The sequence below is a fragment of the Urocitellus parryii genome, chromosome 5 (genome assembly GCF_045843805.1).
Source record: "Urocitellus parryii isolate mUroPar1 chromosome 5, mUroPar1.hap1, whole genome shotgun sequence".
Lineage (NCBI taxonomy): Eukaryota > Metazoa > Chordata > Mammalia > Rodentia > Sciuridae > Urocitellus > Urocitellus parryii.
Window position 1 is genome coordinate 156224344 of NC_135535.1, and position 108707 is coordinate 156333050.

At 37.6% G+C, this 108707-nt stretch overlaps 2 protein-coding genes and 1 non-coding gene across 3 annotated transcripts; 1 reads left to right on the forward strand and 2 right to left on the reverse strand.

Moving 5' to 3' along the window:
* The first annotated feature begins 1496 nt into the window (after positions 1-1496).
* On the forward strand, positions 1497-100329 carry Mypn (myopalladin). The gene is made up of 21 exons (XM_026394643.2): positions 1497-1537; positions 4887-5177; positions 17306-18208; positions 37259-37434; positions 39669-39720; positions 42958-43072; positions 44555-44626; positions 51835-51976; positions 54464-54487; positions 57284-57400; positions 58451-58823; positions 66464-67054; positions 68238-68376; positions 76936-77157; positions 78338-78487; positions 79834-79916; positions 81121-81247; positions 82592-82799; positions 84414-84579; positions 87481-87614; positions 90762-100329. Exons 3-21 carry the CDS (start codon positions 17307-17309, stop codon positions 90929-90931), a joined length of 3963 nt encoding a protein of 1320 aa, XP_026250428.1. The 5' UTR covers positions 1497-1537; positions 4887-5177; position 17306; the 3' UTR covers positions 90932-100329.
* On the reverse strand, positions 73419-73522 carry LOC113187033 (U6 spliceosomal RNA). Its single transcript, XR_003301370.2, has one exon. It is a non-coding gene; the product is annotated as a U6 spliceosomal RNA (small nuclear RNA).
* Positions 100330-106871: 6542 nt separating the features above from the next.
* Positions 106872-107330, reverse strand: Atoh7 (atonal bHLH transcription factor 7). Its single transcript, XM_026394614.2, has one exon. The coding sequence runs from the start codon at positions 107328-107330 to the stop codon at positions 106872-106874; it is 459 nt and encodes a 152-aa protein (XP_026250399.2).
* Between the last annotated feature and the right edge of the window lie 1377 nt (positions 107331-108707).

Here is a 108707-nt window from a genome sequence, read left to right on the forward strand (position 1 = left end):
TTCCATTGCACAGACTGGTGAGGGAATACATTAAATAAAGCACAATGTACATAAAGAGCTTAGCACAGTACCTAGCCCACAGCTTGGAATGTTAACTTATTTCTACCAAGATATTATATTAATATAATCATTATATTCATGTGTGGGAAGTAAAAAGTAAGAATCAACTGTATACCTTCAAGATTATAACACTACATATATAGTAATTCCAACTATGCAGGAGGATTACAAATTCGAAGCCATCTTTGGCAACTTAGCCATCACATAACAAAAAATTAAAAGAGCTGAGGATGTGGCTCAGTGGGAAAACCCCACCCCCACCCCTTCCCACTCCCAGGCTCAATTTCCAGTACCAAAAAAAAAAAAAAGAGAGAGAGAGACAGACAGACAGACAAACTATACATAAGGAGATGACTTTCTTGTCCTAAACTCTCTCCCTCTTCAGTGTACTTTCTTTCCTAATAAACTTTGGTATACTTTTATTAAAAAAAAAAAAAAGACTGTATACACAATACTAATTGTTTGGGGGTTTTTTAGTAACTTTGTGTTACAGGATGCTCTTTTGTTTTTTATTTACTTTTTTTTTTTTTTTTTGATGCTGGGATTGAACTCCATATCTTGTGCATGCTAAGCAAACATTCTACCCTGAGCTCCACCCCCAACCAATATGCTCTTTGCTCTTTTCTTTCTTTTTTTTTTTCTTTTTTCTTTGTGTGTGTGTGTGGGGGGGGGTGTACTGGGGATTTAACCCAGAGGCACTTAACCACTGAGCCACATCCCAGCACTTTTTATTTTTTATTTTGAGACAGAGTCTTACTAAGTTACTTAGAGCCTCACTAAATTGCTGAGGTTGATCTCAAAGGCATGTGCCACCGTACCTGGCCCCGGAATGCTCTTTTAAAAAGTTCTGGGAACTGATTTTATTCTTGGAAATAATACTTCTTAAAAAGTACAAATTTTGATATGTATACAATTAAAGGAAGCCTTATTGTGTTCTAAATCCACATCAATACTTCCATTACTCTAAAGGATGACCAAATATGAAGTATTATAAAGATTGCTGTTTTCCCATATTTATTTTACGAAATGCATTAACCATAACCTCAGTTTTGTACCAATAAAGACAATTACATGACCTATGTGGATATCTTGTGCATTCTTTACACTTTCTTTCTTTTTTTCTTGCACTTCATTCTTTATAATGTCTTGACTATCATCTTCAACTGGTCAAAGAGCTCAAGAAAGCCTGTTTCCTTAGTCATCTTCATTATCTTAGTTATTATCCACCCCCACTATCCCTCCAGGCAAAGAACATCATACAGACTGAGTTATTAAAGTTGATCTGAAAGAGCAATCTGTTCTAAACTACTGTCCCTGGATCTGCAACGGAACCCTGTAAATACTCTTCATTGCTCTGGCGCGGCAGTATCACATTTCCTTCATGCTACTTTTGTGGCTGACACAAGTTAGGCAGTGAGATTTGGACTTTAGATGATCCTGGTTGATTGATGTAGGAATGGTGCCTCTCCCGAGACAGGTAACTATAAATTTGCTTTTCGATATCAGTATCATACTTTTAAACAGGTGTTCTGTTAAGTTTTTTTTAATGTTTTTAGTTTTAAAATGAAATATGTTTTGAACTTAAAAAATTATTTTTAATGTTTTTAGTTTTCCCAGGCAAACATTTTCAAAACCGTTTAGATGAAAAAGAAATTTCTTAAGGATTTTATTGTATGTCTCAATGATATCACAGGGTTTGTATAAGGCTCTATAATCTACCACTTAACTATTATTTTGGATGGTCAAGTACTTGCTTCTGGTGTGAAAATTTTTCTCATTACAAAAGGTTAGAAAATATATACATATCTTTGGTCTTCGAAAATAGGACACAGAAATTTGGTTTTGTTTTTTTATCTGACACTGGAGGGCTATACCTCAACATAAATCTATGAGTGGTGAGCAAAACTTATTGAAGCTTTGGTATATGTGAGCAATTTCTCTTAAATAATTAAAGCCTATGGCAAAATGAAAAAATAGCAAATACAAATTTTGTACGAATCTACCAGCAAGAAAATTCTCTCATGCTTCTTCTCCAAGTGAAGACTTCCTCTGCCATAGATTTTCTAGATTCCTCAGCATTCCTGTGGATCATCCCAATGTGAGTAAATTGTTTCTGTAGCTGAGTGACTGAATTAAGAAAACAGCTGAGGGCAAGCACAGGATCATGTTTAAACCACAATAAACACATGTGTTGGATGGACCACTCAGCTTTATAGGGAAAGCTTAAGACATGTAATCTTGTGTTTGCTTGTCACTAATGGAGTTTGTTTTTAACTATGTTGGATATTAAAAAGTTTTAAAGATTATTCTTTGTACCAGTAAATTCTGGTAAACTCTGAACTAGCAGGCTTGTGATATCATGTTTATATAATTATTACTGTTCATAAGCAAGGTAGGACTAGGTTATGTAGAAACAGAAGCTAGTTTTAAAAAAACAAAAATCAGGAATATGAGTTTAATGAATTGTAAGCAAGGTGCTCACAGTTACTAAATAATACTGGAAATATTTGTATCTAGCATTTTTTAGAAAACAAAAAATTTTGTATGCTGACTATATTTGAAAATAGTACCAAAAAAAAAAAAAGAATGAAAGAGAAATCAGAATTTCCATGGCTTATTTCTTCTGTAATTCTTCTTTTACCTTCCCCTTGGTTTTGCTGGGGAATTGAACCCAGTGCCTCACACTTGCTAGGCAAGCACTCTACTACAGAGTTACATTCCCCAGCCCTTCTTTCTTTTAAGTAAAAAGAATTTGTTGGAGTATATACATAAACAGAAAATGCAGAAATAAAATTAAGTATTCATTTTGGGCGGGGGGGCACCAGGGATTGAACCCAGGGGTGCTTTAACACTGAGCAACATTCCCAACCTTTTTTATTTTTTATTTTGAGACAAGGTCTTGCTAAGTTGCTTAGGGCCTCACTAAGTTGCTGAGGCTGGCTTTGAACTTGCAATCCTTCTGCCTCAGTTGGGATTACGGCATGTGCCACCAGGCCCAACTAAAGTAAGTATTCTTGATGTTTGTTTCAGCACAGGATTAGGTAAATGAACCTGTTCCTTGAGGATCTGAATTTCTTTGGTAATAATAACCTACCCAGATAATTCAGCCCTTTCTGAATCATTTTTCTTTCCTTGAAAATAGTTTTTCCTTTTTTCACTTGAATTATTTAAAAAGTTTTTTTTTAATTCTTTTTTGTTGTTATTGTTGTTTTGTTTTGTTTTGTTTTGCCTGTGTGAACATAAAGCCCTATAATAAAAGGTGTAGTGAGCCAGACACAGTGGCTCACGCCTATAATCCCAGCTACTCAAGAGGCTGAGGAAGGAGGATTACAAAGTCAAGGCCAGCCTCAGAAACTTAGTGAGACCCTGTCTCAAAAACAACAACAACAAAAAGGCCTGGGATGTAGCTAAATATTGCACCTCTGGGTTGAGTCCCTAGTACTTAAAAAAAAAAAAAAGTAATAAAATCTCTGATGTGAGCACAATAACCAAAGAAATTTTATCTTTATTTAATGTACTGTAGATAGTCTCAAAATGACTGAAGAAGATCTCTTAGTAAACTCCATGATGTCAGGAAATACAGTGTATTTTGGGTTCTGCTTTATAACTAGTACATGGTTTATAGTAACAATTAAGTACAAATTTGTCGAATAAATGAATGGGAAGAAACCCTATAAGCAATTCAGTAATTAAATTATAAAATTAGATTTAAACTTATTTATTTCATGCTATTGGAATCTCAGAACAAATGTTTTAAATGATAATCAGTGGCTTTGGCCTGAATTTTCAAAACCCAGGCTTCTAATAAGATTAATAACATTACAGCATCACTTAATCTGTATTAACCAATAGGGCTTTTTATTCAAATTCATTTTCTAAAAATGTCTGAAATTAATATCAAAGAGCTATACTTTTATGAAAGTAAGTATTTTGTAGTTGTTGGTCTAGCTAAGGATTTTTTTCCCTTACTGATTGGTAGTGCTTGTGAAAGAAGATATATATCTATCATTACCTTTTTTTTTTCTTTCAGTGCTGGGGATGGAACCCAAAACTTCACACTTGCTAGTCAAGTACTCTCTACCATTGAGCTACAACCCCAGCCCTTTTTAAAAAAGTGTTTATCTTGAGACAGAGTCTTGCTAAATTGCCCAGACTAGCCTTGAACTTGCAGTCCTCCTGCCTCCACCTCCCAAGTAGCTCGGATACTAGGCAAGCACCATTGCGCCCAGCTAGTGTTGTACTTTTCTAAATAATATACAAGAAGTTATTCCCAAGTACTTTTGAATTGTAATATACTATGTTATTTAGTCATTTTGACTTTTAAGCAGTATCTGATTTGTTTTTCTGAAGAGATTTGTTCAAACTAATTTGTTCCAAAGTTGATTCTTAGGCTAACGGGTTTTTCCTCTTCTTTTCCCCTGTGAATTCTAATTAGCAACTTTGAGTATTAGTTATGTTCTATGCTTTTGCTTAGATTTTGGACCAACAGTTCAAAAAAGTTCTGCTTTAAAACCTTAGGCCTCTGCTTTTCATGATTGAATTTCCTCAAATATGTCAGTGATTACACGAGAATAAATCTTCCATTGATTAAAACTAAGGATCTTATAAATGAAGTATTTTGATCTGTTTTAAAATTAATGCCATTTTCATCAGTATATACAACTATATACAGCATTTAGTATGAATTTCAAACATCAATTGACACATATTTTGGACTCCCAGATGTAAGTAAAATTCTTTAGGTAGAAAATCCAATTGACCCCCACCCCCCATAGGTGCTGTCCTGCTATGGAATCCCTTTGCTCAGTTTTCTCCTGTCCAATCAGGTGGAATGTTTCACAGGCACATGGTTTATACAGCTCAAAATAACTTGGGACCTGTGAGCTGACAAATGCTCTGGCTCCGGTGGTGACAGGTTGTCCAGCTTCTTACAGCCATCTTCACTGAAACTAAGGTTAACTCCTCACTCTCTATGGACGGCTACTTTCTACTTCCAAGGGCGTGAAGAATTTTCCTATTCTCCTGTGCCTTCATCTGAAAGTTCTCCTTGGAAAATAATCATCGCGGTGGAGTGCCTGGGTTGGACATCCCCATCTGGGTCAACTAAAAAAAGAAAGGTAATGTCCACATTGAAGCTCACAAGTGTGTTTTGATAACAGGGCACTGACAATGGGAAAAGGAATATTTCAGAGAACTAATCACTACTACTTAGAGTGAAACTTAGGCTAACTTTCTAATTATGTATGATGGGACACATACTTAAGTAAAAAGTAAAACTTTCTACATGTAAATCTTTTGGAGGAGATTGATGAGACTCATAGAGATCATAGCCTATTTCAGTACTAAAGAAAAATATATATTTTTTAGAGGAAGTTGTGATATGTTGTGACTATCACAGACATTTTCCACACTTCATTTATTGAAATAATGTTCTTTATGCAGGGAATATGTGTGAGATGCCATTTCCTTTTTAAAGGAAATCAAATCTAAAATAATGTGACTCCATAGTTGAAGACTTTCATTTAAATTTTTTTTATCATGTAAAAGGATATGCTTTGCTATATTTAGTTTTGGGAGATCTGCTCCCTGGATTAATGTACACAACAGCTGCAGAAAGTCTTGCTCAAGGGACATTGCTCTTTCTTTCTCCTTTTCTCTCTCTCTCTCTCTCTCTCTCTCTCTCTCTCTCTCTCTCTCTCTCTCCCCAGCTGCATCAGAAAGACACTTGACAGTCAGTGGCAAATGTTTGGCCTGGAACATTGCACTATTAGCAGTAATTAGATGCACATTTTGAATATATTTTTAAAACTGTATAAACAATAAAAGAGAAAAGATGAATTACTCTGTATTTCCAGTCCCCAAAAATGAAGAGTATGGTAATGGTGTTAAGAAATTTTTATCAACAGATTTTTACATACTTATTGAAGTTGTTTTTAGCATCATTCAGTTTTGAAGAAATAAAACAGATATCTAGTTTTCAAAACATTTTGATGACTCAATAACTTTCACTTTAGTAATAATGAAATGAATTCTACAAGGTCTAAACTAGAATTTTTTTCCCTAACTTTATAGTTTTTCCTTAATAATAACTCTGACGTTCACATCAAATCCATAGTCCTTTCCTAGGAAATCAAGACTGTCTATACTTCATATTGACTTTTCATGATTGAATTTCCTCAAATATGTCAGTGATTACACGAGAATAAATCTTCCATTGATTAAAATTAAGGATCTTATAGCTATAATAAACATTTTAAAAACAAACAGTAAGGTATACTATCAGACGCATTGTTTGAAAACAAGCAAAATATTTGAATTCAAGGCCATTTGAGGATATCTGAAATATATACACACTATATTTCCATGCATATTGAGAGACCGACTTTCAGGCATTACAGAATCTTTTAATAATGGACTATGAAACAAACAGTTGGACACTATCCAAGTTCTGGAAGGTTGTCTCTATCCCCACTTATAGCATATGGCTAACACTATTGGAACTGACAAAAATGTAAAAACCCCCCAGCCTTCCATACATCTATCAATTATAATATTGAATATTATATATTTCTGTTACAATGAGCTTCCAAAGCCCATATTTAGTGGAACACACTCAGAACTGCAATTCATGGATGGTAGGAACTTGAATTTTTATCTAAGATGGTTTTAGAAGTCACAGATAGTTTTTGCATATTTACTTTTGAAGAAATTGGACAGTAGGTAAATAAGATTCTGTTTTAACAAACTAATACTTGTATGTGAATAGGTGACAGTTCAGTTTTTCAGCAATTAATTCCTATATGTGACAGGAATACTAGTCTCAGCTCACTAACCTGAAAATAGAAGGCGATTAATACTGACCTCAGAATAATTCATTTCCTTCATTCACATTGAGATTTGACAAAGACATTGCTGGCCTTGTGGTGTTACTGCCAATAACAAGACAGAAAAATGAAAGGGGTTTTCTTAACAGCCTTTTCCCTTTCCTGGGAGATGGAAGATAATCAAGCACCAGAGAGATATTTTCATAAATTTTGAAAACAGTTAACAAAGTGCTTTTAAAACGACTGGAGCATTGCACATGTGTTTAAAGGAACAACCTAGGTATAGACAGAATAGTCTGTTCATAAATGTAAGAACAAAGTTTGAACAGATATATTTTTGGTGGAAAAAAAGTCGGTATTATTATTTACCTGCAGTCAAAGGGTTCTCAGATCTCATATATAACTAGAGTCACCTTGACAGCCCTGTACAAGCTGCCTGGTACATAGCCCTCCCTCTGGAGTCACAATGCACACTCAGGGAGGGGCCCAGCAGAGCCTTCCCACCAAACACTTGAACTAGAACTAGGTCTTGAGATCTCAAGTTTATTTGGGGCACCTATTCCTCTCTCAATCTAGCAAACCTATTATGTCAACTTAATTAGAGAAGTTAACCTTTCTTCCAAACCTTAACTACCTAAAATTAAAAATTAATATCAATATATTGTTTACATATACAAATATGTAACAACAAATCCCATTGATATATACAACTATAATGTACAAATAAAAAATGTGGAGGAAAAATTCATACAAATAGTTGAAGGCTAAAACAATGAAAATGTTAATTTTTTTTCTTAGGTTTTTAAAATTTAAAATACAAAATAAGAAATATTGGAGTTAATGAGGATTGACAAAGATTTCTCCTTTGGGATTTCCTATATAGCAGCTCAGTCCTCTATGAATGGTGAACTCATGAGAGAAGGAGAGAGAGAGAAGCCTCCTATGCCAATCACTTGTACAACTACCATCAAACCTCCCCCTTTTGTGGGTGAGGGGAACTCAGGCCTTGCATAGGCTAAGCAAGCATTCAACCAATGAGCTAACCCCCAGCCCCAAACCCCTTTTTAATCCTAGATTCCTGAAGTCTTTTTGTTTGCCTTCCATTAGGCTTTCTGTGAGCCCTAAGATTTATACTTTTATACCATTTATTTTGTCTTTCAAATTCAATTAATCTTCAGTAACCTTAATAGATTTAGCCTCTTCTAAATACTCTAACATGAATACTGTTTCTTAATAGCCAAACTCTTTTTATCCCTCTTAAATGAAATCTTTATTTTCTTTCCTACCCTCTGATTGAAACAATGAGAGAATGGCCCATGCACTTCTTGTTCCTTTAGCCTTTGCCCTTTAGTGGAAAGTCTCTAGTTAACAAATCCCTACTTCTATTCCTATGTGTTATCTAGGCTCTGCCTCTTTATTTCAACATGCTTTTCTAAGAAATACATTTGTCTGTATCTGTCTTTGCTGTTTTTCTTCCTTCCAACTGAAAAGTCTTTGAGAGAATGAGTCTTGTATTATTTCTATATTATTATTGGCATAGCATAACCGCATACCTCAAGCACTGACTCCTAACACTGTATATACTAATTTATTAAATTACCAATGCCTTTCACACCCAAAATAGACTGGAAATAAAACTGACTTGGAGGTGATCATTGAAATAGTGAGGGGATGGACATTATAATAGGGTAACCCATCGGCAGTCAAATTTTTAAAAGGTGACGACGTGGACACATCTCTACAGAACCAGTTCCTATGTACTGGGATTTGGTTCTTGGCTAAGCAAGAGTTTCTCCAAAAGAAATTTAGATACTTCTCTTGTGTGACATTATGAGATACAGAAAGCAAAATAGGTCAATACCAGCATTAAGGAGAAGAAGCAAAGTTTACTAATTTTTTATTATTATTTTCCTAAAGAAAGTTCTAAGCATAATAATTACTTATCAGCAAAAAAGGATTATCTTCCCCAACCCCACCCCACCCCCAAGGTACTAGAAATTGAATTCAAGGTGCTCTACCACTAAGCTACATTTCCAGTTCCTTTTATCTTTTTATTTTTATTTCTCACTAAGTTGCTGAGGTTGGCCTTGAACATGTTCAATACTTCTGCCTTAGCCTCCTAAGTCACTGGGATTACCAGTGTGTGCCACTGTGCCCTGACAGAAAAGGATCTTCTTAAATTTGAATAGTGCTATACATTTCAAAAGTACTTTCGCAAATAAACCTAGGGAATCAGCAGGTTAGTTGTTCATCCCCATTTGAAGGTGAATAACTTAAACATGCTTATCTTTTCCTATTCTGGGCTTTCTTTATAAATAATTATTAAATGTTAGGCTATTTTTGTGTTGACCTAGAGACTGGGTTTGAGTTTTATGGGGGTTTTTGTTTGTTTGTTAATGGATGTGTTCCACACTATAATGAATGCAGAGCAATGTTTACAACATGTATAAAATGTTTCATTTTTAAAAAACTTTATTAAGATTTAATTAACAAATAAAAAGTGTATGTATCTATGATAGACAGCATAATGTTTTGATATATGTATATGTATGTATATATAATACATATTATATATACATATTGTGGGATGATGAATCAAGCTAGTTAACATATCCATCATCTCACATATTATTTTTGTGTGTGTGATGAGAACTTTTAAGATCTATTCTTCAAGCAATTTTCAAGTACACATTGCATTGTTATTAGCTATAGTCACCACGCTATACAATAAATCTCCAGAACTATTTATTTCTAATTGAAACTCTGTACACTTTGATCAGTATCTCCTCACCCTCATTAAATCTAATGATATTTCATGTGCTTAGCCTGCTTGAGGTCCTGCATTCAATCCCCAGCACCAAAAATAAATGAAATAATACTACTAATAAAAATAAGACAATGAATGAATAATTAATGATATTTCATAGTCAGAAAACATCAATAATTTTATTTGGATTCAAATTACTTCATATAAGGTTTTTGTCGATTTTCTTGTCAATGCCCCAATTTAAATAGTCATATTAAATAAGTGATTAATTTATACCACATGATATTTCCAACAACAGAGTCGAAGAACAACTCTTAAGAAAATCCTAAAGAAGGGTAGCATTAGATAGATATAGTGGCCCTCACCTATAATCCCAGCTACTTGGGAGGCTGAGGCAGGAAGATTGCAAGTTAAAGGCCAATTTGGGAAACTTATCAAGAAATTGTCTCAAAATAAAAATTTTAAAAATAAAAGTGCTGGGGATATGGCTCAGTGGTAGAGTGTTTACCTAGCAGACTGAGGGGCCTGGGTTCAATCCCCAGTACCATGGGGGAAAAAAATTTTAAAAAGAAAATAATAATAAGCCAGGAGCAGTGGTGCACACCTATAATCCCAGTTGCTCCAGAGGCAGAGGCAGGAGGATTGCAAGTTCAAAGCCAGCCTCAGCAATTTAGTGAGGCCCTAAGCAACTCAGTGAGACCCTGTCTCTAAATAAAATATAAAAGAGGGCTGGAGGTGTGGCTCAGTAGTTGAGTGCCCCTGAGTTCAATCCCCAGCATCCCTCTCCATATAATAATAATATAATGCTGAATTAGTATGACTTGAAAATTATACTCCAAGGTATTAGCATCAAGTTTTGTTTTATAAAACAAAACAAGTTTTTAGGATAGATCCTTTCTTCAGGAAAAGTCCTAGGAAAAAAATAGACTCAGCAAAGTAAGTTTTCTATGTGACTTAATTGGTTTACATGATTTACTAAAGTCTGTCTTGATGACTGATGCCACATTAATTGTTTCGTTTTCAACTTGGTACCATTCCACCAATACCATGATCTGCTGACAGGGGCAATGACTCATTCTTATTTTGAAAGTAGCATAAAATTGCCAGGTATGGTGGTGCATGCCTATAATAACAGCCACTCTGGAGGCTGAGGCAAGAGAATTTTGAGTTCAAAGTCAGCCTCAGTAACTTAGCAAGGCTCTAAGCAATTTAGTGAGACCCTGTCTCTAAGTAAAATATAAAAAGGGCTGAGGATGTAGCTCAGTGGTTTAGTGCCCCTGAATTTAATACCCAGTACCAAAAAAAAAAAAAGTGGCATAAAATCAACATTTCAATTTGTAAAGGGTAGGAATGCATTCAAATAAAAAATAATACAAGCCAAATGTCACCCTGAACACCCCAGATGAAATGTCTCAGAGAACTAACTTAAGGTTTCCCTTCCTGAAACCCACTCCTGCCTCATCCCACCAATGATTCTGCTAGTTGTTCAGGCCATAATTAAAAGAGACTTTAATATAGTCTCTTTTGATTTTGCTCTTTTCTCATATCCCACTTTCAATCTGTCAGCAAATCATTCAGCTCTACTTTCAAAAGATATCTCAAACTCTGCCCATGTCTCACCACCTCCCACTTTAAGTACTTCTTGGTCCAAGCCACTGTTATCCTTGCAGAGTACAATTGTTTTCCAACTGATCTGCTCACTTCTACTCTTGCCTTGTTCAACTTGATTCTTTGCATAGCGACCACAATGGAGCTTTTTAAAAACCATGTCATCTGTTTCCTTTCCATGGTCTGCAATGCCTATTGTGGATCTGCTTTTATACATTTCAGGCTTTATTTCCTTCCATTCTTGTTTTTCACTCACTTGGCACATTGGTCTTGACTCAAACACACCAAACACTCTTCTCTTTAGGCCTTGACATTTCTTCATCAATCAGGAACATTTTTTGTCCCCCACCCTACTTGGTCTCATGACTAACTTTTCCACATTAGAATCTTTGCTCCACCTTCCTAGCTAAGACAACATAACTTTCTTCCTCCCTCACCACTTCCCTTGCTCTACTTCATTTTCTTTTTTCTTTTAGGTATGAAGGATTTAACCCAGGAACACTTTACCATTGGGTCACATCCCCATTCCTTTTTATTTTCTATTTTGAGACAGGATCTCACTAAGTTGCTTAGGGCCTTGCTAAATTATGCTGGCCTTAAACTTCTGATCTTCCTGTCTAAGCCACCAGGTATCTTAACATTGATACCTTCCCACTAGAATGTCAACTCCATAGAAATGCAGTTTTACTTTTAACTTTGCTCGCTACAGAATCCATAATTCCTAGAATGGTGCCTACCACACAGTAGGTGCTTAATAAATATTTACTAGATGAGGGATGGGGTGTAAATCAGTGCTAGAGCACTTACCTAACATTGCAAGATCCTGTGTTGTATTATTCCCAGCTCTGGGGGGAAAAATGATTGGATAAATAAATGAAAGCTAGGTAATCCATAGTAGCACTTGAACTTTTTTAAAGCAAAAATTTTATAACAAGTGTTTTTAAAATTAATAGTTAAAGGAGACAGTTTTTAAATTAATACTCGAAAGAGATGCATCCTATTTTCTATTTTTAGTTAATACTCATCAATTTTACAATTTACATATGCATTTTCACCTCAGAACCATCTTAAATAGAATTGTTATCCTACTTGATGAAGATAATTGAGATTCAGATGCATTAACCAACTTTCTCAGAATAACAAAATTATTTAGTGTTGGAGCTAGGATTTAAACCCAGATGTTCTGATTATAATTAGGTGGTCTTTGATACTCCTGGAATGAAAACAAAACATAATTCCAGCTTTTTTTCCCCTACTATAAATAAAGATACATTTGACAGTCACCTTAAAGTTATGACTCCTTTACCAGTTTATAGTTTTTTCCTTTTTGTTTATAAGTTTCTTTTGCCCTACTTTATCTATCTTTACCCTGCAATTAAAAAGTAAGCAACAACAGAGTTAACAGGAAGTTCTCATGAATAAAACAATCCAATAGACATTTGTTGACTACTTTCTAGATGCTGTGTGTGTAGAGATGAGTGTGCAATAACAAAGTGAGGAAGAGAGAAAAATAAACAGGCAAATTAAGCATAATGGGTTAAGTGCGTGTTTTGAGATAAGGACAGTGAGTTTGGGGAGCACAGTGGAGAGGACCCAACCCAGGGAAGAAAAGAAATCCTAAGACACTGAAGTCTCAGCTAGGAAGTTCAGATCATATGAATTTGGTCCCTTCAAAGAGTAAAGGGAGAGGGGGACAGGGAGCAGCCCAAATAAAGAGACCAGACCACGTACAAAGATCTAAAGTCAGCACAGTCCATTCATGAGCCTGTATTTCAATAGAATATAGATATGCTGAATTAACTACAAGTCTAGAGTTCAGTTTCTTTTCACAATTTTTCCTTGGATCAAGTCATTTCACTGGTTGTATTTCTTATCTACAAAATGGAGACCATCTGTGGGCATACTTGTTATATAATGATAAGAGTAATAGCAACCACCATTTACCAAATATTTACTAAATACGAAGCATATTTAATTATCACTTCAATCCATGAGGTGGCTACTGTTATTATTCCTGTTTTGTAAATGAGGAAACTGAGGCTTACAAGGGTGAGACTTTCTCAAGTTTATACAACTAGGACTGTCAGAATTAGGATTTGAACTAGTCTATCTAGTACCGAAGTGTTAGGTCATAAAACATTAAAATATTGCATGCAGAAAGCAGTGTTTAACTGAGCTAGAATCCAAACTGGACCTATTGGTGTCAGCATAGCAATCTATCCTTTTCCCCATGTGATCAGAGGCATAAGGTCTTGCCATGCTGGGTCTAGTGGAGTCCTATATATTTTATATAAATTTATGGTAATGGCTGTTTGGGAATAAAATGTCTATCCAAAGCAGTTGACCAGTGATTATTAGCTTTGTATTGCATGTTGAGTACATTAACTGTAAATAAAACAATATTTAAAGCAAAAAAAAAAGAAAGCAGTGTTTACTTATATGAATATTCTTTTTTTATTTCCACCATAAATATAAACTTTTTGAAAGTTCTTCAACATTAACATCACCTTCACTTAAGTAGAGTTTTTTTTTTTTTTTTGTACCAGAGAGAGATTGAATCCAGGGGTCCCTAACCACTAAGCCACATCTCCAGCCCTCTTTTTGTATTTTATTTAGAGTTGTTTTATTTAGTAGTTGTTCAGGGCCTTGCTAAGTTGCCGAGTCCAAGTTTGAACTTGCAACCCTCCTGTCTCAGCCTCCCGAGAGTAACTGGGAATACCTGGCAGTAGAGGTATTTTTATTGTGGTTTTGTTTTTTGCAGTACTAGGGATCAAACCCAGGATCTCCTGCATTCTAGGCAAGCACATTACTATTGAGCAATATCCCTTACCCTAAGTTTTTGTTGTTGTTGGCTTTTTAAAAAAAAATTTTTATGAGACTGTGAATTGAATCCAGGAACACTTAACCACTGAGTCACATCCCCAGCCCACTTTTGTATTTTATTTAGAGACAGAATCTCATTGAGTTGCTTAGGGCCTCACTAAGTTGCTGAGGATGGCTTTGAACTCATGATCCCTCTGCCTCAGCCCCACCTCCCAACCCCCCAGCCGCTGGGATTATGGGCCTGTGCCACCGAGCTGTGCCACTGAACTGTACCACTTAGGTGTGCCACTGAACCGTGCCACTGAGCCCAGCCAAGAATTAAAAAAAAAAAAAAAAAAACATCAGTTAAGTACCCATTTTCATGACATGCCCTGTTTGAAGCACTTTGTCCTTGTGATGTTATTAATTCTCCCTCCCCTGAGAAGTAGATATTATCCATTTTTTTACAGATGAGAAAACCAAAGCTCAGAGAAGGTAAATTTCTCAAAGTCACAAAACTGCTAAAAGATGAAGACAGAATTTGGAACTGAATGTATCTAGATCCAAGGCCAGTGCTCATTCCATGTTGCTTCAAGATCTAAGTATCATAAAATAAAGAGTCAAAAACAAAGTCACATTACAACACAAAATAGAGTAGTGTCCAGCTAACAGAGAAAAAAAATCATCCTGGTTTATAAGGCACTTAATTTTCACCCTTGAATCTAAACATACTAGAAACTCAAACCTAGGCTAAAGAAATAGATGATTTACAAATAAAAAACTACAGCAGTTGATTTATGAATTACTGATTGTAATCAATAAGTATATTAATTATACTTTCAAATAGCATTTTGAACCTTATTTCATATATCTATTCTTCCACAGAGCTGGCACACAAATGAGAAAATTTTTCAGTGGGGACATCAATTACATTTTTTTTTTTTTAAAATATTTATTTATTTATTTCTTAGTTCTCGGCGGACACAACATCTTTGTTGGTATGTGGTGCTGAGGATCGAACCCGGGCCGCACACATGCCAGGCGAGCGCGCTACCGCTTGAGCCACATCCCCAGCCCATCAATTACATTTTTATATACTATTTTGTATTATTATTCACTGTTGTTCAAAATTTTAAATAGTCATATAGCTCTAGTTCATAAATGTATCATAATTCAACTTTTTTTCATTATTAGACATAATTCTAACCTTTTAATATTATAACTCATACTATGACAAATATCCTTGTAGATGAATCTTTGCCCTCCTATCACATGTTTGTATTTTAGATTAACTTCTTTTAAAGGCACAGTGTGGGCTAGGGGATATAGTTCAATTGGTACAGTGCTTGTCTCGCATACATAACAACACCCTGAGTACCCAGTACCGCCAAAAAATAAAAAATAAATAAAAGCACAATAGACTTCACCCAAATAAATGGCTCCAGTAGGGACAATCTCAGGCTCTGGCAAGCATGTGGAAAAAAATATTTTGCTGTAAGTGATCCTTTTAGCCATCTCTAATTGCCCTCTCAAGGTGACTGCCTACTTTGCCAACTGGGAGGTTAGTTTGGGATAGCACTGTGGAAGTTTGGAAAGTAGGCCAGTCCTTAGGAAGCCTTGAGGGTGACCTAAGGTGTATGGAGGGGCTATATTGTACAAAGAAAAGGAGATGAATGAATTTAGATAGGTTTCAACATAGAATCTTAAAGCCAGGAGAAATTTAGAAGATTACTTTCTTCTCCATCCTCCCAGCACAAGGCCCAAAGCATAGTACAAAGAATGACAGAGTATCTTTCTCTTGTTACTGTCTCCGATTGATTGGTGGTGGCCAAAAGCATGGTGTGTAAGGCAAGTGAAGGTCAATGGGAAGAATACTTATAACAGTGAGCTTCATCTATTTGTCATAAGAGAATTAATTTAGTTTGTAAGTTTGCCATTCCTCTAGTAAATGTTTAAATGAATAAATAGGTCTGAGATTAATAGTATAAAATCAGTTTTCATTATTGTACTATTTTTTTTCTTTTCTTTCTTTCTTTTTTCTTTTTTTGTAATGGAGATTAAACCCAGGGGCATTTAATCACTGAGCCACATCCTCAGCCTTTTTAAAATTTTTATGTTGAGACAGGGTCTCTCTGAATTGCTTGCCTCACTAAGTTGCCAAAGCTGGTTTTGAACTTGAAATCCTCCTGCCTCAGCCTCCCTAGCCACTGGGATTACAGGCATGTGCCACCGTGCCTGGCTATTGTACTATGTTTTTTAGACTTAAAGAAAAAATTTTAAAGCCTAGGCTCTAACTCACTTTTTTTTTTTTTTTTTTTTGGTACTGGGAATTGAACTCAGGATCACTTAACTACTGAGACACATTCCCAGCCTTTTCTATTTTAAGCCAGGGTGTCACCAAGTTGTTCAGGGCCTCACTAAGTTGCTGAGGCTGGACTTGAATTTGTAATCCTCTTGCTCAGTCTCCAGAGTTTCTGGGATTACAGGCATGCTCCATGGCACCCAGTAATATTTTTTAAATTTTCTATATATCTATTGTAAACAATGTTAAGAGGAGAAGGTGGAGAGCAAATCTGTGTTTGCATAGGAAAGCACTTTTATATTGTATTTTTTTTATATTGTATTGTATTTTTCCCCTCTCCCTATCTTTTTTCATTTTATTTTTTTATTTGTTCTTTTTAGATATGAATGAAAGTAGAATGTATTTTGACATATTATACATACATGGAGTATAACTTATTCTAATTATGATCCCATTCTTGTGGTTGAACATGATATGAAATTACACTAGTCATGTATTCATATATGAACATAGGAAAGTTATGTCCAATTCGTTCTACTATTCTCTCTCTTTTCTTTCTTTTTAGTGCTGAGGATTAAAAAACCAGAGTCTCACACATGCTAGGCAAATTCTCTACCACTGAGCTATATTCCCCAGCCCGACGTTATATTTAATATCACTATAACTATACCATAGCTTTCATAATTGAAATTGCATTTAAAGAATTTAATAAAATAGTAACTTCTCAGGCTTCTATCTTCAATTTCAGGGAGACTTCCTTCAATTTTTACTTATTTTATAATTGGCAAGTAATCTTTAAGTCCTTAAATTTTGTAAAAGTGTCAAAATGAGGTGATTTTCATTTTGAGTTCTAAGTGCTCAAGAATATACATCATGCTGTGATAAATATAGACATTACTTCCTAGAAGTGATCCTATTTTTGTTATTATTGTTTTGTTGTAGCATGCAAGACGACAGCATAGAAGCTTCTACTTCCATATCTCAGCTTCTCAGAGAAAGCTATTTAGCTGAAACCAGACATCGGGGAAACAACGAGAGGAGTCGAGCAGAACCTTCCTCTAACCCTTTCCATTTCGGCAGTCCTTCTGGGGCTGCTGAAGGAGCAGGAGGCCAAGATGACCTTCCAGATCTTTCAGCCTTTCTGAGCCAAGAAGAATTAGATGAAAGTGTCAATTTGGCAAGATTGGCAATCAATCATGATCCTTTGGAGAAAACAGATGAAGCTCAAGCTAGAAAACGTTTAGCTTCTGATCAGATGAAACACCCACCTAAATCAAGTTTTGAGCCTAACTTCTGTCAGGATAACCCTCGAAGTCCTACCAGCTCTAAAGAGGACCCCCAGGAGGCAAAAAGGCCACAATATAGTTCTGAAACCCAGTCCAAAAAAGTATTCCTAAATAAGGCAGCCGATTTCATTGAGGAGCTTTCCTCCCTTTTCAAGGCCCATAGCTCCAAGAGGATTAGACCTCGTGCCTGCAAAAACCACAAGAGTAAACTGGAATCTCAGAACAAAGTTATGCAGGAAAACAGTCCCAGTTTCTCAGATCTGTCAGAAAGACGAGAAAGAGCTTCTGTTCCCATCCCTATCCCTACAGATACCAGGGATAATGAAGTGAATCATGCCCTTGAACAACAGGAAGCCAAGAGGCGTGAAGCTGAGCAGGCTGCCAGTGAGGCGTCTGGTGGAGACACCACCCCAGGGTCTTCGCCTTCATCTTTGTACTATGAAGAACCTCTGGGTCAACCTCCCCGGTTCACTCAAAAGTTACGAAGCAGAGAAGTTCCCGAAGGATCCCGAGTACAGCTGGATTGCATAGTGGTAGGAATTCCACCTCCTCAAGTAAGGTAAAAATGTCCCATTAGTAATGTTTGGCATGGTGCTTTCCATCTACCATGATCCTCCTAAGTATGACCTGTTAAGTATGTGGTTCCAGAAATTATATACACTTCCTTTGAGAAAAGTAGAGAGTGTCTAAAGAAGCTCTGTTCAAAAGAAAAGAAAAATAATATTAGCAATGTATGTGAAGCTGGCTCTTGATGTTGCTTCATTGCAACCTCCATTTGCTATTGGTTATTATTGTTCTCCTTGGAAGAGTAAAGGGGAAGGACACCAACTGAGTGCTTTTTTAAAAAAGAAGAAGTTGGGAGGCTGAAGCAGGAGGATTGCAAGTTCAAAGCCAGCCTCAGGAACAGCGAGGCCCCAAGCAATTTAGTGAGACCCTGCCTCTAAATAAAATACCAAATAGGGGTATGGATGTAGCCCAATGGTCAACACCTGTTACCAAAAAAAGAAGGAGGAGGAGGAGGAGGCAGAGGAGCAAAACAAGAAACTCAAATTTAAATCAGGAGTGAGATAGTTGGCTTAGGATGTGATTGTCCTTCTACTGTAAACAAGCCTGATGAAGGATGCTCCCTGGAACTCTGGTCAGACCAGATCATTCAGGGACTCATCCTTGCCATTTCTCAACCATGACAATTTTAGATACAAGAATGAATTCAGTCAGGTGTGGTGGTACATGCCTGTAATCCCAGAGGAGGCTGAGGGAGGAGGATCACAAGTTCAAGGACAGCCTAAGCAACTTAGTGAGATTCTGCCTCAAAATAAAAAATAAGAAGAGTTAGAGGTGTAGCTAAGTGATAGAGGATCCCTGGGTTCAAATCCAGTATCAAAAGAAAGAAAGAAAGAAAGAATTAATTTGGTGCACCCATGAGAAAAATAAAAAATCAGCCAGGAAAAACTATAAAGTACCTATTCCCTGAAAACAAAGTCATCTTATAGCAAGTCAAAAAGTACTTAATCAACCAAGTAAAAATTTACAAATCTACAAATTTGAAAGTGAAAGAAAAATACTCAGCTTTCATGTGGCAATGTTAATTTTACCTGAGAAGAATTTCATTACTAATTAAATTTATATCTATACCCCAACCACTCGTTTGATTCTAGGAAACTAGTAGGAACTCACTAAATTCATTTCTGAATGATTTTGTATTTTATTTCATGACTACAGTTCAATTAATAAAAAATTTATAATTTTCCAGATAGGCTAATAGCTGTCACTGTTTTCTTAAGCACAGAATTTATACAACTTTAATCAGAAAGCAACTATTTGTTTAGCTTTTAATTTATGCTCAGCAGTGTTGACAATATAATGATGCAGATGATACAAATACGTGTCCCTGCCTTCAAAGAGCTTGCAATCCAATTATTTAAAAAATCACCCTATTTTTTTATCATACATAAATCTTAAGTAGTATTAGGCTAGGGGAACTAGAAAAATCAAAGAAAGTTTCAGAGACATAGGGGACTTTTAGTTGAATTTTGAAAAGTGAAAAGGATTTAGGTAGAAATTAACTCATTTAATTCAACAAATATAGAGTTACTAAAGCCATTCACTGGGAATACAAAATAATCATGAGTTTGGGAGGTGAGGGACCTTGTTTTAAAATCAAGTCCCAACTATTTTGACAGGCTAATTCATAATCTAGTACCAAAACCAAACAGACATGTAATCAAAGCATTATTTGATTTGCAATATTGTATAATAAGGGCTATAACAGAAGTGTGTACTGGACACAATGGTGGCCCAGAGGAAGATGTGAGTTACCTTGCCTGGAGTGCAAGATAAAGGAACATTAAAGAGGCGAAGGAGGCTAACTGTAGGAGAAAACAAGTGCAAAGACCCAAAGCAAGCGTTCTCAGGGAACCCCAAGGACTTGAGTGTATTGAAACCAGGGTAACAGGTAAGGAAAGATTAGAGATGCGTCCTTTCGGTTCAGGTCAACTCAACATGATTATATAAAGTCACAGATACTGACACTGACATTGTAATCATCTTATGTCCATTGGGACTGGAATGGGTACAGTGGGACAGAGAAAAGATGTTAATGATTAATATTTAGAAGAGAAGAGGCAATTGTCAAGTTGAACTTGGTTATTAACTAAATGGGAAGGTTGAGTAAAAAATTTACCCCATAAGTTTGAAACTGGGTACCTGAAACAGAGATGGGGATCACTGGCCAGTACTGAGAAAATGGAAGAGGTGTCCAATTTGTGGAGGAAGTTGATGGAGATTTGAGTCTGAGGGGTGGAGGGAACATATCTAATAGGCAGTCAGAAATTTGACTGAAGGTCAGATGAGAGGATTAGAGAACTAGAGCAACCCAAGGAGTAATGTGGAAAAGTCTTCCACAATATCTCTGTGCCCACATACAAAGATGTTGAATTGATCTCATCAAAGGGATTCATCTATTCCATCATCACCCTGTGTTCTTGACATAGCTAAGTACTTGTGGTTTCCTGATATTTACAGAGGGACACATAATATTTAAAACCAACTTCTAGTTGGTTCAGTCCAGTGCTAGAGTGGAAAAGTGTTTTCCAGCCTTCTTTTAACAATAGTTTGCCCCCCAAAACCTTTGCATGTTACCTCAATCTCTCTCTCTCTCTCTCTCTCTCTCTCTCTCTCTCTCTCTCTCTCTCTCTCTCACACACACACACACACACACACACACACACACAAAACAAAACTAAACAAAACAAAAACCCATTAAATTAGTAAGAAGAGTCATTTCAATTTGTTAAATAAGAATACCATAGTCAAGCCAGGCACAGTGAGACATGCCTGTAATCGTAGCTACTTGGAAGACTGAGGCAGGAGGATCAGAAGTTCAACTTAGCAAGGCCTTAAGTAACTCAGTGACACTCTGTCTCTAAATAAAATATAAAAAGAGGCTGGGGATGTGGCTCAGAGGTTAAGCACACTTGGGTTCAATTCCCAATACCAAACAAACAAAAAAATACCACAGTCAATAAGGAAAGTATTGTTTTACTATTTTATCAAGAAGATATATGTATACTTGGCAACTATCCATATGCTAACTCATGTGTTATCAGTGTTTTACCCATGTTCTTGTGACACTAGTTTAGCAAGTTGAAAAATCATTTTTGCTTATATTGTTGTTGATTTCCAAGTTAATTGAGTAGAGATTGATTTATAAGTAGAAGCAGGATCCTGAATGATGGAAGCTAGTGTTTTTCAAAGCATGTTAATTTTGAATTTAGTTTCATCAGAGGCCTTGTCTTAGAAAATGAAATACATTCATGCGTTAACCCAGATGAAAGAGTCTGCAAGAATTCACAGCAAATGGCCATGATCCCTTTTTGTATCCTGATGCCAAATTCTTTTCCCAGGAATGTACAGCTGGGTCACTCTGTGTTTGCTTGTATACAACCTTCTGAGACAGCACCAATTTACCTTTTTATAGATAATGATGGCCACTGTGTTTTGTTTTTGCTACTTCAGTTATGTTCCTACAAGTTATGTGCCAAGGAAAGAAAAAGGAAACAAAATTGTTATGAAGAAAAAGGATATCTTAAATGACATAGAGGCATTTCATATTATATTATTTAGAGGATATTCTTCTACCTTTAGGGGAAAATCTAGATTAATTTATCCAACAAATATCCAGTGGCTATTTATGTGCCTGGTACTATTGAATGTGCTAAATTTAAACAGCAAGCATGCCAGACATGGACAGCACACACCTGTAATCCCTGGGAGACTGAGGCAGAAGTAGTATAAGTTCAAGGTCAGCCTGGGCACCTCAGACAGACTCCATCTCAAAATACAAAATTTCAAAGGGACTGTGAGTGTAGCTCAATGGCAGAGCACTTGTTTACCATGCATGAGGAACCTCCGTGCAGCAAAAAAGGAAATTTTTAAAAAGCAGCCATAAAACAGAAAAAATCACTGCAATTATGGAGTTTTGTCTAGTAAGGGACACAGACAATAATTTTTTTTTCTTTTGTACCAGGGACTGAACACAGGGGCACTTAACCACTGAGTCACATCCCCAGGCCCTGCAACCTTTTTTTATTTTAAAGGGGGAATTTGCTTTTTTTTAATATTTATTTTTTAGTTGTAGTTGGACACAATACCTTTATTTTATTTATTTATCTTATGTGGTGCTGAGGATTGAACCCAGGGCTTTACACATGCTAGACTCTACCACTGAGCCATGACCCCAACCTCCCCAGCCCTTTTAATATTTTATTTTGAGACAGAGTCTTGCTAAGTTTTTCAGGCCTCGCTAAGTTGCTGAGGCTGGCTCTGAACTTTTGATGCTCCTGCCTCAGCCTATGAGTACAGGAGTGTGCCACTGTGCCCAAGTAGGTAATAAAAATTTTGCAAGTGATTATACAATTACAATTGTGATAAATGTTATAAAGAAGGCAGCAGTTAGCAGAGGGACCAAACCTGGTGTATAGGTTGGTGTATCCTGAACCATGATATTAAAGCTGAAACATAAAAGATGAGAGTTAGCTCAGCAAAGTAAGGTGCAAGAAAAAGTGTTGTAGGCTGAGGGAATGGAAAATTTGAAGTCCTTGAGGCATCAAAGCAAATATTAAGTTTAAGGAATTGAAATGCAGCTAGAACATAAAGTGAGGAGGAAATTATTTGAGGTTAAGTCCAGAGACGTAGAGGCCAGATTCTGAGAGCCTCCTAAAAGAGGCGAAGAGGGTCCCTGACCCGGGAGAGTCAGCATCGCCTGGGACCTTTATGGAAAAGCATTGTAGACACACTTGGGTCTAACTGAGTCAGAATCTCTAGGGATGAGGCCAGCTGCCTTTGTTTTAACAAACTGCTGATAATTTGTTGATATGGGCACAGGGGTTCACTGTACTAGTCTCTCTACCTTGTGTATGTTTAAAGTTTCCATAATATAATGTAAAAAAAAATTAGTATGTTTATGTGGTTGCAAAACTTTATGTAAATGGAATCAGAATGTCTATATTCTTTTGCTACTCTTTTCCTTAAGAAGTACATGTAAATCTATTTATTATACTCATTTTCATTGCTCTATAGTATTTTACTATATGGCCAGATTATTATATTATTGATGTAAATTTGGGTTGCTTCTAATATTTTTCCTCATTGAGTAATGATATACATTTTCTAATATATTCTCTGAATTTTCCCTGGTGCATGAGTGTGTCTAGGCATGGAATTGCTAGCAGAGTATGCATAACTTCAACTTCATAATAACATCAAATTGTTTTCCAAAGGCATTGTTTCAATTTACATTCCCAACAACACTGTATAAGCATTTTGGTTGTTCTACATCATTGCCAATATTGACATCACATTTTAAGTTTTGCCAAGGTAGTGGGTATAAAGTGTTATTGGTGAAACACCGGTGGTTTAAATGTTTATTTCCAGAGTTAGTCATAAGATTGTGAATTTTTTCATAGATTTATGGGCCATTCTAGATTCGGTTTCTATAAAGGATTTGCTTAATCTTTGACCCATTTTCTACTTGTTCAAATATTCTTGATACCAATCATGTGACACATGTGTTATAAAAATATCCTCTCCTAGTTTGATTTTTTTTGTTTTGTTTTCTCTATGGTGTCTTTTGATATTAGTCATTCTTAACTTTGGTATCGAATTAATTAGTTTTCCTTTTTATGTTTTTGGGTTTTGTAGCTTGTGTCAATTTTAAGAAATTCTAATCTCAAAGTAAAAAAGATATACTCCTTGTATATTTTCTCCTAAAGGTTTTATAATTTGCTTTCCATGTCTTTTTTTAACCCACTTAAAGTTGATTTTTGTATATTTTGTAAAGCAGGTAAACCATTGTGGTTTTTGTTTGTTTCTGATTGGATAACCTATTTTTCCAACAGCATCTTATGGAAAAGTACATCTTCTCCCCACTTTTCTCTAGTGCTGGTTCTATCATTCAGCAAAATTTCATGTACTTGTGGATATAGTTCTGGGCTTTCTGTTCTTTTCCTGCGGTTTATCATATTACAATAGGTTTTTCATAGTTCTTGATTTCCAATTTTTTTATTTTAAGAATTTTTGGTTCATTTTGATCTTTTTTTCTACAAGTTTTAGAATCATCATGACAAATTTCACTAACATTTTTTAAATATAATAAGATTTATGGAATTGAATCTATAGATCAGTTTATAGGGGATTTGATATATTCAAAATATTGAGCTTTGGGGTGGGGTACCAGGGATTGAACCCAGGAGGGTTCGGCCACTGAGCCACATATCCAATTATTTTTTATTTTGAGATAGGTTCTCAATAAGTTGCTTTGGACCTTGTTAAATTGCTGAGGCTGGCCTTGAACTTGTGATCTTCCTGCCTCAGCCTTTGGAGCCTCTGGGATTATGTGTGTGCCATTGAACCCAGCTAAAATATTGAGCTTTAATATTCAAGAGCAAGGTATATTTTTCCATTGCTTGAATATCTTTTAATAAAGATTTATAATTGTTTCTTAGAGTCTTACAAATCTTGAGTTAGCTTTATGCATAGGTATCTAATGTAAATGGTACCTTTTTAAAAATTATATTCTATTTTTGTTACGTATAGAAATGTAGTTGACTTTATAAACTTCATGAAATAATTCTTCTTTAGGAAATTTTTATTCAACAACTGCTAAATTCATGAAAATTGATCATAGATTTTTTTGAATATTCTTCCTGTCCAATCCTCTCTTGAACTTCATTCTTTTCCCTTTTTCAGTTGGCTAAGCCTTCAAGTACAATGTTGAACAGAAATGCTGATGCTAGGTGCTCCAGGCTTATTTTTAATCTTAACAAGAATACTTTCCATTTTTCAATATTACATAGGATTTTGTTATAAATCCTTTTGTCTAGGAAGAATTTTTTTAAAATAATGAATGGAAATGGAATTTTATTAAACACTGCATTTATTAAGATTGTTATTTTTCTTTGTTAATTTGGTACAGAATGTTAGTTTTACAATGTTAAATGAAACTTGAATTCTTGAGAGAAACACAAATTGGTCATAATTTATTATCTTTTTTTATATTTCTAGATCTGGTTTGCTAATACTTTAACTTTTACATTTTTGTATGAAATTGACCTCAATTTTCTTATTCATACTTTTGTCAGAAAAGAATTGCTACAAAAGCAGCAAATATCACTCTCCAAAAGTGATATTTAATCAGTATAATTGGTACAGCCCTTGAGTGTGCCTGTGGTTTTCTTCATTATGATTGGTTAGGGTATCCATTCTGAAGCAGCTGTTAATCTGTTTGAGTATCACTTCTGTCTCTGCAATGTTGCATAGGAATTCTGACATTTAAAGTTTGGGTAGAGGAAGAAATCCCTCTGAAAGGAGGTTGGAAAGGTACATCCTAAATGGAAGGAGAAAAATGGGGCTCATTAAAAAAAAAAGTTGCTTCAGAATGGCATAAGTAGTCAACTACACTGAATACTAATTAGAAGTCAAGTGAGATGAAAACTGGAAGGTATCATTTGATTTAATAATATGGAGGCCACCAATGGCCTCAGTAAGAGCAGTTTTGAGAGAGTGATAGGTACAGAAGGCAAATTAGGAGTGATTTAACTGTGAAAAGGGCACTATATCAAAATGGTAGACTGAGCTCATGGGTCTATCTTATATTCCAGCACCCCAAAATGTAACTGGAACACAACATAGAATACCATCTGTAAGTACAAAATTTTTAGAAATTTCCCACAGGTAGAAATTCCATATGGAAGGCTGGTTGTAGCTCAGTGGTAGAGTGCTTGCCCAGTATGTGTGAGGCACTAGGTTCGATTCTTAGCCCCTCATATAAATAAATAAAAATGAAGGTCCATCAACAACTAAAAAAAATATTAAAAAGAAAAGAAATTTTATATGGAGGGTCAGATCCAAATTTTGTGAGCCTTGAAGCTTATAAAAATTGGGAGGTCCCCTGTAAGATAAATAAAGCCAAATCATGAATGCAAAATTAAGCATAGGGCCTAAGAAGGGAGCCATGTCAATGAGAAACCTAGTTTTATTGGTTTTATACTAAATTTACCTCTAAGCACAAGGAATCTGTTTGACAAGGAAAACCAAAATCCAAATCATATCCCAGAAAAAAAGTACTGTGGAGCTGACAACTCTTCTGGGTATACTCTAGGCTCAGAGGCATGAGACAGAATAAGCAGAAGAGGGCCCAGGGCAGTCAGGGTGATTAATCTGGGAATTACAGTCAGAGCAGCTGTGCAGGTCAGTGCCTGCCTCTTCCCTTGTTTAGGCTGAACAACAAGCACAGCCCTAAACACGGAAGCCAGAGCAGCAAATGTGTTCTGAAAAGACGGGGCAGTGTCCCAGATAGCTAACAATAGCCAGGAAGTCAGAGGAGCTACTGGTACACAATGTTCACCTACCTAAAATCATGGTCTGCCTCTTCCCAACAATCACCAGCAACCACTCCTATAATCAGAGCCAACATCCCCTAACATGCAAGGTTTTCCAACAGGTAGGGGAAATCAACACAGTGAAAGGCTCCCAATTGAGCAAATAGAAGAATTTATTCTTGAAAGAAAAATTTAGAGTAGCAAGCAGAAGAAAGAAGTTATACTTTAAACTATGTAATATGGAAAGTCAGGCGTGGTGGCACACATCTATAATCCCAAAGGCTCCAAATGCTGAGGCAGGAAGATTGCATGTTCAAAATCAGCCTCAGCAAGTTAGTGACACCTGAAGTGATTTAGCAAGATCCTGTGTCATAACAAAATAAAATAAAAAGGGCTGGGTATGTGGTTTAGTGGTTAAGTGCCCCTGGATTCAATCCCTGGTACAAAAAAAAAAAAAGTAATATGTAAAGATTCAAATACATTGAATCAAAGACAACAAAACTGGAAAATTCATGTTCATTCATTCAATAACAATTCATCCAACACACTCTATGCATCACATACTCAGGAGTTCTTACAAATAAAGCAAAGTTCAGCGCCACGTTGCATTCTACTTGAGGTTAAAGAGAATAAATAATAATAACTTTTTAGATTTTATTTTTATATTTATTTATTTATTTGGTACAGGGGATTCAACCAAGGGGTACTTAACCAGTGAGCTGTATCCCCAGCCCATTTTTTATATTTTATCTAGAGACAGGGTCTTGTTAAATTGCTTAGTGCCTCACTAAATTGCTAAGCCTAACTTTGAACTTGCAATCCTCCTGCCTCAGCCTCCTGAGCTGCTGGGATTATAGGCATGCATGTGCCCAGCCATAAATAATAAATTAAATAAATAAATGAATTATGTAGTGATTTAGCAATAACTACAATGGGATGAAGGAAATGAAGAATTTCTAACCCTATCCAAAGTAATTTCATCTTTTTCATTTTTTTAAATCTATTGATGGAAGAAATTCTTTTACTTTAAAAACAATTCTTTTTTTTTAATTGGTTCTTTTAAGTTATACATCATGATAGAATTAATTTGATATAATTATACAAGCATGGAATATATTTTATTCTAGTTAGGACCCCATTTTTATGGATGTACTTGATGGTAGGATTCACTATGGTATATTCATATAAGTACATAGAGAAATTATTTTGAATTCATTCCACTGTCTTTCCTTTTCCTATTCCCCCTCCCCTCCTTTCATTCCCCTTTGTCTATTCTACTAAACATCTATTCTTTCCTTATCCCCCTTTATTGTGGGTTAGCTTCCACATATCAGAGAAAACATTAGACCTTTGGTTTTTGAAGACTGGCTTATTTCACTTAGCATGATAGTCTCCAGGTCCATCCAATTACTTGCAAATTTACAATAGCTTAGCTATTGTGTATTGAGCTGCTATAAACATCAATATGACTGTGTCACTGTGGTATGTGGATTTAAATCTTTTGGATACAAACCAGGGAATGGGATAGTTGGGTCAAATGGTGGTTCCATTCCTGTCTTTTTGAGGAGTCTTCATACTGCTTTCTATCCCATCAACAATGTATAAGTGTATCCTTTGCCCCATATCCTTGCCAACATTTATTGTTACTTGTATCCTTTTTATTATTTTATTTTTTTTTAAAGAGAGAGTGAGAGAGGAGAGAGAGAGAGAGAGAGAGAGAGAATTTTTAATATTTATTTATTTTTTTAGTTCTCGGCGGACACAACATCTTTGTTGGTATGTGGTGCTGAGGATCGAACCCGGGCCGCACGCATGCCAGGCGAGCGCGCTACCGCTTGAGCCACATCCCCAGCCCTCCTTTTTATTTTTAATATTTTTTTAGTTGTAGATGGACACAATACTTTAGTTTATTTATTTATTTTTATGCACTGCTGAGGATTGAACCCAATGCCTCTCACAAACTAGGCAAGCACTCTACCACTAAGCCACAACCCCAATTATTCTTGATAATTGCCATTCTGACTGGAGTGAGATGAAATCTCAGTGTAGTTTTAATTTTCATTTCTCTCATTGCTAGAGATGTTGAACATTTTTTTATATGTTTGTTGACCATTTGTATTTCTTCTTCTGAAGAATGTCTGTTCATTTTTAAAAAAATATTTTCACAGTCAGGCACAGTGGTGGTGGTGCATGCCTATAATCCCAGAGGCTGGGGAGGCTGAGGCAGGAGGATTATGAATTCAAAGCCACCCTCAGCAAAAGCAGGTGCTAAGCAACTCAATGAGACCCTGTCTCTAAATAAATACAAAATAGGCCTGGGGACGTGACTCAGTAATCGAGTGCTCCTGAGTTCAATCTTTGGTACTTACCCCCTGAAAAAAAAAATCACATTTATTCATTCTCTCTTATTATATCCAAAATTGGTGATGTAGCAAGGTATGGTCTTGACATCTTCATATAGATAATTGCTTATGTATGCCTTTCTTAAGTTATCATCAGGTGGAAGAAGTTTCCACTATGAATAACTCAATACATTTTAATAAAACTTAAAAAAAAACTATCTTCCTGCATTCATCCTTATATTCTATCCAGTAAAACACAGCCACTGGACATGAAAACTTAAGTTTTTTTTTTTAACTTAATAGCAATTAAACAAGATATTCAAAAGGCCAAATTGAGTCACAAAATCCAACATAAGTTTGAGTCCTGTTAGTCTTTGTGGTATTTATTGCCCAGAAAGGGACATTAAGAGAGAGACATTAAGGAAATAAACCTACAAATAAATATATGATTACAAATGACATAGTTTCTACAAAAGAAAAGAAAAGGGTATGAGAAGAAAGAAGCATAGGTAGAAAAAGGACTTTGGAAGGGCTAGGGCAAGGTTGAAGTTGGACTCTGAGTCATTATTCTTTTAATGAGCATTATTCCTGGTGAGCCAGAATATCACATTCAAATTACATTTAGAAGTTGTTAATGTGCTAAAACAATGAGTCATAATATTTATCCAAGTCATATTTTAGATGAAATAGTAACTTAACAGCAGAATGGTGATTTGCAGCCAAAAAAATCCAGTTAAATCTGACAAATGTGTTTCTTCGGTATCCTCCTTTGCCAGCTTGGTAGGTAGCCAAATTAGCAGATCTGACCAGCTATACCAGTGTATCAAAGGTGGATCCTTCTCTGTCATTTGGACCTGCCCTGTTTCCCAGAACTTTGACTCATTTCTGCTGAGCCATGAATCACATCTGGCACCTGCTGCCATTCTGTAAGGGTCATTAGGACTTGGCTTTCTAAAAATGTGCCCTGGTAAGGACAATTCTGTGAAAGCATGCCCTAACATGGATAGACTTTGAGGAGAGTATGTTATTCTCCTACCTCAGAATTCTTCAGGATAGCAGGGTAGATTTAAGACCCTTTCACCTGACCAGCATGTTATTTCTGAGCCACTCATGGTATTATAGACAGAGACATGGTTACTACTTGTTCTTTGGGATTGTTTGAAGCCATCACGGCCATTTGAGTAGGGATTAGATCACTTTTGATTGAGGGTTCCACAGTTTGAATCATTCCTCTTAACTCCTTCGGGCTAACCAATTATTAATGGATGATTTCATTCTCATCTTAGTAAAGATGAGAAATCTAAAGAATTGAGATAATCCTGTAATATTTATAGAAATAAAGGATTTCTTTTTTTGAAATAGCTGTTTATATTTGTTTCATCAAATAAATAGATCTACATTACTTAAAAATCAAATACTAAAGAACAGACTACTTTCAACTCTCTGCAATTTCCTGTTTATTTCCCTTTTGATTTCTGAATAATATACCAGTGATTCTCAAAATTTTGATTCTCAGACCCCCCCTTAATAATCTTAAAAAATGATTGAGACTCAAAATAGATTTTGTTTATAATTATTTACTGTATTGAAATTAAACTGAGAAATGTTTTAAATATTTATGCATGCATTCCCTGACCCCTCCCCACCCCCTGCCCCATTTTGTACTGGGGATTAAATCCAGGGTGAGCTAATTCCCAGCCCTTTTTATGTTTTGTTTTGAGACAGGGTCTTGCTAAGTTGCTTAGGGCCTCCCTAAATTACTGAGGCTGACCTTGAACTTGTGATCTTCCTTCTTTCTTCTCCCAATCTGGAATTATAGGCATACACTACCACACCAGCTATTCATTCATTTTTAAATAACAATAATAAACATGTTAAGATGAATAATTTTACAAGGAATAGCTTTTCCAAAGCAAAAAGTTTTAGTGAGAAGAGTAGTATTATTTTACAGATTTTACAAAACTCTTTAGTGTCTAGCTTACCAAAAGATAGCTGGATTCTCACATATGCTTCTACATTCAGTTTATTGTAATGTGCTGTTTAGGTTGAAGTCAGTGCAATAAATACAGTCTTATACAGATATGTTTTGGAAATAGGAGGAGCATTTTAATAACCTTTCAGATCTTTGTGGCTAGTGCTATTTAATACTACAACAAAATTCAACTAGCAGTAATTTCCTGAAGGTTAGTTGCAATGTGAAATCTGAAACCATACCGATGAACTTTTGTCCTTTGCTATTCTAAAACCTATTGGTCTATTTTGACCTTTGAATAGATAACATTTGGTCATTTGGAAAATAAATAATGCAGATCTTCCAAAGGGTAAAACATTTTATTATATAATATCAAAAATATTTTTTATTTCATCTAAATACTTTTGGATGAAATAAAAAGTCTTTAAGTATTGAAACCCTAAACTCACTCTGGGGGGATACAAATTTTCTAGTTTTTCCTGAAAGCTCTTTTTTTTTTTCCATTGGCAATGAATACTATCAGTTGTTTTTACTTGAAATGACAGGCATACTTCCATTATTTTTGAGAAAATAAAGAATATTAAAAAGACATGGCAGGCTGGGGTTATGGCTCAGTGTTAGAGCACTTGCCTCACATGTGTGAGGCACTGGTGCTGAGAGCCACAGCGAAAGGGGCCCCAGCAAACTTCCAGCTGCCAGAAAACTTCCAGCTGCCAGCTGATGATTGGGTCACAGCAGCCCCAGCAAACTTCTAGCTGCCAACTGATTGGCTCCTCTGCGGTGATGCTCATTGGGCTATTTCCCCGCCCTTTCAGACCACAGAGCTGCTCATTGGGGGACTTTTTTTGGCTCTGCCCAGCGACCCAGCCAATCAGCCTCAAGAGCAGGAGGAGTGGGGGAGGTGGAGAGGCTTGTGGGAAGCCGGTGGTGGCAGTTGGGCTCTGAAGGTTTTTCCTGAGGAGCTTTGTGGTGTGGTGTGTGGTTCTAAAAATAAAGTTCGTTTCTTTTGACAAGTGGCTCCTGAATTGTGCCCAGCCATACTGCGGCACACTGGGTTCAATTCTCAGCACCACATAGAAATAAATGAATAAAATAAAGGTCCATCAACAACTAAAAAAAATTTTTTTAAAAAGACATGAATTCAAAGTTGATTTTTATTTTATTTTTTTCTATACAGGGAATTGAACCCAGAGGTGTGCTCAATCAATCAATGAGCCACATCACCAGCCCTTTTTTATATTCTTAATTTAGAGACAGGGTCTCACTAAATTGCTTAGGGCCTCACTAAGTTTCTGAGGCTGGATTTGAACTTGCCATCCTCCTGCTTCAGCCTCTCAAACCACTGGGATTATAGGCATGCTCTACCATGCCCAGCTCAATATTGAAATTTAGTAAAAGTCATGATTTTTATTGCTTTGTCAAGGAAATTTTTTCTTGAAACTGTATTTTTTTTTCTCTTACTATGAGCATGGTAGCGGATCCAAAAACCATCGTCAGTTTTGTGACAGTGCTTTAATTTGTGTGGCTAATAAAGAATCAGCAACTTTACCCACTGTGTCTTTTGCACCGCCAGTGTAAATATCAACACAGTGAAAGGGCAAATAACCTAGTAAATTCTTGTTTTCACCGAAAGTGAACCACCGTAAAATGCTTACACTGCTGTTGCTTGCCATGCTAATGTAAGCTACTTTCTATTGATTTCCTGTTCTGTAAAGTAGAGGTTTAGTGCCCCTATATTAAACCAGCACCCTTATTTTATTTTTACATTTTTCAATATGATCATAACATATTGTTGTTTTTAAGAAATATTTAATTTTTATTTTATTGTTAACATATAAATATTGTTCACTACCAAGCCTCGTAAGATAAAATGAATATTTCTTTGCTTATATAGTCATCTCTATGTTCTCAGGGGACTGATTCCAGGACTCCCCAGTGGATACCAGAATCTTCAGATACTCAAGTCCCTTATATAAAGCCATTAGTTTAATATTTGCATATCACATAATCTATGCACATCATCTAATATAACTTTTTTGGGGGGGTAGGGGGGTAGGGATTGAACCCAGGACCTCAAACATGCTGTGCAAGTGCTCTACCACTGAATTAAACCTCCAGACTTTCCCATCTCTAGATAACTTACAATACTTAGTATAATGTAAATGTTTTGTTAATAGTTATTATACTGTAGGGAATTAGGGAAATTACAGGAAAAAAAATCATACTCGGTACTGACACAATTTTTTTTTTTCCAAATAGTTTAGATCCACAGTTGGTTGAATCTGAAGATGAGGAACCCACAGATATATAGGGCCAAATGTATTCCTTTTTATTTTGACCTAAAGTTGATTATTGTCTTGGTTCTTGGTGTCTATTTTTATATGACTCAGTTCTGTGGTCCTTTCACAAATTTGTCTTGGTTTTCCAATCAATCTGTGAAAATTCAAAAAATTCTGTTCCATGCAGTTAAGCCTAGGATACTCCACCAGGCCCATTTTCCCCCCCTAGAGAAATCCCTTTCTGCAGGCCTTCTTCTCCTCCTCCAATATGGAACAGCTGCTTGTTCAGCCTGCAACTCAGCCTTCTTCCAGGGATATTCCCTAACTGCTCAGATGTAAGGAAGGAACCTGAAATGGTGGGTTAGAGCTCATTTTTCCAAATTTGTAACTAACAGCCTTGGTTGTTGTCATTATCAATTTTGTTTTGTTCCCCTTTTTCTTGTCTGTTTTTTCAGTCCTGGGAATTGAACCCAGGGGCACTCTACGCTGAGCTATATCTGTAGCCCTTTTCTTTTTTGGGGGGTGGGGGTAACCAGGGATTGAATTTAGGGACACTCAACCGCTGAGGCACATCCCCAGCCCTATTTTGTATTTTTTTATAGAGACAGGGTCTCACTAGTTGCTTAGGGTCTCGCTAAATTGCTGAGGCTGGCTTTGAACTCGAGATCCTCCTGTCTCAGCCTCCTGAGTTGCTGGGATTACAGTTGTATGCCATCGTGCCCAGTGCCCTTTTCATTCTTTAAATTTTGAGATAAGGTCTTGCTAAATTACTAGCTGGCTTAGAATTTGCCATCCTCCCGCCTCAAGTCTCCTGAGTAGCTGGGATTACCAGTGTACACCACCACACTTGGTTCCGGGGTTCCTCCATATCTCCTTCCCTTTTGTTAGCAATCTTGTGTTTCCAAATCCCAAAACTCTCTGGAATTCTGCTGCATGGATTGGCTATGTCCTTTACTGCCATCTCCAAGAAGGTTTTTGCTTTTCACATTTCTCAACTCTTCTGACTGCTCAACATGCTTTCCATCTTCCAAAAGTTTCTGAAGTTTCAGGTCTGCTGTTGTCTCCCCTTCCATTCTTTTTGTCTTTGTGGTATTGTACCTTTAAAAAAAATTATCTTATTCTCATTTTAGAGGTATTTTAGGAAGGGAGTAAAGATAACACATTTTCTCAATTTGTCATGTTTGATTTGACACCCAGATTTTGTATTTGGAACTACGTGTTCTGAGGCTTTGTTCATTATAAGCTCCTTAGAGCTAGTGAGGTTTGTGCTCTGGGAGATTTACAAACCCATCTCCTCAGCTGCCTTTATTGTGTACCACTGCCACAACAGAACTCAAAGACTGGAAGATAATTTGATGAAGGAAATAACACACTCACAAAAAGGTGAAAAAAAATTTAGAAAACCTAACAATCATTGAAAATAGGTGGTAACATGTAACTTTGAGTAGGAGGTGACATCTGAGCCAAGTTTTGGTGCATAAATTCTATTTGCAGTTGCTGAAAGGCAGAGGAAAAGCATCTCAGAAAAACATGAGCAGTGACTTGAATATGGGGGTGACCATGACATATTTATGGAACAGTAGAGAACAGTTTGACTGTTAGAAAGTAGTTGAGTAGGTGGGTTTCCTTTAATGTGCTTTAGAATTTTACTTTATATAAATGGTGGGAGGGAAGAATTAAAGTACTGAGTAGTTAGATCTGAAATGACAATGAAGACTAGTAAATACCAAGATTCTTTAATTTTTTACACTGATTAGTTATAATATTCCTCCCCTTAATTGCTTTTTGTTATGTTGATTAATAATTATTTCAAAAAGTAAAAATAGTATAAAAGGGTACAAGGACACATCTTACTCCTATAAATCATCATCCACCTTGTGTTACCCCCACAGGCAGCTACTCTTAACTTTCATTTTATTCTATCCAGTTTTCTTTATGCAAATGCAAATGAGTTAGTATCTTATTTCTTGCCTCCCTAAATCTGTTTCCTATGGCTGCCATGACAAATTTTCACAAATCGGATGACTTAAAACAACAGAAATTTATTCTCATACAGTTCTGAAGAATAGAAGTCTGAAATCAAAGTGTCATCAAGATTGGATGTGGTGGCCTAAGCCTGTAATCCCAGCAACTCAGGGAGGCTGAGGCAGGAGGATTGAAAGTTCAAAGCCAGCCTCAGCAATTTAGTGAGCCCCTACGCAATTTAGTGAGACCCTGTCTCAAAATAAAAAAAGAAAATGGGCTGGGGATGTAGCTCAGTGATAAAGCATCCCTGGATTAAATCCCTAATACCCCCCCAAAAAAGGTGGGTGGTTCACCTGGGCTGTGTTCCATTTGAGACTCTGAGTAAAATCCTTCCTTGCCTCTCCCTGGTTTCTGGTAGTGGATATCAGTCCTTGGTGCTCCTTGGCCTACAACTGCATCACTCTCATCTCTACCTCTGTCATCACAGGGGTCCCCCATGTGTCTTTATTTTTATGTAGGATTTTCATTCTCTTATAAGAACCTCAGCCATATTGGATTAAGGCCCACCTTAACTTGATTACATCTGCAAAGACTTTTTAAAGACATTTTTTCAAATAAGATCATATTCTCAAGCACAGGGGGTTAGGACTTCAACATATTTTTGGGGGATATATAATTCAATCCATAACTCATTTCTCAAACAGAGCTAACACCCTATATCTACTATTTTGCAGCTTACAATTAAAATATAACTGTGTATCTTAGGATTCTTCCACATCAGTGATCTTACTCTCTTTTTAGATCACAGCATGTTCCACTGTGTGGCTCTATTGTAGTTTATTGATCAGTTCCCTAAAAATGGACACTTGGCTTGTTTTCAATCTTTGACTATTTCAATGAGTAGCTTGTACATATATCATTTTGTGTGTGTTTGGAAGTCCATCTGTATGATAGATTCCAACAAGTGGGTTTGTTAGGTCCAAGAATAAATGTATGTGTGATTATGGCAGTATTTCCACATTCCTTTCATAGGTGTTATGCCATGTTACATTCCCACTAATGATGTATGAGAATGATCAAACCTTTAGATTTGCCAATCTGTGATATGAGAAGTGACATTTCCATTGAACTTTAATGTTTATTTTTCTTATTATGCACCTCCACATCTTCAACATCATTTTATATTATTATGTTGTATAAACTTTTAGCCAGAAAACTTGGCAAGGTAGAAACTTGTATTATAGTATAACATCAATTATATAGAATTATAATTAAATACTTAACTTAGGTTATTTTCCAGAGTGGGCTCTCTCCTGGGGAAATATGACTCATCCTTCTTACTTTAGTGACTCAAGTAACGGAACAAATTAATTTTCAGTTAGGTCAGATACAATTTAACAGCAGGGATGAGTGTATACCACTTCACAAAGCTTTATTATCTATTCAATGTTCTCTAAATAAGCTAAAGAAGTGTTTATTTAATGCCCACTATAGAAAGCTGAAAGGCACTTTTGGAGAAGTCAAGTTCCATATCAAACACCCTTGTCTTTCTACCCTACTCTCCTACTCTTCCTAGTTGGCTGTACTTGCTTTCTATCTTCTTGCAATTGTAGCCCCCCACTTTTTTTTTTAATTCCTGGTGCTAAGAATCACATCCAAGGCCTTGTACATGCCCAACCCTTTTTATTTTTTTTATTTTGAGATAATTTAGTCTCCTAAATTGCCCAAGCTGCCCTAGAATTTGCTATCCTTTGTTTCAGATTGCCAAGTGGCTGGGATTGCAGGCATGGGCCACTGTACCTAGCTTGTATCTTTTTTTGCTGGTGCTGGGGATTGAATTTGGGCCACTGTACCTAGCTTGTAACTCTTTTTGGTGGTGCTGGGGATTGAACTTGGGGCCTTGTGCACATAAGGCAAGCACTCTACCAACTGAGCTATATCCCCAGCCCTTGTATCATTCTTAATAAGAGCAACTTTCCAATCTCATGAGTAAAGTGTCAATGTGATTTGAATACTGCCAACTCTCTCATTGTCACAATCAAATAACAGATTGTTTAATGTTCTGACTCTTAGTTTTTCACAGTTTTCTTCTTACGAAGTATCTAGAGCCATCTATATTATTAAGTCTTGTTTCTTTAGTTGTGTCCAAAGGCCATATTCCCTTGCTTGCAGGTGGTACTGTGAAGGCAAGGAGCTTGAAAATTCCCCAGACATTCACATCGTCCAGGAAGGAAATCTGCATTCGTTAACCATTGCTGAAGCCTTTGAAGAGGACACAGGACGCTATTCCTGCTTTGCTTCCAACATCTATGGGACAGATTCAACTTCTGCTGAAATTTATATAGAAGGTAAAGTAAAATACTCCTGAAGCTTAATGCATATATTTATAATAAATACATTTTTAAAATTTTTTTCAGTTGTCAATGAACCTTCATTTTATTTATTTATTTGTATGTGATGCTGAGAATTGAACCCAGTGCCTTACACATGCTAGGCAAGCACCCTACCAATGAGCTACAACTGCAGCCCTAAATAAACATTTATTGAGGGCTATTCTACCAAAAAAAAAAACCCCAGTAAACTTACATATTGATGAATGTATATTATGATGAGATACAGAAAACAAATGAAATAAATATATAAAATATATAATATGATAGGTACATGTAACTAGAAAAATAGCAAGAAAGATGGCTAGGAGTTATATGTGTATGCATGTGAGTGTGTAGGTGTGTCTGTGTGTGCGTGTGTGTGTGTGTGTGTGTGTGTGTGTGACTTTAGATAAGGTGGCAGTGAAGATTTCCCTAACCAGGTGACATTTGAATGGAGACCTAGGAAAGTGAGAAAGTGAGCTCCAAAGATAGTCAAGAGAAAACCACACAAGGCAAAGGAAGCAGCAAGTGCAGTGGCCCTGAGGTGAGAGTTTTAAGGTAGAGAGGAGCCAGCATTGCCTGGCTCCTCATTCCAAGGGAAAAAGTAATATGAGATCTACTAGGGAGGCTAATACAGGAAGGTCACAAGGTGGAGACGAGTCTGGGCAAATTAAGGAGATTATGGCTCAAAAAAAAAAAAAATATATATATATATATATATTATATATATATTGTGTGTAGAAATATACATATATTTCTACACACACACACACACACACACACACACACGTGTAGAATGTAGTTTGATGGTAGAGTGCTTACCTAGCATCTGTGAGGTCCTGAGTTTAATCCTTAACAGCACAAAAAGAAGAGAAATGAAAGGCAAATTTGGGGCTGTGGTGTAGCTCAGTGGTAGAGCACTTTAGCACGTGTGAGGCCATGATTTCAATCCCCAGTACCACCCAAAACAACACACACAAACACACACACACACACACAAAAAGCAATAGAAGATGAGGTCAAAAGTACAAGATGGGGTTAAAGTAGAGGGAGATAGATGAGCAGATCATATAAATCTTTGTACGTTGTTGCAAGGACTTTGGTTTTACTCTGAGGGAGATGGGAAATTCTGGAGGGTTTTAAGCAGAGAGATGGCATGACCTGATTTAGTTTTTAACAGAGTCACTCTTGCTTCTTGTTGAGAATATATTGCAGGGAGTCAAAAGTAGAAGCATGGATACCAGTTGGGAACCTTGGAAAAGCATTTATCTCAGTAGAAAACTTAGATGATTAATTTTAGGAAAGAAATCAATCTATGTTACTCCTGTATCTACTAAGTTTTGTTCCTATTTTAAGTCATCCTCTGAGTTTTTTTCTGGGGACCATTCATCAGTACTTTTTCTACCTATTATACCTTAGGTACACCTTGGTTTTAGCACTTACATATTGTACTACTATGGCAAAAATGTCTGTTTACCAACTAGATTGCAAGGCCAGGACTGTCTCATCTTCTTTACTTTTATCTCCAATACCTTACATAATACCAAGTGCATAGTGAATATTTGATAAACATTTATTAAAGAAATACACTAGTAGGAATGTGTTATGTTTTTATCCTCAGATTCTCAGAGTATGATAAATACCTCCAGATTTAGCTCTGTTATATCTTCCTGGAATTCACTATCTTGAGAAGTAAATCCGGGATCAAGGCTGTGCTAACAGTGCTGAGATTGGATTGTTGGGTTTTTTTTCTTTGTGGCAACTGGACTTCAAACACCCCCACTTCCAAAATGAAGTTTGACCTGCTAATATTAGGGCAGGACGGAAGAATATCCACCTACACCTACAATGTCTAGAATCCAATGTAATCCCTTCTTCTAGTCAATCTGTGTAGGCCAGAGCATGAGAATTTCTAACACCAGAGAATGGCTGCAAACCTGGACAGTCCAACGATATCAGGAGGTGTTTTACATAGTAGAGCAATTTGAAGTTGGACCAACTAGCTTGAACTCCATCACTAACTAGCTATGTGACCTTGAACAATTCCTTCAACTTTTAGGTGTCTTTCTCCTCATTTGTCAAATTGAATGTTAGCGTAGGGAATCACTGAGTTCATTTCTAAGTCTAAGATTCTTCAAATATCTAGAACTAGCTTAAAAATATTGAAATTATTGTCTTTAAAAGCTCATATTTTGTTTTTAATTCTCCAGGAGTTTCTTCTTCTGATTCAGAAGGGGACCCTAACAAGGAAGAGATGAATCGGTAATTCTAATTTTCTATCTTATAGACTCAGTATCCTCAGATACTAAAAAAAGTCCTAACTGGTTACTAGAACTTGAGGAGAGAGGCATATTTGGAGAAGACTCTACTTATTTTGCTTAAGTCTTGCTTAAGATTAATTGGAATATTCTCAGTATTTAAAATATGAGGTGACACTTGTAAAATATTGTATTTATATCTACAGAGTATAAAAACCAATAACCCAATAGTTTAAAAAGCTCATATTTAGATAGTACTATAAGAACACAAAATTTGGTTATCCTAAATTATATATGAAATATATTTTAACTTTTATATATTATTCATAATTTTATGTATTTTATATACATACCATTTAAAAATATTTACATCTCTTATTTACTGTGTGTATATATGTATAGATGTGTGTATATGTTCATATACATATATTTGATCTGGAAAAGTTATATCCTTTTTGCTAAATAGTTGTACTATATACTGAACAAACTTGCATCCATTCATTTGTTAGTTTCTGCAACCATTGACTGAGCACCTACATTACCCCAGGCACTACACTAGATGCAATGGATATTAAGAAAAGTCAAGGCTGGCATGGTGGTGCATCCCTATGATCCCAATTGCTCAGGAGGCTGAGACAAGAGGATCTTGACTTCAAAGCCAGCCTCAGCAACTTAGTGAGCCCCTAAGCAACTCAGTGAGACCCTGTCTCAACATAAAATATAAAAAAGAGCTGGGGATATGGCTCAGTGATTGAGTGCCCCTGGGTTCAATTTCCGGTACAAAAATAAAGAAAGATCAGATGCTTCCTTCTTTCAGGAGGTTCACACCTAGTAGAAGGCAATATAGAGGTAGCAAGAAATGAATACCAAACATATAGATGATAAGAGTTATATAATAGTCTATGATGACCATGTGCATGGTGTACAGGACTTGGTACAAAAGAAGAGTTATTGGTTGGGGGTGCAGGGAGAGATCAAGAAAGGTTTTACAGAGTGGGTGATCCTAAACTGAACCTTTGAAGAACAGAAGGAGGATACCCCCCCAAAAGGGAGAGAGGAGCATTCCAGCAGAAGTCCTGGGAATAGAAACAGACCTAGTAACCATTCCTGAGGCTACCTGAAACAAACAGAAATATCTGGGAGCCTGGTTGAAGAGACATAAACTGTGTTACCCCTATCGAGAGTAAGCTCCGTGAGGGCAGAAATCGTTTTACTCTTCAGAATCTTTTGTGTTTATCTACCTGGCAATGAGAATTTGCTTTCAGCTCCTGTGCAGGAACATTCAGGACCAGAGTCAAGGATGCTCCCTTTAACCACTTCCTCATCATTCTCAAGGCCTTGCTCCAGTTTCTTCTTCCTGCTGGCCTTCCATGCCAGCCTCTTCCTTAGAGGGATGCCCCAGCCCTCTTCTCTCTTCTACAGTCTCCAAAGTATTACTGATTATTCTCTATGAGATCATTCTGCTCCTATCATTTTCCTTCTTTAAAAAAAAATTATCTATGGGAAAACAAAATAAGAAACATTAAAAAAAAACTTAAAGCCTTATTCAGTGGAGGATCCACTAGTCTTACCTGGCCTCCATCTTGGGCTGTCTACACTGCTGACATCTCACTCAAAACAATGCATGGTTCATCTTTTATTTTTCATGGCAAATTCCTACTTATCCTTCACAACCTGGACTAAGTATTCTTCCTCTTGGGTTTCTGTAATCAATTCCTCTTCTATTACACACTCATCACTCCTCCCTCAAGGTTTCCCATAAATATGTTAAAAATTTAATGGTATGAATTTTGATACATTAATTATGCAAGAAATAGTTCATTTATTTATTTGCTATAAATCTAATTGTATTAGTTAAAATTTAACTTCAATTGTATATAATAGAAACCCAAATTAACTGTGATTTAAATGAGATAGATAGTTCTTATTTACATAAAAATCAGGTAAATGGCTTCGCATTCTAGTAGGTTTCAGTCTGCTACCAGGTTTCTGCTTCATCTCATGTTAAGGTACACCCTCATTTTCTTAGTTTAAGATACCAAGGAATAAAGGGTATGTCCATCTCCTTTGTAAGGTCAGCTTTCTAAATAGCATATTTCACTATCCCTCATATCCCATGACTAAAAAGAGCCATTTGGCCACACCTAGTTGGAATGAAGATTGGGGCATGTAGTCTTTTGGAGCAGTCATGTAAGGAAATCAGGGGTTTTGTTATTGCAGAAGAAAACCCATGCTTTAGAGACAATGATAGGCTTTGCATCACCATGTAATTCTGCTTCTTAGACTCCATCCTGCCTGGTTAGGATCTGTCATTATTGGGTGTCTCTTCCCCCTCCACAGTTATGCAAAGATTCCTCTGATAAATATGGAGCAGTATGGGAGCAAGCATCACTCTAAGCACCTGGCATGAATTATCTAACTCTCACAAAACCCCTGTGGAATAAGAATTACTGTTCCCCCATTTTAGAGTTGAGGAAGCTGAGACACAAGAGAGGTAACATTCAGACCAAAGACAGGGAAGCCTTCTGTCAATGGTCATCTCTTCTCCTGGGTTACAGGTGAGAGGCCCATGTGCTAGATCTCAGTCTTTAAGTCCAGTGTTGTTTCTTCCCGACATGCTTCAGGACTGATGTTTTAGCAAGACTGGAACCTTCCACCTTTCCTCTGAATTTAGGTTCTTCCCCTTGCCAGGCTGTCTGGCCAGATCCACAGATCTTTCTGCCTTCCCCACAAACCAAATAATCTTTCCTCCACAACCTTGTCAAGAATACTTCCCAGTTCTTTTGACCTTAAAAAAAAATCCCTTCAATTTATGTAAACTTGAAGATTTTGGATTATTATTGCTTTCTGCCATGTCACAATCCCAGAGGTAACAATATACAAAGCTTGGCCTCTTACTTGGAACAACAAGAGGGAAAATACAGACAACAACAAAACAAATCTAAACAAGATGTCCTCTGCACAGGGTTCTGTCACATCTTACATCTCAGGTGATTTGACTCCCTGGCTACACTGAAAGCAAGTGACCCAAGGACAATGGTGGCATATCCATCTTCATATTTGCATTTCCTAACAAACTGTATAGAAAGGAAACTCTCGGTAAACATTTGTAGAATATTGTCAAACAAAGATTTGTATTACATCCAACTATAAGGAGTGATGACATTATTAGTTTTGCCGACAGAGTTTTCACACACATTTGTAGTTCTGATTTATAATCTATATTTTAAAAATTTCTCAGAATCCAGAAGCCAAATGAGGTGTCATTACCTCCTACTACCTCTGCCGCCATTCCTCCAGCAGTGCCCCAAGCTCAGCATTTGGTGACCCAGCCCAGAGTGTCAACCATCCAGCAGGTATAAGAATCTAGGTGAAACACAAGTGCCATGGACCGTGATGGACATGCACTGTGACCATGAGCTTCTTGTATAGCATGATCATACTCTTCTTTGTTGCAACTAGTCATCATAATAATCACTTTGGGGGCTGGGGGTGTAGGTTAGTGGTGAATAACATCACTGTAGATTTGTTACATTATCTATCCATGCACAATCAAAGCCCTGAGTTCAACCTCCAGCACTACAAAAAAATTAAATTTAATTTAAAAATAAATTCAACTTAAAAAAACATACAAAATAAAGTTACATGATAATTAATTTGTACTTCCCATGTATGGGGAAAGTGGTTGCTATTGCTTTGTGAACTTCTTACCTAGTTACATGGGCAAATATCAAAGGAAAAGAAGCTCTTTATGAGCTTGTCTCTGACATTCCAGCTTTTTAAAGAGGGCTGATTACATATCTAGTGAGCTACCAGTTCTCAGATTGACCCAGGACAAACATTCTATACTGTAAAACTTAGTTTCATGGAGATGCAAAGAATTCTACTTTCTGAGTAAGCAGGTACAAAATTATTTTTTAGAAAACAGCAAAAAGGCTCTTTTGAGTCAATAAAAAATAATAATAATATATGCTTATAGCCACACATGGTGGCACATGCCTGTAATTCCAGTAACTCGGGAGGCTGAACCACTAGGATTGCCAGTTCAAGACGAGCCTCAGCAACTAGTGAGACCTTGTCTCAAAAGAAATAAAAAGGGCTGGGGATGTACCTCAGTGGTAATTTGCCCTGGGTTCAATCCCTAGAACTGTAGTAAGAATAACAACAACAACAATAACAAAATGCTTATTGTAAAAACATTTAAAAAGTACAGACATATACTGAATAAAAACTTTGGCCAAATTTCTACCTCTATGCCCCCTCTTCTCAGAAGTACCTCTTATTAATGGTTTCTAGCAGACAGTTCCAGGCATTTTCTAGGCAAATATAAAAATAAATATATGTATATACTTTAAAACATATGAAATCATACTATCGAAATATGTTCGTAAGATGTTATAGATATGTTTGTTGACCAATGATAATATATTTAAATATGTTATCTACAACCTTTTTGAAAAAAAGTTCAGAGTTTCTTCTCTAGCCCATTTAGTAATGCACAGAGATCAAGTTTTAGTCCTAATCCACTGGTTTTCAAACTGTGATTGAGGCAGCCCTAGGGATTTTATGGGACCTCTTCAGGAGGTTAGGTCCAATTACATGCATCCATGTGAAGGGGCTGGAGTAGAATGGACACCACATATTTTACAGCCACCGTGACCTAGAAAGAAATGCAATCAATTCAGACTAAAATCTGAAGTTTATGATTCATAAACTTAGAAAGCATGTCTTTTGATTTGGGATTAATTTTACACATCACATTCTGTAGATTTGTTGTATTATCTATTCATGTAATGATTTTAGTGACCATGACTCTATTGCTTGTTCCCTTCTAACAGTGTCAGAGCCCTACCAACTATTTGCAAGGATTGGATGGAAAACCTATCATTGCAGCTCCTGTGTTTACAAAGGTAATCAAAATATGGCTTCCTTCTGTCCTGGCTTTAGGGACACTGCAGCATCCAAATGAAGTTTATGAAACAAGATTTGCTGATTTTATCTCAGGACTTTGGTCTCTTTATAAGTACAAATAAGCTTTAGGTTTTTTTGTTTTTGTTTTTGTTTTGTTTTGTTTGTTGGTTGGTTGGTTGGTTTGAGGTAATTGTCCAAATATCATTCCCAGTCCTTGATTTCTAATGTCAGTTTTTACACTGATCCTGATGGTCACACCTGAGGATCAGGTGATAAGATTCTAGTCACTTACTACTCTAGAGGTTTCTCTGGACTTTCAGAAGAATCTAGTTGCAGGTACCTGTTTTTGTGCTCAAGGAGATGAAGTTAAATGCTCTTGGGAGGTTGAATGGAAAGCCTCACTCAAGGACAAAGAGCTTTCTCTTTCTGTTCCATGGTGTCAGCTATTGTGGAGTCATCAAATTCTGAGTCACATAGTCTTTGTATTTAGAACTGGAAAATTCAGTTGGGCACTTTCATTTACAAATGAAAAAAACCTCGGGGGAAAGCCAGAGAGATTAAGCGATTTGGCCAATGTCACAGGACTAGTTAGTAGCAGAATGAGGATGAGAAACAGGTTCTCCCACTTCTCAGCCTTTCGTTCTTTCTTTTATATAACAAACTGTTCATATGTTGCCCCAGACAGTGAGTTCAAAGGTGAAAAAGTTGAGTCACATTGCATTTTTCAGTATTCTGAAGACCAAATAGGTGCAACCTATGCCTGGATTTATGTTCATTGTTTGTATGAACACCCACCTAGGTCTCAAAAGATTTTATCTTCTAAGATATAAGCATGGGTATTACAGAAGTGGTTATCAATTGTGGTTAACTCTCTTCTCCAAGGGTCCATTGGTAATGTTTGGAAACATTTTGGGTTGTCACAATTGGAGGGGGGCTGCTAACATTCTATACTGAATAGGATGGTAGCCCCCAAAATAAAGAATTATCCAGCCCCAAGTGTCAGTAGGGGTGAAGTTGAGAAATCCCAATTTCAAGCAAAATGGTCAAAATGGTCTCTTGCAATGAGTACTAACACTTAAAAGAGCTAAGTTCACAACTTCCACAGAAGCATTCATTTCAAGGAAATCCTGACAAATCATACCGACTCATGCAAAATGGTTTTCCAAAATCCATCATGAAGTCTAGCTGGTGACTACCTATATCTATATCAGTTAGGCACATTTTCATAGGTAAAACAAGATGCCTCTCAATTTTTCAGGTTGGTTTACTATAACCTGCCCCTGAGGTTTCAGTTTTACTATTTTCAAAGACTTGAAATAGAAAAGCAATGTGTTGTGACTAGTGGATACAAGACTTTGAGGAGGAATTAAAGAAGGACCTTTGTGAGGGGCGGGGTATATGTATGTGTGCATGTGTAAAATATAGCTAACAGAGCTTTTTCTTGTCATCTCTTATTGCCACTGCTAAATCACCTAGTCTTACGATACAGCGTAAGTGCCACAAAAATGTTCTATTTATTTTAATTTGCCATGCCCATTTGTCATACCTTAGAGACTGCTGACTCTTCATGGCACTAAACCACCAAGGAGTTTATACCTGGCCTCAATAAAGTCTCCTCTTTTCTGTTCTGCAACACCATCTGCCTCACCAGATAGTTGACACCAGAGAGGTGTCCTTATCTCCACTCAATTTCAAATCTTAGGTGCCCTAGTTCCAAGCATTCAGATCACCCAGAGCACATGTGTCTGGTACATTTATCAAAGATAAAGTTGTTTACTCTCTCTTTCCCAATCACCTTGAAAGCTCCCTGTAATGAATAGATAGGAGTTCATAAGGTAATAATAGGTCCAAAGCTATTTTTATTATTTTAACAAGTCTGATAGGAACCTTTAACATTAATTCTTTACACTTCATTTTCACAGGTTGATGAACACATCAGGTTTAGTTGCTTTTGTGTGGTGACTGATCAACTCCTAATTAGATTGGCAGATACATATGCCTTTAATAAATAAAATGGGAAAATGAATTAATCATTAGATAAGGCATTTGTTAGGTAAAATCTCTGTATGCATTAGCTTCATGGTGGGAAAATGGTCCCTGGTACCTAAACTCTGGGCAGGCTTTCTCCGCCCTCTGACTTGTGATTTTGCCTCCATAAATGGGATGAGGATTGTACAGACATAGGGCACTAGGATAGGCTGTGGCTCAAATTCCAGAGAGACTTATCAACCACAGTGTGCTTGCGTTAGTTTCCGTCAGCCAGGGCAAGATTGAGGTCATAGTCACTGCCAGTGTCATTAGCGAATTTCTGAGTCAGAGCTACCAAGGATGGTTTCACGTGGCCATGAGCAATGATAACAGATCATTTGCATATGTTTGTTGGGTTATCCCTGCTCTATTTACTTCTTTGGGAACTTCCGGAGCTCCAGCCCCTGTGACTCACTTTCTATACTGCCCAACAAAGCATTTCTTCACCAGTTATGGCAAGAAGGCTCGTTTTGTTTTAAAGCAATGATTAGAGAGCAGAGTTTTATTTAACTCCTTTGGCCATGGAAAATTACTTTCTAAACAAGGTTAAAATGAAAAGGAGAATGGCCCAGAAAAGCAGTGGTAGAGTTTAAGAGAAGGTGATGGAATATATATACTTGTTCACTGATCTACTTAAGAGAATTTCTGTGTTTTTGTTTGTGGTGCCAGGAGCCAACCAAGGGCCTCATACATATTCTGCAAGTGTTCTACCTCTGAGCTCCCAGCTCCCCAGCCCTCTTAGGTTTTTAAATGCTTTTAATTGTGGGTAGAGCTAGACTATCCTTCGTTCTCTATGCAGCATCGAAAATATTTTCACTTTGCCATGGGGGGAACAGGACTCACACTTCTTGAGCAGGAGAGAGGGAGGTGATCAAATTAGAATCTTGCTCCTATCACTGCTCCCACTCAACAGCAGCTGCTCTGGCAGGCTTTCAAGGCTGCAGCGGCTCTGGCTCCAACTACTTCAGCAGTAATTTGAAGAGTGCAAGGGGGCAGGGGAAGTGAGAATTTGAAGAGCACTTCATTATATAATAGTAGAGAAGGGAAACCCTGAAATCATGGGGCCCAGTAGTTGAATCCAGACTTCTGAAGATTTCATGGGGGGCTGGGGATGTGGCTCAAGCGGTAGCGTGCTCGCCTGGCATGTGTGCGGTCTGGGTTCGATCCTCAGCACCACATACAAAGATGTTGTGTCCGCCGAAAACTAAAAAAAAAATAAATATTAAAGAAAAAAAAAAAAAAGATTTCATGGGCTCTTCTCCCTAGCCCATCAATTCCAGAGAATTTTTCACAGAGCACCTGTGACAATCCAGGGGGAAAGGACTTTCAATAAGTTTTTTAATCTGTAAAAACTGCTCTGATCCAACTCCAGCCTAAAGTGCTGTACACATACATTTGCATCATGTCCCAAGGTGCTAAAATATTGACTGGGTTTAAAAACAAATAAAATGATAAAGTGAACCTTGTAGCTGACATTTTTAAAAAATATATTTATTTTTTAGTTTTAGGTGGACACAATATCTTTATTTTATTTTTATGTGGTGCTGAGAATCGAACCCAGTGCCTCATGCATGCTAGGTGAGTGCATTACCACTTGAGCCACATCCCCAACCCCTAGCTGACATCTTTTAACCAATAAAGGAGATGCTCCTTCTCAAGAATGTCCCTAAATGCTATTTGTGGGAAGAGATCTACCAAGCAGAAATTGTGTCTTTTCAACTCACATTTATAACATCTGGTACTGTGCTTGGCACAAAGCAGGCACATTGTAATATTTATTCTGTGGCAAAGAACTTCCATTTCAGTTAAGAAAGGATTCTTCTTTTTTTCAGCATTTTGTGGCTTTAGAGCAGAAGGGAAAAAATTCAATATCAAGTGACCATGCTTCTCAGGGTTTTGTGTTGTCAAGTTATTTGGAAGAATGTTCTCCCAAATGATCAGTATGATGATGACACACAAGACAGAGTTGCACTTTGGACATTGTTTACCTCTGTAGACCTTTGGTTTTGGGGCCTTTAGTCCAGATCCATAATTCCTAGTAAAGATTAACTTAATCTTTCCTAGGCCATTTCATTTGTCTTATTCATCTGTAGTGAGGTTAATATGACTGTGACTAAGCATGTACATATCCTATGTTTTAGTCTGTTTCCTGTTACTATAACAAAATACCTGAGGCTGGGTACTTACAAGAGGAAGAGTGTATTTAATTCACAGTTCTATAGGTTCAAGGGCATGACACTGGCATCAGCTTGACTCCAGTAAAAACCTCATGATGGATAGTATCACAATGATGGGATGAGAAGGAGAGAACACATGGCAAGAGGGAAGTCAGAGTGAGGGGAGGGGCCGGTAACAATTTCCCATCAGGCCCCACCCACCTCTTAAACATCCCACCATCTCTTAACATCATCACACTGGGGACCAAGCTTTTAACAAATATACCTTTATGGGAGCACTTGAACCATATCCAAAGCACATCATCTTTCCATTAGGAAATAGCCTAAGACCCACTATGACAAACAACTGACTTGGACCCTGATATATGCAATATGACCAGCCCTCCTTTTTTTTTTTTTTTTTTTTTTTTTTTTGGTACCAGGGATTGAACACAGGGTTACTTAACCCCTGAGCCAGATTCCCAGCCCTGTTTTATATTTTATTTAGAGACAGGGTCTCACTGAGTTGCTTAGGGCATTGCTAAGTTGCTGAGGCTGGCTTTGAACTCACAGTCCTCCTGCCTCAGCCTCCTAAGCCTCTGGGATTACAGGCAGGCACCACAGTGCCCATCCTAGCTCCTTCTTAAGAGACTTTTCAGAAAGAACAATTTTCAGTGGTAACAACTATTACTGTCCTTATAATTAAGGCTTTCATCAGCTTTCTCTAAGTGGCTTGTAAGAAGACCTTTGGCATCTTTTTTTTCTGAGTATTGATTCACATTGGAATGAAATTTCACCTCCCATCATGGACATTAGTGGGTTTGTTCCATACACTGTAGCTCAAAGGTATCTTGGCTGGCCTCTCAAATAGAACAAAGGTCTTAGTTTTCAGTGTCAAATGAATAATAACAACCAGCCAGTGTTGGTCTAAATCATAAGTAACACAATTTCGAAAGGAAGTCCTTTTTCAAGCAAGGCTTTAGTATATCCTCTGTAGATTGAGAGTTGGCTTACATATCCAAACTGCAAGCCATGTTGAACATATAGATTAACCTCATTTTGCTCACATCCATTTTGTAAATGTGTCATATTTCATTTAATCCCTTCTGTCACCACCTTTTATACTGGGGGGATGGTTGGGAAGGGATGGTTTTCTAATGTGTTTGCTTTAAGATGGAATGAAAACTCCACTATGTATGAAATCCAGAGAAATGTCTGATACTGCTAAAGTTTTCCATAGGCCCCAAGGCTCCCATTTAGCACAGAATTTGCTCCGAGGTCAAGGTGAAGGACATATTCACCTGTTTGCCAGGAGCAGCCAAGACCCATGGATGCTTCCAGCATTTCATTCTTGTCACTGGATGAGGTAGACAAAGAAAAAACAAATTTTCAATAAAATAGTTCTTTATTAATTCAGAAACCACCACCCTGTGCTAATTCCATCATGAATCACTTCAACAAGCAAATTTGGGGATGGGGGAGAAAAAAACACTAACGTTGAACTACAGTGCCCCCTGGCTGTCACAATATCAACATACACACACCCCTGAGGTAAAAGTGCGGTTAAAGGCTTGTGGTTTCTTACTTCTTACTCCTCACCCTTGTAGTCCTTAGACAAATGCTATAAATGTGAAAGGCCTTGCACAAAATATTCTAAGTTGTTCGAACAAAAGCTGTAAAAAAACACCACAAATTATTTTTAATAGTGAATGACAAAAGGAAGAAGGAACTACTGACTTTCCCTTCCTCTTACGTAAGAGCCAGTATTTCCTAAATGCAGGTTCAAAAATTGTAATAACAAAAATCCTTGCAGCCTTTGGTACTTACAGAACTTAGAGACAGTTTAATCAGAATATGTCCATGTTTCTAGTCTTTAGGCCCAAATGGAAAATAAAAATATGCTCTCGCACATGCCAAAGAAACATTTCATAATCAAACGGAATACCAACCACACCAAAGAAGGTGTGATTTTTAAGCTCACAAATCATAATGAATGAGGATGTAGTTCTGAAAGAAAAGTGTGCATTCCATACTCCCATAGAGTCTAGAATCGACTTTACAATTACAGTATCAACTTTTACAATTCAAAGTGAATTTTGTAAGCGTTTTATCATGGAGGTGTCGAAAAGCATTTCACAGAATTACAACATATTTTACAATGACTCCATGTGTGACTACGATTATATAAAGGTTGTCATTGTCTATATGCCTCAATAGATCAGTGAGACTGTACTTGTTAAGACCACATAAGGAAAACAAAACAGCAAGATAAAAAGCAATTTCTAGAACAACAGAATGTAAACTAAACAAAGCCTGCAAGACAAATCAGTTACTTGGCCACAGAGCTGTCCCACATCCTGAACAACCACATTTCTTTGTGGAATAATACTTTACTTCTGTGTTGAATCACCTAGTATATATTAACCACAGATTTTTAAATTATTATCATTATTGTTATTTCTTCTGAAAACCAAATTCTATGTGGGTGTTTACAAACAGAAGTATTTTACTAAAAATTAGCTTCTTTACTCAAAATGTTTTGCAGGATATTTAATAAATTAACTTAGCACAGCAACAGCTGCAAAAGGAAAAATAGTGGGGAAAGAGCTTTATAGAGGTCAGTGGTTCCATATTAAAAAATAGACTCAAATGTACATCCACGGACTCAAAATTGTAGAAAATTTGGAAAAAAATCCAAATATAAAAGAGAGAATGTCTTTTTTTTTTTTTTTTTTTTTTTGATACCAGGGATTGAACTCAGGGGCACTTGACCACTGAATCATATCTCCAAGCCTATTTTGTATTTTATTTAGAGACAGGGCGTCACTGAATTGTTTAGCACCTCACTTTTGCTGAAGCTGGCTTTGAACTCATGAACCTCCTGCCTCGGCTTTCCAAGCCACTGGGATTACAGGCATGTGCCACCACGTCCAGTGAGACAGTGTCTTTCATAAAATTCAACACTGAGACTACATTCCAAAGATATATTCTTTTTGGTTCTAACAATATTCTTCTCATTCTAGATGCTACAAAATTTGTCAGCCTCTGAGGGTCAGCTGGTTGTCTTTGAATGCAGAGTAAAAGGAGCTCCATCCCCTAAAGTTGAGTGGTACAGAGAAGGGACCTTGATAGAAGATTCTCCAGATTTTAGGATTTTACAGAAAAGTAAGTTGTTGCTGTAAAACTATTTTTCTGATAATTTATTTTTATAAATTGATTATATGTTTATTTTTAAAGTTTTAGCAACTAATTAAAAATATACTAAAAAACTAAGTTAAAAAATCACCTATAATCATATTCCACAAGACTGAACTCTATTATTACTTGGGTGTATATTCCCCAAGAATTTTTTTCCCATGCATATCCTTTAAAATAAAACTGACATGCTGTTTTTTTTTGGAAATGTATTTTTTTACTCAATATTTCATGGGCATATTTCTATGTTAATATAGAACTTTATTAGTCTCAAAAATATCTATTTCATATTTAATCTCCTGTTGAAAATTTAAATTGTTACAATTTTTTACTACTATAAACTAGGCTTCAATGATGCTAACAGCACAAATCTTTGTGATTATCCATAGTTGTTACTTTACAATAACTTTCTAGCACTGAATTGCTATTGTCAGTACATAGTTTTTAGGCTTTTATTATATGTATTGCCAAAATGCCATCTCAAAAAGTTGAGCTAAATTTAGACTGATTATACAATTGATCAGCCAAATTGAGACCCTTTGGGATGTGCAGGGACCCCAAGTATAAACTAGGTCTGTTCCAGACACATGTTGCCCTACCTATACTCTAGCACAACCAGCAATGCAGGGAAATGCCTTTTGCCTCACATGTTCACCAACAATGGTTGCTAACCATTTTTTTAAATCTTCACTAATTTTACAGGCCAAGTATAGGAACAGTTATTTTAATCTGCATATCATTAATCAGATATGGGAGGGTACTTTTTTGTATTTATTTAGGTTTTTTATTTCTTTTATTTCATGTTGGGTTTTGATTCTTTTTATGGTAAGAAAGCTTTATATAGTCAAGTGGTTGATTCTTTTTTTTTTTTTTTTAATCACATACTTTTCAGCTTGTCTTCCAATGCTTTCTCTTTGATCCTTTGCAGTCCCAAAATAAGTTGCAACTTACTTGCTCCTTTGGTTAACTATACAGAACAATCTACTATAGAAAAAACTTGAGAAGGAAATTCACTAAAATATTGGTAGTCTTTCTCTGAGCAGCAAGCCTAGGATCAATTATTTTGCTTCCACTTGCATTTTTGTGTTTTTCAGTTTTTCTGTGATGAACATGTATTACTTTTGTTTTTTAGTTTTTAGGGTTTTTTTTTTTTTTAAAGAGAGAGGAGAGAGAGAGAGAGAATTTTTAATATTTATTTTTTAGTTCTCGGCGCACACAACATCTTTGTTGGTATGTGGTGCTGAGGATCGAACCCGGGCCGCACGCATGCCAGGCGAGAGCGCTACCGCTTGAGCCACATCCCCAGCCCGGGGTTTTGTTTTTCTTTTAACGGAGAAAAGAACATACAAAACTTATTACATGCCTAAAGACATGGGAGTATTAGACTTCTCTTTATCTTTTTGATGAACAAAAATTATATAAACTAGTCATGGTGGTGCACATCTGTAATCCCAGTGGCTCCGGAGGCTGAGGAGGAGCATCACAAGTTCAAAGTTAAGCCTCAGCAATTTAGCAGGCTCTGAGCAACTCAGGGAGACTCTGTTTCAAAATAAGATATAAAAAAGGCTGGGGATTGGCTCAGTGGTTAAGCACCCCTGGGTTCAATCCCTGGTACCAAAAAATAAAATTATATAATTTATTTTATACAACATGATATTTGATATATGCATACATTGTGGAATGACTATACTGAGCTAACATGCATTACCTCACATCACCCCCTCCTTCTTTCATGGCTGAATTATTTGCTTTTTTTCTTCCAATCTCAAAATGGTATTACTTTGATCAGTGTGAAATATGAATAAGAACTACTCCAGGTTTTAGCAGTAGTATCAGAAACAGTAATATATTCTAATACCATTTAAACTGAGAGGGAAAAAAAAAAACCTCCAACAGTTCTATCCATGTAGAATATTCTAAGTTCAACAACAATTTATGGAGTGCCTGCAATTCTATAAACATTCACTGAACTCCAGAATCTGGTTCTATCGTGGGCATTTTCAGGTATGCCAAGGAAATTTAAGATATAGAACCTGTTCTCAAGCAATCTATTATCTATTCTGAGGCTCTTGATCCTAGAAACCACAGAGCAAAAGGTATATTCTACATTTTACATGATCTCTCAGTCTTCACGAGGTTTTTTTCAGGTAAGGCCGAACAAGCACCAATCAAAGCAAGTCATTTCAGAGTCCCAGCCAACTCAGGAACTTTTCCTTGCCAAAGGTTTATGTACCCCAGTGGACCCAGGTGTGTTCCAAGATGCAGCAACATCATTTAGATGCTCTGTTGCTGCCCTTTTCTGTCCCTATTGAGGTTGTGGGTGCTTAGGTCATTAACATCGATAGATTAACTTTATCTAATTACTCCTAAGTATGCAAGAGACTACTAAATTCTACAGGAAACTTCTGATTTAAATTAAACAAATGCTCAGAATTTTTTTCTTTCTTTTTCTTTTAGAACCTCGATCCATGGCAGAACCAGGTAAAGATCATTACAACAGGGGCTGGGGATATAGCTCAGTTGGTAGAGTGCTTGCCTTGTATGCACAAGGCCCTGGGTTTGAGCCCCAGCACCAAAAAACAAAACAAACAAAGATTATTGCAACTTTAATTTTTTTAATATGTAATGAGTGATTTGATATAGATAAGAACATGTTGAAATTACACTGGTGTCAAGAGAAAGAGAAAATTAAAGTTTTAGTAAAAAAAGATCCAAATGAATCCTAGCTATTATAAGAAAATACAATTTGCAAATTTTGAATATATATGCAATACCTGGTATTAATGCAGTGAGTTCTTGATTTTTTTTAATATTTTTTTTAGTTGTAAATGGTCCTTTATTTAATTTATTTATTTATTTGTTTGTTTATTTACTTATTTATTTATATGTGGTGCTGAGGATTGAACCATTCCAGGCAAGGCTCTACCACTGAGCCACAACCCCAGCCCTAGTTCTTGAGTTTTGAGGATTATTTCACAGGAATTATTTCCCTACCATCCTTGGCCTCCAATCATACCTTTCTTAAACTGGGCAGAGCAATTTTTCTGATACCAGATCAATTCCAATTCCACAACCTATGTGCCTCAAATTTGATGCATCAAATTTTGAAATTTGCAGAGACGCAATAAAATGTTTAGTTTGATGCTATTATATTTAGTTGGGGGAATACTAGATGAGATAGATGGAAGTGACAGTAGGTGAAACTCTTACCACTAGAAAATGCAAGTCATTCACAAATCAGGATGTGAACATCTGAGCACCCTCTCCATAACCACCTTGAAGAATCAGATTGTTTGTATCCCTGGGTGAGAAAGATGGTTTGGAATTCCATTATCATAATTCTTTTTTCTGACAACTGAATGGAAATGAATTTCACTCAAGAAGACCTTGAAATCCATGTTACTTAACCCTACACTAAGGTCTTAGAGATATTTGGCAAAGACAAGAAGTGGATTTACTTTTTTTTTTTTTTTGCTTATAATGGAGTGGTACTTTGCCCTTCAAAAATGTTCGGGCCTTTTGTAACAGGAAAGCAGGCAGCTAAAACTCAAACCTCGATTCTTTTGTTCTGATGAAGAGAAAATTTAAAGTCAGATAGCAAACATCATACAAGAGAACTTCATGGGAAGTGAAAATGAGGGGAAAATAAAGTAAAAGAAAAGTGAGGCTTAAGCAAAAACACTCTCAAGAGAGAGAATGGGCCGTCTCCAAGTAGAGAACAAAGGAGACAATACTGTCCCCAATTTTATTACTACTGTTTGATGTTTACCAGAAGTGGGGACCACCTTCCGTACTCTTTGACAATCAGGTGTTCATCTCCTTTTTCAGTGGGGGGGAGGGGGGAGTTTTTGACTTTAGTTGGTCCTCTCCAGAACTGTCATGGTGGCCTTCCTATTTAGGTGGCTTCATTTACAAGTCAATCCCATGTTAATGTGGGCATGGTCATTAGCTGGTCAGAAGTTACCTTAGTGCGAAAGGAATCTTCCTTCCCAGATAAATGGAGACACTGATAGCCATAATTCCTAGCTTTATGTCAACGTCAATGGACCCTGTCAAGAGTTAGTACCATTAATCCTTTTCTCTTGACATATTTCCCAATTAGCTCCTTTTGCTTCTATTTATTTTTTTTACAAATTAACTACCACCCTTTGCTTTCTTGTCTACTTTGGAAGTAGTTTAAAGAAGAACCCTAAAGTAATTTAAAGAACACTTGTGACCTTGCCTGCATTTCACTGCTCATTGCTAGCTATTATCAAACCCCTTGATACTTCCGACCAGAGTGAGAGTTTTCATTAGGCAGTCAAATACACAAAATAGCTTCGGAATCACCCCCAAAATAAACCCAAACAGGTCCTGCCCTTTTCAGTTCCATGACTGAAAACTCCGCAGCTAGAAAGTTCTTTCTCCCACCTTGTATAATGCAAATACATTTGGAGACAGAACACAGGCAGAATATCAGGCAGGTATAGTATCCTGTGAATAACTTTATAAGATCATTTTCTGAGAATGGATTACTGAAAGATAAAGAGTGTGAATGTTTGGGAAAGGGAACAGAAAAGGCAGCATAGGCCAAGGGTTTAGAATAAGGTCTGAGAGTCACCAAAATCAAACTTTGCTTCTACATGATTTATGATTCTTTAGACAGCAAGTAAAGAAGACTTAAATAAAAACAGCGTAAACAATAATAAAAAAAGGTATTTTCTCACATAATAAGACTCCCTAAGAAATGGCAGTCCTGGTATTGGTAACTTTAGCAGCTTGGAGATCATCAGAGGCCAAGCCTTTTTTCCATTTTGCATTCTGCCATCAGCAGAATATTCTCTTAGGCTGCTTCTACTCTTGGACCTAAGATGGCTGCCACAGTTCCAGGTATCACAACCACATGACAACATCCAGAGGCAAAAACAGGAAATTGCACTAGCTTCTGTTCCCTTTAAAGGGCAAGGAAAACTTTCCCAGAAACTCTCTAGCAGATTTTCCATGACATCTCATTGACCAGATAGTGTCACATACTACCACTTAACAAGAAGTTAGCATGACTGGTTTACCAATCATGATTCATCATCTAAGGTTAAGAGGAGCCAGCTTACCTTAAAGGTGCTGGGGATCAAACCTAGGGCCTCATGCATGCTAGGCAAATGCTCTACCACTGAGCCAAGTCCCTAGCCCCTTTTTACTTGTATTGGCTTTTGTAGAATCATCTAATTGATATTAGTAAATTCTGTAATTTCACTTTCATGATGAAATCAGTAATAATTCTGTTTTATTGACATGTAGAGGAAATTTGCACTTTGGTCATTGCTGAAGTGTTTGCAGAAGACTCTGGCTGCTTCACATGTACTGCAAGCAATAAATATGGCACAGTGTCAAGCATTGCACAGCTGGATGTGAGAGGTAAGGCTTCTTAAGTGCCAGAACAGTTTAGACTGAGTTGGAGTGTGAGTGTGCAGAGTTTGTCATCCTTCCTTAGTGTTTCACATATGAATCAAAAAAGAATTTAATTAAGAAAAATGTTCTTGAATCATGTCCAATATTCAATTTCTTATTGTATTTAAAGCCACCACCTGTACCACCTCAGTTATTCAGCTATTGCTTTCATACTTCATAAGAAAACCTCTCCTTAGGGTTTTTTTGTTTGTTTTTGTTTTGTTTTGCTGTGCTGGGGATCAAACGTAGGGACTTGTGGATGGTACGCAAACTCTCCATCACTGAACTACCTCCTCAGCCTTCCTTGGTGTTGTATGAATGACTAGACACCTAAATTTTTATGTATTTATTTATTTTTATGTGGTGCTCAGGTTCAAACCCACAGCCTCACGCATGTGAGGCAAGCATTCTACTAGTGAGCTACAACCCCAGCCCTAAATCTTTTTTTTTTTTTTTCATCAGGGATTAAACCCATGGGCGTTTAACCACTGAGCTATATATCCCCAACACTTTTTTAATTTTGAGACAGGGTCTTGCAAAATTGCTTAGGGCCTCACTGAGTTGCTGAGGCTGGCTCTGAACTTTTGATCCTCCTGCTTCAGCCTCCTGAGCCACTGGAATTACAGGTGCATGTGCACCACCATGCCTGTCTTAAACACCCAAATTTCTTTCCAAAAAAAATGCTTATTTTTCTTTTTTTTTTTTTGTTGGCTTTTTGTTTTTGTTTTTAGTGGTGCTGGGGATCAAACCCAGGGCCTGTAGACTACTAAGTATGTGCTCTACTACTGAACAATATCCACAGCTAAGTACATAGATTTTAAATTTATTATTTTCCTGCATCCTCACCTTTCTTTAACACCCCAGATTCTGATGTCTTTTTGCCAAACATTTTTCCATTGTACACTTGCCTGGTTTGATTACTGTCCCTTTTGTACATGTGCCCCAACCTGAGGTTACAATCCCATTCAACCTTGTTGGGTAAGGCTAACAATTCAGGTCATGTGATTGTCCTTTCAGGAAATGAAGACCTCAGCAATAATGGGTCTCTTCACCCCGCCAACTCCACCACCAACCTGGCTGTTCTTGATCAACAGCCATCCCCACCCAACCCAGAGCCTCCTTCTGTGGAACAGGCCCCCAAGCCCAAACTAGAAGGGGTTCTGGTGAATCATAATGAACCCCGGTCCAGCTCCAGGATTGGGCTCCGTGTACACTTCAACCTGCCTGAAGATGACAAAGGAAGCGAAGCATCCTCTGAGGGTGGAGTTGCAACCACCAACCAGACCAGGCCCAATTCCTTCCCGGAGAGATTCAACGGACAGGCCACAAAAATCCCAGAGCCTTCCTCACCCGTCAAAGAGCCCCCTCCAGTTCTGGCCAAACCCAAACTGTAAGTAAAAAAATTAGAATGAATAACCAAGAGTATCTGTGAGTCTTTGTTGAGTCTGATCTTCTTAAAAATGATGGATTTGGGGCTGGAGTTGGGGCTCAGTGGTAGAGTGCTTGCCTGACGTATGAGGCACTGGGTTTCTATTCTCAGCACCACATGTAAATAAATAAGTAGAATAAAGGTCATGAACAACTAATATATATATATATTATATTTATATATATATAAAACTTTTTTAAATGATGGATTTGGAAAAGGGAATTATCAAACAAGAAAATATGCATCAAGTGCATTGTAAAAGTACATCCTTGCGGTGGTGCACACTTATAATCCCAGTGGCTCAGGAGGCTGAGACAAGAGAATCTCAAGTTCAAAGCCAGCCTCAGCAACGTCGAGGCACTAAGCAACTCAGTGAGACCCTGTCTCTAATTAAATATAAAATAGGGCTGGGGATGTGGCTCAGTGACCGAGTATCCCTGAATTCAGTCCCCAGTACCCAAAAAAAAAGTATATCCTTACATCACTGTGGATTTACTTTCACTATCATCCATATTATTAATGTTCTACCTCAAAACACTGTTCAGAAAGACACTTGTCTAAGGTCAGAGTTCTCTGGGTAAATGTCTATACTCTTATTTATTTATTTATTTATTTATTTATTTATTTATTTATTTTTCAGTACTGGAGGTTGAACCCACAGGTGTTCTATCATTGAGCTATATCCCTTTTTGTTTTGTTTTGAGACAGAGTCTCACTCAGTTGCTGAGGCTGGCTTCCAACTTGTGATCCTCTTAAGTTGCTAAGATTAGAGGCGTGCACCACCACACCCTATTTGTGCTCTTTTTCTAAAGCCCTTTCTTCTGTCTAGTAACATTGATAGTCTGTGATTTCAACCTTGTGTTTCCCATTTCTGCTTCAATTTAAGCTTTTGTAGTGATTATGGAAAGCTATTTAGTTGTTTTTTTTAGATAGTTCTTTGCTATTGCTGGATACACTATATTAATCATAGTAGGTTTTATATAAATATCACTGGATGAAAGAAGTGATGGTTTTGTGATTCAACCCAGAAACTGTGGTTGTACCATAACTCTCTAGAGAACCTCTGTCAGAGCTGTGTGGCAATGTTTGATGATCATCCAAACCAAAGCAAATACCAAGAATAGCTGGGTGCAGTGGTGCACTCCTGCAATCCCAGAGGCTTGGGAGGCTGAGGCAGGAGGATTGAGAGTTCAAAGCCAGCCTCAGCAAGGACAAGACACTACGCCAACTCAGTGAGACTCCGTCTCTAAAAAAATAAAAATAAAACGGGGCTGGGATGTAGCTCAGTGGTCCAGTGCCCCTGAGTTTAATCACAAGTACCATTAAAAAAGACAAAATACAAAGCATGATACTAGTATGTTCAGTTTCATCTACACAACAAAATGATAGAAATTATGTTTATAATTCCACAAAACTTTTTAAGTATCAACAAGAACATCTACAGCAATAGTGTTCCCACTATGAATTGCTCACTACTAACCATGAAATGTTCATGGGACACAAGTCATGCTGTTTAGTTTTGTTACTGAATCAGGCAGGCCATGTTGCCCACCACACAGCATGCTGATCACTGAAACCAAGAGTTTTGCAAAAGAGAGTTCATTCATGAGGTGTGCGGATGCGAGATCAAGTCTTAATCTGCCTCCCTAAAAATAAAGTTTGGGGATGTTTATTGGCTGAGACATGGGGAAGGGTGATCAGATCAAAATTCATCAACTGTAGGGGCTGTGGGTTTGGCTCAGTGGTAAAGTGCTTGCCTAGCATATGCAGGGCTCTGTGTTATACCCAGCAATGCAAAAAATAAAATAATAAAATAAAAAGGAGAGAGAGAAATGTCATCAAGAGCAGGTGAAGGCTAGAGGGTTTATTCAGGAACTAAGAGAGAAGGTTTATTTAGATCATCCCTCTGTTTCAGTTCTATATTCTTAATACATAAGGCAAAATTCTGGGCATAAAATTCAATTTTATAAAATGTGTCTAAGCAAGTCACTTCCATAAATGTCTCAGTGCCCTCAAAGTTCTGCCAGTCTCAGGAAGCAAAAATCCACTTAAAGTAAAAATAAGGGAGGAGATTATTGAAGGATATAGACAAGAACAGAAAACAAAACTCTCCCTGCAAAAGAACTGGAGAGCTGGGAGCTAGGCCTCCTGGCCTGTGACTCACTGAAGCTCATCCAGCTGACTCACCTTCTGTCTGGGTGTCTCTTTGTTTTTCTTTACATATCTGCTCTATTCTTCACCATTTGCAGACTTATCAATTCTTTTGTGACCCATCATGACTAAGTTCCCCCTCTCTAACATGATCTGTGCCAAATACCACACCTGATTTACTTGTTCTCAGCAGCTTGATTCCAAATTCTAATTGGTCCAGACTGGTCAGGTGACCACCCCAACCTAGCTGTGCAGAGGATTTGTTTGGAAGGAAGAAAAGTTACATGGGTCAAATCAGGAGCCATGTATGGAAGTACTCAAAGGAGGGAGTTGTGGGGAATAGGTAACCCCAAACAACATCCTTGGGGATTGCCTTCTTTGTAGGGATTTCTTTTACCCAGGGATTGTGTTGGGGGTATTAGGTATGTTGGTTAGGGTTAAATGGAGCTTCATATTACAGAAAGCCAAAATAAACACATGAGGGTTTATTTTCTCTCACAAAAAAAAGGAAGTAAATAAGGCATTCTGGGGCTGTTTTGGTAGTTACATGGTCATAAAGAACCCAGTGTCCACCAGTCATGGAGCACTACTTATAATCCCAATGACTCAAAGTCTGAGGCAAGAAGATTGCAAGTTCAAGGGCAATTTAGTGAGAAACTGTCTCTAAATAAAAAAATAAAAGAGTATCACAGTGTTGGAACACTCCTAGGTTCAATTCCCAGAACACATACAGGGGGAAAAAAATCTCCTCTCTTTCCCATCTGCTATCTCCAATGATGGCTTCTCTAGGGACCTTCTGTAGTCCAAGATAGCTGATGATCATCTAGTCATCATGTTTGCATTTCAGGTAGCAGGAAGAGTGAATGGGCAAAAGTCACGTTCTTTTTTTTTTTTTTTTCTTTTTTCTTTTTTTAGTTGTAGATGGACACAATGCCTTTAATTAATTAATTAATTAATTTTTATGTGGTGCTGAGGATTGAACCCAGTGCCTCACATGTGCTAAGCAAGAGCTTTACCATTGAGCTACAACCCCAGCCCAGGAGTCACATTCTTAATGTCAGAAGCCCTTTTAAGGAATCTTTTTAGAGGTGTCATCAAAAATTTTCTGCTTTTATCTCATTGGCCAAAATTTAGGCATATGGTATAATAATTGCAAAGTTAGCTGCACATACTGCCACCATGAATAAAATCAGGTTCTTTATGAAGGGGAGAATTAAGTAGACATATGAGATTTCTAATTAGTTAAAAAAAATTCTTTCTGTTAATTTATGTAGTGGTACCCTCTAAAAATATAGTCTTAAGCTCTATATACTTCCTTGGTATTTCTTGATTTCCTTAAGTCTTCTCTTGAGGGGCTGGGGATGTGGCTCAAGCGGTAGCGCGCTCGCCTGGCATGCGTGCGGCCCAGGTTCGATCCTCAGCACCACATACCAACAAAGATGTTGTGTCCGCCGAGAACTAGAAAATAAATATTAAAAATTCTCTATCTCTCTCTCTCTCTGTCCCCCTCTCTCTCTCTAAAAAAAAAAAAAAAAAAAAAAAGTCTTCTCTTGATTGTGTGTACATATTTTACACTAGTATAAGTGTGAATGTATATGTATGTATCTTCACACATACACATACACACCTTTTATAAATCCATATGCCTATAACTTTTCTTGCCAGTTTTTTTAAAAAATATAATGTATACTGATCGAATCAGGTAATTAGTATATCCATCACCTCAAAAATTTGTCATTTCATTGTGTTGGAATTTCTCTTACTAATTTTAATCCCACTGGTTTTAACCTCACAAGTTTTGCATTAAAAATATATACTCATTCTTCTCAAGGATATAGTGTTTTGCTTATTCCTTCAGTTTGTCATTCATATGGAAAATAGAGATAATGTCAATTTTCAAACTGCCCCAGGAATGGAGGCTGTCATTCTTAAACACCATATCACCAAAGCCTAGATAAGTCTGACTTTGAAATTTTCTACTTGAATATCAAGCTGTTCAAAGCAGTGATTTTTCATCCTACTTACACTCTAGAATAAAATGTGGAGGTTTTAAAAAAAAAAATTATGCTTTCCATCTCAATTGAACCAGAATCTCTCCGTGGATTATTTTAATGTGCAACCAATTTGGAAACCATTTGTTAGAATTAGAGAAATGACCTGAATTGCTACCTTCCATACCCAGGAAACAAAAACAATTGTTAACATTTAAAATGTAAATGTAAAATGTCAGACAAAAGTCAGGATATACTGGGAAAGCCTATGCTTTGGGGACAAGTGTTTCTGTGGAACATTGGTTCTGAGTCCTGGATGCATATAAGATCACCTATGACCTTACAGTAAGAGCATTACTCTGAATTGGACACGGCAGGCCCAGAGTTTATGTTTTAACCAGTCCTACAGGATATACTAAGTCTGGCTGAACTTTAAGAACAACTGACTTACATTCACAAAAGATAACAATAACTGGACCTGGATCCCTTCCCATGCCAATTAACTCTCTGGGTATTGGTGCCTAAATCAGTGAGGTTTGTTTATATTTTACCGTTTCCAGGTGATATAATGTACTACCAGTCAGTGAGCACCTCAAAAACCATAGCCCATCTACTTATATTACTCAGTGATGTCCTTGGAAATGTTTAAAAACTGACAGGGTGAGAAATCCATAATGTTTAGCACTTGCCAATTTCCTTCCACCACTGCAGATTTCAAATTACAAAAGAAGGACACTGAATCAGTAGTTCGGAGGAGATGCACTCTAGTTGTCTTTCTGAGCCAGAAAGAGCTAACTCTAGAACACACTGCCCAACATTGATGCCAAAAAGGCTTTCAAAAGTACTTAATACTCAAGTTTGTTGTGTTATGATTATGTGACATTTTATCTCAAAATTTCAAAATTCCTACTGTGCATGGTGGTGTACAACTGTAATCCCAGTAACTCGGGAGAATGAGCCAGGAGGATTGCAAGTTTGAGACCAGCCTCAGCAACTTAGTGAGGCCCTAAGCAACCTATCAAGAAATATTATTAAAAAAAAAAAATAAGGGCTCAGTGATAAATGACCTCTGGGTTAAATCTCCAGTGCCAAAAACAATTTTTTTCAAAATCCCTAATAAATTCTTTCATATCCTTATCATTCTGAAACACAGATGTTCATTCTTACAAATTTTGAAAGTTGACTTTTATAGTCACACACATACACACACACACACACAGAGAGAGAGAGAGAGAGAGAGAGAGAGCCATCATTTCTCACAACAATACTGAGATATTATTACTATTTTACTTATAAGGGACTCTGGATCAGAAAAGTCCTGAGACTACCCAAAGTCACACACACAATAGGGATTGAGTCAGAATTAGGACTCAATATGTCTTTCTATCCATTTATTTAAACTAAGTAAGAGAAGAGAGTTGATAAATATATGGCAAGAAAGCCTTAGTATAAACCTGATATCAGAAATCTGCATAGCAACTAGAAATGAGCAGCTGAGTTTATAGCAATTTATTGGCAGGGTGTTACTTGGCACAAGAGGAATCACTAAGGATTTTTGAACTAGTATGTATGGTAATTCATCTTCTCTTCTTTCACTCTTTCATTGCATTTTGCGCCTTTGTTAGGAAATGACAGATTCCAGATGTTATTTGTAAATAATCACTGGTTATTATATGTCAGCATTGGATGGATGGATGTCCCACTAGATTTGTCAGTACTCAAAAGCTCTCAGGCATATTTATATCTTCAACCTAGCAAGGTAGACACTCAGAAGACTCAATGAAAGTTTTTGAGCTGGGTGCTGTGGTACACACCTGTAATCCCACTGGCTCAGAAGGCTGAGGCAGGAGGATTGCAAGTTCAAAGCCAGCCTCAGCAACTTAGCTAGGCCCTAAGCAACTTAGTGAGACCCTTTCTCTGAAAAAAAAAAAAAAAATGGCTGTGGATGTGGCTCAGTGGTTAAGGTTCAAACCCTGGTACCAAAAAAAAAAAAAAGATTGGAATCAATTCCTTGTCCTGATATAATGAATAAGCTAATTCAAACAGCTGTTTAAAGACCTCTCTGAAATAAGATGAGGTTCTTTCAATGAAAAAAAAAAAAACTTTTGAAAGACATAGTCTCAACTGAATTCTTTCAGAATCTCAATCAAAATAATTTGACCCTAAATCCTATATATCATTTTATTTAAGGTTTGTGAACCTCTCTAACCCAATGAGGTCCACTGAACAGTAGAGGCTAACAGGCCATTTAAATTCTTACTTGTAGGAGAAAACTGGATCTTAGCTTTTATTCAATGGGAAATAAAGAAAAATAAGAGCAATTCAATACCAAATGACTTCCTGGCCTCTCCTTATCATCCTTTCCTCACCTAAGATAATTATTCATGCATTACCTTTGCAATTCTTATAACCATACTACAATATTTCTGCAATGTCATCAGATTAAAATTTACTTAGACTACAAACATGTTCTGAAAACCACGTAACACTTTATTCTACAGCAATAACAATATGACCTGCCAAATCTGAGATCCATTAAAAATTAAAAGGTTTTTTATACTTTCATATCATCAGAAAAGTCAATACCAGCAGAAATGATGTTTACTGTTTATATTTTTCGGAGGAAAATATAAACAGTAAACATTAATTTTTCAATTATGAAGCAATGAAAAGGTTTAATTAAATTTTAATTATACTACTTATTCTCTTGGCTTAAGAACTCACCTCTAATATGAGGGAGAGGGGGAGGAAGCAGAGAAAGTTACTGTGCCAAGGAACCAATGCTCTTGAATTCTTAGTTTTATTTAAGACAAAGAGTTTTTTTCATAGATGAGCAAAGGATCACTCAATTTGTAGCACTCCACAGCAGTAATGAAAATAGAACTCAGTCTTTATTTTGTGAAGTCACCCTTTCCACCTATGATATGTTGGAAATGTTAATGAAAAGAAGGAAAAAAGGTGTTAAACTCCAAAAAATTTAAGAAAAATCAAGAGGTGAGGGTTATAGCTCAATGGCGAAGTGTGTGCTTGGCATGTACACGCCTTGAAAGAAAAGTGATTAATACAGCATATTGTCTCAGAGAAATCAGCCCTTGCAGGAACTCACACCTGTGCATAGCTCAGCACCTATCCAAGGTTGGGATAGTAAGGAACATTGTCTCTCTCTCTCTCTCTCTCTCTCTCTCTCTCTCTCTCTTCTTCTTCTTCTTCTTCTTCTTCTTCTTCTTCTAATTTATAGACATTCTATGTTGCACAGCTCCAGGGTCACAGCACAAAGAATACAATGTGCCATAAAGCCCTTAGAGGAAGAAGGAAAGACAAACTCACCAGTAATTGATGAGCTGATTTCTTGCTGCTCTGGCTGTGGGTTCATAATCAGCATCAGGTTATAAACAGTCCATATACATTTTCTGATGGTAATGCCTCTCTCCTCTCTCTCCATTCTTGTTTTGTATGCAGTGATTCCACTCAGTTACAACAACTTCATAACCAAGTCCTACTAGAACAACAACATTTGCAAAACCCATCTCCTTCATCGCCTAAAGAGTTTCCGTTCAACATGAGTGTTTTGAACTCTGTGGCTCCCCCGGCAGTGACCACCTCCAGCAAGCAGGTGAAGGCCCCTTCATCACAGACATTCAGCTTGGCCCGGCCGAAGCATTTCTTCCCCTCTTCGAGTACCACCGCAGCCACTGTGTCCCCATCCAGCTCTCCAGTGTTCACCTTGAGCAGCACTTCCCAACCCATTCAGAGGACAGTGAGCAAAGAAAGCCTCTTACTTTCTCACCCCTCTGTGCAAACCAAATCTCCAGGCTCCATTTCCATCTCAAATGAGCCACCCCCTCCAGGTCCAGCAGAGCCAGCACCACCACCACTTGTGTTTTCCATCCCTAGTGGAAACCAGTTTCAGCCTCACTGTGTGTCACCAACTCCTGTCTCTCCCACCAACCGGATTCAGAACCCAGTGGCTTTCCTCAGCTCTGTTCTGCCATCTCTCCCTGTCATCCCACCCACCAATGCCATGGGACTACCTAAAAGTGCACCATCCACGTAAGTGTCATTAAAGTTTTTTGATGGAAGAGTTGCCAGTTAAGTGGGAACCTATGCCTAGAATAGCCTGGTCTGGGGCAAGAGTCTTGTTTAGTGGATTCCTAGATAAATCCTCTCTGTTAGACAAAAAATGGGTTTCAAGGACCTTGAACACAGGGCATGATTGCTTTGAATGATTTTTTTTTAATTTTATAATCACAATTAAATCTTTATTTTTTCTATAGATCAAGTCTAAACATTTTCAAAAGCAGTAAATTATATTGGCACATTATTATTTTGTAAACATTATTCACTGAGTCGAAAGATTTAGGTCTTATTAAGTATTTCCCTGTGTCTCTAAACATGACTCACTTGAAGGATATGTTTCACACCTCAAGTTGAAGCTGGAAATGTGTGATTATACCGTGTTTATGGGATGTCTTTTCCATTCTGTCATTCAGGCACCCAGGACCCCTCCATTTCCCAGGTCTTTAAGAGTCTTCTTCATTTGGTTGGTGGAAAGAGAAAGAGGGAAGATAGCACACAGGAGAAGTTGGAACACATAGCCGAGAAGTTTACATCCCTTCTGTCAGGCCTATTAGCTATACCTCTGTCAGCATGTCTGTCTAATTACAAGGAGCCTGGAGATGTATTTGTTTTGTGCCAAAGAAGAGGATGTGAATCCTGGCAGGCACTAGCAGTTTCTGACACTGACTCCAAAGTAAAATAGAAATTCAGAGGGCTCCACAAGAAACTTATTTAAAAAGAATTAAATGACTTCCATATTTGGAAATCAGAAAATTTGACTAACATAGGTCAGAAAACACATATTTCTTCCATCCACAAGAAAAAAACAATGTAATAATAACAAAGAAACAAAATGACTTAGGAAAATTAGTTAACAATGAAACTAGCAAACTCAGTGGGAAATAGAATCCTACAAATTGGTTGTGTTCTAAAAGTAAAGCAAATTATAATCCTTGTGATTATAAGGAATTAATAAGGTTTACAAAAAAGAAAAACTTCAACTTGAGCTTTGAATGATTTTTAATAACTAAAAATTTAAAAAAATATCTCTAGAAACAGATTCTCTGTATAGTGCTTAATCCCACAAGTGCCTAATAACTACTGGTATCTGATTTCTAGGCCTTTGTACAATGCTTCATGCTCTTCATGATGTGTTCTGTGTGAATTTATTTTATAGGCCCTCCCAGGGATTAATGAAAAAAAATACAAAGTCTCCTCAACCAATGAGTGATGATTACATTCGTGAAGCTAAGAATGCAGTGATTCTAGACTTGGGGAAAAAAATGAGTTTCAGCGATGTCAGATCAAACCAGCAGGTAAGATTGTTGGATTCTGATAGTTTGAATGGAATTTTATTGTAAGGAATGTAATTTTATTTAATTCAGTCCTTGCATACTTAGGTCATCTGACCTCAGTGAAGTTGATGCTACAGCTTAGGTGGTGGAGCACAAGCTAAGACTCACACAGGAAGCTCACGTGCAGGAATCTGCAGTTCTTGATTACCCCATTGTTTTTTTTTTGTTTTTTTTTTAGAGAGAGAGAGAGAATTTTTAATATTTATTTTTTAGTTCTCGGCGGACACAACATCCTTGTTGGTATGTGGTGCTGAGGATCGAACCCGGGCCGCACGCATGCCAGGCGAGCGCGCTACCGCTGAGCCACATCTCCAGCCCATTGATTACCCCATTGTTAATTCATTTTACATGTTTATGTGTTTGCCTAGGATAGAATATACAGTAGTCTCTCCTAATCTGCAGGAGATACTGTCCAAAATGCTCTGTGGATGCTGAAACTGCAGACAGTATCCATCCCCACATATACTGTTTTTTCCTATATGTGCATAGCTATAATAATGTTTAAATTTTGGGGGGGGGGGTACTAGGGATTGAACTCAGGGAAACTTGACCACTGGGCCACATCCCCAGCCCTATTTTGAATTTTATTTAGAGACGGGGTTCACTGAGTTGCTTAGCACCTCACTTTTGCTGAGGCTGGCTTTGAACTCACAATCCTCCTGCCTCAGCCTCCTGAGCCACTGGGATCATAGGCATGCACTATCTATCGCACTGGGCAACAATATTTAATTTTAAAATTAGACTCAGTAAGAGATCAACAACAATAACTAATAATAAAATAAAATGAACTGGATATGGTAGTACACACCCGTAATTCTAGGGATCAGGAGGCTGAGGACAGAGGATTCAAGTTTGAGGACAGTCTGGGAAATTTAGTGAGACCCTGTCTGAAAATGAAATGAAAGGGACTAAGGATGAAACGCTGTAGTAAAGTGCCCCTGGATTCCATCTCCAGTACTGCAGTACAAAAATGATTATAATAACATACTGTTATAAAATGTATTTAAAACTTTTAAATTTAATTCTGGGGAATTTTCGATTTAATATTTTTGGAACCCAGCTGACTGCAGGAAACTGAAACTGTGAAAAGCAAAGTCATGCATAAGAGGAAACTACAATATTCAAGAAGCAGGGAGAGTGTCTGTTGTCTATTCCATCAATCCTCAGCTCAGCTTAGACAAACACCATAACATCTGAGATATTTTGATATCTGTGTCTTGAGATGTTGAGACTTTTAGGAACTTTGAGTTTTAAGCTGTCTTTCACTTGACAGCTTTCCTTCAACTTTAGGTACCCTGAGGTGTGATCACAAGTTCCTCTCAGTTTTTGTATTGGGTTGAATCACTGAAACAGCCATCAGGCAACATCCTGTTTCACCAAAGAGGAAAGGAAAGCCTGTGAGCATCATGCAAACAGAAGAAAGATAGATTATGTGGTTATTTGTGGTTTTGATAATCAAGTGGTTAATATTTAATGCAGGCTTGCATTTCAACTCTTGGTTTATTCCCCAAGATGAAAACTGATAAAATCTATTTTGAAATATAACAAATTTCAGTCAAAACAATATGCCAAATATTGCAGAATTTGTTCCGTAAGGGGCAAATTAGAAACAAAGCTCCAGATTTTCCTGACCATATGCTGTTTTCTTTGGTGTTTCTCTTACTTCCAACGGAGTCATAGATATGCAATATTTTGCTATTGTGTTATACATTAGGCAACTTCAACTGAGCAGAATCTTTTGAAAATATGCTACTTAAAACCTTTTAAATTTTGAATTTTTTTTTCTTTTTTTTTTTTTTGGTACCAGAGATTGAATCCAGGGGCACTTAATCACTGAGCTACATCCCGAGCCACTTTATTTATTTATTCATTTATTTATTTAAAAATATTTTTTAGTTGTCAAGGGACCTTTATTTTATTTATTTCTATGTGGTGCTAAGACTCAAACCCAGTGCCTCACCATTGAGCCACAACCTGAGTCCCTAGCTCTTTCATTTTTTGAGTCAGAGTCTCGCTAAATTGCTTAGGGCCTAGCTAAGTTGCTGAGGCTGGCCTAGAACTTGGTATCCTTCTGCCTCAGTCTCCTGAGACACAGGGATTACAGACACGTGCCACCCCACCCAGCTTAAATTTTGATTTTTAAATTACTGAACTGAAGCAGAATATTTAAATTTCTCTAAATAAATTTCTCGTATATTATCTCTGCAAATGCCAAATCAGCTATTTTTCCCTTCCATCCCCTAAGTAAGAAACTGAAACAGTCATCAAGTGGTTAGTTAGTGGTAGAACTAGAACTAGCTCCCTGTTTTCCTGGAAACTTTTCATTTTCCTTGAAATGCAACAGCCTTTTTTAGTTTGATGACAATTACTTTCAAGTCCCACAAATGTTGCTCTGTCAAACACAGATTTGTTTTCCTATGATGCTCTCATCACATTTGTGGTTGTTAATCCTTCTAGGTGTCATTGAAATAGGAGCTGTGTTCAGCCTATATCTTTTACAAGGCAGAGAGAGATCAATTAGAATCCTGTAAAAATGACACCAGCTCACACATCAGCTGTTTGATTTTACTTTTTTAGTTTCTCTGTAGGTAAATCCAGGCGAATCCATTGCCCAACTCCCAGGAAAGCAGGATGTTTCTCTTAATTACCTGAGATGTGGGTACACGTAAACATGATCTTCCACGAGTTGAGTACCAAAGACCCAGAAGAACTGTCTCTTAAATCTCACCATGAACTAACTTCAGGGTCCATAGCAAGAACTGGGAAGTCTCTGAAAGCCTCTCAGTCCTCTCTAATTGTCTCTGATATACACATCAGTCTTCTTCTGAGAATCATTATCCTGGGAATTATGATCACTTCATTACAGAATTGGTTTTAGACTTCATTCTATACTGTGGACAATGAAAGCCAAGCTATATAAATGAAATTTATGAAACTAAGAAGCTGTGTGAGATAGAATGTTTGCATTAGGTTGACAGATGTCAATCCTGAGAAAGTTTGAAGAAAGTAAATGATGACCATATTATGGTATTGTTTTGTGCATTGTTGCCTTAGGAAATGATGATGAAAATGTCTTGGAGGTTAAGAAAGTTAACTTAGAAAAGTGTAAGAACATGGATGATTGGAGAACAATCATAAAGAAATATGTGAATTAATAGCTATTTACACTTGCAGTCTGGGGACAAAGGAGTCAATCTGTTTTCTCACTTTCCTATTATATGGGTGGTAGCGAACAAATGATTGCTTTAGAAGAATATGCATTTGTTTTTGCTTTATTTTACTTTGAAAACTTTTAGGTTGAGACAGCTGGCTTCTCTTGTCCTTTTAACATAACAAGTGAATAATAATAATTATTCTAGAACATACTTGTGGTCTAGCATTACCACATTGTGCTGAGCATGAAAATAAATCAGAAGTCCTTGCATGATGAATGTCACTCACTATAAATAATCTCCTCCCCTTTCTTTGATATATCCACCACTTTTCTTTGATATATCCACAAAAGTATTTCTCTTTTGTAACATTTCAGAGTCTGCCTGCTCTCATTTTACATCATCTTTCCAATTAACAATTAACATTTGCCATTGATTCTTAGAACTTTGTGAAATATAATGGTGTCATCCTTTTAGGTGTTCATATTTACTAAAATTTTTAGCTTTCTAAACTGACAACCAAGTGTCTTTGTGCGATGGGTAAGCCAAGAGAGGGGTGCCCTGATTTCTTTTTAGGCTGGATCATTTCTTCCTTTTGGGTAGCATTCTTCACTAGTGGATCTTGATTGGCCAGCCACCAGTTAAATCTAAGTAGTTTAAGTTAATGTGGGGAATCTTAGAGGTCAAAGAAACCCAGGATTACAAAATGGAATGGAGCCTTCATGACCAGTGATTTTAATTCACTCATGACTCAGCATGATGTTCTGCAACCAGCAAATACCATTGATTGTTCATTTCTAAATTTTTGCCCACCCCCCCTCATCTAATATTATATTTCAACTTTCAGCTTTCTTCTCTGGCCTCATTTCTCTGGAAACCATCTCATCTCTTTATTCTGTTCCCCGCACCCCTGCCTGTTTCATTAATGCTTCTTTAGAAACTGTCTGTAATTCCCAGATACTGCCCTGGAGGATGGGGGAGGGGAGGGTAAGTATCTTGATGCTTATTCTGGCTTTTTGCTCCTCTGATCTCTTTCTTCTCTAAGCTGCTCTGTCATTTTCTCTATTTAAATCTTACCTCTTTCATCTCTTATGGTGAATTCTTTATGGCAATCCTCTTTTGTGAGCAAATAGTCATGACATCCATTCCGTTTGTAATAAGAATTATTATATAGTGGCCTTCTGGAACATACTGTAAGGCCATTGGCATTGTAGAAGTCTGGCTGCTGGGACAGTGTCCACATGTCCTCTGCCATGGGCTCACCCAGGAGGCACCAGTTATGAGCTCCCTGGGTGCTGTGATTAGGGATTGCCTTGTCCATTGTTACATCCCTGTTAAGCCTGGCACAGAATAAGTATTCAGTGGGTATTTGCTGAATTAACCCACAACCAAGAGATTCTCATTAGTTTCAGGTAAGATAATGAAACCTTTAACCAAATAGAAAAGTTTGGGTTTATTGCATAACAATGGAAAAATCTTTACTTGACTACATAGATTCTGATTGTAGATAGTACCTGCTATGGTAGCAATGCATTTTATTTATTTATAATTTTTTTTTAGTTGTCAATGAGCCTTTATTTTATTTATTTATATGCAGTGCTGAGAATCAAACCCAGTGTGTCACACATGCTGGGCAAGTACTCTGCCACTAAGCCACAATCTCAGCCTCTTATTTTATTTATTTATTTATTTATTTATTTATTTATTTATTTATTTATTAGTTATAGTTGGACATAATGCCTTTATTTTATTTATTTTTATATGGTGCTGGGGATCGAACGCAGAACCTTGCATGTGCTAGACAACCACTTTACTGCTAAGCCACAACCCCAGTCCCCTTTTATTTGTTTTTTAAATATGGAACGCTTCACAAATTTGCTTGTTATCCTTGCACAGGGCCCGTGTTAATCTCTGTATCATTCCAATTTTAGTATATGTGCTACCAAAAAGAGCATTAACAATCCATTTTAATCAGCTGATTAAAAAGATGAAAACTTAGAAACATGCAAAAATTAAGCAAAACTCTGGTGTTAATTTGAACATTTAAATATAAAATAAGTTTGTGCATCTTTCAGTGATTTATTCTTAAATATACGATTTGGATTAAAAGTATTTTTATACAACCTCCTTGAAGGCGGAATCTGTGTTTATAAAATGTCACATTTTCCATATTCATCATAGTATTTAGCACATAGCAGGTGCTTGCTAAGAATTTGTGAGCAGGGTCAGGGAGTAGGCTACAAACACTGATTATTTCAAGGAAGGGAATGAGTGATTATTAGATAAATAGTAAAGAAATCATTTTCTATGTATGTTAACCTCCAAGTTTATCTAGGAACCTCTGTGGTTCCAAATCTGCCTATGTGTGGAATGGAAGGAAGAATACTTTCTCCTTTAGGCTAGGGGTATAGCTTGGTGGTAGAGCACTTATCCAGCATGTGTGAGGCCCTGTGTTCTATCTTTAGCACCATTAAAAAGAATTTTTTCTTTTTGTGGGGATGCAGAGGGCCTACCCAGGATTGAACTCAGGGGCACTCAACCACTGAGCCACATCCCCAGCCCTATTTTGTATTTTATTTAGAGACAGGGTCTCACCAAGTTGCTTAGCACCTCACTTTTGCTGAGGCTGGCTTTGAACTCATGATCCTCCTGCCTCAGCCTTCCAGGCTGCTGAGATTGCAGGCAGTGCCATCGCGCCCAGCTGAATTTTTTTCTTTTAGTACACATCATACCCAAAATACATGGGGAACCTTTCTCAAGGTTTGAACCTGTTTCATTATTTGCCCCTGCAGTTCAGACTCAGAACTCAGAGTAGAGAAAGGCTGTAGTGAGCTCGGGCAGTGAGTGCTGGATGCCAGCCCCTATCTTAACAATGTCTGTATCTGATTGGGATGTATTGTTCTCAACAGAAGAAAAGTGCCTTTCCACAACTCTGCCAATTTGAAAAAACTTCTGAAGTCTAATGTTTCAAGTAGTCAAATTATCATCCTTAAGAGGATTATTTTTAAAGAAAAGAAATGAGGCTGTGTTTTCAAATGTCATATTCTTCTGAAATAAATTTAAGTTAGCTTTTCCATTGCTTTTATAAAGCAACTATAAGATTTTCTTTAGGCTAGGGGTATAGCTTGGTGGCAGTTCATGAGCCTGGAAAGGATGGGTCATTTATCACTGATTTAATTTCCATACTGGCTAGATGTATACAGAAAAAAAAAAAAATTCTCTCCTTTGGGCACCTACAAGCCGCTGACACAGAAACTCCTGTAGTTACTCAAAAACGGAATGAGGCAAGGAAAAATGAAGACCACAGCATAAACCCAGTACTGGAAATTTAAAACACATCCAACTGACAGCGGATCAGTAGTGCAACTTTTATGCTGGACGTATGCAGAAAGTTTCTTTAAATTTAACTTAAACATATTCTTGTTTTTTGCAAGTTTCCTGATGAAATTTGACTCCCAGTGTTCATAACTAAAAATGACAACTTGAAGTGTAGTATAGATAGAGCCACCAGTTTAATAAAATTTTACCCTTAACCCAAGTACATTGTTCCAGATTCCTCAAAGATGTGGTAAGGTTGAAGCAAGTGATGACCTTTACGTCATTCATGTATTCAGTCATTCTTCATATATGTATTGAGCACCTGCCTGGGGGCAGCATTATTCTAGATGATGTTGATAGAGTGGGAAGAAAGTCATCCAAGATCCCTGCTCTTGTGAAGCAAACATTCTAACACCCTAGATAGTCATTCAATCAATAAATAAGAAAAATACAGCTAGTATAGCAGCGCTATAAGGGGAATTAGAATGGAGAGTTAGCTTAGATGAAGTGACTGGGAAGAGTTCATTTCAACTTGACAGATAGGATTTAACAGGGAGAGGGAGTAAGAGGAATCCAGGATAAGTCTTAAAATTAGGGTTTAGCTGAGAGTATTCAAAGAGTATCCCAAAGACCTGCACCAGACTTCAAACTGTCAATTTGAGATAACTATAGAAATGGAAATTAACCATTAAGGAATATTTATAGCAACTTAACAGGGAAATATTATGTGCATAAATATAATAATTCTGTTTTCCTTGTTAATTTCATTTTGCTAGTAATTCATTTTGTTTTTATTTTACAAAAGTACAAATTAGAAAATTTTCAAAACCTGGTTTTTACCATAGACAGTATGAGAAGCACTGGTTGAACCATTTAACCAAGTAAATGAATCTCAGTGGCACCATTTCCTGAGATGAAGAGCAGGCTAGGAGCACCTCTGGGAGTCAGAAATCAGGTGTGTTGTTTGAGCCATACTAATTTTGAGATGCCCATTGAGCACCACAATGTAGAATTAATCATTGGGTATATGATTCTGAAGTTCTAGAGAGGAATCAGGCTTGGAAATAGGGCTTTGGGAGTCCTCAGCATACAGAAGCTGTCTGCAGCTGTGAGATTGAATGAGATCACCAAGAGTAGAGGATTAGGTGCCAGCAGAGGAGAATGATCAGATGTTGCTAGAGAAAGGAAGGAAAAACAGTATGGTGTGTCATGAAGCCCAATAGAAGAAAATGTTTCAAAAAGGAAAAGTAGTCAACTCTGACTTATGCTGCTGAGAGGTCAAGTAAGGTAAGAACAGAAAAGTGATGATTCCATTTGGCTAATTTACAGACCCTAACAGCAGCATTTTCAGTGGAACAGTGAGAACACAAGCTTAATTGGAGCAGCCTACCAAGAGAGTAGGCAACAAGAAAGCCATCTGGTAACAATAGAGGTGGGGGTATTTCATTGCAGTTGCTTTTTTTTTGTGTGTGTGTGTGGCACTGGGGATCAAACCCAGGGCTTCATGCATGCTGAGCAAATACTCTCTCACTGAGCTGTACCCCCAGCCCTATAGTTACTTCAAATAGTTCTGTTGTTAAGGGAACTGAGAAATGTAGTGAAGGCCATCGTAGAGCTAGGAGAGGTTTATTCAGGACAAAAATGTCTAGAAGAGACAGGAACTTGGTGATGCAGGCATGTATCAGAATGCAGGGAAGAACATCTTTGCCAAAAAACTCTATAGGCAGTTCTGCATATTTAAATGAATGTTAACTGTAGTTATAGAAATTATATTCCATTTTCACTCTAGTCCCTACAGAATTCTACTGAAGTTCCAGTTTCAAGGTAAGAAATCAGAATTCACTAAGGCAGTTTGGGATTTTAGTAGAAATACTGAAATTTCCCTTTATGCTCCATGGCAAGTGGCTGGCAGTGGGACATGCCTGCTTCATTGAATTTCGTAGTATAAATCTGATATCTGAATCTGTAAATTACATCCTCAATTATAGTGGTGGACATGTTCTTCCTCACCATAGGGATAGAACTTTAAACATATTTGTCATTTTGACAGGAGTACAAAATTTCAAGCTTTGAACAGAGGCTGATGAATGAAATAGAGTTTCGCTTGGAACGTACACCTGTTGATGAATCAGATGATGAAATCCAACACGACGAGATCCCCACGGGCAAGTGTATTGCTCCCATCTTTGACAAAAGACTCAAGCACTTCCGGGTTACAGAAGGCTCTCCAGTCACATTCACCTGCAAAATTGTTGGCATACCTGTTCCAAAGGTAGGAGAAGATGACCAGCAATTAACCATCCAACAGCACAGAATGATAGACAGTGTGTTCAAAACGGTCTTAACATACTCTTGTGTATCTACAGAGGGAATGAAAATCAATACGAGAAATGAGCAAAACCCAGTTATTTGACTAAAATGAGAATATCAGGAATAGGACCATTAAATAAAGCAAAAAGAAATCAGACTTGTTAGAATTTTAATAAAATTTCTGAATAAATTTTTTAGTCACAATACTGTACTATGGGCTATTGATTCTCTTAACCATCAAACTCATCAGTCTAACATTTTTCATTATATTTAAAATCTATTGAATACACATAGGGTGCCTGTTGTACAAAGCAAGCTATATTTGTATTATTACTATTAGGTTGGTAAATGCCCAAAATGTCATATCATTATCACTGACTGCTGAAAAATCTTATGAGTCACCAGATTTTTTGGCAAGTCAGCTAAGAGAAGGATTTACACCTGGTGTGGCTGTGGCAGGAGATCTCTTCACTCTACTTTCACAAACATTTGCCTGATGTTATTATCTATGGTTAGGTAACCAGGAAAAGTAGAAAGGGCAGTTGCAACCAGTACTTTATCCCCCCTGTCTTTGAGAGATATCCTTGACATATGCAGAACTTGTCAGGAAGAAAAATTTTTTATTTTGGCTAGATGAGAAATTTAGCTAGTTAATTCTAGCCTTATTCAACTTGGTATATTAAACCATACTCTCCTTTCAAGCATGGTGAGCTATCATGGGTACTGAGATCTGCAATTGCAGGAGACTTAAATATGTATATAAGTAATAAGAAAAGAGCCAGGTAACTGTTTTCATTATTTTGCCTCTGAAGACACATCTGGTTCTTAGGGTATCTTCTAAACTAATAATGAAGTACAATAAAATACTCAAAAGCTTTATCTTAGTCCTAAATTATATTGAATTTTTGACTTAAGTATTATATAATGGAGGGGTATATCATACTATCATTTTAAATATGTTTTATAGCCTTTTTTCCAAGTGCTTTGAAAAGAGGAACATGTTGTAGAAATGATAGTTGACACTTGCCTCACCCTACTCCCTAGTTCTTTATCTTCTAAAGATATATGGAACATTATATATGCACATATATACATGCACACAAGCATATACATATAATCTTCTTGATTATCTTTCACTTCAGGTTTACTGGTTCAAAGATGGGAAGCAGATTTCTAAGAGAAATGAGCACTGCAAAATGAGGCGAGAAGGAGATGGGACGTGTTCTCTGCACATTGAATCCACCACCAGTGATGACGATGGCAACTACACCATCATGGCAGCCAACCCCCAGGTGGAGACGCAGGGTTACGCACTGTGCTGCACTCTGAGGAAGGAGCGGTTGATGTCATTGTGAATGAGACCTTGAGAAGTGCGAGTTACTCAGGATTGCTGAGGAAAATGAATGAGAAGCATTGTGATTGTGTGTAACTAGAGTGCAGTATCACAACCTAAAAGACTAGTTAGCCACTGACGGAACATTTCAGGCTTTGTCAAAGGACATTGGTACTATTTCTTCACTACATTTCCCTCCCATACCTGTTGGGCTGAATTTTATGTTTGTCAACTCCTTGAGTCTCTTGAGGAGTTAATGAGTCATTCTACCAATTATTCTATCAAAGTACAATATGTCATTTTTGTTCTTAAGAGAATAGGTAAATTACTTCAAAAAGGCCTTAAGTGTCCTTCAAATTCATATCCTTCTTTTTCTTGATAAAAATTGAAAAGTCATAATCTAATCTCTCACCTTCTTTTTTGAATGAGGCCAAGTCTTAAAATTTCCCTAAAAGATAGGCCAGAAAAAAATATCTTTAATTACTAATTTTTAAAATAGTTTTTTTTTAACTTGGAGATGGACTCAATACTTTTTATTTACTTGTTTGTTTATGTATGTATTTATTTATTCACTATTTATTTATTCATTTATTTATTTTTATGTGATGCTGAGGCAAGCGCTCTACCACTGAGGTACAACCCCAGTCCTTAATCACTATTCAAATACAAAGTACAGAATTATAATTTCTGCTCTCATCCACTCTTCCTAGTGAAAGAACAGGATGAATCTCTATTGAGAAAAGTATAAAACTATTTGGCCATGCTCTCTACATTGTGGCTACAAGTTGTATTAGGTTCACAAAAATTTAAAGAAAAATTTTTATATTTGTGCTCTGTTCATTTCTCAGGTTAAAATAAAAATCATCACGATAGTCTTAAAAAAATCTCTACCCCTAGAATATGAAGACAAGAAGTCATATTATATTGTTTTCATTCCACTCCTACAAAGAAAAATTCATAATAGCAAAAAGTTTCATAATGTTCTAATGCAGAAAAAAAACATATAGATTGAAAAAAAAAAAACGTAGATTTCTTTCTTTTTTCTTTTCTTTTCTTTTTTCTTTTTTTTTTTTTTTTTTTAATTCAGTACTGGGGACTGAACCCAAGTCATTTCACATGAGCCCTTATCACAGAGCTACCCACCCCCCAGCCCCCATTCTTTTTAACTTCTGAGACAGGGTCTCACTGAGTAGCCTGACTTGTGATCCTCCTCCCTCAACCACCACAGTGGCTGGGATTGCAGGTACACACTACCATGTCCTTCTGAAGTTCTTAATTTAATCTTGTTCTTTTCCTATTTCTCAGGGGAGAATCAGCTGTTCTGGCCACTTGATGGTACAGAGTTTGCCCATTCGCAGTCGGCTAACCCCTGCGGGTCAGTCTCACAGGTAAAGATAGGAAGAATCCACTTTCTGGGGGCTCCTCCCATATGCCTACCCTCCACAAACAGCACCAAAGTTGTTACTTAAAGGTAGCCTTCCGCCAGCAGCACCAGCACCACTTTCGAGTTTGTCGGAAATATAGAAGTTCAAGCCAACCCCAGATTACCGAATCAGAATCTGCATTTTAACAACATGCCATGTGATTCACAAGCACATTAACATTTGAGAAATACTGATCTTTGGTACATTTTAATGGTTAAAAATTTGTAACCATCAGTGGCACCTGTGTACGTAAGATATAAATTAGATCCTTTGAATTGAGTCACTGTCTTCTCTTTAATAAAACAGGAGCCTTTAATGATTATATGTATATAGAGCAATTATTTTTGCTGTCTCCACTACAGCAATTAGCTTTTTATCCTCTCTGATTTTACTAATCACTAAGAAGAAAGAGCGTGGCTTGAGTCTTATGGTGCCACAAAGTCTTAGCAAAGCATTCCATAGTTGCTGACACATATGAATTAAATGTGACTTACCAAAGGAATAAAAATAGCAACCCATGTTTCAGCTACAGTATTTCACCAGCCTTGCAACTATACCTTCTTCTTTTTTTAAGAACAGCTGTTACTGTTGGTCAGTCTTACCCAGTTTAAGTTCATGGACATGTTTAATGGTCTGCCATAATTTATAACCAGGTTAAACTTTATTACTCAAAGCCAAAGAGATTGAAGCTGCCTTGTTCTGGATAATAAACAGGACTTCTCTTTTGGTCTCTCTTTTGAGGTTCAGATTGAATACTGATTTATTTGTTTATTTTGATGTCTTTTGAACAACTGGTCAAACCCACAGCAAGCAAGCTGAGCCACTTAACCCAGAATGACTTCAGAGAGAAAGAAGCTAAAGCCTGTTTATTTGATTACAGATCTCCCAAGATAATCCTACAGTTTATGACATGCTTACCACTTTGCTTTCTTTTTCTTTTTAATTAACTCCACACTATCATTATTATTATTATTACTATTATTATTATTATTATTAATTTTCTGCCCTAGAAGGCTCTTTCCCCTCCCCACCCCAAAAAAAGAAAGAAAGAAAAAAAAAAAAAAACCGCTGCTGCTGTCTTTATAGTCCTATAGCCATGCCAAAATACCTGTTGCTATGAGTTTGTAAAATGGCTTCTATGTCTGAAACCTGAACATACTTGTTCTAGGGGAAGGTCCCGAGTGCAAGAAAGAGACAAAGAGCCTCTACAGGAACGCTTTTTCCGACCACACTTTCTGCAGGCTCCTGGGGATATGGTAGCTCACGAGGGGCGCCTCTGTCGGCTGGACTGTAAGGTAGATTCTTAGCACTTGTCCTTAGTTCCAGATCTACTCAGATTTTGCATTTGATTGTTTGCTTGCATTTATATTTTTGTTTGTATTTGTTTTGTTGGAGCTGTGGTTTCCAAAGAAGGAATTCTTGGCAAAGGGATAGGTCATTTTCCACATAGGCTTTTTTGGAAAATTTAATACCAGACAAAATTAAATTATTTCATGAAATTTTTAAGTCATTATATTTTTTGGCATTGTATTAAGTTAATTGCATTTTTAAAATACAACCAAGGAGGTGATATAATTTGAACATTTCCTTCCACGTGGTGTCTGGAAAGTTTTTATTTCTGTGTGATTTTTTTTTTCTTTGTATCCCTGAAATGATTATTATGAGGTGTACCCTTTAAAAAATTATAGTCATGAAACAATGATTGTGAGGCAGTTTAGGAGAGCAGAACATGGTTTCTCATACTAATAAACATCCATCACGTTTAGTGAATCTGTATTCTAATTTTTAAATTAAAAACTAGGTGTGAGATGAGTAGGGCAGATACCTCTTAATATGATGAGAAACTTAAGTCACCACTTCTACCCCAGACAAAATGCGGAATGCTGTGGAAAATTTAGATGCAAATTTGGGAAGGCTTGAGGTTAAGCATTCGTTCAGAATGCACCTCTATCAGTGATTCTTAGTCTCCCATTGCTGCCTAAATAATATTCAGATTGACTTATTTCCCCCTCACAAAACTCTAAAAACTACAAGGTCTGAGTCCTCTCCTTAGAGATTCTGGTTTAATATTCTAAGTGGACACTGGAGTTTTTTTAATATGTATTTTTTTTATTTGTACACAATACATTTATTTACTTTTATGTGGTGCTGAGGATCGGACCCAGTGCCTCACACATGCTAGGTGAGCTCTCTACCGCTGAGCCACAATCCTGGGCACTGGAATTTTTAAACCCTCTCTATCCTCTTATAATTTGCAGCAAAATTTGAGAACCCTGGTTTATTATCTGACCTTTCTCATATCTAACTCATGCTTATTAAGTTTACAAGCAATATATCATCTCTGATGTTGATGCTTCAGGTCTGTCTTATCTATAGCTTAATTCTTATTTATTCTGATGAATATAATCAAATAGATTAATCGTGACCTAAACTGGGGTCAAAATACCATATCATTTAAATTCATGCAGCAATTCATTCAGAACCCTCCCTCTTCTCCCTGTACTGCTCCAGAAGGGTTCTCATCACTCCATGTTTTCTCTCACTGTATACTTGCCAAACAAGGATGAAGAATTCAACCACCAAATAAATCTGCCTGTCATCAGTCTGTCATTTGCCTCAGCTGTCCTGTTGTTTATTAGGTGAGTGGCTTACCGCCCCCAGAGCTGACGTGGCTGCTCAATGGCCAACCTGTGCTACCAGATGCCTCCCACAAGATGCTGGTCAGGGAGACGGGAATCCACTCTCTGCTCATTGACCCACTCACCCAGCGGGATGCGGGGACCTATACGTGTGTGGCTACCAACAAAACTGGGCAGAATTCTTTTAGTCTGGAGCTCACTGTAGTAGGTAAGGTTTGCTGCTGGGACCCCCAGACATAACTCCCTTCAAAATTATTGTGCAAATATGCAGAATCTCTGGCAGAATTCCTTAGTCCTTTTCTCCGCCAATCTCAGTTTCCGCTTCACTGTAGTAAGGACCATATTTCTAGATTGCTTTCAAAAACAGTGTTAATGTTAAACCAGAACGCAGAACCTTGTACATATTACACATGCAATAAAGGGAGCATTGTAATTATTCATTGAGCAATCAACAAATTGACTGTCACTACATTCCAGTCATTTGTCCTGCAGTCAATGTATTATTCCTGAAACATACCAGGCTTTTTTTTTAAATCTCCCTAAGTTACAGGCCTTTACATCTGTGGCCCCTCTATCTAGAATACCCTTCTTAGCCCAGCAGCTTCTTATTCATTGTCTAAAGACTAACTCAAGTGTCACCCCCCTGACACAGTAGATCCACCAAGCACAACTACTCCTTCCCAGTCCTCCTCTGTATTTCTATGCCAGTAATCTCAGCTACTGGAGGGATGAGGCGAAAGGACCACAAATTCAAGCCCAGCCTGGGCAACTTAATGAGACCCTTTATCTCAAAAAAAAAAAAAAAAAGAAAGAAAGAAATGAAAAGCAGGAACTTTTAGAGAGCTCATGGCCTTCTGTGTAATTGTTCATTTCTTTGTGTGAGCTTCTGAAGTCAGAGACTCTGACTTGTGTGTATCTCTAGTATCAGCCTTAGTGCCTAGAACATGGAGGGTGCTTGGCAAATTTGAGCTGATAAGAGAACAAACCCTTATCTTATAAGCTAATGTGAACAAAATGCTGTCATGCCTATAGAAGAGGAAAGCAAAACATCACCTACAAGGAGCCACCCCTATAGGGCAGCAGTCTAGCCAGAATTAAGTTTCAGAATTTAGGAATTCTGGAGTTGGGTTTTCTCCTGCTGTCTTGCAGTCTGATGAGCTCACAGTATCTTCAGCACATCATTCCTGTCTGCAAATAAATGCTTATTTATCTTTTTTCCATTCCTTACAATGAATTTCCTCTTGCCAACAGAATAGGAAAGATTCATTTTGCAAGGATACATTGATTGCAGATCTTTACCTTTTTCCCCACCATTTTGCTTTAACCTTGACTTAGAAACCCTGACATAAGAGGTTCTGGACAAAAGAAAGACCTTCTTAGAAAGTGTAATTTTGTGTATTTTAAAAAACCATATGATTCTGTAGTATGAGGTTATTTTTTTTTTCCAAAACAAAAAGTTGGGGAAAACTGATACATCTATGAAATACATTCCTCAAAAAAAGAAAAAAAAAAAAGGATCAATTTTAGTGTATAAAGAATATTGTTTCTCAAAAGTTATTATTGCACAGTTAAAGAAAATCCTCTAATTTAACCATTCCTAGCATTTGCATCCCAGATCTTCAAGTGTTATCTCACACGGGATGTACAGAGATGGCTGGCCCAATTTTTTTTTTTTTTTTTGTAAACATTTATGGAGCTTGATCAAGGCAATGATCCTCACTAAGGGGTACAAGAAGTGTTCTGAATTCCAGAATGTAGTGTATTTGAGGCATGAACTTCAAAGCACTTACTATTCAAACAAGAAATCTCTTCTCTCATTCAGCAAAAGAAGTGAAGAAAGCACCTGTGATCCTGGAGAAACTGCAAAATAGCGGTGTTCCCGAGGGCCACCCAGTGAGACTGGAGTGCCGCGTGATAGGCATGCCCCCACCCGTGTTCTACTGGAAGAAAGACAATGAGACCATCCCTTCCACCAGAGAGAGGATCAGGTATGGCAGCCACCACAGGGACCTGTGCGCTTGGAGCACATGTTGGGCCACCTAATAAGATTGTAGCCTTTTGGGTCTTGCTTCCTAGCAATAGGCTCTTGAGTTTCATTCACATTATTGTGTATATCAAGAATTTATTCCTTTTTTTTTGTCGTTGTTTTTTGTTGTATGTTGTATGGTTGTCTCAGAGATTAAAAACTTTAAGTTTAAAATTATACAATAAATTTATGAAGTATTTATGGCTTCTATATCCCCACCTTCTCACCGATGTGTCTCTGCTTGTAGCTTTTCTTCCTTGAGTACTCTCTTCCATGTTTTCCTCCAACTACGGTCTACCTCCCCAGTGTCTGTGATCCCTCAGGCTCAGCTCAAAATCTTGACCTCCAGGCAGAGCAGTGCCCCTGCTTCCTCCCCTCCCCAGTCCAGGACTGGGTCTGTATTCTGTGATCCAGGTCTGAGCCCGTTTTCTGCTGTTGCACATGGCCATTATTGTTAGTGTTATTGGTTTCATTCTGTGTCACCTCGACTGGACTGTGAGCATCTGAGCTTAGATGAGCATCTTAGCTTTGTCTTTGTATGTCCTGACTCCTCACAACACCAAGCACCTTGCCTTTTACTGGTAGCAATTTATACAGAATGAATGAACAAATGCATGCATTTCCTCAACTCACTAAACTGAAGCAACAGCATTCTAATATGTCTCTGACACCAGGCACAAGCCCTATTCAGTTCTCCTCCTCACCACTGTTAGAATGGTCTTTTACAAATGCAAACTGATTACACCACTTGCAGCTTAAGATGTGTCAACAGTTCCTTATCACCTGAAAGGAAGAATCCCAACCTTTTACCATGTACATGTGGCTCTCTCTCCTGCCTTGTCCCTAGTCCTCCCACCTGCTAGTCCCCATTAACTCTCCACTCCTGGCCATAATGAACATGCCACCCTCTCTTCTATACCATCATGTCTTTGCTCAAGTTGTTCCACTACCTGGAACAACCTCATCCCCAACCTTTTTTTTTTTTTTTGGTACTGGCTATTGAACCCAGGGGCCTTAACCACTTACCACATCCCCAGCCCTTTTTGTGTTTCACTTAGAGACAGGATCTCACTGAGTTGCTTAGGGCCTCGCTAAGTTGCTGAGGCTGGCTTTGAACTTGAGATCCTCCTGCCTCGGCCTCCCGAGCTGCTGGAACAAATTCAACCTTTTAGAAAGGCTCTAGCACATCTTTTGGGAAGCTTTCTCACAAGTTAATTGGGTATGTTATATTATAGTACTTACAAAGTACATTTTTAAAGTAATTTCTTTTTATTCATCATTGGTCTTTGTGCAGTGTTCATTTTTCTGTAGCTTAATCTTACATATGCTTGTGCTTCTGAACATCTTCACACCTTCTCCTTAGTGCCAGGGACTTCCCCAAATAACCTTCCCTCTATGTTCCCAAAGCATCTTTCCTGCGTCATTTCTCTATCGTGTGTTGCGTTCTATTTATTGCTACTTTTATTTATTTAACTCTTATTTTTTCTTTCCTACTAAGCTTAGGGACTCTTCTAGAGAAAGAATTTTTGTCATTTTCTTCTTTACACCCTCAGCACCCAAGGCAGCACATCCAGGATTGTGCCCAACAGAATATTCTTTTCTTTTCTTTTCTTTTCTTTTCTTTTCTTTTCTTTCTTTCTTTCTTTCTTTCTTTCTTTCTTTTTTTTTTTTTTTTCTAGGTACTGGGGATTGAACCCAGGGGCACTCAACCACTGAGCCACATTCCAGACCTTTTTGTATTTTATTTAGATTCAGGGTCTCTCTAAGTTGCTTAGAACCTCACTAAAATTGCTCAGGCTGGCTTTGAACTTGTGATCCTCCTACCTCAGCCTCAGAGCCACTGGGATAACAGGCATGAGCCACTTGGCCCTGCCCAACAGAGTATTCAACAAGAGTTTAATAAAGAAATATTCCAAGAATGAATTCATTAATCAGAAAGTGAAGGTAGCCAACATAATAAGGTGGTGAAATTGTGATACTTGTTATACTTGTTATGACTTTATTTAGTCTTATTATTTTACAAATAATAAATAGCTTTCAACCAAAGAGACACACTTGTTTATTCTTCAAACTCAAGAAGTTATTGGTATTATCTCTGCCTGGTAAATGAGCTGTGGCAGTCTCTGAAGGGATCTTGGAACAGAGTATGAAAGAGGCCAGAACAATAAGGGGTAAAAGGGCCATGTAGCCACGTGGTTGGTCCTCCATCCTTGGCCGCAGATCAAAATCACCTGGGGAATTTCTTAAAAATCCTAATGCTTGGATCCTAGCCTGAGGTTCTGATGTAATTCCCTGAGGTGTGGCCTGAGATTCTAATGTGCAGCCAAGGTTGAAAACTACTGATGTACAGAAAACAGAAGGAAAAAGCAGGCTGATTTCCTCAATCACATTAAGCTAAATTCTGCATACATTCCCTCTGGTCACATTAGGAAATGCCATCTCCAGGCTGTAGATAGATTTGCCCCTGGGATCTTGTTTTGATTTGCTTTCCTGCAGCTTCTTAACAAAGTTCTCACTGAAATTTCCAATCTTATTTAGAAAAGAGATCATTCTGTACTTCGGTTGCAAAAAGCAGGGTTCCCCCTGATAGGAAGGAAAACTTTGGTGGAGCTGGAGCAATGGAACATACAGACACTGGTCACAGCATCTTGGATGGCTGTCACCTTCTTCTAAGCATTATAAGGTTCATTATAAGGTTCATTGCTGGTCTTTTGTAGTTTCTTTTAAACTTCAGATTTGCTTTGTGCTTGTCTTCAACAGAATTTCCTTTGTTTTTTCCCCTTTAGAGAGTGAGTTTCCCTAAATTTGACAGAGATGCTTCTGCTCCTACTTAAAATATGGGTATGTTCTTTCTCTTCTCCAGCATGCACCAGGACACAACAGGATATGTCTGCCTCCTCATTCAGCCAGCCAAGAAATCAGATGCTGGATGGTACACGCTGTCAGCCAAAAACGAAGCTGGCATAGTGTCGTGCACTGCTAGGTTGGATATATACGGTAAGTATAATGTCATCCATTGGTTGAACATCTGTGTGTGACAGGCAGCTTTAAGATCATTTTTTTTTTTTTTTTTTTTTTAGGATTAGTAAGTGTCCATAAAAGAATTGGGTAGATTTTAGTGCTTAAGAGATGGATTTTTAAAGTCATCTGGTACTAGGTACCTCAGGGCTTTTGTACACTTCTGTGTTTTGCCATGAACTTAACCTTCTTCCAAAAGAGGAATTCTGATCCTAGGAAGACTTCAGCTAGCCCACAATGTGCACCTACCTGAGGTGTGACCTGAGATTCTAATGTGCAGCCAAGCATTCTTAGCCATCTAGTGTCTTCATGCTGTCTCCTTCTGCAGTGGGTCACCCACAGGAACTCCCTACTACCGTGATCACCCAGGAGAATTTTCTAGATGCCATCATTCATTTATTTATGCATTCAACTAATGTGTATTGCTCCAATTCCCCAATCAGAGTTCCCTATTAAGTGGAAGTAAATTAATAATATTAAACTCAAGTGACATTTGAATAGTGACATAATTAATGAAAGTGGTATCCTTGGTCCTCCCAGGCTCATGAAATTATTATAATTGTTGTTACCCTTATTTAAATGCTGAGAAAACGGAGACTCAGAGAGTTTAGCGACTACAGCTAAGAAGCAAACCCAGGTCTTCGTTATCAATCCTTTGAGCCATGTTTTCATTTTCAAAGGATCTAAGAAATTAATCTTTATTAATGTTTTTGTGTGCTCTATTCCCCTTCCTTAATCTCTTTGAAATTAACTGGTATGTTTTAGAGTCATGGTCTTTAATCCAAAAGAGTGCTTCTTTTTTCTTTTTCTTTTTTTTTTTTTTTTTTTGTTTAAATAATTGGTTAAACCAATAAATTTCACATTCGTAACTTGTTTAACATGATTAATCAGAATAACAACAGCAGTTCTATTTAGAACCTGAGAGCCCTGCTGTTTACAGGTGAACAACAGGTATCCCCTTTATTTAGTACCATGCAGAAAGGGGTTTGACCTGCCATTTTCCCTAGGTCTCATTTTTAGAGGAAAGATATAGATCTGTATTATTTTTTTCTGACTTGAAATGAAAATCAATTGTGGCCAGGCTCAGTGGCGCATACCTGAAATCCCAGCAGTTGGGGAGGCTGAGGCAAGAGGATCATGAGTTCAAAGCCAGTCTCAGCAAAAGCAAGGCATTGAGCAACTCAGTGAGAGCCTGTCTCTAAATAAAATACAAAATAGGGCTGGGGATGGGGCTCAGTGGTCGAGTGCCCCTGAGTTCAATACCCGGTACTTGCCCCTCATCTCATCAAAAAAAAAAAAGGAAAGGGGAAAGAAAATCAATTGTGAAGGAAGCTAAAAACGTCCAAGGAGAAAGATGCCAATGATAGGTTTCTTGGTCTAGGCGTTTCCTCCAGGTCTGAAGGCAATAGGCCTCCAACTGGTAAACCCTGAAATGGATGACTTAAATCAACACTGCCCTCCAGTGGCTGAGTTCCCAGCTAGCCTCTTTCCTGTCCTTCACGGCACTAACAATAGGAGGTGCTGTTGGGTCTGTTGGGATCTGGGGTGGGAAAGATGATGGAGGCCTTAGACTAGAATAATTTCACTATCACCTCCTCCTCTACCACCACCACCACACTTCTAAGAAATGGAATAGTAAGGCTCCACTCTCATCTCAAGTGCTGCTGGGGTGTAGCTCAGTGGTAGAGTACATGCCTGGTATGTCTAAGGCCCTGAGTTCAATCCTCAGCACCAGAAATAAATCCTAAAATTAGGAATTACTGTCCAGTTAAGATGCCAGAGTTATCAGGGTAAGGATAAGAGATGCTCTTAAAGTGGAATTGCTGTAAGTTTTGCCTTCAGTGTTATGGCTTTACAAATTTGATTCTCTCCACTCAGAGGAACTTAAGACTGAAAAACTGATTACAGATAATGAAATCAACAAAGGACCAATTTATAAATCAGAATGCTAAACAGGAGCACAGCTTCCTAAGACCCAGAACCCCAGTGTTCCCCACCTAGTATACCCCCTTTTCCATATCAAGGTACCCAGAAACCTATCAGGAGATTGCTTGGTAATTTTTTTTCTTTTTGGTACTAGGGATTGAACTCAAGGCCACTTGACCACTGAGCCTCATCCCTAGCTTTTTTCTTTTTAAAAAAAATTTTTTTTTTCAGTTGTAGATGAACACAATACCTTTATTTTTATGTGACGCTGAGAATTGAACCCAGTGCCTCACACATGCTAGGCAAGTGCTCTACCACTGAGCTACAACCCCAGCCCATCCCCAGCCCTTTTTTATTTCAAGACAGGGTCTCACTTATTTGCTGAGGATGGTCTTGAACTTGCAATCCTCCTGCCTCAGCCTCCTGAGTTGCTGGGAATACAGGCATGCATCACTGTACCCAGCACTTGGTAATTTCTGAATCAGAGATAATAGCAGAGACTGCACAGTGGGGATAGGTATTTTATTCAGGTCATGTTCAAGCCTAAGGATGGAGTCTGCTAAAAACAAGATCTCCTTTGAATAGCACCTGGTGAATATGGAAACTCAAATCAATTCTCTTTTGTCCATGAACCATGCTTGATTGCATATAAGCTACTTTTTAGTCTTCTTGCTTTAACTCATTGAACCTGATTAGGGTTCTGGGTGGGTAGATAGGTAATGGCTGTTTAGGGTGGTTAGGGTGTAGGATGGGTACTTCCCACAGGGTTGAACCCATCTTTTGGCTTCTATGGCCACAGTTTCTTGCCTCAACCTCATGAGGTGCCCTCCTCTGTGAGCCTACAATCCCCTGTACACAGTCGCCAGCAGACCCCACGCTTGTCAGTGAGAGGGGATAATTTTGAGAAATCACCGTAGTCAACCACTCTTCCTTCTTACAGGAATTCTAACCTCTTACTGAGTGAGAATCACAGGTTGTAGAATTAGAGCCTTAAGAGATCACCAGATCAATTTCCCTGTTCATGGCAGGGAATGTTTTATTGCTCTCTTTTACAAATAAGATCATTCAGATCTAGATATCCTTAAATGCTTTACCAAGAATTCAAAGGGAGCATTGGAGTGAGGACAGAACGTACCTCTGTGGGGTACCTGCCAGACTGTATGCCCTTGATAATAACACATTATTTGCTCCATTTTCCAGCTCAGTGGCACCAGCAGATCCCAGCACCCATGTCTATCCGGCCCAGTGGCAGTCGCTACGGATCTCTCACCAGTAAAGGACTTGACATTTTTTCTGCCTTTTCCTCCATGGAAAGCACAATGGTGTATTCACGCTCTTCTCGGAGTGTAGTGGAAAGTGATGAACTTTAAGGATGTCTGGGTGCCTGCTGTGTAAGGGGGCAGACTGTGGAGGGGGAAGTAAGGGCCAGTCACAGCAGTTTCTAAGCATCAGGATTTGAGTGAGTACCCATGCTGTTGGACTTGTGGTAAGAAGTGCTTTGAATAAGTTGGCTGGGGACTCTTGTAGTCTCAGATGAGGAGGTCGCGGGAGCTGTGGGGCTGTGCCTTTTAAAGATTCCAACAAAAAAGTGAGCAATAGAGATGAACCAAAGATGTCATACTGCAGCCATCTACTACTTTGGGGAAAGGCTAGCATGCTCCCTGTCCCCATTATGTTAGGAATGTTTAGGTCCTACTAGGAGAAATTAGGGGCCATATGCCTGGGCTGAGAGGAGTTACACAGTAGTGACCTTAGAATATAACTAATTCATCCAGCAATCAAAAAACTGGGGAAGTTGCTGTCACCTTTCATTAGTTACATTCATAGCAGTAGTTTTGATGAACTCATTAAATCACTTAGCATTAGGAGATCATATCATACAAATCTCACATGTGGTGAAACACTTTTGATTTGCATATCCTGGGTGTACATGAGCCATATAATAAGGTGCCAAAAGGTGCTTGAGACATGAAAAAAATTCACCTGAACACTCAGTGTTGCACTGTGCATTTATTTATTCTGTGGCCAAAATAGGAACCCACCAGCCTGTCTGCACCATTTGGTTTGAAATGGTGATTGATTTTTCTTCTTTCTGACTTTGCATCTCTAGACTCTGAAACTAAAAAGCTGTTAATAAACCAATCAAGGGGGAAAAAGTCTTCTGTGGGGTCACTTTAAAAACTACAAGCTTTAGTTGCCACTTGCAAAATGTGCAAGAATCATCTTCATCATTTGCTTGTAAAATAGCACTCAGTATGTACTTACTCCCTCCCAAAAGTCTGGAAGTGTCTAAGGTAATAGGGAAGGAAGAGATGCAGACAAGAAGAGAAGTGATGGGAGAATGCTGGCTTTCCATTTACAGTAGCCAAGACGTGATTGTGGAACGAGAGATCTTTAATAGCTGTGAGCTGCTTTGAGATCGTTGATCAAATGGCATTTTCTACATAGAAAATATTACACTAACCAGAAAAGTGGAGGGAAAGGGGAATTTGCATCTTTATTCTAATCCACCTATTCAAAATTTGCCTCCCAATTTAAGGAATTTTTAGACTTAAGATCCCAGTGATATCCCTAGTGCCTAGAAAAGAACATAGCACAAAGTAGACACGCAACAAATACTTGCTGGATGAGTAAATCTGTTAGACACAGGAGTCTACAATCTACAGCAGTCCAAAAACTGCCCAAAGAGTGGTCATCACAGCACATTTTCCACTGATTCCCTTTGCTCAAATCTCTGGTGTTCTCTATGTCAGGCCCCCTCTTCGGGCATCTTATTTAATTGAGTTAGAGATAGTAATTGCTTAGAAAGGCTTGAAACTTTCTTTGCTCCAAGGCAAGAAATTTCCAGAATAAAAATAAATTCATTCACTCAAAAAAATCCTTTGTGTGTCTACTCTATATAAGATACCATGGTAGATACTGTGGGAGATGCAAACATATGAATAAGACACAGTCTTGCCCTCAGAGACCCTGCGATTTAGTAGGAGGGCCAATGTTTAAGGCATGTAGAATGGATGTTTCCTGAGGCAAACATCTATTCTTTAGCAAACAAAAGTTTCTAGTTCTCTTCATTCTATTTTTTCATAACTTTTTAAATCTCTATTTTTCAGTCTTGATTTCTATTTTAAAAATGCCATAATCTGCATCTGTAAGAAATGAAGATTTCAGTCAACTATGTTCAGCAGAATTATTAGGTTTTTGTTTCCTTTTTTATTTATGCAGTAACAGTAGTAAAATATAGGCAACTTTAATGGAATAGAATGCATCTTGGATATCCCATAAAATATTTCTGTATTGGCTTCTATTATGAAATCTCATAACCAAGAAGTACTTTCTGACTCAGAGATTGTTTCTAGATTGCACACCTGATGTCCCTATTGCATACACATTTGTAAGCCCTAGACATTCTCCCATGGGGGGGGGCGGGTACTCAACTCTATATGTCTTAGCTTTCTGAATTATTTTTTTATCAGTCCTCTTTGATTGTGTTCAACAGAGATCTAGGATAAGTATTGTGATTGGCCACTAGGTGGCGCTGCCTCACTCAAAATATAACAAACCTAAAAATTCCTGAAATTTGAGCTATTGAATTATATTAAATTAGGGTTTCTCAACCTGGGTAGTATTGACCTTGGGAGTCTGATAATTCGTTGTGGAGGAGGACTGACTATGGATTGGAGGATACTTAGCAGCATCCCTAGCTTCTACCCTAGGTGCTGTAGCAACCCCAACCGGCTTCCCTTTTGTTGAGAACCACTGTGCTAAATACATCAGTGCCCTGCTTTCATAATTCTATTAGAATTCAATGACAATGAGAGTCATTTGAATAAGAAATTTTAGTTCCAACATAACCAAAATCAGATTCATTATCTTCCCTTTCATAAACCATTCCTCAACCAAACAATGATTTCTAGTAATGGCACCATCACGTTCCTCACAATCAGAATAAGAAACATTCAAGTTTTTTTTCTTACTTTTTCCAATCAAGAAATTCTATTCATCCTAATTTATTATTCCTCTTATTTTCAGGCTTTCCTTTCCATTCCCCTACAGTCACCCAGTTCCAACTTTCATTACTATCTTAATTTCCCTCAATATTTCTAACTTCAACCATAAAAGACTTCTAAGTGGTCTTCTTGGCTCTAATACTGTGGCTTCTTCCTACTCAAATCCAACCCAGACCCCAACATCACCTCATTCTCCCCAAAGTCCTTCTCTACTGACATTATTCCCTAATTTTCAAATCCCCAATGGCTACTTGGAGCCAACTCAGGTAGGTACCAGCTGTTCTGTCTCGGGGTATTCAAGCTTACCCCATCACCAGAAAAAACACCCAGCACAGTGGAAACACCACACAAGACTTTGCCTTCCATCCACATGCCTCTCTCCGACCTTTACCTGGAGGCTGTCTCCACCTCTGGAAATACTACCTGTTCCATAAAGTTCATCTCAAATGCCACTTCCTCTGTGAAATATTTTCTGATTCCCCATGCCCCAATCAAACAGAATAATATCTTTGAAAATTTGTAGTGAATTTCATGGGTCTGGAGGAAGAGATTACTTTCTACAGTGTTTTCTACAGAACATAGACTCTAGACACCTGCTGCTCTCTCCCCTGACCCTAGCCCACTTTTGTTTGCTTGTGCTAGATTTTAGTTACTCATTGATATGGACTGTGTCAGATGTTTGCCTTTGTGCCTTATATGGAGTAGGCACTCAATAAATGTTGATTGACCTAAATCAAATTTAAAATTCAATGAAAGTCAGTATGTTTCTACATATAGTGATTGAGTATATGCAGTGATTTTAACCATGGCTGCACAATTAGAATCTCCTGTTGTGCTTTTAAAAATTCCCCACACTCCAATTTATTAAGTCATAAGCTCTGGGGTTGTGACACAATCTTAGTTTATAAAGCTTCCCAGTTGATTCCAATGAGCAGTCAAGGTTGAGGAGCATCATCTTATTCCCAGGAATTAGTCTCAGAAACATCCAAAGAAATAGAGATAGCATAAAGTTGTAGGATTGATATTCGTGCAGAATATACTGTGCCCTGGTTGCACATGCAGTGTGTCCCTGGAACATAGAAATAAGTACATATGTTGGGTATGGAACTGCATGCCTGGAATCCTAACAGCTTGGGAGGCTGAGGCAGGAGGATCTAGAGTTCGAAGCCAGCCTCAGCAACTTAGCAACTCAGCAAGACCCTGACTCTAAATAAAATATAAAAAGGGCTGGGGAAATGGCTCAGTGGTTAAGGCCCCCTGGATTTAGTTCCTGGTACCTCCCCTCCAAAAAAAGTTCATCATATTAGACCCTGATATTAGACATGTAGCATACATGAAGCCCCCAGAGGAAGCTCAAAATTAGGCCAGGGAAAAGGGGAAAGTTGGGGCAATTTCACCTAGCCATTTGTTTCAAAATGCCACACAATTCCATATGCACCTTTCTCTGCAAGCAACTGAAGAGCTCTTTATTCCTTGGTTAGTCATGGAAATGGGAATCAAAGGGAAATAGAAAAAGAATCAGAATTCCAAACAGTGAAATTGGTTTAAATGCATCCTTCTCTTTTTATCCTTCACTTAACTTTTGTAGGCATCCAGGAAGAAATGAAAATAGTCAAGAGACAAGTAGTAGGTTAACCTAGGGCTCTGGATGACACATTCCATTCCCAGAGAAGTCAAAAGTCAACTCTTGGCCAGGTGTGGTCGTGCACTCCTGTAATCTCTGTGGCTCTCAAGGCTGAGACAAGAAAATTGCAAGTTCAAAGAGCTAGCTTAAACTAAGTGAGATCCTGTCTCTAAATAAAATACAAAATAGGGCTGGGGATGTGGCCAAGCGCCCCTGAGTTCAGTCCCCAATACAAAAAAAAAAAAAAAAGCCAACTTTTGTAAGGACAGTTCCATTTAGATAATCCTCAAATAATTAATTTACTTGTAATTTGGTTGTTCAAAACTCATATTTCCCTACATAAATATCACCCAGTGCTAGATTTCCAAGTGAATCCAGAAAAGTCCATTCATGACTGAATTATAATGACATGACTGAATCTATAATAATAGATTTGGTTTATGGACCCAAGCACTGAGATCCAGGCAAAGTGGCCAGTAAGAGAAAAGAGACTTTTTCCTTCTTTTTAGTGTCTGTGATGTGTCAAAGCTAAAGAGTGTTCATGCTCCTTTCTGCATCTAGCCCCCATTCTGTGTTTTCCTCCTCAGGGCCCCTGTACCTCTCATTCTATAATATCTGCTGCTATAACCATCTCCTCACTCCTTCCCAAAGTCTGCCAGCGTGTTTGCTGCTCCACGATGACCTAAGTCCAGCTCCATGCATCTAGCTAGGTCTGATGTTTGGAAAAAAAGGCCATCCAACGGAATAGGTTCTGGAATGCTTGAGAGCCTTTTACTTGACATAGGTGCTGCATTTTTTGAAGCAGTTATTTTCTCACTCCCATGAACTTTTAATAGAAATTAATAGAATTGCTGGTAGAGCTTTTAAAGAATCAGGCTGTAAGGGGAGAGATAGGAAACAAAGTCAGATCCTAAATTGTTCTTGCTAATGACAATCTCTTCCCATCTCCCCTTTTCCCACACATCCCTCCCAAATTATCTCCCAAGCTGGGATCTTAAATCTGTTTACATATGGGCTTTTTATAAGTTGGTGGCAAACAAAGCTGCCAGGAGAAATAGCATAAGTAAATATAGTCCTAATGGCCTTTTTTTAAAGGTCCCTTGCAGGGTACTTGGGTAAGCGGAACTTTCAAAGTATTTCCAAGAATGATTGAGCTGAAAATCAATGTGCCTTACCAGTAAGATGAACCGTTACCTAGATTTTGATAGAGCTTGTTGAAGTAATTCCCACCACTAATGGCCTTTTCTTGCTTTAAGTGGATTAATATTTAAAGAGTTAATTACTGAGGCACTGCTTGAAGAATGCCAAGCATTTTCTAAACTTTGACAAAGCAATAGTCATCAGTATACTTTAAAAGTTGCTAATATCGTGTTTTTTAAAAAATCTGTGTAGTGCAAAAAAAATGCATATTGGTTAAAAAAATGTGCACCTCTTATTTCTGTCTAATTATATTAGTTAGCACACTTAGTATTACAGAACCATGAACAAGCTGCTTTTTTTTTTAATGTGTAAATAATAGCCACTTCAAACTCCAAAGAGCAATAGCCTTGAAATTGCAAGAAATAGAGAAAGACCACACTTTCCAATCCTCTGAGAATTGTGCCATAACTGCCCAGAGTAAGCAAAAAAAAAAAAAAAAAAAAAAAAAAAAAAAAAAAAAAAAAAAAAAAAAGCCTGCTGTGTAAGAGGCATATAAACACTAATTTGCTAGAAGACTTTAACATAGAAAATGTTTCCCTAATAAGAAAAATTAAAATACCTCAATATTATTGAATGATAAATATATTAAGGCTAAAATGAATGGACATTTTTCTTTAAAATGGAGGAAAGAGTTCCAGTTTACAGATTACTTTTCAACAATAACTAAACCAATTTTTGAGTGTACAAATTTATTTGGCACAAAAGTGATTTTTTTTCTTAATTATCCCTATCAAAATATATAAATTACTACATGAGTTATAACCTCTAACATAACTCTACAGTAAAAGAAAGATACTTTGTTTTGGTCTAAAATATTATGCACATGAAGAAGACATCTCATAGAATGTGACTCAATTCTCTAAGATAAACATTCATTCTTAAATGCTTCCTAATTGAAACAGAAACACAAAAAAATGGGATTTAAAGATGGGGATAGTTTGACCAGTTTAGACTGGAAATGGAGACATGAGTATAGTGGTATTACGATAAAAAGTGTTTTGATAGCTACAACAAACCTACATTGTCTTCATATTTGAAGATAATGTTATGAGGATTAGAATGATAAAAGCCAATTTCTCAATATTCAGAAAATTTCAAAGAACTTGATGTTTCTACAGAGATTCAATGAGTTATCTGGAAACAAAAGACAGATTCTGGTAATTTTGCCACAATTAGGATGTAAGAATCCGGTGAACTAAGTATTCACATTGGCTAAGTAGTCACTACAAAAGATCACTGAATGTGTATGTGTACACGGTATGGGAGGTTTTGCTGTATATTTTAAGGAGAGTAAAAATCCTGAAAGTATTCAAATGAAAAAACTTCAAATGCAATGGTATTTTTTAACACATTGGTAAATCAAGTTTTATCCTTTCAGCATTTTGGCTTCAGAAATACCTTATCCTTTATCCTTCTTTCTGCTTAATTTTCACTTATTTTTTTTTCAAACTTGATCAATCTTTCATCAAAGAGAAATCTTTTTTTTTTTTAATTTTTTTTTTTTAATATTTATTTTATTTAGTTCTCGGCGGACACAACATCTTTGTTGGTATGTGGTGCTGAGGATCGAACCCGGGCCGCACGCATGCGAGGCGAGCGCGCTACCGCTTGAGCCACATCCCCAGCCCAAAGAGAAATCTTTGATCAAAGATTCTCCCTTCATTTCTTCCCTGTAGAGATAAAAATTTGCATAATAGGAGCTCCTTATTTCTAAGGATTCTTAGGTGAATTTTAAGGGGAACTTTCATAATTCAAATGAATTCAGATCCATTCCCTAATTTTACTATAACTTTGGGTCTCTGTTTCTTTAACTGTAAGGTAAGCCAAACACTTGAGTCTTTCCCAGGATGGCAGGCAGGATAAATAAAAACTTATAAAGGGTTTACTTTAGAGACCCTCCAATAAAAAAGGGTACCAGGGGGTTTTTTTGTTTTTGTTTTTGTTTGGTTGGTAGGGTGTCCCTTCACTGAACCTCATCCCCAGTCCTATTTTTTTAAAACATTCATTTTTTAGTTGTAGGTGGACATAATATCTTTATTTTATCTTTATGTCATGCTGAGGATTAGAACCTAGTGCCTCATGTGTGTTAGGAAAGCACTCTACCACTGAGCCACAACCCCAGCCCTATTTTGTATTTTATTTAGAGACAGGGTCTCACTGAGTTGCTTAGTGCCTCGATTTTGCAGAGGCTGGCTTTGAACTCTAAATCCTCCTGCCTCTGCCTCCCAAACCACTGGGATTACAGGTGTGTGCCACCCTACCTTGTGGTAGCAGGTTTTTTTATTCCAAGGAAAATGTTAAAAATATCTTTCTCAGCCAGGCTAATTAGAGTGCACCTGTAATCCCAGGCTGAGGGAGGAGGATCTCAAGTTTGAGGCCAGGCTGGGCAATTTAGTGAGATCCTGTCAAAACAAACAAACAAAAAAAAATCCAAAGTATATAGTTGATCTGTTTTTAAAATTCACATTTCTTTCCTGCCCGCCCCTCAACAACTTTGCTTTTCCTTAGAAGAGTAACACAAAATATAGTTGATCTGTTTTTAAAATTCACATTTCTTTCCTGCCCGCCCCTCAACAACTTTGCTTTTCCTTAGAAGAGTAACACAAAATTGTAGACTTTCTTCTTCCAAGGTGGTATGTAGTATAAAAATTAAAATAATAATAATAAATTTTAAAAATAGGTGCTGAGGTAGTGGCTCAGTGATAGAGCCTATGCTTAGCATGCTCAAGGCCCTGGGTTCAATCTCCAGCAACAAAATAAAGAAATAAATCTGGAGGCAGATCAAATGAATTTAAGAAAAATCCTATTTGCTTTTTGCAAACAGATTCTAGGAGATTTTGTGTGTGTGTGTGTGTGTGTGTGTGTGTGTGTACACCAGGGATTGAACCTTGAACCCAGGGGTACTTAATCTCTGAGCCACCTCCCCAGCCCTTTTTATTTTTTATTTTGAGACAGGGTCTCACTAAGTTGCTCAAGGCCTCACTAAGTTGCTGAGGCTGGCTTTGAACTTGTGATCTTCCTGCCTCAGCCTCCACAGATTACATTGGGATTGCACCGTGTGTTACCGTGCCCGACTTCCAGGAGAATTTATTTGAGCTAGGCAGAATGGCCTAGAAGAATGCCCACTCCTGCTTCTGTGACTGAAACAAGTAGAAATGGTGATTCCACAGGCAGAGCTATAGTGAAGGAGATACCACAGTCCCTTCTGGTTTAAGCAGCACAGGACTACTCCATAATACTGTTCCAAATCCTAACCTTCATGCTAACGTTCCATGCCAGCCTGTCAGTGACTTAATTCTGAAACGAACTGACTTTAGAAAAACAAAAAATGAGCATACCTTTTGGTCTCTGCTTTTTGCATTCTCAGCTATATTAATACAAACCCATAAAAACTGACAAATGGCATGCGTGTGCATGCACACCCGCACACAAATACACATTTCAAGTGAGGAGCCTTGTAGCACCCACAGCCGACTTAATTCAATCAGAATCAGTGACAGCTCTTACCACTTTTGCTTTCTCTCCTCGCATAAGTTCTTTCCCCTTGAAGACACACCAGGCCCTCCAAGGCTCAGAAATATGGTATGCTTCCTTCCTAGGAAGCTTGAGTCAACTTATTTTCTAAAGTACTTTTTTGGTTATTGAATTCTTAATGGAAAAGCAACTCTGGTAGCAATTTTGAAAGGTGTGGATTATGTAAGCTGTATATTTCGCCACTGTTACTAGTAATGAATCAACCTAGGCTTTTATTCTTATTCCTCTGCATCACGCATGTTATGACATTCTGTGGAACTGAAAAATCAGCGATCATTGAAGCCAACATGTTTGTGAGCACAAGTCGTGACCTTCCTCAGAAGGTATATGGTACTGTATTCTGGTAGACCACGTCATTTCTGTGACACCTGTTGCTTCCCCTCACCATGCTTTCTTGAAGATTTGCTGGGGTTGTGTCGTCTTAGGAAATGTTGCAATTAGGAGAAAAATTAAAAATCAAAAATCATATTTAATTTAATCTTGATGTTTTTAAAGACAATTTAGAGGATGTGATGGACTGTTTCTTTATTCATTAAATAAAATTTTATTTATTCTCAATTAATTGTTGGGTGGTTTGTTTTTAGTCTTCTACTTAGGGTTCTTTGTTCTGTCATCAGATTGTCAGCCAGGTGTGGCCACAAAGGGAGGCACAGGAATTACCCGATGATTACACGACCCGTGTAACTCCAGAACATGTACAACCAGAAGAATGAGAAGTTATACTCCATTTATGTATGAGATGTCAGAATGCATTCTACTGTCATGCATAACTAATTAGAACAAATTAAAAAATAATTACGGGGGGAAAGGCGATACAGGAGAGGCTGAGGAAAACAAAATTTATTATACCACATAGCCTTTTTTTTTTTTTTTAATGATGTTGGGGGTTAACCCAGGACCTTTGGCTTGCTGAGCAAGTGCTCTACCACTAAGTGACATCGCCAGCCCCACGTGGTCTTTACTGGAGTTTCTGCGAGAAAGGCAAGTCAAGGCTGGACTGAATAGTTTGAATAATTGTTTAGGACTCTAAGCTATAGGATAGGTCCCTAGATGCCCAGTACCTGGCCCTCAGATAATTAAGGCAATACAATAGTAGCAGATGGAAAGGTTTGGTTCTGTATTGGTTAGTCTGTCCGTATCAAAGGCACATCTTGAGCCCTTTCTGTCTCTTAGCATTGCCTAGCCCTGAGAGAGACAGTCTCTCCGATCAGAAAAGTTTTTAATATGTTAGAATTTCATAATATATATATATATATAAAAAAATTGAACGTAAACAAGTATACTTAGTATAAGAGATGGGTAAGTTCTTTCTCCTCACTCAGAACTACTCCATAATATTGTTCCAAATCCTAGAAATGTTTTCTGCCAGCCTGTCAGCGACTTTACACTGAAATTGATTGACTTTAGGATAACAGGTAAATAAAGACCCTCCAAAATGAGCATATCTTTTGGTCTCTGGTTTTGCATTCTCTGCTATTGGAAGTCATTTGGGGGCATTTGAGGAGACACTATCAGTTTGAAATGGTAATCCCAAAGTCCTAAGTTAATTCAATTAAATTCTTGTTAAAGTTTCTGTTCCATAGTATATTTAAGACCAAAGAAGGGAAGAGGAATACATGTGAGAAGACAGGTCAGTATTTATGGTTTTATGTGGACTTTGAAATTTCTTTACCCATAGGTATAGAAAAGAAATATCTTCAGTGACTCCTAGGCAGAGAGCATATTTTAGTCAAATCCAGCCCCAAAATAAAACTTCGCTTTCACTGCAACAAGGAAAAAATTTGAGTGGACTGAGCCATAATTGTTGAATCCTTTATCTCTGTGAACAACCCAAATACATCCCATCTAGCCTGTAACTAGCAGAAATTTTAGATCCTTATTAGTAAAAAGGCCACCTCGTTAACTAAGAAACTGGCTGCACTGGATGTTTAGAAAGATAGCCTATTTCCTCCCAAGATCTACAAAGAATAGAAAGTCAACACAACCAGTTTCGAACAATGAAATTAATAGTGTAATCATAGATCTAGTTTAATTAAGTGATTTTTCCAATCTTGGCAGCCCATTAGAATCACCAGGGGAGCACTTAAAGATCTGTGCTTAGGCCTCACACTGGAGAAGTTAAGTCAATTCTTGGAGTGGGGCCCTAGGCTTGGATACTGTATCCAGGACTCCTGAGGTGTTTTTAGTGAGCAATTGGGATTGAAAGCCACTAAGTTAACTGGCTGTTCCCATCTTGGTAGTCCCTTTGGCTTTTATATGGTCCCTCAAGAATTCTGACCTTAGGATTTGGTACCTCAACCTTCAGATGGCATGCAAGGAGAGCTCCTATATAATAGCTGGTCAAACTGAAGCCCTACCTGGGGCAGGTCTTCCTTTATTATTTAATACCTGCTCTTAGGATGTCTTCTAGCACATATTACTAATACTAAACTATTGAAGGATTCACTTATGTTCTGGTCAGAATGGTTTAGAGATTAGAGCTTGTGTGTTCTTTTTGGCTGCCTCACCAAAGGCAAGGAAAGTATTGAATAAGATGTGAAGGAATAAGTGCTTGATAATATTTGTTGGTGAGAAAAGGGAGCCCAGGTACAAAAATATTTTTGAATTTCAATACATTCTGTTGTCAAACTAGAAATAAAATGAATTTTCAAATGTGAACTGTATAAAAATAACTGAGGCAACTTTTAGATTGCTAGATAATCTAAACTCTATGATGTATAATAATACATAAATCTGGACTCTGAAAAGATTTTATATGCTTTATCTGAGCTCCTTATTCATGAACCATAAATGAATCTCCCAAAATACAGCTTAAGGAATTTTATCAAACATTGACTTTGATCATCTTACTTTTCCTTCAGTGTCTTGCAGCAAAACAAACAGTACAATTGGGTGGAAAGTTTAGGAGTTTGGTAAGACCTAAATTGCTTCTAGAAATTTCTAAAACATAGAAGCAGACAGCTAAAGTTACAATATTTAAGAGACAAATTTCTATTTTCTGAGAAAGTGAGGCTATGGAAAGAGACTATGGGATTAGAATCTCATCATTTTAATTAAATTTATTATTTCATTAAGAAAGTGTTTTTAAGGGCTGGGGTTGTGGCTCAGTGGTAGAGTGCTCACCTAGCACTTGTGAGACCCTGGGTTCGATCCTCAGCACCACATAAAAATAAATAAGTGAAATAAAGGTATTGTGTTCAACTACAACTAAAAATAAATATTTAAAAAGAAAGTGTTTTTAAACTTATAGCCAAAAAAATAAAAATTTATTTAATAATTATTCTGTACAAGGTCCTATACTAGAAGCCATAGAGACATAATGAAAAGTATGGTTCCCTTTCATAAGGCATGAGAGTAAAAGAATAGCTGAATGAATGGAGGTACCATTTTTTGAGATGGGAAATAGTGGACCAGAACTAGTTTTGTTGAGGTCTGAATTTGGGCCATGTTAATTCGAAATGCCTACTAACCATTCAACTAGAGAAGTAAAGAAGACATCTGGATATGAACCAAGTTGTAAAATTTGGGATTTAAGAACATATTTGGTAATCGTGAACATAAAACTGCAACCAACCATTTCCCTGTGAGTAGATGATGCTACACTTAAGGAGGAAATATAAAAAGGAAAGGTCCAGAGAGGAAGATGTGAACCCTACCTGAAAAAATGACTAAAGATCTTAAAATACTTATGAGAATTTCTCTGAGGAACATACATTTTTAGCACTAATTTTATTAATTCTAAAACTTCACAAACTTAAGGTTATCAATGAAGCTTTTTAGGTCTAAGCAAGTAGACTGTTGTGCCCAGGTAGTGACTTAGGCATTGCCTTGAGTCTTGCTGTCAACTCCAATGTAGGCTGCAGAGTAGAAAGATATCTTGGGGTAGTCACTTCTAGAGCTGTGTTGTTTTTCTGCTGTACTACACAGCATCTTCCAGATAAAAGAAGGTGAAATATTTTACCCTTTAATCTGCAGTAAAAGAATTCCTGAATGTTCCTATTAACTGATTTCAGATGGAAAAAGAAATTCACCATCAGTCTTCCTGTGGATGCCTGGGGAAACACATGTGATTTTGTAAGATAAAGTCTCTTTCCCACATTACAAACCAAAATAGGGTTTTTTTGTTTGTTTGTTTGTTTGTTTTGTTTTGTTTTATTGCATATCAGGAATTGAATCCAGAACCTCACATCCTAGGTAAGCTACTACCAAACTACATCCGTAGCCCTACAAAATAGGGTTTGATAACTAGGTATAACTAAGAAAATAATTTTGATGAAAACATTCTGTAGAAGATTGCAAATAGGAGACTGTAAGTTTGGGTTTTGGAATCTATAATAGAAGGATTTGGAAGATATCATTGTTTTTGTTGACTTGTGACAAATTCCAAATGCACAGGTAACTTAGAGATCTGCTTTTCCTAATTATGAGCAAGACATTTACCCAAATGCATGTGATGAGTTAACCAACAAGTCACTCTTTACATGAAGAGTTGCTTTATGAATGAATGAATGGTTAAGCAAATTTATAAGTAATTCAAACAATACTATGTGCATTATTTTGTTCCTTTCCCCCACATTTTTATTGGTGCATTATAGTTGTACATAATAATGAGATGTATTGTTACATATTCATACATATACTCAATATAACAATATAATTCGGCCAATATCATTTGCCAGTATTTCCCCTTTCTCTTCCTTTCTCCCACCTCCTGGTTCCTTTCCTTTATTTTACTGATCTTCCTTCCATTTCCATGAGATCCCCAACATCCCACCTTTCTTTTCCTTTTTCCTCTCCAGCTTCACTATGAAAGAAAACACACACATCCCTTGACCTGAATTTGGCTTATTTCATTTAACATAATGTTTCAAGTTCCATCCACTTTCCTGCAAATGACCTAATTACATCTTTCTTTATGGCTGTGTATGGAGTTTTATTCATTCCTTCATTTATGGATACTTAGGCTGGTTCCATACATGGTATGCATGTATCACTATAGTATGATGACCAGTTCTTTAGGATAAATACTGAGGAGTGATATAGCTGGGTCTTATGGTGGTTCCATTCCTAGTCTTTTGAGGAATCTTCATACTGATTTCCATAATAGTTGTACTAATTTACAGTCCCACCAACGGTGTAAAAGTGTTCCTTTTTCTCCACATCCTCCCCAGAATTTATTATTGTTCATATTTGTTGTTGGTGGTGGTACTAGGAATTGAACTTAGGGGTGCTTAATCACTGAGTCACACCCCCCATTCTTTTTAAAATTATTAATTTTTTTTTTTAATTTTGAGACAAGTTCTCACTAAACTTCTAAGACTAGACTCAAATTTGCAATCCTTCTGCCTCACCCTTCTGAGTCACTGGGATTACAGGCTTGGGCCACTATGCTTGGCTGGACATTGTTTGTATTCTTGATGACTGTCATTCTGACTAGAGTGAGATTAAATCTCAGTGTTTTTTGATTTTCATTTTCCTAATTTTTTTTGCTCCCATTTTGATTACCCATAATGGTAGTGAAGGCTATATCACTCAAACTTTCACTGATTAAAAGAAAATCACAGATATGGTGGTGCACCCCATAATTCATCTGAGGCAGAAGGATTGCAACCTTAAGGCCAGGCTCAGGAACTTAGTGAGACTCTGTCTCAAAATTTTTTAAAAAATAAGAAGGATTAGGGATGTAACTCAGGAATCACTTCCACAAGCAACTTTTCTTTAGCTGGTGGGGGAGGATACTGGGGATTGAACCCAGGGCACTCTATCACTGAGCTATATCCCTATCCCTGCTTATTTTTTATTTTGGGACAGGGTCTCCCTAAGTTGGTCAGACTGTCCTCAAATTTAGGATCCTCCTGCCTCAGCCTACCGAATTGCTAGAATTACAGGTCTGTGCCACTGCACCTGGTTACAAGCAACTTTTTTCCCAATGTTCATTGTAGAAATATATATACATATATACAGATACATATTCTTATGTATTTACATTTATATGTGTACATGTACTACATATTATATATTCTTACATACATGTAGGAATAAACATATTTGAGTATTTGGAAAGAATTTAGTAATTAACTTAGTAAGAAAAATAAGATCGAGGAACTACATGTCTTGTTATTTAAAAGCTAAATATTATTTTGATTTAAATTTTTTTAAATGCCACCAAAAATGTTTTTCCAAGATAACAAGAAAACTTTCAAATTAATTACTTATACTTTCATCAGTTTGACTATTTTGACGAAGTATTAGGAAACAGCACATTTGCTGATTTGTGGGATTTAGATTTAAACATTAAGCATCTTTATTCAGGGAAACATTCAACATATTAGGAAACTAGCAGAGTACTTGGCATGAAAAACAAACCCCATTATTTATATTTTACAAAATCTATATTTAATAATGTGTACACAGGTTTAAAAAATACAGAGCAACCATGCCCAAGAACTCTACCAAAAAAGGCGAAAGTCTGATTCTATTTGACGCATGCACACACGATACACTGGGCATAAATGCATTTACACGACGGGAGGGCAGCTGTATTGAGCCTACACAAGCAATGCATCGTGTAACTTCACCCGAACCCGACAAACTTACAAAGTTTAAGGTGATTATTTCTCTGAGGACTGAAATTGCAGTAGAGCCTAATCCTATTTTCTGTTAAGCTTGTTTTCCCCTCACAGTAGTCCAGGAAAGGGGATAGGGCATTATTATCAGAGCAATGTAATTCACAAGATTCATTAATGAAATCTACAAAATACAGAAAAGGGAGATGCAACAAAATGATTGCGTCCGTAGGTGGGATGATACGATTGAAAGTAACCTGGAAGCTTATTAATTTGATAGGAAGAATCCTTGGCCACCGAAAGACACTGCAGCTATGTGAGGGGAGTCTGCAGCGAGAGCGGGATCCCTGGGCATTTCACCCCCGCGGAGCCGCGCGCCCTAACTGGCCATCTGGAAGGGCTCCGGCTGGAAGCCGAAGAGCCTCGGGCCGTACGGCTCGCTCTCGCCCGGCAGCTTTGCGCCTGCGAACGGCAGGTAGTGATCGTGGCTGAAGTGCTCACAGTGGAGATTGACCCAGTCCCGCTCCGAGCCCAATCGCTCGGCCTCGGCCAGGATGCGGGTCAGTGCCATTATGTAGCTCAGCGCCATCTGTAGGGTCTCGTACTTGGACAGTTTTTTATCCTGGCCCCACTGGGGCACCACCCTGCGCAGACGGTCGAAGGCTGTGTTGAGACCCTGCATGCGACGGCGCTCGCGCGCGTTGGCCGCCAGGCGCCTGCGCGCCGCGCTCTCCAGCCGTCCGGCTCCGGCACACGTGCCCGCGCACTCGGCACCGCCCGCGCACGGGGGCGCGGCGCGTGCTCCCGCTGACGGGCCGCAGGGTTTGCAGGACTTCATCCCCGGCCGCGAGGTGGGAGGGGTGGAGCTCAGCCGCGGGCTCTGGACCTGTGCGTGGAGTTGCCTACTCAGCTGCTCCCTAACGTCGCTCTTCTTAGCAAATAAGTCACAAACAAAATAACTCACGTGCAAGCAGTCTACAGTGGGGAGTGCGGGGCTCGGCCTTCGGTTCTGCTGATTGACCTGAGGCTGTCTGATCACTTACCCAATTGTAGGGGGAATCGAGAGGCTCAAGAAAAAGTCATTTTTTCCCAACGTGAAGTTGAAAAACAGAAGGAAACCTTGCAGCAGAGTTTAGTGTGGCTGGTTCGGGGAAGGCCTTTGCAGTCCTCTGAGAAAAGCCAAGGCTGGCTTCCAGAAAGATGAAATCTCTTCCGAAGGAAGAGATCTAAGGAAGGAGCGCTTTTACCGCAAGCAGTAGCTGTCGGAGAGCGCGGGATGAATCTTTGAGGGAGGAGAATTTATAGTCGACGGCTAAAGGAGGGAACAGGTGGTGGCAGGTGGGCGGGCGTCCCTTGGCTTCCATCTCAGCACCTTCCTACCCTGGGAACTGCAGGGGGGAGGGGGACGACGCACAGCAAAATCCTGACATTACTGCCTTGTCTGTTGAAGTTTCTCCAAAGCTATGTCCAACACTAACTAACACACCATCTGGAGTGGCCTGGCTGTCCCCAAAAGAATAACGAGGTGGGGGGTGGGGGAAGAGCTTGGTCCATCTTTTCCCATATCAGCAAGCAGCTTACATATCAAAAACTTAGTAAGATTTTAAATTACTAGAAATTATGTGGAGATGTTAATCTTGGAATTATGAGATAGATGTATCAGAAATCAAGTATAGGCTAGCTTTGTTGAGAAGTGTGACAATTTTGCATAATGGTGATCTAATATGTTGACATTTTTGTTTTATCTGCTAAATAAATTGGAACAAATCAGCAAGTCCTAATATCGTAGACCTGGAATTTTACTGTGCTGTTTTCTGCAAAATCACTGATTATATCAAAAGATATTAACGTGTATATTTAAAGCTTTATATTATTCTAATTATGTAATTGCATTGCATGAGTTCAGTTATCTAAGCAAATTAATTCATTATCTATACTTCATTTCCCCATTCATAAATGGTTGTGGGGTATACATGGAGATGACAACTTATTAATGATTTGACATTTAAACCTAAAAAGCTAATAATGCACTTAGGAGTGCAAAATTCAAAAATCTAAGTAATCTGTGAGGTTTAAAAAATAATTCCTATTGAAAGATTTTTGCTGATCTCATAAGGCTGAAATATTTCATACAACTTAAATGGTTCAGTTATGTTACCAGTCCTCAGGAACAATAACAAAGCCCTGATTTTCACTACTGATAATGATTATATGA

Coding starts and splice junctions, on each gene's coding strand:
- Mypn (XM_026394643.2), top strand. CDS start 17,307: ATGCAAGACGACAGCATAGAAGCTTCTACTTCCATATCTCAGCTTCTC. Junction 58,824..66,463: donor GTTCTGGCCAAACCCAAACT/GTAAGTAAAAAA, acceptor TTTTGTATGCAG/TGATTCCACTCAGTTACAAC. Junction 81,248..82,591: donor TCTGTCGGCTGGACTGTAAG/GTAGATTCTTAG, acceptor GTTGTTTATTAG/GTGAGTGGCTTACCGCCCCC.
- Atoh7 (XM_026394614.2), bottom strand. CDS start 107,330: ATGAAGTCCTGCAAACCCTGCGGCCCGTCAGCGGGAGCACGCGCCGCG.